This window comes from Pithys albifrons, chromosome 30 (genome assembly GCF_047495875.1).
Source record: "Pithys albifrons albifrons isolate INPA30051 chromosome 30, PitAlb_v1, whole genome shotgun sequence".
NCBI lineage: Eukaryota > Metazoa > Chordata > Aves > Passeriformes > Thamnophilidae > Pithys > Pithys albifrons.
This window is the reverse complement of record NC_092487.1, coordinates 1,505,793-1,641,562: the sequence shown is the minus strand read 5'-3', so window position 1 is coordinate 1,641,562 and position 135,770 is coordinate 1,505,793. Positions and strand designations below refer to the sequence as shown.

General features: G+C 55.3%; 8 protein-coding genes across 22 annotated transcripts in view; 2 read left to right on the top strand and 6 right to left on the bottom strand.

Moving 5' to 3' along the window:
• TPM3 (tropomyosin 3) overlaps positions 1–5,573 on the top strand; it is a 16,047-nt gene extending 10,474 nt beyond the window's left edge. For 3 of the 9 annotated variants that reach the window (XR_011699837.1, XR_011699838.1, XM_071579542.1), the window contains 2 exons: positions 3,761–3,881; positions 4,423–4,513. Coding sequence is in view for 7 of the 9 variants with exons in the window: in XM_071579542.1 (XP_071435643.1) it covers positions 3,761–3,838 (78 nt within the window). In the remaining 2 variants the exon portion in view is untranslated. Of the gene's footprint in view, positions 836–2,920; positions 3,740–3,760; positions 3,882–4,422 lie in introns of those variants that run through there. The other 6 variants (XM_071579535.1, XM_071579539.1, XM_071579534.1 and 3 more) reach the window with 5 other exon arrangements.
• A 14,472-nt stretch (positions 5,574–20,045) lies between these two features.
• On the bottom strand, positions 20,046–22,363 carry TMEM79 (transmembrane protein 79). The gene is made up of 3 exons (XM_071579482.1): positions 21,231–22,363; positions 20,806–21,019; positions 20,046–20,557 (listed from the first exon to the last, which is right to left on the bottom strand). The coding sequence occupies exons 1-3, from the start codon at positions 21,949–21,951 to the stop codon at positions 20,353–20,355; spliced, it is 1,140 nt and encodes a 379-aa protein (XP_071435583.1). The 5' UTR covers positions 21,952–22,363; the 3' UTR covers positions 20,046–20,352.
• Positions 22,364–25,387: 3,024 nt separating this feature from the next.
• Positions 25,388–59,559, top strand: SMG5 (SMG5 nonsense mediated mRNA decay factor). The gene is made up of 22 exons (XM_071579400.1): positions 25,388–25,588; positions 32,362–32,460; positions 33,081–33,204; positions 34,179–34,335; positions 37,796–37,885; positions 39,140–39,229; positions 40,064–40,142; positions 40,698–40,823; positions 41,277–41,345; positions 43,221–43,429; positions 43,563–43,700; positions 44,741–45,442; positions 48,453–48,622; positions 48,909–48,984; positions 49,770–49,945; positions 50,301–50,459; positions 50,679–50,738; positions 52,065–52,224; positions 52,600–52,690; positions 53,307–53,381; positions 54,728–54,866; positions 55,302–59,559. The coding sequence occupies exons 1-22, from the start codon at positions 25,512–25,514 to the stop codon at positions 55,383–55,385; spliced, it is 3,150 nt and encodes a 1,049-aa protein (XP_071435501.1). The 5' UTR covers positions 25,388–25,511; the 3' UTR covers positions 55,386–59,559.
• Positions 59,560–64,258: 4,699 nt separating this feature from the next.
• On the bottom strand, positions 64,259–66,850 carry BGLAP (bone gamma-carboxyglutamate protein). The gene is made up of 6 exons (XM_071579355.1): positions 66,805–66,850; positions 66,145–66,261; positions 65,089–65,283; positions 64,779–64,823; positions 64,629–64,695; positions 64,259–64,459 (listed from the first exon to the last, which is right to left on the bottom strand). Exons 1-6 carry the CDS (start codon positions 66,848–66,850, stop codon positions 64,327–64,329), a joined length of 603 nt encoding a protein of 200 aa, XP_071435456.1. The 3' UTR covers positions 64,259–64,326.
• A 242-nt stretch (positions 66,851–67,092) lies between these two features.
• PMF1 (polyamine modulated factor 1) lies at positions 67,093–70,074 on the bottom strand. Its single transcript, XM_071579426.1, has 5 exons — positions 69,893–70,074; positions 69,672–69,777; positions 68,845–68,945; positions 67,657–67,852; positions 67,093–67,310 (listed from the first exon to the last, which is right to left on the bottom strand). The coding sequence occupies exons 1-5, from the start codon at positions 70,051–70,053 to the stop codon at positions 67,257–67,259; spliced, it is 618 nt and encodes a 205-aa protein (XP_071435527.1). The 5' UTR covers positions 70,054–70,074; the 3' UTR covers positions 67,093–67,256.
• A 2,544-nt stretch (positions 70,075–72,618) lies between these two features.
• On the bottom strand, positions 72,619–80,423 carry SLC25A44 (solute carrier family 25 member 44). 2 transcript variants are annotated; one of them, XM_071579486.1, is made up of 5 exons: positions 80,291–80,423; positions 76,527–76,635; positions 75,470–76,197; positions 73,472–73,599; positions 72,619–73,147 (listed from the first exon to the last, which is right to left on the bottom strand). In XM_071579486.1, exons 3-5 carry the CDS (start codon positions 76,089–76,091, stop codon positions 72,956–72,958), a joined length of 942 nt encoding a protein of 313 aa, XP_071435587.1. In that variant the 5' UTR covers positions 76,092–76,197; positions 76,527–76,635; positions 80,291–80,423; the 3' UTR covers positions 72,619–72,955. The 2 variants fall into 2 exon arrangements, with proteins under 2 accessions (XP_071435587.1, XP_071435588.1); XM_071579487.1 differs by lacking the exon at positions 80,291–80,423 and adding an exon at positions 79,358–79,437.
• A 2,142-nt stretch (positions 80,424–82,565) lies between these two features.
• Positions 82,566–95,470, bottom strand: SEMA4A (semaphorin 4A). Of its 6 annotated transcripts, none has more exons than XM_071579500.1 (15): positions 95,449–95,470; positions 89,339–89,476; positions 88,204–88,364; positions 88,032–88,094; positions 87,853–87,951; positions 87,253–87,361; positions 87,024–87,140; positions 86,792–86,922; positions 86,215–86,384; positions 85,989–86,139; positions 85,557–85,746; positions 85,353–85,468; positions 85,110–85,273; positions 84,923–85,035; positions 82,566–83,391 (listed from the first exon to the last, which is right to left on the bottom strand). In XM_071579500.1, exons 2-15 carry the CDS (start codon positions 89,472–89,474, stop codon positions 82,769–82,771), a joined length of 2,343 nt encoding a protein of 780 aa, XP_071435601.1. In that variant the 5' UTR covers positions 89,475–89,476; positions 95,449–95,470; the 3' UTR covers positions 82,566–82,768. The 6 variants fall into 6 exon arrangements, with proteins under 6 accessions (XP_071435601.1, XP_071435597.1, XP_071435598.1 ...); XM_071579496.1 differs by lacking the exon at positions 95,449–95,470 and adding an exon at positions 93,411–93,474; XM_071579497.1 differs by lacking the exon at positions 95,449–95,470 and adding an exon at positions 93,407–93,471.
• A 492-nt stretch (positions 95,471–95,962) lies between these two features.
• LMNA (lamin A/C) lies at positions 95,963–118,488 on the bottom strand. The gene is made up of 12 exons (XM_071579502.1): positions 118,020–118,488; positions 102,247–102,403; positions 101,934–102,059; positions 101,653–101,823; positions 101,426–101,551; positions 101,084–101,304; positions 100,788–100,992; positions 100,546–100,653; positions 100,261–100,380; positions 100,083–100,178; positions 98,011–98,265; positions 95,963–97,356 (listed from the first exon to the last, which is right to left on the bottom strand). Exons 1-12 carry the CDS (start codon positions 118,367–118,369, stop codon positions 97,324–97,326), a joined length of 1,968 nt encoding a protein of 655 aa, XP_071435603.1. The 5' UTR covers positions 118,370–118,488; the 3' UTR covers positions 95,963–97,323.
• Between the last annotated feature and the right edge of the window lie 17,282 nt (positions 118,489–135,770).

Genomic DNA, 135,770 nt, shown 5'->3' with positions numbered 1-135,770 from the left:
GTTTGTGCCCTTCTGTTCTCCACAGCACTAGCAGGGCAGTCCAGGCATGCTCACCTGCCCCAGCCTGGTGTCACTCTTGTCTTTGATGCTGGGTCTGGGTGGGGAAGGAGGGACCATTCCTGTAAGGAATTTCAAAGTGTGGTCGACTCTCCTGGGATGTGGGGCAGTAACTGTGCCCTGTAAGCACAAAGGAAGAACCCAGAACTCCTCAGTAACCCAACTGCAGCTGGAGGAGGGGGTCTGTAGGCTGTGGGAGGGGCAGAGCTTCTGTCATTGTAGAGGTTTCCATCCTGGTGTTCCATTGTCAGCTCTTGGGACAATGGGGACCTCATCCATGTCTGTCAGTGTCTGCAGGGAGGGTGTCAGAGGATGGATGAGGTTTTGCTCAGTGGTGCCCAGCAATAGGACAAGAGGCAGTGGGCAGGAACTGATGCCCAGGAAGTTACACCTGAACATGAGGAAGAACTTCTTTGTTGTGTGGGTGACCAAGCACTGGCACAGGCTGCGCAGAGAGAGTGTGGAGTCTCCCTCACTGGAGATACTCCAGAACCATCTGGATGCAATCCTGTGCTGTGGATGACCCTGCTTGAGTAGGGAGGTTGAACCAGATCACCCACTGTGTTCTCTTCCAGTCTCACCCCTTCTGTTACTCTTACTGGGTGGAAGGAGTCAGCCTGACCCTGGGAAGTGCCTCTCTCCTCACAGGGAGGTCCTGTTGTGTCCTGACTCAGTGGGGAGCTGGTGGCTCTGCTCTCCACAGTGCTGTTCCAAGTGATGTTATCAAAGGCTGGGCTGTGACAAGCCCTCTCCCTGCTCATCTGGATGGAATCCACACTGGGTGGCAGATGGGTGGGTGGGTGGGTGGGTGGGTGGGTGATGCACTGTCTGCCCTGGAAGGGTTTGGAGGCATCTGGTCTGACTTGATTGCTGGGCTTGTGCGGGCAGGTTACTGTGAGCTGGGCTGTGACTTGAGAGTGCTGCAAATGCAGGTTAGCTGACCCAGAGGGCCGGGTCCTGGGGCTCCCTGAGTGGCAGGGATGGCTGGTGAGGCTGCCCTGGGGCTGGGCAGAGAAGGGAGCAGGCGGAACTGCGGGTAGCATCTGCAGAGCTGGGCACACTTAACATGTGGAGGAGCTGTTCCTGAGGTCTGGGAAGGGTCATGCAAAGTGCTCCAGTTTGCTCCCTCATGTGGGTGGATCATCAGGTCCTTGTCCAAAAGCAAGAATGCTTGCTTGAAAGCTGTGAGCTGTTACACCAACTGACAGTCACTTGTCCTGAGCACAGTTCCATCCTCTGCCACTCTAGAGACCCAGGACCAGCCCAGATCACCTGGAGCTGGGTACTGGCATCAGAGTGCTCAGCTGACCTGCTCAGAGCCAGCCTGGAGCCAGAGTCTCTGGCAGCAGGAGTAGCTGTTGTGCAAGGCACGGGCCAGGCTGGGGTGTATCCAGAATTACTCTCAAATTCCAGATTGTGGTGAGACAGAAGTAATTGGCTTCTCTGGCTGTGCCTCGGTCCCTTGGGGGCTTTAAAGAAGGGACAGTCAATCAACATTACTACCTCCTCCTGCAGAGTGAGGTGCAGCTAGAGCAGGTCCTGAGGACTGAGAGGAGCTGAGGGTGAAGCTGAAGGTGAGCTTCCCCCTCTGTGTGTGGGTTGTCACACTGGAGGGACTGGGCTGAAACCCTGGGAAAGGTGACATGCTTTGGCTACTCCATGTGAACCACTTGACTTGTTCAAGAGCAAAATATTCCAAGGTTGAAAGCAATGAGGAATGGTGTAGCTCCCCTTCAGAGGGTGCCCAAGATTCCCAGGACCTCGTAGTACAAGGATTTGAGGAGAAGCCCAAGGCCCAAGCCCAAGGCTGTGATCTAGGTTCTGTCCTCAAGCAGAGGCAGCACACTGTGTGTGTCGCTGCAGGTGGTGCTGATCAGTCCTGCCAGGCTGGAAGCTGTTGTGTAAGGATTTTTCACTGTGCAGTATTCCCCTAAATCCAGGAGTTGGAGCTGTCAGGGTGGGAGGACCCTGCCCGTGCAGATGGGCAGAGAGAGATGCTGAATGGGTTCTCTGTGGTGACCAGTTGTGGCAGGACATTGGCCACCCAGCCCTGAGAGGTGACATTTCTTGGGAGGGGATCAAACTAGTTCTCCCTTTCCTGTGCTGCTGCTGAGCACATGCTAGGCATGAGCCTCGAGGACATGTGTGGCTGCTGGACCTCTGTGGGGCTGTAAGGACAGGCACTGGAGAGCCCATGACTGCAGAGACAGTGGCAGCTTGTGTCCTGCTCATGTAGTTCTGGGGCAGATGTAAAGGAGGAGCATGTAATCCAGAACTTTCTCTGTCCTGTACTGGAAGCAGTCACTGTCTTCAGTCCTGACTGGCCTGGGTTGTTAGTGTGGTACCAGGTGTGTTCTCAGAGGAAGGTCCTCCAGGGGTGAGATGGTGGCAGTCTTGGTTCTCCTGGTGTCCCTGTCCCACTGTTCAAACCCTGTCAGTCCCACTTCAGAGTGGTGTGTCCCTCTCTGGAAGCTGCTTCTGGTTCAGCTGTGGCAGGACTCTTTTCTGTGATGTGCTCCACGGGCTCAAAGCACATCCCAGGTCTCTGTCGTTACTGGGGTCCAACCCAGCCTGCATGCTCCTCTTCTGGTGTCTCCTCTTCCTTTCTTTGCCTTGGCACATCCTTGGTAGCACTTCCACTTCTGCCCACATTTGGTTTCCTCTATGATCTTCCTGAGCTAAAGCACAAGTTAGAGAAAGGCAAACCTTTGTTCTTTCTGGCTTCACCTGGGAATAGCCCAGGCCATCCTTGGAGGCACACAGTATGGAGACAGCTTGTTTGATGTGCTCATCTTGGTGCTCTACTAACCTTCCCTTTCTCTTTTTCTCTCTTCTTGTTTCCCTCATCCTGTCACTGCTGCAGAGCGCCTGTACAGCCAGCTTGAGAAAAACCGCCTGCTCTCAAATGAGCTGAAGTTAACGCTGCATGATCTGTGTGACTGAGAAGGGGCTCACTAATCCCATTAAACAACCTTATTGCGACCACCAGTGCTGTGGACCACACTGAAATCTGATCATTAAGACTGGCAGACATGCTAATTTTATGCAATTGCTGCTTTTTAATGGGGCACTTGAATTCATCCTATAATTTATTTAAGCATTTTTTAACATATAAAGGTAACCTCTATTCTTGGTGAAGTAACCCCCAGACTTGGCTGTTTTGAGCCATCTTGTTTGCTTGTCTGGGGGGTCCTGCCTGGCTCCTCCAATGGAACCAGAATGTCTGCACCCCCCACATCAGGGGTGGGCTGAAGTTAGGTTTAAATCTGCTTGAAGCTGCCTGTCAAGTGCTACAACTTAATTTACTATTAGCTAAATGACTATAGGATTTCTTGGTGCATGGAATGATGGCTTCTGCCAATAAACAACTGACCTTGTAGTCTGTGAGATACTGCACACCTGTAGTATGTTCCTGTCCAGGGGAGTCCTAACCAAGAAGGTTTGGGGGCAGCAGTCATTCCCTGGGCCTGACTCCACTGCAGCTGCAGAGCCCTGGAATGGGTTGGGAAGGCTCATGGACATCTTGGCAGCAAGTCCCAAAATGCACAGCCTGAAGCTGTGTCCTGGGTGCCTGCAGAGTGTATTTAAATGCTGCCACTGCTCATGCTTGAGGAAGACTGTTCTCTGTGCACAGTTTCTGACCCTGGGGAGGTTGGGAATAGCGTTGGGAATCTGCCTGTACCTAAAGGATGTTTTTCAACAGCCTGTCTATCCAGTGTCCCAGCGTGTGGATGTCTCCAGTGATGTGGGTGGGCTCACCTTTGGAATAAAGCCTACCTAGAGCACTAGCTGCTGATCTGCTCTCCTCCTGGCTTAAGGAACATGTGAGAATCGACTGCACCACTGCCTGTAGTGTCGGGCAGGGTGCAGCTCCCTCGCTCCTTGCTCTCTGGCTGTCACTGTCCCAGCCCCTGCCCTGCTGCCCCTCAGGCCAGTGGTCTGCTCCTTGCTGCTGGGCTTGGCATCCCTGCCCTGTGCTGAGGGGAACGGAGGCACAACCAGCTGTAGTTCCAGGGGGTGATTTCCAAGTGTGTGTTGCTCTTGGGTGCCTTGCTGGGCCATGTGAGTCAGCTGTGCAGGTGTGGAAGCCCTGGGAAGAGCTGGCTGCAGTCGGAGGCACCTGCATGTGAAACACTGCCTAGAGCTCTGGCTGAAGGCACACCATGTCTGTGCTGACTGGGAGCACCAGCAGTGTGAGAGGCAAGGACTGCATAAGGCCAGTGACCCCCGAACTTCCAACTGCACCCAGCAGACCCCCTGGCCCGAGGATCACTGCGGGGAAGGGGCTGGCACAAGCTTTCTATGGCAAAGGACTTTTGGTTGTCTGATGCTGCTTTGTAATTCTCAACTCTTGCTTCCTGCCAGATAAACTGAAATCCACCAAAGAGGAGCATCTCTGCACGCAAAGAATGCTGGACCAGACTCTGCTAGACCTGAACGAGATGTAATAGATCCCTGCCACCGCCTCCGCCACGCGATGCCGGGTGCCAGCCCAGCTGCTGCTGCCCTCTAACCCTGGGGACCAGAGTTTACTTTCTGTTGCCAACTTGACCAAACACGAATATCCTTTGCCCCAGGGTTAAAGGCCACCAGGTTGGGCAGAGCTTCAAACAGCATCATTAAGGGAAATAAACAATGCAATAATGTGTGGGGAGCATGTTTGAGATGTACACATTTTGTAACTACCTTTTTTTTGTAGCAACCATTGTAAACATTCCAAATATTGTGTGAGGCTGGTGAGCTACACTTCAAAGCTCTTGGCTTTAAAATTCGGTATTAACCTTCCGTTAATTGGCTCTGGGCCACCCTGCTTTGGCAGGGCAGGAAAAGGGTGTGATGGTTCTGCTTGTGAGTCAGAGTAGCCAGGCAAGAGATGGAAGCCTGTTGGGAAAACTAACTTTTCAAGAGCTGTTTGCCAAAAGTGCAGTTCAGTTTCTCAGCTTTAAGGTAACGGCGTTGGGGAGGAGCAACTTGGGTGAAAGGTACCTTCTTTTTTTTAAGCCAAGCCAGTCATCTGAACAATTGAACCTTCACAAGGATTGTGTCCTATTGCCCCACCATTGGCCACTTCCTTTCCTGGTGGGCTTAGAGCAGCCGTGGCCCCTCTAACCTGTTGCTACCCTGGGGCTGGCTTTGCCTTCACTAAGTGCTGATGCACCAAACTTCACCGCTCATCGCTGGGTTACACTTAACAGCTTAAGTACAACAGCCTTGTGTTCTTGGAGAAGTGTTTTTGCCTACCTGGAGGGAGGGAGCCAAGCCTTCCCTCCTGGCCAGGACTGCTCTTACAGTCTTAACTGGGTACAAGCCACCTTGCTGTGCATTGCTGACGTGTCGTGGTTGTGAGGCGCGAGCGTGGCCGAGTCGCGCTCACGGCGTGTAGCTTGTGGTTTGAGCATGCTGCTTGGTTGTAGCAGTTTAAGGGGCCAATCTGGAGACAAAAACCCTATCCAGTGTTTTGATACTAAATTGAAAAATTGTGTTACTGTCTTTTGAAATAAAAATCGATCCCTCCACTGCTGCTGACTGTGCTTTACTGTGTGTGAGCCGCTCCATCTGTGCTTGCGGGGGAGGAGGGTGGAGATGAAGATGGGTATGTGCCCTTCTCTCGGGGATGAGACCACACACAGGGTAAAACTGGGCTTGCCAGCGTCTTCCTAGGGCTGGAGTGCAAAAGTGGGACTGTGGGGACAAGTCCCTCAGTTTGGAGATAACAGCAAGTTGGGCGGGAGTGTTGATCTGCTAGAGGGCAGGAAGGCTCTGCAGAGGGATCTGGACAGGCTGGATCGATGGGCCGAGGCCAGTGGTGTGAGGTGCACAAAAAACAAGGGTCAGGTTCTGTCCTTAGGTCACCACAACACCCTGCTGTGCTCCAAAGCTCGTGGGAAAATGGTTGGGAGGCTGGAAAAGATCTGGGGGTGTGGGTGGCAGCAGCTGAATGTGAGCCCAGGTGTGCCCAGGTGGGCAAGAGGCCAACAGCACCTGGTCTGTACCAGCCATAGTGTGGCCACAGGGCCAGGGCAGTGACCATCCCTGTGCTGGGCACTCCTGGGCACCTCCAGTCCTCGGGTCAATTTTGGGATCCTCATGACAAAAAGACATTGTGGGCCTGGAATGAGTTCAGGGAAGGGAATGGACCTGGGGAAGGGTCTGGAGCACCAGGAGTGACTGAGGGAGCTGAGGGGGCTCAGCCTGGAGAAAAGGAGGTTCAGAGGGGACCTCTCTACAGCTGCCTGACAGGAGGGTGGAGCTGGTAGGGGGGTCAGGCTCTGCTCCCAGGGAACAAGCAACAGAATAAGAGGAAACATTCTCAAGTTGCATCAGAGGTTTTTATTAGATAGGGAAAATTTCTTCATGGAAAGGGTTGTCCAGCCCTGGCGTTGGCTGGCCCGTCTAACCTGGCCTTGAACACTTCCAGGGATGGGGCAGCCACAGCTTCTCTGGTCAGCCTGTGCCAGGGCCTCCCCATCCACATAGGGAAGAGTTTCTTCCCAATATCCCGTCCAACCCTGCCCTCTGGCAGTGGGAAGCCATTGTCCCTTTTCCTGTCCCTCCATCCCTTGTCCAAAGTCCCCTTCCCATATCTCCTGGAGTTCCTTTAGGCACTGCAAGCCTGCATTTTCCTGAGGCAGAGAAAGTTGGAGAGCACAAGGGACCAAGGGGTGTGCTGGGGGATGCAGGGCTGTGTGCTCTGAGCAGGGGGCTCTGTCTGAGCAGGGGGGCTGTGTGCTCTGAGCAGGGGGGCTGTGTGCTCTGAGCAGGGGGGCTCTGTCTGAGCAGGGGGGCTCTGTCTGAGCAGGGGGCTCTGTCTGAGCAGGGGGGCTCTGTCTGAGCAGGGGGCTCTGTCTGAGCAGGGGGGCTGTGTGCTCTGAGCAGGGGGGCTCTGTGCTCTGAGCAGGGGGGCTCTGTCTGAGCAGGGGGCTCTGTCTGAGCAGGGGGGCTCTGTCTGAGCAGGTGGGCTCTGTCTGAGCAGGGGGGCTGTGTGCTCTGAGCAGGGGGGCTCTGTCTGAGCAGGGGGGCTGTGTGCTCTGGGCAGGGGGGCTGTGTGCTCTGAGCAGGGGGCTCTGTCTGAGCAGGGGGGGCTCTGTGCTCTGAGCAGGGGGGGCTCTGTGCTCTGAGCAGGGGTGTGTGTCCTGAGCTCTTGCTGTCGCTGGTGCCCACACCGAAACCTGGAGTAGAGGGACCATCAGCTGAAGCCCGTGCACTCTGGGACCTCATGGATGAGCTGCTGCAAGGAAGCTCTCGCCAGCACTGGGAGGATGCTCTGTAACAGATTATTGCAGGAATAAACACTAGAAAAGGGATTGGGGACAATATAAATCCACTTTTATTTATGCACTCTGCCAACCCTTAATGTCATTTAAAGATACACCTCTGAGTGAAGAGGAGAAAAATTAACTCTCCCTCCCTTCCCTCTCTCCCTCCTTCCCCTCTTCTCCCTCCCTCCCTCCCTTTTAGCTGTTGAGGAGGGTGCTGTTTGTCCCCAAACCCTCTGGTGGCTGCATTGTTGGGGTGGCTGAGGAACGTGGTAGGAAGAAAAGTGCAAATTCATCAGACATCAATATTGTATACAAAAATGTTCATTTTCAGAATAACAATTTAATGACTCTGTGAGAACCTACAGGTTGTGACAGTGCATTATCCAGGCTCTGTAGGGTAAGAAGCCACTGATTTGTTCTTTTTTTCACTAATGCTCAATTTTCACTAGTTTTGAAGCCAGTCTGAGCTTATAGATGCTGAATTAAGGATTATTTGCTCTCCTGTTGGCAGGCTATTTACTCCATTGTGATGTCATTGTTGATATGATAGCACTGAAATTATCTTCCAAATTTGAGAACTTTCTGGACAATTGCCCCCTGGAGCTGGCCATGAGAGCTCTGGACATCCAAGGATTTATCTGTGAGATAAGTTCTTTTGCTGTTAATTCCACAATTTTAACTCTTCCCTCTGAGAAAGAAATGCTTCTTGCTGTTTTTAATGGAAAAGGAGTTTTGGGTTTACTATGTCAGCAAGCAAGAGTCCATAACATTTAGTCTCTGTGTGAATTCTCCTTCCTGTGTGATTATCAGATTCCTTTAATTTGTAAAATCAGCTTTTTGCAGAATCAGAACTTGCCCTTGAATGTCATGTCACCTTTGTGGGTGTCACTTTCCTTCAGCAGACCAGCAGTGAGGACCTTGTTCATCAGAGTTCTCTTCTCCAGAGTTCCAGCTGGACCTGATCTCCCAATGGGTGCCCATCCTCCTTCCCAGGCATCACCAACCTGATCTGTAGTAAAAGAGGCTGTAAAGGCAAACGGGACACTTTGGAGCCCAATTTGAGTTTCTCTGAATGCTTTAACTTCCCAGAGTAGTTACTTGGGTGCTCTGAGGACACCCATATCCTTTTTCAATAAAAAGAAAATAGTGAGAGAATTCCTGTACAAGAACAAAGATCTTCATGTGTGAGTCCCATCTGCTCTTTCTAATTGCACTGTGTTGTAGAAACTGGATTATTAGGTAGTAAGTAAATTGAAAGCTTGATTATAAACCCCTTACCTTTCCCTTTTTTTTCAGAAATACACATTTCCTTTGTAACTGCATCCATCCTGTTGGCAGTGGGCAGGCCAATCTCAAGGCAGAAGCAGGATATGTCTTTTCAAGTGCAGTGATTTGAAAACTGAAGTTGGTGTTTCTCCGCTTGATGGACTTCTCTCTAAATCAGACTAATTAACTCCTCTGCAGACTAACAACAGGAAATGGGCCCCAGAGCTTGGAAAGGCTGTGTCAGAATTGCCTTCATGCCACTTCTCTGCTGCTTGCTTTTTTGTCATGGAGTGTTTGGATCCAGGGTACTGGGTACAGGGAGGATGAAGAAGGAGAACACTTCTGCTTCAGTCCTTGATTCCTGCCCAGAGTTTCACAGTGACCATCGATGCTGCTGCCTGTGCCTGTTCTCTGTTCCCCCTGAAATCTGGTTTATGGCAGTGGGAAGATGTCTTTGTCACAGAAATCAGCATCACTGGCACTCTCATTGCTCTGGGACAAAGCCTAATGCAAACTTCAGGTTTCCAAGCCAATTTAGGAGTGCTTCAAGATTAGTAACTTCCAATAATAGAGTTGCATTTCTTAATGCAAACCATGTTACCAGGTTGTTGTTGATGGTTCTTGGGAGCCAACCTCGTGTTTTGTTTCAGGGTTCACCATCTGCGCTGGAGACAAGAGGACGCTGGGAGTGAAGCAACAGTTTGTGATGGCTGTGGAAGTTTATGACACCAAAGTGTATTTATCTGATGGGAATGTGTGTTTACTTAACAACGAGCAGCTGCCAAAGGGAGTGCCATGGGGAATTGTGCTACGGATTTTAGCACTAATAAGGAAATGAGAGAGTGAGAAGGGAATTAACCCTTGTTGTGTTACCTCAGTCTCTCCCTCACACACAATTCTATGCCCATATAATCCTGAAAAATCTTCTGTGTGACAAACCAGTGCAGAAATGCAGAATTCTGTATTTTTGGAAAGTGCATCAGGTTTTTCTTGGAAGGGAACACACTTTTCACTGATTTCTCTCAATTCACAGGACCTGAGAATAACTCACCATCATAAAACACAACTGGTTTCTCTTCTGCAGTGAAGAGGCAAAGGCATAGTAATTTTCCTCACATTTTTTTCTGTAGTCCAATAGGTCATGTAATAACACTCCTGTTCATACCTATGTGAAAGCAACTGCCCTGTGCTTGAAGTTATGCCATATTTCATAGAAATCACAGGCTCATAAACTGTTTTGGGTTAGGAGGGACCTTAAAGATCATCCCATTTCATCTCCCTCCCAGCCCAGGCTGCTCCAAGCCTTGTCCAACCTGCCCTTGGACACTTCCAGGGCTGGGGCAGCCACAGCTTCTCTGGGCAACCTGTGCCAGAGCCTCATCATCCTCACAGGAAGAATTTCTGCCCAATACCCAACCTACCTCTGCCCTCTGGCAGTGGGAAGCCATTGACCCTTGTCCTGTCACTCCATCCCTTGTTCCAAGTCCATCTTCAGCTCTCTTGGAGCCCCTTTAGGCACTGGAAGGGGCATTAAGGTTTCCCTGCAGCCTTCTCTTCTCCAGGCTGAACGTTCCAGCTCTCCCACTCTGTCACCAGAGCAGAGGGGCCCCAGCCCACAGGGCATCTCTGTGGCCTCCTCTGGACTTTCTCCAGCAGCTCCATGTCCTTACTGTGCTGGGGGCCCCAAGGCTGGAGGCAGCACTGCAGGGGGGTCTCAGCAGAGCAGAGGGGCAGAATCCCTGCCTCAAGTGCTGCCCACCCTGTAGGGATGAGCCTGGCATTGCTCTGGCATCCTGGGCTCCCAGTGCACACTCTCTAAAAGGTCTCCCTAGACAATTCCTTTTGTAGTTTGTGCAGCTGTGAACAGTCCAAGAGCTCTCAGAAATGCAAGAAACGAAACATTTGGGTAAAAGTCCATCTGCACTGGGGGAGATAGGATGAAGTCCCTGATACCCTGGAAGATGGAGACAGGAGTCTGCACTGTCCTGGAGGACAGAAGCAGGAGTCTCTGCTGCATGGGGCAACAGAGACACAAGGGGTCTCCATTGAACCAGGGGTGGAGGTGGATCGTCACTGCATGGGACGATGCAGGTGACGGTCTCCTCTCTCCTGGGGGCTGGAGGTGGGGAGTTTCCAGTGTCTTGGACAACTGAGGTGAGGATCTTGCCTGTCCTGGGTGACCCAGAAGGTGATCTACACTATCCTGGGGTCACCGCTGCATCTCTATGGACTTGGGGCTCTCCAGTATACAGGGTGGTGAAGGTGGGGGTCTCTGGAGCATGGAATATGGAGGGTGACTTCTCTGCTGCCCTGGGGGATGGAGATGGGCATCTGTGCTGTTGTGAGAATGGAGATGGGGAATCATAGAATCAGTTGGGTTGGAAGAGATTTCTGAGATCATCAAGTCCAGCCCTTGGTCCAACCCCACTCCGATTACCAGATCATGGCACTCAGTGCCACATCCAGTCTCACCTTAGAAACCTCTAGGGTCAGAGAATCCACCACCTCCCTGGGCAGGCCATTCCAATGCCTGACCACTCTCTCTGCAAAGAACTTCTTCCTGATATCCAACCTAAACATCCCCTGGCAGAGCTTCAGCCCGTGCCCTCTTGTCCTACTGTTGGTTGCCTGGGAGAAGAGACCAAATCCCCACCTGGCTACGACCTCCTTTCAGGTGGTTGTAGAGAGTGATGAGGTCTCCCCTGAGCCTCCTCTTCTCCAGGGGAGAATTGCTGCAGGGTCTGCACTGTCCTGAGGGATAGATGTGGGGCTCTCCCTTGTCCTGGCAGGTCAATGTGGGGCACTCTGCAGTCTTTCACCACTGAGGCAGGGGGTGCCTGCCCCACCACCCCTGCTTCAACACCTCTTGGTTCTGCTTGGCCTTCAGAGAATCCTGCTCAAAAAGGGGACAGAGGAGGTTTCAAGGGTTTCCCTCTGGGGCAGCTATGGAAGCACTTGGCCATGGCTTTGGTTCTCTGTCAGCACCGCCCCAGGACATGCCCTGGCTCCAAGGGCTGGTCCTGCAGACCCCCTGCATCCAGGGGTGCTGTCCCTTTGCAGGAATGGGGACAGGAGCCATGAGCAGGTGAGCACCTCACCCGTCCCTGGGCCTCTCACCGCTCTGCCTGCCAGCCCCGGTGCTGCTCCTGTGTGTCCCTGAGCCCTGCCAGCTCCTTCTCCTGCTCCAGGTGCACTGGCTCCTGCTCTGCCTCCATCCTGGCCCAGTGGTCCTGAGTGGCACAGCAGCTGCCCAGCTGCCAAGCCCACCTTCTGCCCCCCTCCACTCCCCTTCCCACCTTCTGCCCCAGGGACTTCAGCCCCTGCTCCTCCTCCAGCCTCTTCTGCTGCTGCCCATTACCCCTCTGCTTCTCCTTATCCACCCATTTCATCTCTGCCTGGATTTGCCTTTGCTCTTCCCGTTTCTGCTCCAAGGCCTGCAGCAGCAGGAGAGGCTGGAGTGTGACAGGGCCAGTGCTCCCTCCTCCTCTTCCTCACTCAGGGGAGGGATGTTTTGGTCACCTCCCAGGGACGCCTGGGGGGTGCACGGGCAGGTCTCTGCTGTTGGGAAGTTGGAGATCACAGAATCACGGAGTATTCTGAGTTGGAAGGGACTCACAAGGATCATGGAGTCCAACTCTTAAGTCAATGGCCCACTTAGGGGATTGAACGCATGACTTTGGCATTATTACAACCAAGTTTTAACCAACTGAGCTGATCTCAAGGTCAATGGAGCTCTACTCGATATGAGGTAATTGCTGCAAGGACCTACCCCATCCTGAGGGAGGGAGGGGGGGTCTCTGCTGGCCTGGGTGTTCCTGGGGCTTCTGCTTCCCAGGGGGTGAAGGCAGCCGGGGGGTCTCTGCTTCACTGAGGGCTGAATGCAGGGTCTCTGCTGCACCCAGGGCAGGCAGCAGTCATGCTCATTGTCCTGGCAGATGATCCACGGCAGGGATCCATGTGCTGCACTGGGAGAGATGGGATGGGGTCCCGACACCCTGAGAGATGGAGAGGGGAGCCTGTGCTGCCCTGGAGGACAGAGGCAGGAGTTTCTGCTGCACAGGGGAATGGAGCCAAGGAGTGTCTGCTTCATTTGTGGGTCTCCAGGTTACAGGCTGGTGATGGTGGGGGTCTCTGGAAGATAGGACAGTGAATATTATGTTCTGTGCTCCTTTGCGTCATGGAGAAGGGGATCTGTGTTACCCTGGGTGCAAAATACAGGTAGAGCTACCAGCCTAACGTGCTCCCCTTGTCTCGGGACAGGCAGACAGCAGGTCCCAGGTGACCTGGCAGATGTAGCCCATCCCCTTTATGTTTGCAGGGCGGGCGTAGCCCGAGGAGCCGCTGCTCCCCCTGGCGATGGTCTCCCCTCTCTGACAGTGCCACATTCAGTCCAGCAGACAGAAGAGGCTGCCGGCAGCCAGGACGTCGGCTGCACCCTGTACTGGCACCACTCCTGCTCTGCCAGCCACGGCGTGGCTGTCCTGAGAAGACAACAAAGAGGAAAGTGAAACAGCAGTAGGCAGAACAAGGAGATGGCCAGACCCAGGCAGGCACCCTCCTGTCTCAGCTGCTCCCTTTTCTTGGTGTCCAGAAGTGTATGGTGGTGCTCCTGCTGTGAGGAGGGTGGATCAGGGCAGGACTGGCCCCTACCCTGGCCACGGGGACAGCACCCGCAGGATGCCCACACAGCCACCTGCTGGCACTGAATTCCTGGCAGGGGCTGTGGACAGAGCTGTTCACCTGTTGTGCACCTGCCTGAAGCTGCTGTCCACGGGCATCTTCTCACACCAGCACTGGATGACTGGGGGGATGACAGAGGGGTGATGGTGACAGAGCCGAGGGCCACGGGCATCGCACCAGCACTGGCTGTGGCTGCTGCCCCAGGTCCTGCAGGGGGGCACAAACGGAGCTGCCCCTCCCCATGGGACAACAGGAACAGGGCATGGCTCTCCCCAAGGGTCTCACATCACCCACTCCTGCCCATACAGCTGAGGAACCAAAGCTGTGTGAGACGCAGACGAGATGGCCAATGAAGGACACGGGTGCTTTTTCCGTGCAGGTGTCACCAGCTGTTGGAACTGGGCTGTGCAGCAGTGCCAGCCCCTCTCAGTTACACTTTGAGGTGCCAGAGCCCTCAGCTGCCAGTGCTGACCCAGCCCCACGGGCCCAGCCCCAGCCCAGAGTGCCCTGTGGGGCTGGCAGGGGGGTCTGGGGCAGCCCCCTCCCCTGCCCCGTGTGCTGCCAGCCCATGTCCATCCTGCTCACCAGCACGGCGGTGCTTGGTCTCCATCCTGTGCAGCTCCTGGGCAGTGGAGGCCCAGGGGGTGCCGTGTCTGGGTCACAGCCACGTGTCTCGGGTTGAGCTGGCAAAAAGCCAACTGCCCAATACAGGTGTCAGAGCTTTTCTCCCTCCCCACTGAGAAAAGGGAGGAAAGGAAAATAAAAACTTCAAACTACATTTCTGCTTAATCTAACTATAAATATATTTATACAGAAAAAAGTAAAACTACAATATAACAGACACTTACACAAGTTAGAAATAACAAGAAATAACTTCTCACTCCCCAGTAAACACAAATCTTGCTATTGTAACTACAAATCACGCCAGAGAACTCAGTCTCCAGAGAGACAGACTTAAGCAGAAAGACTAAGAACAAACATTTTCCTTCCCTAAGATAACATGGTAGTGAGCTGGTGCTCTGGGCCTGGTGCTCCACATCCCTCCTGGGACAGCACGGTGAGTCCTCCCAGGACCACAGCTGTGAAGCAACTGACCAAGCTACTCCCACACTGGCTTTTACTCTTTTTGAGATGATGTTGTAATATGGTATGGAATACAATACTATTGGCTAGAAGAAGTCAGCTGTCAGCAGCTCAGCCCAGCTCAAGTCAGCCGACAGCCTCAGGCCCAAGTCTGTTATGTAAAGCTTAAATTTAGGTCTGCTTAGCTAAACCTGTAACACCAGGTCACAGCCCTCCTCGCCAGCCACCTGTCCCCTCCCACTACGGGAAAGGCAGAGGTTGGTTTGAATCTCTGTGTGGTCGCAAGAGGAGTAATCACCACTATGCAGAGGTCTTTGCAAGGAGAATGGTGTTCATTGGCAACTGAGCTGAGCTGAATTCTTGACTGAGACCACCTTGAAATCAACACTGTCAAACCAACCTGTGTCTGAGAGAAGGAAAGAGTGAAAGGCAGAAGAGAGAAGGGAAGGAGAGAGACAAAGAGATATAATGAAGAAAACAAAGAAAAAGAGAAAAAGGTAATATGGAATAAGAGGAAGAAAAAGAAAAACAAAGAAAGGAGGGAAAAGGAAAGGAGGAAAAGAGAAAAGCAAAACAGGAAAAAGAAAAAGAGAAAAGAGAAAGAAGAAAAGAAGGAAGAAAGCAGGGGGGCGGGGGGGAACAAAAAGAAAAAAACAAGAAAGAAAGCAACAAAGCAAGCAAGGAAAAACGGAGAAAACAGGAAAAACCAAAATGAGCCCCCCAGGGCTCTCACCACCCCCGGCTCCAGCGCCTGCTCCACCCGCTGCCGTCGCATCGCTCAAGCCGAGCCTTTGGGAGGCCCCGGGTCCGCACCACCGGCTGGCTCAGCCTGCGCAATTCCCCTCCAGAACCCCCTGGAAGCGGCCCCGGGGCCCTTTTCTGTGGGTCCCTTCGCTGCGCTGGCACTGACCGGGCAGCTGAGCTGCTGTCGGGGCTCGTCCTTTGGATGTGGATGAGGTCACAGCCTGCACATGACACTGTGGAATTCATGGCAACCCCGTTCTGCACAGGAGGGGCCACCCTTTCTGATGACTTTGAGCTGTCCCAGCTGCAGGGGGGACACCTGAGGCACCTGTGGGTGCCTCTGTTTCAGGGCTGTGGGACAGGAGTGTCTGGGGCTCTGTGCACCTCATTGCACCTCATTCCTCAAGAGTTTAACCCTGATGCTCCTTCTTGCTCTTCTCCCTTGAAAGAGAGCTGTTAAATGTTGTATATTGAAAAAGCTGCTGAGCTGTGTACATTCCCAATGAAGCCTGGATTTATTGGTGTGGATAAACTTTTTCTTTAAGGCTTCAATTTTTAAGATTTTAATAAACTAACACTTCAATAGAAAATAGTTAATAAAGAACTAAAGTGGAATTATTTTAGGCCAAAGTCATGTATACTTCTAATGAATGAGAACCTTGGTTTTTTTCTTAGTTGCTGAGAATTTTCTAACCTTTAGACAAGGAATTGGGCTTTGGCAAGTAAAGATGGACTGGAAAAAAATCATAACTTCTGCAATTAGATAGGATGTGTCTCCTCAAACGGACAAGTGACCAACCAGCACTGGGCATTCCAGACTGGGAAGTAACTAATCCAAAGGATACATCCTACGAAGGATTTTTATGGGCAAGAAACAAAGGACTTATTTAGTGAGGAGGTGTGGAAAGGAAGGATGTAACATGAATGTGTAATGACCTTTGAAAATATAAGGGGTTTGCTTTTGTAATTCAATCAGAAGTGCTTATGGAGGATTATCCTCAGTACTTCTCCAGTGTGACTTAACATTGATCAGCTTCGATGCTGAGTGAATTTCCTTGAATCACCCTCACTGCTTTACAGAGCTCCCATGGATATGGACCTTCCTGATGGGGTGCCTGTGCCATAAATAACAGTTCATGGAATGGTACCAGACGGTGGAACAGTGGGACATTGAGAGCTCTGTAACCACCTGTGGCCCAATCCAGTTTGTTCAGGACCTTCACAATGTAAAAATAAGAGCAATAGTTTCCCACTGCTTAGTAATTTTCTATTTGCCTTTACAAGGTATGTTCCTGTTAAGGGAGTTGTGGAATAAGCAAGTTTCTGAATGCTTTAGTTAAAGTAGTGGTAACATAAGTATCCAATTTTTGGATAAGAGATGCTGAACAAAGGCTCTATAACCAGGTGTAAATACACTATTCAACAGACAAGTGCAACTAAAGTTCAAGCTCCAAAAGACCACCAGAGACCACCAAGAGACCACCAGAAGACACCTCATGACCAAATAAGGACTTCAGAAGAACTTAGAACTAATTAACATATGCATGAACTTTATAAGAGAAGGAGTGAATATGTGAGACATTTTCTGAATATGTAGAATTGCAAGTAAATATTGGCTATGCTGAGCCAAGAAGGGGTCACACACATGGTTAGAGGAGTGATCCTCCTGTGTGTCCAGCTCTGCTCATAAAGGAATATCTGACCATTAATGCTCACAAATTGAGTCTTAGGGGTTTCTTACTGCCAGTTTATTGTCCCCAGAGGGTGGGCAGCTCTGCTCCTCCTTCGTTGCTTTGCAGAGAACACAAGGAGCTGTAGTGCTGGAGGCAGCCCAGGAGTGAGGGGTTGACTATCTGCAGGGGAGAACCAGTCACCCTGACCTCAGCATGGGGAAGAGCTCAATGCAGTGACCTGGTCCCAGGCCTGAGCCAGGGAAAGTCAGGGAATGATGGTGGAAACCCCAGAGGTGCCCCTGTGCTGCAGGACTGCTGCTGGGGTGAAGTCTCTGAACCAAAACTTGTCCTGGTCCTCTAAATAAAGATGGTTTTCAAACTATTTATGTATTTAATGCCTGTGATGGGAGGGTGGGGTGGAGATATGGAAAAGCCCCCTCTGGGCTTGGCACTGCTGGGAGGCCAGGAGGGGTGGGGTCCCCCACAGCCACTGCCACCAGCTTCTCTCTCCCTCCACAATCCAAAGACCATGTCCAAAGGTTGGGGTGTTTTGGGGGCAGTGGTAGATGAACCCGGGAGGGGGGTCTGTGTGGAGCATTTCCTCACAAGGGGCAGGCACCAACCTGTGCTCTGTGTGACCAGGGACAGGACCCAGGGGAACGGCATGGAGCTGTGTCAGGGGGGGTTTAGGCTGCATATTAGGAAAAGGTGCTTCTCCCAGGGGGTCGTCAGGCACTGGAAGAGGTTCCTCTGGGAAGTGGTCTCTGACAGAGCTCAAGGAGTCTGCACAATACTCTCAGGCACTTGGTGGGATTGTTGAGTTGTCCTGTGGAGGGCCAGGAGTCGGACTCCATGATCCTTGTGGGTCCTTTTCGACATAGAAGGTTTTAAGATTCTACTCTCAAATTTTCTGGCTCAAATCCCACAGTGCAGCTCCTCCACAGAGGGAGTCTACCTTTAAAAAATAATAATAAAAATCCCTAAATAAACCTCAAACCCCTTTAACACTCTCTCCTCTTTCCCATAATTTCTTCTCTTAGGCCAAGTGCTGGGTCCTGCACTTTGGCCACAACAACCCCCTGCAGTGCTCCAGGCTGGGCACAGAGTGGCTGGAGAGGGACAGGCAGAAAGGGACCTGGGGGGACTGAGGGACAGGAAGCTCAACAGGAGCCAACAGTGTGCCCAGGTGGCCAAGAAGGCCAAGGGGATCCTGGCTTGGATCCAAACTAGTGTGGCCAGCAGGCCCAGGGCAGTGACCCTTCCCCTGGACTCTGCCTTGGGGAGGCCACACCTTGAGTTTTGTGTTCAGTTCTGGGGCCCTCAGCTCAGGAAAGAGATTGAGGGGCTGGAGCGGGGTCAGAGAAGAGCAACGAGGCTGGAGAAGGGACTGGAGCACAAGTGCTGTGGGGAGAGGCTGAGGGAGCTGGGGGTGTTTAGTCTGGAGGAGCCTTGGGGAGACCTCATCACTCTCTGCAACTACCTGAAAGGAGGTTGTAGCCACGTGGGGTTTGGTCTCTTCTCTCAGGCAACCAACAGTAGAACAAGAGGGGCTTAAGCCCTGCCAGGGAAGGTTTAGGTTGGGTATTAGACAGAAATTCTTTCCAGAGATAGTATGGCCTGCCCAGAGAGGTGGTGGATTCTCCATCCCTGGAGAATTTTAAGATGAGGCTGGATGTGGCACTGAGTGCCATGATCTGGTAATCACAGTGGGGTTGGATCAAGGGTTGGACTTGATGATCTTGGAGGTATCTTCTAACCCAACTGATTCTAAGTGATTCTATTCTTATGATTCTCTCCCTATTGCCTCAGGCAAAGTTTCTTCAAGCTGCATATTGTGGAAAGCAACCCAGAGGTTCAATCCCTGTTGGCCATCGAGGCCAAGTAACCACAGGTTGGGCTTCTCCCTCCCACTCCACCCCTCTGCAGGGTTTGCTGCAGCCAGGCCAGGCTGGTCCCAGTCCCCAGACATGGACATATGCCCTGTCCTGGGCTTGAGAACCTCAGAGCTTTTTACAAAGAAGAGACTTGAATTTCTCTGCAGCACCTGGCTGTCAGAGGTTAATGCATCCAACTTATTCCTCCCCTGTTTTCCTTCCTGGCTGTCAGCTGCCAGGTCTCTGGGAGCTGGAGGGGAGCAGGTAACTGTGAGAGGGGAAAACAAAGGCTTGTTGTGGAGCAGAGTGATTTGACAGTGAAAAATGAGACAAGCCAGAAGCTTTTCTGGGCATAGATTGTGTGAAAGGGCAAATAGGGCTGGTTTTGTGCCCTTGGTCCCTCTAATTAACACTGAACAACCAGACAGGCCAGAAATTGGAGATCTTGGGACTGGCAGCAGTGGGAGTGCTGGAGCCCAGTAGGAGCTGAGGGAGCCCCTGCCCTTGGACTTGTGCCCCACAGCACATGGTGCTTGGGGGAGTTTTGCCCATGAGCTCTGGGGTCAGTGCCCTGAGGCACATTCAGAAGAGTCATAGAATCATGGAATCTCCTGAGTTGGAAGGGACCCACAGGGATCATTGAGTCCAACTTCTGGTCCTGCATAGCCCCAACAATCCCAACATGTGCCTAAGAGCCTTGTCCAAACACTTGTTGAGCTCTGGCAGCCTTGGGGCTGTGACCACTGCCTTGGGGAGCCTGTTCCAGTGTCTGACCACCCTCTGAGGGAAGAAGCTTTCCCTGATATCCAATCTAAGCCTCCCCTGACACCACTCCATGCTGTTCCCTTGAGTCCTGGAGTCCAGTTCTCTGGCTCAGGTGGGCTGCTCCCATGACACAACACTGGGGATGGGAGATGGGACAAGCCAGACATCTGGCAGAGCTGGGGATTTGGGGGATTTTTAACTGAGAGTCAATGAAATGAGACCATCAACTTGCAATTCCCAGGGGTCTATCCATGTCTGCAGAGTGGGGGGGCTCAGCACCCATTCTGGAGGGATTGGCTGTTCCCAGCCCTGGGCAGTGGCAAATCTGGTGCCACGTCATCCATCCCAGCTTCTCTCTGCATCCCTCCCTGGACAGGGCTCCCTCCCTCCTGCCTGGCCAGCTGCTTTGTGACCTGGGTGCTGAACCTTCACCAGGAGGAAGAGGAGGGACAAGCAGGGCAGGACTGACCATGCAGGGACCCAGGAGTGGGATGCAGAGCTGGGAGAGGGACAGTCTATGGGAAACATCATTGTTTCCCCTCTTGGAAACATCATTTTGAGCCTGGATGGTTCCATCCCATGGGCAAAGTTTCAAATCATTCCCTGGGCAATTTAACCCACCCTCCCCAAACCAGCCACAGAGCTACTTGCTAAAGGGCTTTATTGGGCAAAGTTGGCTCCAGCAGGAAGGGATGCAAATCCCACCCCATCCCCATGGAACAGGGCTCACTGGGTCTTGCTCCAGGCCTTGTTTGCCATTCTGCAGGAGACTCCTGGTGCAGAGGGCTTGCAGCCTGGCTCTGAGGGCACAACAAAACCTGGCCATGACTGGGCAGGGAGCAGGGGCCCAGCAGGATCCGCCAGCACCCTGTGCCATCTGGGCTCTCCTGGGAGGGCAGCGAGGAGGACTCGAGCCCTCAGGGTCCAGGGCCCCCATCTCCCAGGCCTCCCTCACCCCCAGTGCCGGAGCTTGGCTCCGCTGTCCCTGGAGTGGCCCTCGGGCTTCGGCGCTGCCACGGAGAGGAGGCCCTCGGGCTCCAGCACGAACATGCCATAGAGGTTCCAGAGCAGCATGGCCAGGAGTGGCAGGAAGGTCATGCTGAAGCCGAAGGCACGGAAGGAGCGGCTGATGGCGTAGGACAGCCAGAAAATCAGCCTGGAGAGGGCAGAGGGTGCAGTTCAGTAAGGGCAACACCATGGGGCCGGCACCAGCTTCGTTCAGGGGTTCTGACCAAGGAGGGTCTCCCTGGCACGGCTGCCGCAGGAAGCAGGATGCAGATCAAGAACCCCTCCTGGCTGTGGTTGGCCAGGTGAGGCGCTGCCAGAGCGGGAGCTGCACCAAGGGATGGTGTTTGCTGGCACTGCCGGAGCCTGGTGGCACCCCAGGGTGAAGGAGTCACTTACCGGGAGATGGCGAAGAGCCCCGTGAGCAGCGGGATGAGCTTGAGGAGCTCCTGTGGGAGGTAGGTGGCCAGCACAGCCATGTTGAAGAAGTAGAGGATGAAGAGTTGGATGGACTGGGAGACGTAGGTGCGGTGGATCTCCACCTCCTGCTGCAGCTCCCCAAAGGGCTCCAGGGCAGAGGAGCAGAGGCGGGAGATGCCGCTGACAATCATGCCTGGGGGGGAGAGAGAGGGGCTGAGCAGGCACCCAGAGCAGCTGCAGTGGGGCTGGGACAGCAGGAGGGAGGGGAGGCAAACTCCATCTGCTGCACCCGAGGGGACAGTGGAGCCGCAAAGAGCTCGGCCCCAGCTCTCCTTCCCACAGCCCCAGGGCTAACACAGCCCAGGGCGAAGGTGAAGGGCTTGTACCCCAACCCCAGAGCTCACCCAGCACGATGGGGAAGGTGGCGAAGGCGGCGCAGCGCAGCGTGTACACCAGGCGGGCACTGACCGTGGGCAGCAGTGGAGCGTCGAAGGGCAGGAAGACGTAGGCCCCGTAGATGAGGCAGGGGCAGAGGAGCAGGGCCCCGGCCACAGAGGCCACGGCCTTGAGGTTATTGGTGCCACAGTCCTTGGCACAGGGGCACTGCAGCCCCTCAGACTGGGGCTTGGCCATGTGCCCCTCAAAGCCCAGGGGGTCCCGGTAGCGCGAGGGGGCGAGGGGGAGGAAGACTTGTTTGTGGTGGAGGCTGCTGGGTCTGTTGCTGGGGGGCACATGGCCCCCCCTGCCCTCCTCCTGGGGCCAGGGAGTGGGGTGCTGCTTCTGCTTGCAGGGGTTCTGCTCGATGCACTGCGGGTCGATGGGCACAAAGACGTGGGCTGCCATCACAGGCAGCCCAGGGGCTTCCTCATCTTCAGCCTCAGCTGAGGGGCAGGTGGGAGCAGCTTCCTCGGGGTCTTCACGGCCCCCCTCGGGACTCGAGCGCCTCTTCGTCTCCGCAGGCTCTGGCTGGCCCTGGGCACTGTGCTGGCACTGGTCCCATGGCAGGGTGGCATTGGGGTCCTCTAGGTGTTCATCCAGGACTGGTGGCACCTTGTCCGGGGCCACTTTTCCCAGCTCCAGCAAAGCCACCTCCTCGGGGGGCAGGACAGGGTCTGCAGCAGCCATGAGAGCGGGCGGTTCTGCCCTGCTGGGCACTGGTGACACCGCTGGGCACTGGTGACACTGCTGGGCACTGGTGACACCGCTGGGCACTGGTGACAACGCTGGGCACTGGTGACACTGCTGGGCACTGGTGACACCGCTGGGCACTGGTGACAACGCTGGGCACTGGTGACACTGCTGGGCACTGGTGACACCGCCGGGCACTGGTGACACCGCTGGGCACTGGTGACAATGCTGGGCACTGGTGACAACGCTGGGCACTGGTGACACTGCTGGGCACTGGTGACACCGCTGGGCACTGGTGACAACGCTGGGCACTGGTGACAACGCTGGGCACTGGTGACACCACTGGGCACTGGTGACACCGCTGGGCACTGGTGACAACGCTGGGCACTGGTGACAATGCTGCCCGTGCGGTGCTCAGAGAGGACGAGGTTCCTGTCTCTTCCACTTTCACTCTGGGAAAGGAGACAGAAAAACATAAAAAATGAGAGGTTTAAGGTCCTGTGCACAGCCCCAGTTACAAAGGGGGGGCAAACTGGCACCCCTGGAGCCCCCAGTGCCTGCCTGCCCTTGCACTGCTATGGGAAAGCAGCACCCAGAATTCCCGGCAGGGGATCAGGAACTGTCCGGATGGGCCGGGGGGCTCTGGGGGTGGGAGTCTGGCTGTGAAATGGGGCAGCCTGGGATGGCTTCCCCTGCCAGATGAACATGCCGCGGGTTCTGGCTGGGCACAGCTGGGCGGTACAACTGGCTCTTCCCGGCTCCGTCCTGTGCCGGCACCAGCCCAGCCCTGGCTGTCCCTGGAAGTAAAGCTGCAGCCGGGCTGAGCCAGGTTTGCAGCCTCCTGCGGCCAAGATTGGTGTGAGGTGGGTGCAGGGGCTGCCACTGCCCTTCCATGGGGAGCAGGAGGTACAAGCAGAGCCCCCGTGTTGTCCCCCTTTAAGGGGATGTTCCCCTTTAGGGGTCCCTGTCTCTCACCTGTCCTGGGGGTGACCTGCCACCTCCACAGCGAAAATCCCTTCCTCTCCCCTCTAGACTCATTCAGCACCCGCAGAGGGAGCCCTGGCCTGGCCACAGGTGTGGGGAAACTGAGGATTCCTTCGTGCCCCGCACACGGAAGCGCAGCTAAAGCAGCTCCTGTACCTCCCGCGCCCGGATCCCACCCCGGGCACTCCCTCCCCTGGTGTAGCGCTCACTGGGGCACCGGCGAGGGGCCATGGGCAGCTCCGTGCGACTCCCGGGGCAGCTCTGTGGGACTCCCGGGGCAGCTCCGTGCGACTCCCGGGGCAGCTCTGTGGGACTCCCGGGGCAGCTCCGTGCGACTCCCGGGGCAGCTCCGTGCGACTCCCGGGGCAGCTCCGTGCGATTCCTGGGGCAGCTCCTGGGGCAGCTCCGTGCGATTCCTGGGGCAGCTCCGTGCGATTCCTGGGGCAGCTCCTGGGGCAGCTCCGTGCGATTCCCGAGGCAGCTCCGTGGGACTCCCGGGACAGCTCCGTGGGACTCCCGGGACAGCTCCCGGGGCAGCTCCGTGAGACTCCCGAGGCAGCTCCGTGGGACTCCCGGGGCAGCTCCGTGCGATTCCCGGGGCAGCTCCCGGGACTCCCGGGCAGCTCCGTGTGATTCCCGGGGCAGCTCCGTGCGATTCCCGGGGCAGCTCCCGGGACTCTCGGGCAGCTCCGTGCGATTCCTGGGGCAGCTCCCGGGACTCCCGCGGGCTTCCTGCGCTCTCCCGGCTCCTGGAGCCCCAAACCTGCCGAACCGGCTCAGGTGGGGCGGACGCGGCGCCTGCTGGGAGAGGTTTCTCAGAGCTCTCTAAACTCACATGGATTTTATCCCTTCTCCATAAAATCCTTACTAATTTCTAATTAGACTTGTACTAACTTTTTATTTTATATTATTTTTTGATTTTGGCCAAGCTAGTCAGTTCTCTTAACCATGCATAGCTTTAGACAAAGAGGAATTTAACCCTGTTGCTGTAAGATGAACTTTAACAAATAAACCAAAACCCCTGTTTAGGTTGGAAGCTGAGCTGTAGGAAATAAATCAGAAAACCTGTCTAGGTTGAGGCCTGAAGCTGTAACATTGTTTAGTTAAAAGGAAAGAAAGAGCTGCAGAAATAAGAGCAGCCCATTCAAGCTGTTTAGAGTCACTCAAAATATCCTGCTCAGCTCTGGGGAGGTTTTCAGTCCTAACTCAGTGTATAAACCTGGAAACACAAAAGTCTCCTTGAACATCTTTGGTGGAATTAACCCCCATGTTCCCAACACTGAATAAAAGGAAGGATTTTGTTCTATTCTATTGGATTTGACTGGTTCTTAATTCACTCATTTGAAATCAGCTTCTTGTTTAAATTTAGCTTCTAACTGAGGCTGAATAAAATAACTGGGCTGAAATAAAATAACTGGGCTGAAATAAAATAACTGGGCTGAAATAAAACACCTTCTTTGAGATGGGCCCTGTGTGTGAGTTTGATACTCTGCAGAGCTGCATTTTTGGGGGTTTCACCTCTGTGTTTTGTGGCTGTGGCTGGTCATTTGTGCCATGAAACAGCTTATAAAGTAGTTTTTTATTTTATTACCTTAAATGAGCTGGGTTTCAAACTCTGGAGATAATTAGATGAGCACTAGAAAAATAGTTTATTTTCTGAGTTTTTAGTCACTTTTAGGATGTGTGGGGTGTACTCTAAAGTAAAGGTATCAGTGTAGGAGAAGCACAGCTGCACTTTATAGGAAATTCAATAAAATAATATCTTTAAGTGGCTTTGAACCAGTTTTACTCTAGTCCATCATGAGACCAGTATTCCTTTACAAGAAATAGGATAATTTTAGAAGCTGAATTTAAGTGAGAAGCCAATCTCAGAGTTCTCCCTTAGAAAGGAGACACTGTCGGCCCTTGGTCAGTCATTGTTTGTCCTGCGAGGTGGAATTTCCACAAACCAACACGCTGAGGGGAACCCCAATTTCATCCCTGAGCCAGTAAAATTTACATGAACCCGCCCATCTCATACATAGCGCCCGCCCAGGCGACGCGATTTGTTGTGTAGGCAGATTTGTTAGAACGATGCTGCAAACATGAGGTTCTTTTCTCCTCATGGAGCAGCTTCTCTTGTAGAAGTTACCTGGCGGCGCGGTTATTTTGACAAAACACCTGAAGATTCAATCTGGAGACAGATAATTCCGCTCGAATTCCCGTTCCCGGGGGATTCCCGGGGGGTTCCCGGGGCCGCCCCCGGTCCCTCCGGCCCGACCCCGGCCCGGCCCTGACGCCGCCGCCGCCATGTTTGCCAGCACTAAGTGCTGGCGCGTGACGGACGCGCGGAACTCCCGCGAGATGACGCCGCGCCGCCGCCATGTTTGCCAGCACTAAGTGCTGGCGCGGCGCGAGGGCGAGTTCTCGCGAGGCGAGGCCGCCGCCGCCCTGCCCGCCCGGCGCGGCGCGGCCGCGGGAAGTCTCGCGAGAGCGGCGCGGGGCAGGGGACAGCCATGGCGGCCGAGCGGGGCCGGGGGCGGCGGCGGCGGCGGCGCGGGCGGTGCTGAGGGGGCCGCGGGGCCGCGGGCAACATGAGCCAGGGCGGCGGCGCCGCCGGCGACAGCGGCGAGCCGGAGGCCAAGGTGCTGCACACCAAGCGGCTGTACCGGTGAGGAGAGGGGCGGGGGGGAGATGGAGGGGAGGGGGCCCGGGGGTACCGGAGGGAGCGGGGGCGGCTCCGGGGGAGGCTGGAGAGGGACAGCGGGGAGAGGAACCGGAGGGCGCCTGAGAGAGCTGGGGGAGAACGGGGCTGGGCAGGGTCCGGCGGGGACTGAGGGTGACGAGCGGGAAGGGGATTGGGACGGCGGAGGTTGGGGGGATCCGGGGGAGATGGAAGGGAAGAAGATGGGGGAGTTGTCAGGGAAGGATTCGGGGGGGCTGTGGAAGGAGCGAGGGAATCGAGGGAATAGCGGGGATTAATGGGGCGAGGGGGAAGTATCCGGGGGAGACTGGGGCAAACAGGGCGAGGGGGATCGGAGGGATGTTCAGGAAAGATGGGAGAAGGACATAGCAGGATTTAGAGAAGATTGTGGGAAACAGGGGAAGAGCATCGCGGAATTTAGGGAAGACTGAAGTGAAGAAATTGTGGGGGAATCCAGGGAAAGTGTGCAGTGCAAAGGGAAAGGAGAAGAGGAAGGTTTAGGGAAGACCAGGCTGGAGAGAAGGGGGTTGTGTGGGATCCAGGAGAGAGGAGCAACACATGGGGAGGAGCACTGCTGAAAAGGGGTCTGGGGGCTCCAGGGAGATCAGTCAGAGGAAGGGGGTGGGAGGGGAAGGAGGTGTGGGGGGTCCATCCAAAGTGAGAGAAGGGAATGACAAGAGAAGGAGGCAGGTGGGAGAATATGAAGAGGTCAGGAAAGGGGACAGGCTTGGCAGTGGAACAGGACATGGGGAATGGAGAAGGGCATTCTCATGGATTCAGGGAGATGGGGTAGGAGTCTGTGGGAGCTCAGGGGAAAGGAGGTGTTGGGATGCAATGAGATAAGGGGTAGATGTGGAGTCATCCAGGGAGAGGGGGCCAGGGGAGGGCACACGTGGCTTTGGCAGTGGGGAGGGATTTTGTGGCCAGTGCTGGAGAAGAGTGTGATGGGCAGGAGCCCGAGCTGGGGCACTTTGCTACTGTGTGGAGAGCAGGACTGCTCCAGTTGCAGATCTTCCCAGTAAAACAATCCCTGGGACTCTGCTCTCTGGCTCCATATGGTGCATTGGAAGTGGCCTCAGAGGGCAGGACTGGGGCAGATCTGCTGGCCTGGGTGAGCTCAGCCCCCCGTGGGACAAAGTGTCCCATGGGATGGGGTGTCCTCCTGTCAGCCTCGGGCTCATGACTTGTTTTGGGAGGGTGGCCCAGGAATTGTCTCTTCTGGCCCCTGTTCTCTGTCAGTACAGCAGATCCATGGTGGAATTCCAGTGGGTTTCAAAGAACAGCAAAGTGATGAAGACAAGACGTGGATTTTACGTTGGAGTCTTTTTGTCTCGGTGACTCTGGCCATGTTCTTTCCCTCTGAGGGGCCTCTCTGCCCTCCTGCTGCAGGGCAGGGCTTTGCCTCCCACTGGGCCTCTGGCAGGGTCCATGCCCAGGAATCCCAAGCCATAACTGCAGGTTGGAGTGGTGGTTACTGGAATGTCACTGTTTCCATGTTCCTGCACTCTGGTGGGTGCAGAGCTGGAACCCAGAGGTGCTGCCAGAGACCCCCCAGTGATCTTAGCAGGGTTCCCACCTCTGCTGGGGGCTGGGCTGGGCAGTGCCTGGTGGAGCCCGAGGGGGGTGGGATCTGGCTGGAAACGACGTGTGGGGTGTTGGTGCTTCTGCCTGTAAAACAGACCGTGTTTTGTTCAAACCACCCTCATGGTGGGTCAGGACCTGGGGTGCTCTGTGCTCCTGGTGCTGCTCAGCTCACCTGGCAAAGGGTTCCTCACCTTCCCCCTGCCTTGTGGCCAGGGGAGGGATTGTCATCCAGCCAAGGAAGGGGTTGTTGCTGTTCGAATTTTTGTGGCAGAACAGGGTGTGTTGTTGCTTTAGAGCATTTTTACAGCAGGAAAAGAAACTCCCCCTCCTGCAGGATGAGTTCTTCTTTATCTGGGAGGAAGGAAGCATTGTGATTTTAGTGCAGGATTTATAGTACCTGCAGTGGCCACAAATTTCCTTCGCTGTAGCTGAGGGCTCTGTGAGCAAGTTCCCCCCTCAGCAGCCTCCTGTCAGTTCTGGTTCAGCCTGGATGGGGTTGGGGGAATTGGGAACTTCCTGCCCTCTGTGCTGCCCGCTGAGTTGTGTGGCCACTCTGGGCTCTGGGAACCCGTGGCTGTCACATTAAGTGATGCCTTTGAGTCACAGGTGTGAGTGTCACAGGCCCAGCTCTGAACTGGGGTCCATGGGATGATCAGTGCTGTGTCTGCCTGTGAGAGCCGAGATCAGGTCCCCACAGTCCTTGGCAGGGTTGGAGTGTCCTTTTGGAGATGAGGGTGTCCATTTCTCTCATAGAGTGCTCTCTCATCTTTTCCAAGTCTTCCTGTATTGACAGTTCCCAAGTTTCCCCTTAGAACGTGGCCACTGGCTCATCCTTGGTGTTCTTTGACAATGCATGTTGTAGTGTAGGGTGACCAGGTTTATTTTACAGGTTTCTGGGTAACCATTGACTCGTGGACTTGGTGTTTCTGTTCCTGTCTGGAGCCTGTTCTGGGCAGTGTGATTTGTGATTGACACAGAGCAGACATGAATGGCTGCAGGTCTTTTCCCTGAGGAATGTCTTACCCCTCAGAGACTGTGGCTCCTAATGATGTACTAAATAAAGAAACAGAGAAGGGACAAATAATTCTGCCTGCTGTGCTGCCCCATCCCATACTGTTGATGGCACAGAGGGAAAGGCACAGATCGGTGTCTGCGTGTCTGGAGAGGACTTGGCATGGGCCTGTTTCCACCCTGCCTGGCACCATGTGCTGTACTTGATTCTTTTAATAGACTGGCATCTGATTTGCCTCCTCTGTGGCTCTGATGTTCTGTCTGAGAGCAATGTTTAAACCCAGCAGGTAGAAAAATGGGTCCTGGGACAGGATTTGGCCCCTCAACTGCTAAGTAAAGTTCAGCCCGTGATCTGGGGCCTGCCAGGGCATTTTTATCAGTGTGTGGTCTGTAGTGCCTGTGTTGCTGTTTCCCAGCATTCCTGCATTGAGGGTGGCTCCTGTACCCTTTGCCCTCACTGAGGCCCCTTCCCTCAGCACCTCAGGTCCTGGAAGTTCACTGTCAGCTGTCATAGGCTCTGCTTTGCTCCTGCCTTCTCCTCTTCCAGCAGCACCACGGGGCTGTGTGGACAAGACTATGCTTTGGTGTGGGGCTCAGGAACCACATCCCAGTGTGTAAATCCTGTTGCTCTCCAGTCACCAACTCCTTGTTTCTTTACAAACCTTGGAAGAGCACTAGGAGCATGGAGTGCCTGCATGTGCCTGGAATTGCAGGAAACAGGGTTGTGTGGGAGATGTCCTCCGGGTCATCTTGAGGGGAAGGTGAGGTGCCCTCCAGTGTCACAGCTCAGCCTGTCCCTGGAAACTTCTGTACTTCTCATTTGACTGGCCTTTGGGTCCTGGTCCATGTGGGTGGGCTTTGCTCTGTGGCTCGATCACATTTCTTGCCCGTGGATACTGCTGGCAGGTAAACAGCTGTCTGCTTGCTGGCCACAGGGACAGCAACTGCTCTCTGAGAAATTCCTGCCATTGCAGGAGTGTTTTGCTGCGTTTCTGACACAGCTGAACCCAAGGGGATTCTTAGATGTGGTTTTGTGACCCTTCCTTAATATATAAAAAAAATTGAAGCCTTGTTTGGCTGTGAGAGAACCTGGACCGTGTGCCATAAAGGAATATGAGTGGAATAAATGGCAGGAGACTGAGTCAGTGCTGGGGCTCCAAATACAGTTAAATTGCACAGGAGGATTTGGACACCGGCGTTCTGAACTGGGCACGTGTGACATCCCACGCCAAGGGCCAGCCGTGCCCTGGGGTAGGTGTGCCAGCTGCCTGGAGTCTGTGCTCGTGTGGGACACCCCCAGCTGAGATTTGCTGCCCAGGGAATCTGGTTTTACAGCTGCTTTGAGGAGTGGAGACTGCCTGTGTCAGAAATTGATGGTTGTAGTTTTGCTGTGGTTCTGTCAGGGAATCAGATGAACCAGCAGTTCCCCTTTCCCCTGGTCACTCAGAGCACAGGAAGCCAGTTGGCTCCTGGTGTTCCGGGAGGGTCTTGGAGTGCTGCAGCCAGGAGAGCAGTCCCAGGCTGCAGTAGAGAGATGTACCTGTGCTCTGTGGGGATCTGATTTGGGGAAACTAAACTGGGGGGCTTGTTGGTGTGCCCCCACCCCACTGTGAGCTTGTCTGGATCATAGAATGGCTTGGATTGGAAAAGACCTCTGAGATCATCAAGTCCAACCCTTGGTCCAACTCCAGTCCCTTTACCAGATCATGGCACTCAGTGCCACGGCCAAGCTCAGGTTAAAAACCTCCAGGGATGGGGAATCCACCCCCTCTCTGGGCAGCCCATTCCAATCCCTGAGCACTCTCTCTGCAAAGAATTTTTCTGCTCTCCACCTTCAATTTCCCCTGGCAGAGCTTGAGCCCATCGTGCCCCCTTGTCCTATTGCTGAGTGCCTGGGAGAAGAGACCAACCCCCACCTGGCCAGAACTTCCCTTCAGGGAGTTCCAGACAGTGCTGAGGTCACCTCTGAGCCTCCTCTTCTCCAGGCTGAACACCCCCAGCTTCCTCAGCCTCTCCCCACAGCACTTGTGCTCCAGTCCCTTCTCCAGCCTCGTTGCTCTTCTCTGGCCCCGCTCCAGCCCCTCAATATCTTTCCTGAACTGAGGGGCCCAGAACTGAACACAACACTCGAGGTGTGGCCTCACCAGTGCATACTCAGTGCCTGTTACCTGTAAACCAAAATGTATTTTATTCACTTTCTTGCTCTTAAGGTTATTGGGCTGTCAGAGGTTGCAGAGGCCCTTCAGGCTATGGGAGAAAGGTCAGTGAGCAGGAGGGTCTTGATGTCAAGGATGTAGCAGGATTTTTTGTGTGATTCTTACTCTCTCCTTGGTTTTCTTCGTGATTATTCAGGAAGAATTTGGTTCAACTGTGGTGCTTTGATCTCCCAAGGCGCTGCATAAGACACTTCTGCTCCTCATGCTTCCTTCTTCTGTCAGGTTCTGTGGTTACTGAAATGACATTTCCAGTTACCTTGTGTGAAAGACTTTTTGTGGCGTGGCATGGTGGGAGATGGGACATTTTTCTGAAAGCTCCGGAATGTCCCAGGTTTTTTTCAGGAAGGTTCCTTTCGTTTTGGTGGGTTTGTGAAGGAAGATTGGCCTTGCTGGAAAGGGGCTGGCATAGGAAACTGTCAGTTACTTTGCAGAAATACCTGTAGTTTTCAAGGAAGGGGTGGTGGTTTCAGTCTCTGGCTTGTGAGTGCCCCGTGCTCCGTCTGCCCTCCGAGCACGAGCAGCAGGTTCAGTCACTGAGTGGTGCTGCAAAGTGTGACAGGTGAGTTCCCACTGAGCAGGCTCAGAGATTCTGGGAGGGGGAGCAGTCTGGCTACAGCTCCTCACGGCTCTGCTTGGCAGGAGTTTCTTCTGACCCTGCCTCCTCCTGTGTTCAACAGGCACATCAGTTCAGCTCCTTGTTCCAACAGCTCTGGGGCTGTGACAGGCTCAGCAGCAGGACAGGTGTTGGAGCAAACGAGGAATGACAGAGGGCTGAGGGGGGAGAACAAGACCTGTGGAGTTTGGGGCTGGTGGCTTGGGGGATGTACTGCTTGAAGAGGCAACAGCTGGGAAAAGCTGACCTCAGGAGTGTTTAGTGACCTTGGACAGAGGCGGAGCAAAGGCAGAGGTTGAAGGTGGCCTCTTGTGTTGGGAGGCTTGATGGTTGATTGTGCTTTATTGAGCTGTCTGTGAGCTATTGATGAGGTCCTCTCTGTCAGCACAAATGATGCTGCTGAAAGTGCTTGGGACTGTTTCACTGCAGCATTCGGAATTGTGGTCTGATTTGTTCACAACTTACAAACTGTGGAGTGCTTGATGTGGAATTCCTGCTCCAAGGAGGAGAGTCTTGGGCAGTGACTCGTGGAAGTATTTTTGGATGACTCAAAGGTTTGGAGGTCGCTTGTTCTCCCTTAGCTGGCTTTCAGAGGTAAAAGCCTCAGAACAAACTTCTTCTTTTAGGCTGGGTTTGAATATCTGTGTAACCTGTTACTGAGAGATGTTTAAGGGGTTTAACCAGAGAGTCCCTGTAGCAAAGATGGGAAAGTTTTGGGAAATGAGTGATTTGAGTTGCCTCCTTTCATAGGCAAGTTGGTAAGAAAGCAGGAACTGGTGGAGGTTTGATTCTTCCTATCAAAACATTAGTTATTAGAATTCAATACAGTTTTTTAATCACAGAGTTTAAGACATTTAAGTTAATCTTAGTGTAGGCATAGCAGGTTTAATTGCTGAGATCAGAAGTCGTTAATGTGTCCAGATACACTTCTGACCTTGCAACTGTGGAACTAATCAACATTTTTGATTGGACAGGCAGCAGTAAGTGGTGATTAAACAGCTGTTCTGCAGCAAAACCCTTAGAGTGTGTGTAACTCTGCTTTCTTCTGCTTTCCATAACCTTCTTCAAACACAGTATGGAAAGGAAGTCAGTGACTGTGGTGTGGTGGTCTGGGGTGGTGTCCTGACAGTGGAACTAACTGGGACAGCGTGGTTCTGTGCAGACACCCCCAGAGTCCCCAGCTCACCCACTGTCCTGACTGACCCTCTGGCTCACCCACTGTCCTGACTGGCCCTCTGGCTCACCGACTGTCCTGACTGGCCCTCTGGCTCACCCACTGTCCTGACTGACCCTCTGGCTTCTGTGTTCCCACGCAGGGCAGTGGTCGAGGCTGTGCATCGACTGGATCTCATCCTGGGCAATAAGGCAGCGTATCAGGACGTGTTCAAGCCAGAGAACATCAGCTTGAGGAACAAGTAAGTTGGGCAGGATGCTTGTGGTTTGTGTTTGGCTGGGGAAAATCCTTGTGAAGCAACACGTGGAGCTGTTGAATTTGCAGTTTCATGGTGTATTTGGTTTGTAGTGTGCCTGTAGGCTTGGGATCCCTGCAGACTTTGGACGCAGAGGTTTCAGGCTGGATTTCAGATCTGCATTTGAGCAGCACTAACACCACAGTCTTTGTCTGGAGGCTTTCCTGAGTGTCATTGACACAAATAAATTGTGTTGACCAGTTCCTTCCTTGTAATAAAAACTGTGGGGCAGAAACTTTTTACATGTGTGTGAAATCTTTTATCAGGTTCAGGAGGTGCTGAGCAGGGAGGATTATTCTTACTCATTTTCCAAACTGTCAAGCCAATTCCTGTCATTGCTGCACTTCAGGAAGTCACTGATGGCCTGCTGAGCCCAGGGCACTGGTTTGGCTGTACAGCTTTTCCAAGTGCTCTTGTGAGGGAGTGACCCAGGCTGTGCCATCACCAGATGGGCTGGCTTAGCCATCATAAGGATTTGGATTTTCCTCTTCCATGGTTCTGTAGTGGCAGCTTTGTTTGTTTGAGGCTGCAGCAGCTCACTGTGAATGCTCTGCTGTCTGTCCCAGGCTGCGGGAGCTGTGTGTGAAGCTGATGTTCCTGCACCCGGTGGATTATGGAAGAAAAGCAGAAGAACTGCTCTGGAGAAAAGTTTACTATGAAGTTATCCAGCTCATTAAAACAAATAAAAAGGCAGGTATCTGTGGCTCTGGCATGAGAAGGTCCCTGGTTGTGGAGCAGATGAGGCCAAGCTGAAAAACTTCATCTGCTTGGAGAAGTTGTGGTCTGAGTACAGGGTGGGAAGCTGGGCACTCCCAAATTCTTACCATGGAGCTGCCCTGTGCATTTAGCAGTGGGCAGGTAAGTGCTAACAGGCTGCTGAGAGAGCTGCCATTGCAGAGGGAACATTTTTTAATGTTCCTCGCTTCATAAGACAGATCTCTCCATGCAGAGTGATGGTCTTCATCATTAGTGCTGATTGTTTTAATGAGAGTTGATCACTGTAAGGTCCTCACAGTGTTCTCTGATGCTGTGAGTTCTGGTCATCTGGGGGCCTGGGCATATTTAAGGTTCTCTAACCAGAGAGCTTAATTTTATTTCATAGAGTCAATTGGGTTGGAAAAGACCTCCAAGATCATCAAGTCCAACCCTTGGGCCAACTCCAGTCCCTTTACCAGATCATGGCACTCAGTGCCACGGCCAAACTCAGGTTAAAAACCTCCAGGGGTGGGGAATCCACCCCCTCTCTGGGCAGCCCATTCCAATCCCTGAGCACTCTCTCTGCAAAGAATTTTTTTCTGATCTCCAACTTCCATTTCCCCTGTCAGAGCTTGAGCCCATCGTGCCCCCTTGTCCTATTGCTGAGTGCCTGGGAGAAGAGACCAACCCCCACCTGGCTGGAACGTCCCTTCAGGGAGTTCTAGAGAGTGCTGAGGTCACCTCTGAGCCTCCTCTTCTCCAGGCTAAGTTGTTGTTACAAGTATTTCTCCTTGATGTTGACCCTTTAAATACCTCTGAGAGTAACAGTGTTGAGCAGGAGGGACAGAGCTGTGCAAACCCACTTAGGGCTGAGCTACCCACTGTCTTGCTTCACACTCAGCACAACTTGGGTGCCCAGCCTCAGTCATGCCCAGACTGCACTAACTTGCTCCTTTTCCTTCCTGCAGCACATCCACAGCCGCAGCACCCTGGAATGCGCGTACCGGACTCACCTGGTGGCCGGCATAGGGTTTTACCAGCACCTCCTGCTCTACATCCAGTCCCACTATCAGCTGGAGCTGCAGTGCTGCATCGACTGGACACACGTGACAGACCCTCTCATAGGTTTGTGCTTGGGGTGTTGGGCTCGTGAGCAAGGTTGAGTCCCAGACAGGTGGCTGCCCCGTGCACTAGTCCATCTTTGTTCATAGAATCATGAAATGGATTGGGTTGGAAAAGACCTCCCAGATCATCAAGTCCAACCCTTGGTCCAACTCCAGTCCCTTTACCAGATCATGGCACTCAGTGCCACAGCCAATCTCAAGTTAAAAACCTTCAGGGATGGGGAATCCACCCCCTCTCTGGGCAGCCCATTCCAATCCCTGAGCACTCTCTCTGCAAAGAATCTCTCTCTGATCTCCAACTTCAATTTCCCCTGTCAGAGCTTGAGCCCATCGTGCCCCCTTGTCCTATTGCTGAGTGCCTGGGAGAAGAGACCAACCCCCACCTGGCCAGAACTTCCCTTCAGGCAGTTCCAGACAGTGCTGAGGTCACCTCTGAGCCTCCTCTTCTCCAGACTAAACACCCCCAGCTCCCTCAGCCTCTCCCCACAGCACTTGAACTCCAGTCCCTTCTCCAGCCTCGTTGCTCTTCTCTGGCCTCACTCCAGCCCCTCAAGATCTTTCCTGAACTGAGGGGCCCAGAACTGAACACAACACTCAAGGTGTGTCCTCCCCAAGGCAGAGTCCAAGGGAAGGGTCACTGCCCTGGGCCTGCTGGCCACACTATTTTTGTTTCAGCATTCAAGGGGTTACTTTTTTTTCCCCTGCCTAGCAAGTTACCTGTCTAGAACAGACTGTCCTGCTTTCTTTTCCATGGCACTTGTTTGTTTTTTCGTAATACTAAATTAAGGAGAAAGAAGGGTTTCTAACATGAGGAAAACAGTGTTAGAAAATTCTTTAGTAAGTGTCAGGTGATGTTAGATTTTTATGGAAAATTGAAGAGTGCTGTTGGCTGTGCAGAATGTTTTTAAAAACCTAATTAAGGTAGACAAACAGGAATAGGTTCTTGAAATCAACACATTTCTTACAGTACATCCTATTCACTCCAAGACACTGTTCTTCTTCTTGCTGCCTCTTCTGTCTGTGCTCCCTTCACTGTGTGACTTTGAAACCACCATTGAATATTGGACTGAGAACACAGGAAAGTCCTGTAGCTCACGCCAGCTGGTCCAGGTGACATCAGCTGGCCCAGGTGATCTCTGTGTGTGCCCTTAGGTGCAGGGAAATCTGAGGTATTACACCTGTTAGGGGAGGAAGAGTAAGAATGTTTACAGTCCTGAAGGCTGCCTGTGCATTCACATTCTCTGTTACCTTGTAATGATCTGTTCCCATCTGTTGTGGGTTGTGCTGGGTGCCTCAAGGCATATGTTTCTGTTTTGGTGGGTCCAGGTGAGAAGTGGAACCTCTGTGTGTTTTGTGAACTGTATTAGCAAGGATGTAAGTGATGTGCTTAAAGCTGGCAGTGGGGGAGGACAGCAGCACCTGACTAAGAGAAGTTAGTGTGTCTCTAACAAAAGAAGATTTTAGGTGCTGAGATCCTACTCTTAGTTCTGGGAGATGAAGGTATCACTGTCAGCTTTGAAATGTTGGTTTAAAAGGCAGATGTCCCTGGCAATTGTTGCTTTGAGGGATGTGTCTCAGTACTGCAGAATTAGTAAATCCTCAAAACCTCCATTCCCGGTGGGTTTGTGCCCTGGGGGGTGATTGCATGTGAAAAGCTCCCCTTGTTCAGGTTTCTTGGTGTGTTGGGCTCTTTAATTAAAGGGATGTGGCAAGTGAGCACATAACTGGGAAACAGAAGTGGAACCCTGCCTATCCAGAAAAGATGGATGTGTAAGGATCCAGTATGAACCACAGACTGGGGTGGCCACAACCTGATGGTTATGGGAATGGGAGCAGGAGGATTCAGAGCAAAAAAAGGGAGGGTAGGTCCAACAGCATCTATGGATGCAGATTCAGGACTCTGTGTTTGTATAATGCCACTCGTACAACACGTCTTGGTAAATGGGAACAGCTCCACACCGCAGCCTCCAGATTTCACTTCAACCCTTTTAACCTCAGCCAGGGGGGAAGCAGAGTGCAGACTGGATCAGTCTTAAAAAGTCTTCCTTGGGATTCCTGCTTGAGGGAACTTTCTCCTCCAGAAGGTGGAAGTGTTTGGCAGCAGGAAGGCTGACCCCAGTGTGTGACGCCGGGGCGACAGTGGTCGCTCTCTGGAGGGGAAGTGCAGCCACAGCAGCCTTTGCCTCCTGAGCTCTGGCCAAACTGTGGCCGTGCTGGCTGGGGCAGGTGGGATGTGCCCTTCCCAGGAACTGAGTCATGTTTGATGACCTCAGTTAGTTCAGATCCGCTGGCTGCAGCCTTTGCTTGTTGGTTTTGACACTTTCCCCTGCCTGAACTGCTTTTGCTTTGCAAGTTTAGTGTAGAATAGACAAGGCTATTTCAGTTGGAAGGGATCTACAGCAATTGCCCAGTCTAACTGCCTGAGCAACTCAGGACTGACCAGGAGTTGCCTGGGACATTGTCCAAATGCCTTTTTAATACTGACAGTCCTGGGGCATCAACTACCACTCTAGGAAGCCCATTCTAGGGTGTGACCACCTTCTTGGTAAAAAGAGCCTTCCTTATATTCAGTCTAAACATTTGAGGCTGCTTTGAAGCATTCCTGTGTGTCCTATCACTGGATGCCAGGCAGAAGATACTGGCACTTTCCTCTCCTTGTAAAGCTCCAGAGGTTGATAAAGGTCTTCCCCAGCCTCTTCTTCTCCAGCCTAGAGAAGTCTGGAGTTGATGGCCATTCCTCTCAGGATGTGCCTTCCAGCCCTGTCACCAGCTCAGTTTCCTCCTGGATGCAAAGACAGTGTTGTCTGGAGGAAGTTTTCTCTGACTGACTCCAACTGCCCTGTCCACAACACAGACTTCTGTCCTGATTTTTCTTTGTTTTACTTCTCTTTTGGTTGGCCAGTTCTAAGTCTAGATCTTGGTCTTGAGACACTGAATTTATTTCCATCTTCAGTGTTGGTGAGTGTCTGTGTCCATTGTGTGCTGCTGCCCAGTGCCAGTGCACAGTGTTCTGCCTTCCAGAGATTTGTGCACACTCATATCCAAAGGCCTTATTAGCCATGCTAATGAAATCAGCCTTAATAGCTTGTGTTCAGTGCTGTGTTGACATGATCACAAGATCCTCTAGACAGGAATTGGCCTTTGTCCTCTCATCTGAGGGCAGATGGAGCCAGGTCGCTGTGGCACACCTTGTAGACAAGGTGATGTCATTTATTTCTGTGACCATTGGTGATGTGGTGATGCTCTGGCCAGCAGGGTGTCCAAGGAGAGTGAGTGAGCAACAGTGTCTGTGAGTATTTTCTGTGTTTATTTTCCACATTTTGACAACAACTGCTCTCTATAAGATGCCACAGGCAGCAGCCAGCTGTGGTTTGGGTGTCTTGGGCAGAGGCATGGGCAGCTCCTGTGTCTTCCCAGCAGCCTCCACCCAGTGCTGTAAGTGATTTCATGTTTGCTTGTAGGTTGCAAGAAACCCGTGTCTGCTTCGGAGAAGGAGATGGAGTGGGCGCAGATGGCGTGTCACCGGTGCCTGGTTTATCTTGGAGATCTGGGTAAGGACAGCATCTGCTCTTCAGGGATTCCCTTAAAAACAGGAAAAAGATGGTGTCTGTACCCTGTGAGGCTGTCACTGTTAGTAAGCACCAGTTGAGTTACTCACAGACTGTTTCCCTCTGACATCTTTGTCACAGACTGGGATAAGCTGAAATCCTCGTGGCTGAACTGCTGTGAGTTGCAGGAGCTTTGGTTTTGGGCAGCTAGATGAGGAGTTTGCTGCTGATAACCAGCTGAAGAGTGGAAGCTTTTGCTTATGTTTACATGGCTTGGACAGTGTGAAGGAGACTCAAACTGCTCAGTTTTGACTTGCCTTACAGAGCCACTACCAGCAGCACCAGTGGGACAGAAAATCAGATTTAGGCACTATTGTGCATCAATCCAGAGTTTTACCACTGCAAAGCCCCAGGTTCTTTGTCCTTGTGCCTGGCTATGTGTCATCCTTTTTATAGCAGCCACAGTCCTGCCCTCCTGAAGTGTGTGGTGTGTCAGCTTCTTGAGTGTGAACACGTGGGAGTGAAGGCAGGGAGCAAACATGTACTGTGTAGAAAGCAGCTCTTGGAAGTGTGGTGTGGGTACGTGTGTCTGACACACTGCAGCCCCAAGCTGGTTGGCATTATTGTTGTGTATGAATCAACCTAAAAATGGCATTGCAAGTAAATGTCTTGTGGACCAGTAGAAGTGACTTACCTAAGAGGTGGGAGAGAAGCATGCTCACCTCTTCACAGTGCTGTCACCTACATTTTCCAAAATGCTTATGTTTGTCAAAAAAAAGACAAAAAAACCCAAAAAATAATAAACTCCAGTCTAGCTACAGCCAGGTGTTTTGTTAAGTCAGCTGACTTGACTTAGATTTCACATTCTGCTGGAGTAGAATATAGTCTGAGGTACTGGAAAATAGAGCACAACTCTGAGTTACTTCAACGATAGACGAATCTGCACTTAACACACAGAGCAGATGAACATCTTCATTTTGCTCTCGTGCTGCTCCAAGTGTGGAGAGCTCTCCCCTGGGAGGGGCAGGGCTTGTGGCAGGTGGGGTGAGCAGGTACAAGGAAAGTGCTTCAGACAGGCCTGGCAAACCCTGTGCATCGCTGTGTTTGCCAAGAGCAGTTCTTTGATGGATTTGTTGACTTGGCCAGTATTTCAAGTTTTCTGGTGTTTTCAATCTGTAGGGGAACTGCTGCACTGCAGCAGGGAGGAGCAGATGCTGCCTTTGGGTGTCTGATGCGCGGTGTGTGGTTTCCTTTCAGCTCGCTATCAGAATGAGCTGGCAGGTGTGGACACGGAGCTGCTGGCCGAGCGGTTTTACTATCAAGCCCTTTCTGTTGCACCACAAATTGGTGAGTCACTTACCATGAATTTTTAGTTGTTAAAATTGTGTTGCCACAACCTAAAGACTGTGTGTGATACTACACTGGTCAGGTGGTTTTATCCCTTTTGCTTTCTTTGAGAACCTTTCTTGCTGGCAAGCCAGGGAGAGAAATTAAAGCCAGGGTGCTCCTTGCCAGTGACTTCACCTTATTCATCTGAGAAGCTCAAACTTCCCTGAGTGTGCCTGTCGGTTGAGGGCAGATGCAGCTCTCTGTTGCCAGAAGCAGAGCATTATTGGTCACCTCCCACTTTTTACCCCTGAAAAAATAATCTCACATGCTGCTTCCTCTTTCAGAAGTGCCTCTGTCTGGGAACACATCAGTGCTGGAGTAGAGGGCCTGTCTTACCTTAAAGTGTGCAATTCCAGCCAAATGTTCTCTTCAGTCTTGGCAGTGTTCTTACTGAGCTGTTTTGATAGGCTGATCCCAAACAAGTGACAAAAATTTCTGCACCACAGTGAGCTGAAACAGGGCTCTCAGGTGCTGGTAAGATGATGTCTATGTTGAGAAATACAGAGTCAAGGCCATGGCATAATTAATATGGAGGAGGAGGCATTGTTTGCCCTGCCCTCTTAGGCAGATAGCTGACAGAAGGTGGTGAGTATCTAAAAGCTCTGTGAAACAGAAAACAAAGCCTGGGTGGCAGAAGGGTTCAGTAGTCCAGACCTTTGTACTGCAGCTTTACAACTGTGTCTCCTGGTTTTCTTCCTGTGTGGAAATGTAGTGAGAGGGAAAGGATCTGCTTTCTAGCAGGGCCACTGGAGAATTCCAAGTGAATTCCATTGCCCTTCTCCTTCCTGACAGGAATGCCCTTCAACCAGCTGGGGACACTGGCAGGCAGCAAGTACTACAATGTGGAAGCGACCTACTGCTACCTACGCTGGTGAGTGCCTGTGGATCTGGGTGTGCTGGGCCACCATGGAGCAGCATGTTGCCAGAGCTTCTTCACCTCTGCTTTGGGCTTGGGACTGTTTTCAGCAGCTGAATTACAGGGGAAGGGAAAGAGATGGGTTTAGTTCACCCTTGAACAGGGCTGGTAATAACAGTGAGCCTTGGTCAGATCAAACCATTGTGCTGGTTGCTGAACACCCATGCAGGGCTGCACCTGCAGGGCTTCACCCAGCCTGAGCTGGAGAGCCAGGCAGGAAGGGAGGTGAGGGTGCTGAGGGAGGCACCCTGTGGAGTGAGGTGGGTGAAATTCAATTATCTGAACCTGGCCTGAAGGCACTGATTTGAGAAGATGTGTGAGCAGGGCAGGTGGGAACTGTGAAGCAGATGAAGTTGGGCTTGCAGCCATCTGGGGGAGTTAAGTTGCCCAGCATGTGCAGGCAGCAGCACATCTGTCCTTGTGCCTCAGTGCCTGAGGAACCTGCTAGTGAGTTAAAGCCATAAAATATGAGCAAAGTAACTTCTGCTGTGTCCTCTTCTGGTGTCTCAGCATCCAGTCTGAAGTGTCCTTCGAAGGTGCCTATGGGAACCTGAAGCGACTGTATGACAAAGCAGCCAAGATGTATCACCAGCTGAAGAAATGTGAAACCAGGAAGTTGTCTCCAAGTAAGAAACGGTAAGAAGGGAAAGAAAAGGAGAGGGGTTCAGGCTGAGGGTTTTTAGTGCCAGCAGTGTCATCCTCTGGGTTGGAAGTGGTGTCTTTGTGGCAAGTGGAACTGCTAGATGGGCCATTCAACAAGGTGACTGCTCCCAGAATTTCAAGAGCTTCACTCTAGATCCCATTCTTGATGTCTTGAGTCATAATTTCAGGAGAAAAGCTAAATGCTGGCCAGGTTTAGAGTTTGAGATGAGAGATTTTCCTACTCTCCCCTGGAGCTGAGGCCTATTTATGAGGGTTGGGGCATATTGATGGCAGTTGGCAGTATGTAAATTGTCTTCTTTGCTCCAGTTTCATCAGAATGCAGTTTTCACTTGAGACCTGATTTACCTGTTAACAGAGCTCTGTCAGATCAGCCCATCTCTGTGATGGGGGACCTGCTTTACAGTGTTTTCTCTTCCATCCTTTTAGAGGCAAAGACATAAAGAGGTTGCTGGTGAGCTTCATGTACCTGCAGAGTCTTTTGCAGCCAAAGAGCAGGTAAGGTTATGGCAGAGTGTATCTTCTGTTGATAACTCACAGCATCAGGCACTTGGAATTGGAGGGATGAGTTCCTGTTAGGATAACAGTGCCTGGCCTGAGGCTTTCTGCCTAAAGCTCCAGGACTTCAGACTATCCATGCAGGGAGCACGAGGAAGATTGTCTCCCAGGGCAGACTGAAATACCTAAGGGTTAAATACTTTGTCACTGTCTAAATCAAGCCAGCACTGAGTAAGTGTTGAACTCCTGAGCCTCGCAGCTGTCTCTGTGCTGTGCTGTGCCTTTGGTGTTTGCTTACCTTGTGCAGTCATCAGATGCTTTTTCCTGGCAAGCCCTGGATTTGGGCTGATGTGACAGCAAAGAGTTGCTGTTGCAGGGCTGTTCACTGCACTTGGTCATCTGTAAGCAAACATCTTGTTCAGAGAAACAAACAGCCAAACCTGGTTGTGTTAGAATAAATAGAAAGCTTTGTACAGCTGTGTGATTTTGGGTTTTTTTTGTTGGGTTTTTTTTTGGGGGGGGGTTGTTTCTCTGACTCTGCTGGAGTCTTTCAGGTGATTGTAAATTAATCTCTTACAGCTTGGAATAGAACAGGCATTTTAAAGGTCTTAGACACAGTCTGCACTTAAACTCATTGTGGAATGGTTTAGGTTCAAAGGGACCTTCTGGGGGTCCAGTCCTCCCCCAAAGCAGCATTCACTGTGAAGGTAGATACAGATGTTAAGTCAGATCAGGTTGTTCAGAGCCTCATCTCACTGAGTTTTGACTGGATCCAAGAACAGAGATACCACACATTTCTGGTCCCCTTTCCCCTACTTTCACCATGGAATTTTTTCTCATTGCATCTGGTCTTGTTTTCCTTTTCTGCAGTGTGTACCCATCACTTCCCTTCCTTTTGCTGTGCACCACTGAGGAGAGTCTTTCTCGGTCCTCTGAAATCACCTGTTTGGCATCTGGAAACAAAAGACAGTCCCCCCTGAGCCTTCTGTCCTTCAGACTGAACAAACTTGATTCTCTTTGCCTCTTTCCATACATCATGTTCTTTGTTCCTCTGCTGGACTAAGTCCAGTTTGTCACTGTCTTTTTCTTTGGTGGGTTTTTTGTCACGGGGACCCCAAGACTGGATGCAGATGCCACCTTGTGAATGCCAGACAGAGAGGGAGAACATTTCCTCAACCTGCTCATGCAGCCCAGTATGGGATTGGCTTTCCAGCCTTGAATTACACCAGGGTGGAACTACAAGGCTCCTTTAATATCCACTTAACATGTATTTAGCACATAAGAAAATTGGAAATTACTTCAATTCCCCAGGGACATTTCCCCCTGAAAAAGATTTGCTGGAACTTCTGCAGGTGGGTTTGTTTTGTAACTGGGAGGCTCCCATAGCCCCCTGCACTGATCCAATGGGTGCTTCCTTTGAAGGAGCAAATAATTTTAGAGGATTTGGAATATTCTTATGGGGCTGCAGGTTAGAGACGTGGGAGGAGGAAAAGCCAAGTGTCCTGTGTGTGCAGTGTAACACTTCCACTGAGCAATGAATGCATCTGGAAGTTTTGCTCACTTTAACATTGAAGTGCCTTGTGTATCTTAATGGCCACTGATGAGCTCCCTGGAGAAAAGTCATCTGGTTTTTGGTAACCCATCTCTAGTTACCATTTGGTTTTAGTTTAGAAGCTTTGAAGAGGAAGGCATGATCTGATTAATGTCATTTGCTTCCCATAGCTGTTGTTGCCTGTAGTATGTTGCCCAGTGCTTTCATCCTGCCTAGTGCTAAAGGACAGCCTAACTGGTGGGTTTGGTTCAGTTTCTGTACAGACATTGCCAGCAGCATGAGTCTTAAGTAATAATTCTTGTTTATTTTTAACTTTTGTTAAGCTCTCTGGATTCTGAGCTGACATCTCTCTGCCAGTCTGTGCTGGAGGATTTCAACCTGTGCTTGTTCTACTTGCCCTCCTCTCCCAACCTGGGCTCAAGTAGCGAAGATGAAGAAGAATATGAGAGTGGCTACTCCTTCCTGCCTGATCTCCTGATCTTTCGCATGGTCATCATCTGCCTTATGAGTGTTCACAGCCTCAAGAGGGCAGGTAACCAGTGCTTTCTGTGGAAATGTCATGATGAGCACTCAGCAGTGCAGTTAGGCTGGAGATGCTGCGTGAACTGGTGTTTGTGTTGTGGCCTGGTGCTCACCTCCTCCTCCCCCTCACTGTCTGGTTGCAGGTTCCAAGCAGTACAGTGCAGCCATTGCCTTCACCCTGGCCCTCTTCTCTCATCTGATCAATCACGTCAATATTCGCCTCCAGGCAGAGCTAGAAGAAGGGGAAAATCCTGTCCCAGCCTTTCAGAGTGATGGTACAGGTAAGAGAACAGAGATGGCAGCAGATGGGTCTCCCCAGTTGCCTGCCTATAGGGCAGGCTTTTCCTTTCCTAATCTGGGCATGGTTTTTGTAGTGTAGTGCCTGAGTTGGGGTACAGATATCTTGACCTTCAACTGCTGGGTTGGAATCCCTAAAGATGGGTGATCTGCTGAGCAGTCTTCATTCGGATACTCTTTGTGAGTATCTGAATCATCACAGGCTGAACAGGTTGCTTTCCTTATAAGGAGTTTGCCTTCTGTGTTTCTTGGCAGCTCATTCATCACTTGTTTACCCCAACCTGACACTTTATTTTCTCTGTTGGCTGTTGTTTACTGGCCTCTTTCCTCCTCCACTGAGGAGATGATCTTGGGTGAAAGACCTGGACTGAGGGAGGCTGAGGGGCCTGGGGAGGCAGGCCCTCTTGTCTTACCTCAGCTCTGCTCAGGCAAGGGCAGCTCTTGAGTGTTTGGGGGATCTTGTTAAGCAGAGAATAAAACTACTGCATGTTTGCCCCGTAAACAGTCTGTTTGCAGTACCTCACTGAATGCAGGCTGAGAGGGTTCCTGGTAAAAACAACAATGAATGACCCCTCCTCTGCAGGTTTTGAAGCTGTCAGGGTGATCCAGGGTTGCTGCAAAGGCTTGGGAGCGTGTTGATCTGTGAAGGCATTGGGTCAGCTCAGGGTAGTTACAGGGCAGATTCCCCTGCCTTGCTTGGTGGGTCGCTCGGCTCTCCTGCTGTGGAAAGCTGGGGAGGAGAGTTAGGATTCATCTGTGTTTTGTGCTGGTTTAGCAGCTTTCAGCACTAAGGCTGCCTGGCAATGGAGCAGCACAGCTTGGGCTGTAGGAGTCATGGCTTCCCAGGGCTTCTCAGGTGCCTCTAGGAAGTGAGTAGCCATTCTGGGGTTGCCATTGCTTGTTCTGACACTGACGGAAGTGATGGCTGAATTTTGCAGCCCTGGTTCCCCGGGCTCTGGGCTGGCAAGCAGCAACCTGTGGGACACATTGTGACTTAAAGTTACATTCTCCCTTGTAAATGCAGATGATCAGGAGTCCCGAGAGCCTGTGAACTCAATTGAGAAGGAAGCTGAAGCAGAGCTGGCCAATCATCAGCCCAGCGAGGAACAGCGAAAGAACGACTGCAAGAAAAGCAAGAAATACTCACGGCTCTCCTGTCTGCGGCGCCGCCGCCACCCCCAGAACGTGGATGAGAGCGACCTGAGTGAGGGCTTTGACTCTGACTCCAGCCAGGGCTCCATCAAGGGCAGTGATGGCTCAGAGAGTGGCTCAGAGAAGAGTGATGAAGAAGGAGAAGCTGCTTTTGATGTGGAGACAGACTCTGACATGAACAGCCAGGAATCTCGGTCTGACTTGGAGGACATGGAGGATGAACCGGGTGAGGAGGGAAGTGGCCGAGGCAAAGGTGAGCCCAAAGAGGCCTTAAAAAACTGTGTGGATGGCAGTGGGCTCGGGGACTCCAAGAGCTCAAGCATCTCTAAAACTGAGGCAGCAGATGCAGCAGTCAATGGGCCAGCTTCCCTGGGCAGTAATGATGCGAGCATAGCCAGTAATCTGCAGGCCATGTCCACCCAACTGTTCCAGACCAAACGGTGCTTCCGCTTGGCCCCCACATTCAGCAACATCCTCCTGAAACCCAACAGTGAACCACCTGCCTTGAAGGATGGGATAGAGAACAAGCCATGTGTCAATGGAGATCTGGAGAAGCCCAGCTTGGCAGAGCAAGGTAAGGGCCTGGTTATTGCAGTTTTAAATAGAAAACTGCAAGCTGTGGCAGGGTGTTTGCTAAATTCCCCTTTTCTCATGGTGGAAGCCCTCCTTTGGCAAGGTTTGGAGAAGGAGGTTGCCCAAGTACTGGGCAGGCCTTGGGCTGGGCATTCCCTGAAGGGGGAGTTTTACTTTACTGCCAGACATCCAGGAATATGAGCACATGAGCAGAGGCAACACCTGCAGCCAGCCACAGTTAGCAGGAGAGCTTCAGCTTCACAGACTAAACACTGAGCAGCTCAGATAATTACAGGGTCACAGGATGGTTTGTTTGGAAGGGACATTAAAACTCATTTTGTCCCACAACCCTGCATTGGGCAGGGACACCTTCCGCTAGACCAGGTTGCTCCAAGCCTGGTCCAACTGACTCCTTCAACACTTCCAGGGATCGGGCAGCCACAGCTTCTCTGGGCAACCTGTGCCAGGCCCTCACCACCCTCAAAGGGAAGAATTTCTTCCTAATACCTCATCTAAATTTACCCTCCTTCACCTTAAATCCATTTCCCCTTGTCCTGTCCAGGCCCTTGTCCAAAGTCCCTCTCCAGCTCTCTTGGAGCCCCTTTAGGCACTGGAAAGGGCTCTAAGGTCTCCCCAGAGCCTTTTCTTCTCCAGCTGAACAGCCCCAGCTCTCCCAGCCTGTCTCCAGAGCTGAGGGGCTCCAAACCTTGGAGCATCTCCATGGCTTCCTCTGGACCCGCTCCAGCAGTTCCATGTCCTTGCTGTGCTGGCGGCCCCAAGGCTGGAGGCAGCACTGCAGGTGGGGTCTCACCTGAGCGAACAGAGGGACAGAATAGCCCCCATCACGTGCTGCTCACACTGCTGGGGATGAGCCCAGCACAGTATTGGCTTTCCGGGCTCCCAGTGGGTCAAGTTGAGCTTCCTGTCAACCCACACCCCCAAGTCCTTCTCCTCTGGACTGTTCTCCATCCATTCCCCCTCAGCCTGTGTTTCTGGGGGGTTGCCCCAATGCAGGTACAGTACCTGCCCTTGGCCTCACTGAACCACCTGGAGTTGGCACAAATTGACTTTTCCAGCCTGTCGAGGTCCCTCTGGTGCCATCCCTTGGTGTGACCCCAACACACAACTCAGTGTTGGCAAACTGGCTGAGGGTGCACTTGATCTCACTGTCCATCCCACCAACAACAAAGATGTTAAAAAGTGCTGGTCCCAGTCCTGACCCCTGAGGATGCCACTTGTCACTGCACTCCAACTGGACATCAAGCTGTTGGCTGCAGCTCTTTGAGAGTGACCATCAAGCTGATTCCTTGTCCACCAAGTGGTCTATCCATGAAATCCATGTCTCTCCAGTTTAGAGACAAGGATGTCATAAGGGACAGAGTCAAATGCTTTGCACAGATATGAGCAGATGATGTCAGTTGCTCTTCCCTTATCCCCCACTGCTGTAACCTCATTCTAGAAGGCCACTAAATTTGTCAAGCATGATTTGCCTTAGTGAAGCCTTGCTGACTTCAGAGGATAATTCCAGCAAATATTAGAGATGGGAATTATCTTTCTTTTTCACTTGTGAAATCCCTAGTCAGACACTTCACAGTGCTTCTGGTGACAGACAGTGCAGATGCAGGGGAGGAAGTTCTCCATGAGATGACAGTTTATCAACCCTGCTAAGCTCTCATAGGAGTTTGTTGGTAAGATGTGACCTGGGTGCATGTGGGAGGTATCAGAGGCCTCTCTGTGACCCCCCGAAAATGCCTCGCCAAGTGTTCCAGGCTGAACCCCCTGGAGATGCACAGCAGGTGGAGCTGCCATGTCTCCATTCCCACCCAACTTACAAGCAAGGGATGTTCTGGGCAAAAAGAGCTGTAAAGGGAGATCTGGTGCACTACAGGGAATTGTTTGTATTTCAGATAAAACCACATGGGCCTGTTTGGTCTTGTTTGTCATTCCTTTCAGCTTCCCTGGAGCCAGGAAACACTCTGCATCCTGCTGCCAAATCCAGCTGGCCTGCAGCACTGGCAGGATTCAGACTTTTCCTGGGCCAGAATTGGAAGGGGCAGTATTAGATCATATCAGTGTTGACTGGCTCCCAGCACTGCTCTGTGGCCACATGAAAGAGATGGGGGCTAAGGGAAGAAGCATATGAATTTTGGTCTGTTTAACCCTTCTCTTCAGTGGGTTATTCCGATGTTGCAGCTCCAGGAACTGTGGCCATGATACCTTTACAGATGTAGAAAATGAAGGTTGGAATGAGTTTGCTAACCCCTGTTCTTTTTAGTTTTGAGCTCTCCTCAGCTGTGCTGTTTCCAAACTGCTAGTTTGTGGTGTAATACTGTCATGGAAGGGTTCTGAATAAACCACCTTCTCCCTTGTGATTCCAAGGCTTTATGGAATGCCCATTGCTGTGTTAATAGGCAGCAGTGGCAGCCCTTGAAATAAGGGATTGCAGCAAAATGGGTCAGTTGATTCCTGCCTTGAGCTCAGGTCATGTGTATCACTTGTGATTCCATTGGCAATGGCTTTGAGATCCTCACTTCCAGAGAATTACAAGATTGCAAAAAATATATTCAATATTTAAAATTCCCTGGGCCCAGGTCATAGGACAGCCCTGCCATTTCCTTCTCTTGACTGGCCCAAAGCTGGGAGCATGCTGGACTTGTGGCCATTGCTGGCTCTGTTCCCTGCAGGAACTAACCTGCCCCTTGTGCAGGCACGTGCTGCCTGCTCTGTCAGCAAGTCTCTTGGAGGCTGCTGCTGGGGTTAAGGGATTTGTCAGACCTTCCCAGGAGATCTTAGTCCTCTTCTCCCAAGGAAAAAGAAGATGCAGGAATGATACATATTGGTAACAGTGCAAGGGACCGTGGTGGGCAAGGGACTGGTTTTCTGAGGGTATGTGGAAGCATCAAGTAGTTCAACAAAACTCTTTACCCACCCAGTGCAGTTCTGACACCAGCAGGGCTTAGTGTCTCAGGGGATTTAATGCCTGCCATCCTGCACTTTTCTTTGTTTTCCAGATGATGTGTCTGACTCTGAGGAAAGCATTTCAAGTAACAAATCCTGCAGGAATGAGCGATCCCTTCAGGAGAAGCTGGAGATCATGACCAATGAAGGGCTGCTGCTCACTGTCAAGGTGTTCCTGGACTGGCTGAGGACAAACACAGACCTCATCATCATGTGTGCTCAGGTGGGGACGGTGTCAGGGCTCCCCTAAGGCTGTGTCTGGGCAGTTCCCCTGAGCTGGGATTGGGAGGGCAGGTTGCAGCCACAGTCCCAGTCCCAGTCTCAGGCACAGGGTGATGTTACATCCCCCACCAGCTGAATTGAGCTAATCTGGACTTAAGAAGGGTAGTGAGGTTTATTCTTCATAAAGCATTCTGAGGGCTGTGAGATGCTGGAAGGTTCAAGTGGCCTGGTTGTTGTGCACATCTCTACTGATGTTTTTTGTGGCCTTTTGTGTTCTTTTCCTGCAGAGCTCTCAGAGCCTGTGGAACAGGCTGTCTGTGCTCCTGAACCTTCTGCCTTCTGCTGCAGACCTGCAGGCATCAGGTACTGGAGAAGGAAATGGCAATGTGATGTTTCACCAATCTTAGTCCTTAGTGATTCCCAGGGTGTGTGGGAGATTCCAGGGTGACATAATTCCCAGTAGCAGTTGTTATAAGCACAGTGGGAAGTGACCTGTGCATGTGCGTTGGTTTCTTTGTTTAAACACCATTCCAGTTAAATACTGTCCCACAGACTTCAGAATCAGAAAATCGTGGAATATCCTGACTTGGAAGGGACCCCCACCAGGATTATCAAGTCCAACTCCTGGCTCTGACAGGACAGTCCCAAAAATCACACACAAAAAATGCTCAATTAGCACATCATGTATGGCTGACAGTGCACTGAAACACTGACACCAGCGTGTGAAAATCCTTGTGTGGCCAACAGGAGTAAAATTCACTGCCAGAAGCAGAAGTAAGGCTGTGATTTTGTCATGGCAATCCTGGAAAATAGTTTTGGAGCTCCAGCTGCTTGTGATGTGCCTTCTGTGCCTCCTTGGGGCTGAGCCTGAAAATGCTCACAAGAAGCAGAGTTTTAACAGGGATGCTGATCTGTTGGAACGAGTGGGAAAGCTGTCCCTCCAAACAGGAGAATTCCTGGAGTCGCTCAGCAGGCTGTTTGGGACAGTTGCTCTTTATATTGTGGGTGGCCTTTTGGTTCCTCCTTCAGCAGGTGCTCACAGGACACTCCTCTGCCAGTGACCATTAACAGATCATGTGCCTTAAAGCAGTTTTCATCTTTGTCCCCTTATCAGTTGTTTTTCTCTACTTCCTGTCCCTCCTCTTCAGGGCTGGCCCTGTGTGATGAGGTCAAGGACATCCTGAGTGATGCTGAGCTCCCAGACCTGAAGGCCAGCCTGCTGCTCCCAGAAGATGTGGCCCTGCGCAATCTCCCCCCTCTGAAAAATGCACACAAGAGGTTTAACTTTGAGCAGGACCGACCCATTTTCTCAGCAGTTGAGGAGGTGAGTTGGAATAAATCCTGAAGAAAGTCAGACCTGGATTGTTGTTTTATGTGGTTCGTTTTCCCAGCACTGAGTGCCTGAGCAGAGGTTTGGGGTGAGGGGAGGGCTGCTGGTGTTTCCTGAGGCTTTCTTGGGTTAAGGAAGCCCAGACCAATGGCACTCGTGAGCATTTTGGCCAGCTGTCAGCTTTCCTGCAGCTCCCTCCTGCAGTGTCTGACTTCAGAAAAGATCAGGAACATCCATCAGAATTAGCAGTTTAGTAGCAGTTCCTGCTTTTCTGAAAGTGTCAGCTGTGGGTCAGAGCTGGCTCGGGCTGCAGCCCCGTGGCCACCAACTGCCTGTTGCTTCCTTGCAGTCTGTCGTGAGGATCTGCTGCATTCGGAGCTTCGGTCACTTCATTACCCACCTGCAAGGCAGCATCTTGCAGTTCAACTCAGAGCTTGGGATTTTCATCAGCATAGCACAGTCAGACCAAGACAACTTGCTGCACCAGGCCCAGGCCCAGTTTCACATGGTGAGTTGGCAGAGGTGGATGAATTCTCTCTACTTGGCACAGTTGTCTGTAGGTTACTATTAGGTTGTAACTATAATTGCAGATCTTTGGGGGGAGATGAAAATTCTGCTCCTTAAACCTACTTTGGTGTCCCCTTTTCACCCTGTTTCTGGAAGCACGTGCTAATGTCAGCTGGTGTGTTTTCTGCTAACTGATATGGAAGTTTGGTTTTGTAACCAGGCTGCAGAGGAGGCTCGTCGGAACAGGCTCATGAGAGACATGGCTCAGCTTCGACTGCAGGTAGGAGAGGCCAGTTCCAGCCTGAAAACCAGCAGGGTAATGGCTGGAATGTCAGAGGGAAGGGAAGGGAAAGGAATGTCAGAAACAGGGAAGGGAAAGGAATGTCAGAGGGAAGGGAAGGGAAGGTTAGGGAAGGGAAGGTTAGGGAAGGAAAGGTGAGGGGAGGGAAGGGAAGGTGAGGGGAGGGGAGGGAAGGGAAGGGAAGGGAAGGGAAGGGAAGGGAAGGGAAGGGAAGGGAAGGGAAGGGTAGAAGGGAAGGGAAGGGTAGAAGGGAAGGGAAGGGAAGGGTAGAAGGGAAGGGAAGGGAAGGGAAGGGTAGAAGGGAAGGGAAGTGAAGGGTAGAAGGGAAGGGAAGGGAAGGGTAGAAGGGAAGGGAAGGGAAGGGTAGAAGGGGAGGGGAGGGGAGGGGGAGAGAGGGAGGGGGAGAGAGGGAGGGGAGGGGAGGGGGAGAGAGGGAGGGGGAGAGGGAGGGGAGGGGAGGGGGAGAGAGGGAGGGGAGGTGGAGGGAGGGGAGGGGAGGGGAGGGGGAGAGAGGGAGGGGAGGGGAGGGGAGGGGGAGAGAGGGAGGGGAGGGGGAGAGAGGGAGGGAGAGGGACCTCTCTGCTCCTGTCCCACACAGAAGCAGTAAGTCCATTCTGCATAGACAACTGTAGAATGTCTCAAATTGGAAGGGACTCATAAGGATCATGGAGTCCAACTCCCTGCTCCTCACAGGGCTACCTAAAACTAAATGAAATGCCCAAGAGCATTGTCCAGGCACTCCCTGAGCTCTGGCAGGCTTTGTGTTTTGACCACTGCCATGGGGAGCCCTTTCCAGGGACCAACCACCCTGTGGGGGAAGAATATTTTCCTGATGTCCAGCCTGAACCATTCCCCTGATGCAGCAATGAAACTGGAAATGGAATGAACCATTTCCTCATGTCCCGTTTCTGGTCATCGGAAAGAGGAAATCAGCACCTCCCCCTCGCTGACCCCCATGAAGGAGGTGTAGGCTGTGATGGGGGATCACCCTCAAAGCTGAGTAATCTCAGCTGCTCAAGGCCATCCTCACCATCCTGGTCATTCTCCTCTGGACACTCTCTAGTAGTTTAATGTCCATTTTGTATTGAGGTGCCCAAAACTGCTCACAGTACTCAAGGTGGGGCCGTGCTGGGGCAGTGAAGAGTGGGGACTGTCATCTCTCACCAACTCTCTGGCATCCAGTCCTCTACTCCATGGGCTGGGAGGTTGGAAGGTCCTGGTGGAGTTTTGCAGGATGAGTCTTGTCCCCTTTGATGGTTTGTTTCAGCATAAATGTGAAGCCAGTGTCTCTGCATCTGTTTTCAGCTGGAGGTATCTCAGCTAGAGGGGAGTCTCCAGCAGCCCAAGGCACAGTCAGCCATGTCTCCTTACCTTGTCCCAGACACCCAGGCTCTTTGCCAGCACCTGGCCCTTGTCAAGCAACTGGCCACCAGCGGGAGGTTCATAATCATCATCCCTCGCACAGGTATGAGGACTCCATGGGAGGTAACTGTGGCTGTCTGCCCCTGTCCCTTTCATGCTGGGAGCAGGCGCCGGGGCCCTGGGTGGTGACCTTCCCTCCTTCTTGACTTTGGCTGAAGCAGCTGCAACACCATTGCCACATATTGCCTTTGGAGCCTGTTTTATATGTGGCCTGTTTGGCACTGGACAGAGTGTGTTGGAGAACATCTGGGAGGAGAGAGGTCCTGTTCCCCCTCTGCCTCTCCTGCAGCAGCCATGACTGCTGTGCATCAGAGAGAGTTCCATGGGATGGGGAATAATTGACATCGCTGGATTAGTTTGCAGAAGTAGAACTGTAAGCAAGATGGGTTTATTTCTGGTTTGTTTTTTTTGTTGTTAGTTATCGATGGCTTAGACTTCCTGAAAAAGGAGAACGCCGGTGCTCGGGACAGCATCCGGTATCTGGAGGCAGAATTTAAAAAGGGAAACAGGTGAGAGCAGGAGAGGGATGTGATTTGCCCTTTCGTTTGGAATGAGGGGGCTTTGGGGTGGAAGAAAACATCAGTGGTGGGAGTAGGCTGTGTATCTCTTGGAGCAGAGCGAGGAGTGGGCCGAGGGAAAGGCAGCCTTCAGGAACAGGGAGATGGTGTAGCAGATCCAGCAGCTGGTTCTCCAGATGTGCTGGCAGTTGCTGCTCAGTTGTGAAGTGCAGCTGCTTCTGAGGAATGGGCGAGTTGTATCTGTTGCTGTATAAACCAGAGCAGTGCCCTTTGCCCCTGCACTGGGAGTGCTGGAAGAGCCAGACTGCCAGAGTGCTCTGCAGAAACACAAACATCTGTCAGGACAAACTGCATCTTTGAGGTCCATGTTGGGGCTGGTGGGCTTTGAGACATGGTGATGGTGTGAGCAGCAGGCAGGGACAGTGGTGAGACAGTGAAGCGATTAAAGGGATTCACAAGGGATTCCTTGGGTGGGCCTTTGGGTGTTATTTGGGTTGGTAAAAGCCTGTGAAAGACCCTCCAGCACCTGGAGAAGCTGCTGTGGAGCACTGACTTTGGTCTGTCTGATGGTCTCCATGTGAGCTCAGAGACTCTGCTCTCTCCTCAGGTACATTCGTTGCCAGAAAGATGTTGGGAAGAGCTTCGAGAGGCATAAATTGAAGAGGCAAGATTTAGATGCCTGGTAAGATTTCAGCAGCTGAAGGTGTCTGAGCCTGGTTCCCAGCAGGCAGGTGGCTTTGGGGAAAGGTGTCAGGAATGGAACCCCTTATAGAGCTTGTTGTATGTGAATCTAGTGGGTTGACCCTGGCTGGGTGCCAGGTACCTACTAAAGCCACTCTTCCTCCCCTCTGCAGCTGGACAGAGGAGTTAAAATAAAATGAGGGATTCCTGAGTGGAGATAAGGACCAGGAAAGATCACTTACCAATCACTGTCATGGGCTGAACAGACTCAAAGTGGGGATATTAATTAAATTTATTACTAACACATCAGAGCTGGAGAATGAGAAGTCAAATACATCTTAAAAACACCTTCCCCCACCCCTCCCTCCTTCCAAGTTCTGCCTCCTCCCCCCAGTGGTGCAGGGAGATGGGAATGGGTGTTATGTCCAGTTGTTCTTTCTGCCACTGCTCAGGGAGAGCAGTTCTTCCCCTGCTCCCTGTGGGGCCCCTCCCACAGGGAGACAGTCCTGAACCAACATGAGTCCATCCCATGACAACAGTTCTCCACAAACTGCTGCAACGTGGGTCATTTTTCCGTGGGATCAGTCCTTCAGGCACAGGCTGCTTGAGCCAGAGGTCCTCCCTGGAAAACCTGCTCCAGTGTGGACTCCTCTCCCCACGAGTCAGCAGGTCCCTTGCAGAACCCTGCTCCATCAGGGGCCTTCCCTGGGGTCACAGCCTCCTTTGGCATCCCCCTGCTCTGTGTGGGCTCCTCCAGGTGGATCTCTGCACCTTGATGGTCCTCCATGGGCTGCAGAGGCACAGCTGCCTCACCATGGGCTGCACCACAGATTGCAGGGGAACCTCAGCTCTGGCATCTGGAGCACCTCCTGCCCTTCCTTCTGCTGCACTGACCTTGGGGTCTGCCCTGCTGTTCACATGTTCTCACTCTGCTCTTCTCTGATTGCAATTTGATCTGCACAACAACTTTTTATCTCCTTAAATATGTTACCATGGAGGCATTACTGTCGTTCCTGATTGACTCAGCCTTGGCCAGCAGCAGGTCCATCCTGGAGCCACTGGCATTGGCTCTGCTGGACATGGGGGAAAGTTCTGGCAGCTTCTCACAGAAGCTGCCCCTGTAGCCCTGTCGCTACCAAAACCTGGCCACACAAACTCAATACAGTGAGTAATGATGGAATTCCCTGGAGTTAGGGACATCCATCTGCACATCTCACACCAAGTGCTTTGTGCTCAGAAGGGTCTCGGAAAAGTCCTTAAAGGGGAACAGGGAAGCAGTCCTTCCCACGTGTCCTGAGCAGATGTGGTCTCCCACTGACCTTCCCCTCTGTTTCTCTTTTCTGACAGGAACCTCTATAAAATACTGGACAGCTGCAAACAACTGACAGTGTCCCAAGGGAGTGGAGAGGATGACACCACGGGAATGGTCACCATCATCACGGGCTTCCAGCTGGAGGACCCAAGCACATTCTCGGTGCCCATGCAGGTCAGTAGCTCTTTTCTGGCTGAGCCGAGTTGTTCTGCTTCCTGGCAATGGTAAAACTTGATTGATTGATTGATTGATTGATTGATTGATTGATTGATTGATTGATGTTTGGTTGGCAAGAGATTTTTTTTAATGTTTTCTGCCTTGGCTAATAACTGTTCTGGGTTCCTCAAAGTTAGCTTATAAGTTGAGATTATTTTTTTCCTTGAAAGTTCCTTGATTTTTCATGTGTTTGTGGTACAAAGTATCTTGGAAGTGGTGGGAGAATTGAATTTCATATCTCTGCAGGCCTCTTGTGCCAGAGCAATGAGAATTGCAAGGATTTGGCCTTCCAGCTGTGCCAGACTGCTGGAGAGTCCCCAGCTGGGGAGTATCATTTGTTTTGACAGGACAAGGGAAAAACTAACCACCTGTTTTGTCTGTGTTCACCTACAGTCTGCCATCCAGGCAGCCGCCAATGCCAGCATAGAAATAAAAAATGTTCTGGAGTTCTACAAGCAGTGGAAAGAGATGGGCTGATGGTCAGAAAGGCATCAGGTTGGTGAACCTTTCTCTCCCCCTCTCGGAACGTGCAGCGTCTGAACGAAGGAAACAACAATCTGGGCGACACTTAGACACGAAGCAGCAGCAGCAGCAGCAACAGTAACAAAAATACCTACCCAAATGAATTAAAAAAGAAATAATCCAATGTGGGCACGCACACAGACACCCTCCACCTGCATCCTGACCAGACGGCTGTACAGCTCTGACGGCGCCAACTGCTCTGAGAGAGGCCCCTGGCATGGCCCGGGCAGAGCTCTGCCCTTCTCCCAGTTGGCAGAGACGGGCGAGAGACTGGCAGTCCTTCATCCCCCTCCTTCTCCCAAGGCTTGCTTGGCCAGCAGAAATGGGCCAGCGGTTCAAAGCGTGGACTTGACTTCAGCGAAACCAAACCAGCGCGGCAGAAACGGAGCCCTCCGGCTTGGGAAAGAAGATCCAAAGAGTGTTTTGCTCGTGTTAGGCAATCTGGAGACAGGAAAGTGGATAGTCTTTTTTTTTTCTTTCTTCTCATCCTTTGAATTAATTATTTTTCAAGGTTTTTTCCTTTTAATTCTTAGTTTTTATATATATAAATAATTTTTAAAAAAAGGAAAAAGAGGATTTTGCTTGGGGTTCTGGATACTCCTCCAGTGTCAGAGAGAAAAGGAAACAATTATGCTATTTAAAAGGGGGGAAAAGCTCTTAATATAATTTTTTTGTCTTAGAACAAGCATATTTATTTCCTTTCCCAGTCCCCCATGGAGCAGGCTCAGTGCAAGGGAATGTGGGCCTGCAAGGAGGGAGCAGCCCCATGGTGCACATCCCCCCTGTCCCGATGAGCCACACACTTGATGAGCAACAGGAGCTCGCCTGTGCTGCTCCAGGGATTCCACAGGATGCATCCCCAGCCTCTCCCACTTTGCTTCCAGCGTTAGGCCTTGGAGAAAAGGAGGAATCCAGCAGAGTGGCTGGAAGAGAGAGAAGACCCAGGTGGGATTTAAACGCTGATAAGGCTCAATGGCTTGGCTTGAGCACTGCGACCCTGGCATGGAGCAGACGTCTCCAAAGGACCCAACACCTCTTTTTTGTCTTTTCTTTTTTCCCTAAATCTTGCAATGGAGTGTGGAGGAGGAAGGAGGATCTCAAAGCCATTATCTTCTGCTGGTTGTTCAACGCACCACTGCAGCTATGCCATGCTAGAGAGGGTGGTAGAGCTGGAGCATTTGTGTCCCCCAATCTTGTGTCCCTCAGGGCCGGTACAGGCAGCGCCGTGACTGCCACTGCCCAGGAGGACCAAGCTCCCAGACTGTTTCGTGCTTTTGGCATCCCAAATTGGAGGGGTGATTCTACCTGGACAGATGCTGGAAGAGCTGGTTCCCCAGATGACCTGTGAGGGACCTCTGAGACCTCCATCCCAACAGCATCCCATGCAACCTCTGTCTGACACGTCACTTGCTGACGCTTGAACGTGAAGCTGCGGGTTCCTCGCAGGGCAGTGGGAGAGGGGCTGCGTGGCCTCTTCATGTTCTTCTGCCTCTGTGTGCCCATGGAACAGACATCCCCATCCACACGAGCCAGCAGCAGCTATGCAAGTACAAACCACTGGAGTCTACCTGTCTGTGTGTTCTCACATGACTCAGCCAGAAGCTGCTACAGCCGGGACGTGACATGGGAAAGCCAAGTCACATACTCCATTCTGTGGGGGCTCTGAACACAGCACATTGTACTGCAAGGGTGGGATGTTCCTTGTTTTCAGGAGAAAACTAAAACTACCAGCACAAGTCGCAGAGGATTCATTTCTTTTCCAGTTCCAGCACCTTTGCAACACAGCAGAGGGAAATGCTGAGCTCTGCAGTACAGCCAGATCCATCCCTGGGGGCTGACAGGAAAATGTAGGGGAGGGACAGGGGTTTCCCTAAAGGATTTTCACTTTTGCAGCTTTTCCTGAAACGAAGTGCTTTACTTGGCTAAGCCAAGGAAAGGACATATGCAGGACAGCATGTCGGGGACTCTGACTCACTTAGACATTCTTGGAGATGAGAGATGGGCTGTGAAACTCACAGTAACTCTTCCCTCCAGTGGTTTTATTTGAAGCCATTTGTTTGTGTAACTCATTATTTCTGTTTGATGGGGTGGGAGAATAGAAGGGAATCACCTTGTGAGACATGGTGAAAAGCAGTGTTGCCTCCCTCTGCCCCTCAGCTGATGTGCAGAGTGCTGCTTTTGTGGTGAAACCCTCCTTGACTGGCAGGGGTCTGGCTCAGGGGCACGGAGAGCTGGTGGGCTCTGCTTTTTCCTGCTGCTGAGGAAGCCTCCCTGATAAAACAGCTGCTGAGCACAGCAGAGCCATCTGGGAGTCAGCTGGGACTGAGCCCAACTGTTGGTGTCCTGGGAGCCCTCGTTGCCACCCTCCCATCCACACTTGGGGTTGGTGAAGAGAAGCATTGCTGGGCTGCAGTCGAAGCAGTGAGGAGCTGGGGGCAGTGCTCAGCTTTGCTTGGGGCTGGTAATTCCCTTGATCCCAACTGTACCTTGAGGGGAGAAAAGAGCAGTGCAAGCAGAGCAGCAGCCCAGAGGGAATCTCTGTTGCACTGAGGGTGTCTCAGTTCATTCAGCTCTGGGGCTGTGCAGAGTGGGAGCTGGGAGCCAAGTGGGGTCAGGGCAGCAGAGGAGGCTGGGGCTGGCGTGGTGTTCTGAGTCACTGAGACCTCATTTGGGCACAGGACAAATTTCTGTAACTAGAGTTTGGAGCTGCCGTGGGCCCATGCAGGGGCTGCTCACAGCTATCCCTTAGTAACTGCTCAGGTTCCCTGAGGGGTTGGTTTAATATTCCACCTGTACACTCTGGGCTTCATGGGGAGGGATCATGACCTTTTAAAACAGTACTTGAAGGGTCCCTGTGCCACCCTCCTCCTCTCCAGAGCATGTGGCTGTGGTTGAGGACTGGTTTTTGGATGCCTGTCCCCACTCAAACATAGATGGAGCTGAGAAAGTTGGAGACTCCAAAGCTTGGGAGCAGTAGTGTAGCTGCTGAGTGGCCTCAGGGAGATGGCACGTGGTGTCCTCTGGCACACGTGGCCTTCTGGGGGGGCTCAAGGTGTCATCTTTAGGATTGGGGTAAAGGAAGGCACTTTTTAGCCCCCATCCCAGCACTCGGGATGAGCTGGAGTTTCCTGCCTGGGGATAAATGGAACAGACCTGCTCTGTCTGAGGGCCTGTGCCTGTTTGCCCATCTTAGGATTTGGTGCATCACCCACACCCCCAGAGAGCCCTGAGCTGGCAGCTGTCCCTGCCCTGGGGTGGTGGGCACTGATACAAAGCGAAGGGGATGGTCTGTGAGAGGCTCCTGTGCAGGGTCTCCCTGAGCCACCCCCCAGCCTGAGCCAGAGCTGTGAGCAGCTTCTCCAAGAGAGCATTTGGCAGGATGGAGACTGTGCAGGCCCTGGCCCATCCCTGCAGTGCTGCTCCTGCACCGATTCCAGGCTGGCCAGACCAGCTCCAGGCCAGTTCTGTAGCGCCTGCTGTGCTGGGAAGGAGGGCAAATGGAAAAACCATCCTCTGGGCCAAAACCAAGGGTTTTCATGTGTTTTTGTGTGTTTCTTGGGTTTGGTTTTCTCTTTGTTACCACCCAGTTAAGCTGTTGGGGGTTTTTGGGGTGACCCCATGCTGGGAGGACACAGGTCTGTGGTGGCTGAGGCTGCCTGGTCTGTCCCCACACCACAGTGGACACAGTCACTGGTGCTTGTTGGGCTTCTGCTCTGTAGTTTCATGGGCTGTTTGGAGCAGCTCATCCCTCTGCTCCCATCCTTGCTTGGCTCGAGGCCACCCGCAGTGCCTCGGGTTTTCTCTTGCATCTTCAGTTTAGGGTTCTTTTCCTTCTCAGTGTGCAGCAGCGCTGGCCCAGCCAGCCGGGGTGGGAACACGGGGGGCTGGCACAGGGGCCACGTCGCCAGCTCTGCCACTGGCAGTGAGGGGACTGTTGGTTCAAGGCAAGGGACAATCACCTCTCCTCACCCCTCCTGTGGCACGTGGGCCTGCGGAGCCAGGGGGGATCGCTCTTGCTGGGGCATGAGGGGGGCACGGGGCCCAGCTGGGCGAGGAGGGGCTGGGGCTCTCGGCATGTGACGGTGGTCCAAACACATTGACTGGCTTAATAAAATACCAGATGTTTGTACCTCGTGTCCTGTGGTCCTTCCCAGACCGTCCTCCCTCTCCTGCACAGCCCAGAGCCAGCTGTTTTCCATCTGTGAATCCGCCCTCAAGCATGTGCTTTGCTGAGCAAACTTTCTGCTTTTCAGGGGAAAAAAATGCAAGGTGGATCCTTCCTTGTCCTCCTGATGGGAATAGGATTTCCATTGCTGCCTCTGAAATTTGGGATGAGTTCATCCTCTTGCCAGGGCTCCACATGCTGGTGCCACAGGAGCACCTCTGATGCCAGCAAAAGTATCTGCTGTGGCTCCTTGGGCACCTTTGCACCTTAGTTTTAACAGGGGAGGGTGGAAGTGTAAATTTTTTAAATATGTGACTTTTTGGTGCCCATTCAAGGTGCTGGGCAGAGGTGGGGCTGGGGCCTCATGCCAGAGGTTGGACTCTGTAAGGATGTGATGAGGGAAGCAGGGGGATGTTTCGTAGGGGGAAAAGGAAATGGCTCAGTGTTCCCTTCCCTGTATTCATTCCAACCAGAGCTCCCTGATTTGCTCTGGCTGGTGGGAAGAACCGAGCTGGGCACTGGCAGAATTCCCTCTCCCTCTCTGGTTCTTTGGAGGCTGCCAGCAGTGGGAGGGTCAGAGAGGGGGTTGTGAAAAGGCAAAGCTGCCTTCAGTCCCCGGTGGGTGAGACGTGCCCTGTGTCCCAACACGATCCTGGCACAAAGAGACTGTCACTGTTGGCTCCATCCCCTCCAGCGGCGCTGGGAACACCTTCCAGCTTGGGAGGGCCATACCAAGAGACCACAGGCTGTGGATGTTCTTGGTCCCATAACAAACCCTGAAACCTTCGTGTTGCTGCAGGAGTGCCACGGGTGGGAGTTTGTCCCATGCCCCTTGCGTGGGAATGGACTGAGGGTGAAATTGAAATAGGAAAAGGCCACAACACTGGTCAAGGACTGGGACTCCTGGTCCTGCTCCCTGGGGAGCGCAGTCCTCAGGGACCCCCAGGAGCCGCCTTCTCTCCAGCCCCACTCAGCCCATTCCCCTCACTCTGTGCCTCCACTTCCCACTTCTGGCACAGATGTGTCATTCCCCAGCCCTGAACACCTCCCCACCTGGGTTTGCTGTGATTATGTGGGTTATTTTGGAGGGGCTGTTCAGCACTAGGGTCTGCATCCTGGTGTGGAGACCCCAAACCCTCCCACCAGCCTCCTGCCATCACTGCTGGGGACACGCAGCTTCCCCTTGGCCATGGCTGCTGGAGCAGCAGAGACCTGCTGTGGACCAGCCGATGCCTCCAGCGCTTCGGGACAGGCACAAAGAGCTGCTCATGCTGTGCCCATCCAGCTGCCCCCTCTGCTGGCATTCACACCCACGGGCTGAGCCCCCGCCAGCTCTGCTGCTACCAGGTCAGTTTTGTTTCTCCAGACTTTTGCTTTTTCCACCTCTCCCCTCCCAGGTCTCCTCTGACGGGACCCAGCGTTGTGAGTCGGTGGGTGTTCAGGAGGGTCCCTGCGTGGACCTTGACTTAAGAGTTGGACTCGATGATCCTTGTGGGTCCTTCCAACTCAGAATGGTCTGTGATTCTGTGGCCTGCCCTCGGCTTCCTCGCCTGCCCCGGCTCTCCCAAGTCCGGTGGCATTTAAAGTCCGGTGCCCGGAGCCGCCGCCTCTCCAGCGATGGAGGGTCCCGCGCCCCCCCAGCCCCCGAAGCACACCTCAGCCAAAGCAGGGCCGTGGCAGGGTGGGCGTTGTGTCGGGCACAAAGCTGCCCTTGAGACGCCGCAGAGACCCCGGAGCTGCCGCCGAGGGACCCGGAATGCAGGTGGGAGAAGGGCGGAGGGGCGAGACCCCCGGCCCTGGGCGGTGGTGAGGAGGGGGCTGCACAGGGAGCTGGAGCAGGAGGTGCCCACACGGCATCACTCCCCGTCTCGCCGCTGCTCCGGGTCCTGCTCGGCGGCGGGAATGTCTCCGGACACTTGGGTAATACTGTTTTTATCTCCTGCCGAACCACTGTGTGAGTTTTGGGCTGGGGGTGTGGGTGAGGTACTCAGGACACCCCTCGTGCTGCCAAACTGTTTTCCCTGTTGCCTTTTCCGCAGCTGCCCCGCTCGATGTCCTTTCCCTGCGTAACAGCCTCGCTGGGCCGGGGCTTGGGGGCGTGCAGGGTACCTGGGTGCGCTCATCCCTGCCAGGGGGGCCTGGTCCTAAGGCTGCGTCTGCCCGGGACACCCCCAGGGCTGGGAACCCCCGTGGGGAGGGGGATGCGGTGGGGCGGGGGCTGAGGCAGGAGCTGGCTCTTTGCTGCAGCCCCCCGACTGCTGCCAGCACCCACCCATGGCCCCATCACGCTCCCCCTGTCCCGGGTCTGGGGTCCTGATCCTGCGCAGCCCGTGGCTCTTTGAAAGACTGAGAGCGGACTTTGTTGGGCACAACCTGGAAAAAGCCGAGGCGTCCTGGGTGTGTCTGTCCTGGCTCCTGCAGCCCTGTCCCGCCCGCGGGCTCCGTCCTGCCCCTGAGCCCCGCGGCTCCCAAATGCTGCAGGTAAAGCTGCCGCAGATCTTCAAGGTCCACCCTCGCCTACGTGTGGCTGGAGGAGGGAGGGCTCTGCCCCAGTTCCCTCATCCAAGTGGGAAATCTCCTGGACTCCCCACCCAACCTTGGTCCAGCTGGGAGACACTCCCAGCCCACCCTGGCTCAGTTTCCCCACCCACCATAACCCCACAGCAGCTCTTGGGCTGCTCCATTCCCCCCAGGGTATTCCCTGACCAGTCCTAATGTCCCCACAGGTCTTCTGGGAGGATGGGATCAGTCGGGATGCTGCAACCCAGACAGCTCAGCCCTTGCCTGCATTCTCAGACCCTTCCAGATGAGAACTGAGACAGTCAACATCTGGACACACCTCCTGCTGACCTGGTGGGGATGGGACAGGGATGGAGATGAGGATGGGAATAGGAATGGTGGTGGATATGGGGATACAGGATAGCAACAGGGATGAGAATGGAGACAGGACAGGGACAGGGACAAGGATGGGAGTGACAAAAGGATGGGTCTGGGAACAGCCGTGGAGATACAAGCAGGGCTGGAAATAGGGCTGGGGACGAAGTGGGGATGTAGATGGGGTTGGGGACAAGGATGGAGATGGAGACAGGGACAGGGATTGGAGTGGGATGGAGCTCACCCCAAAACATGGTCTGCTCCCACAGGTATTTCATGGGATGCTTCCCAGTGCTCTTGCCCTCCCTGGAGCTCTGTCAGGAGCCCCACCTCTGGCCCCTCCTTGCTCATCCCCCTGCTGCTTGTCTGCCTCTACCCCTTCCCCTCCAGCTGCCCCCACACCTTCAGCCCCACGTCAGCACGTGCAGAGCCCTCAGCCTCTCCAGCCCAGGTGAGCTCTGTGGAGAGGCTGGCACAGGGCAAGGGCAGGGAGCTGCGGGCCCCAGGATGCCACGTGCCTCTCACAGGCTGTGTGTTTGCCTACAGTGCCTACATGATGCCAGACCACTGGGCCAGCAGCATTTGGCACTGATACTTTGTCCTCACAGCTGCTTTGGATTTCTTTGCACCCGCCTGTCCTGCTACTCCTGGTATGTTTGGGGTAAGGAAAACTGGGGCTGGAGGTTTCCTCCGTCTCAGCTTTGGGATCCTCTTGGTGCTTCCTCTTGCTCAGGCCCAAAGCCAAGGTGTTTGCAGGGTCTCCATTGTGGGGCTGACAGGGACCTGTGACCCCCAAATCCACAGACTGCTACATGGACCGGCCCCTTTCCCAGCAGGTTCAGTGCAGTAAACCCAGAAATGTGTCTGCCTATGTCAGTGTCTGTGTGTCTGTGTGTCCATGTCCCCACTGCAGCACAGCCACTGCTTGGTGTCAGCCCCAGGGGCTGCGTGGACAAGGCTGGAGACAGAACCGAGGGGTTTGGACTCAGGGGAAGGTGTTGAGGACTGGTAGAGGCAGCAGGTGGTGGGAGCAGAGGTTGGTGGGGTTGGCAGCAGTGCCCTGGCTGAGTATGGGCTGGGAATCTTGTGCCACAGGACCCGAGGGACTGAACCCGCAGGGGTTCACCCCCAGGAGATGAGCTGGGAGAGGGGTGCTGGAGGGGGGTGGTGAGTCCCTGGCACAGGTTGCCCAGAGAAGCTGTGGCTGCCCCATCCCTGGAAGTGTTCAAGGCCAGGTTGGACAGGGCTTGGAGCAATGAGCAGCAATCTGGTCTAGTGGAAGGTGTCCCTGTCCATGGCAAGGAGGGGTGGAACAAGATGAGCTTTAAGGTCCCTTCCAAATCAAACCAGTTGTGATTGCAGAATTTGGGGCAGAGAGGATACGTCACCCTTATGTGGGGACTCAGCAATGTGTGCACTGGTGTGTGTGTGTCAGGGTTAATGAGGAATTAAGGTTGTTTGTGACAGCAGCCCCATAGCTGGGCAGGGTGCAGGGCTCTGGGGCACAAGGAGCAGCCCCTGGTAACCCCATGCTTGGGTGAAGCAGCTTTAAAATAAACTGGAATGATGGTGGTGCAGCACTGGATTCCTCATTGTCAGTGACAGGATCCAGGGGTGGTGGCACCGCTCCACCACGGGGCCTGGGAGGGGACAGGGAGGGAGGCCTGAGGTCCTCAGCTGTGTGGGGTGGGGTGACATGTGGCATGTCCCCTGCAGACTCCCTCCCACCCCCGTATCCTGGGAAGGAACTGGCTCCACAATCTGCATTTATTTCTTTCCAGGGCTACCAGAAGGGGTGTGGGCGGGGGCTGGCGGGGTGCTCAGCGCTCAGCCCAGCCCGAGGGGGGACGGCGGGGGCTACACGAAGCCGTAGTAACGCCGATAAGCCTCCTGCAAACCGACCTGATCAGCCAGCTCGTCACAGTCGGGGCTGAGCTCGCACACCTCGCGCTTCGCCTCCAGCGGGTCCGGAGGGGCTGCGTGGACACCTCTGAGGACAGACGGGGCACTCAGGGGAGGGTCGGGGAGTCCCGTGGGGGCTGGAGGCTCCTGGGGAGGCTCCTGCCTTGGGAGATCCCTCCTTGGGGTCTCCCAAGCCAGCAGAGACCCCCTCAGTGTCACCTGAGGGCTGCGACCTCTGGCCCAAGACCGAGCACTACCTGTCATAGCCATAATTCCGCTTCTGTCTCTGGACCACCTCAGCACTGGCACGTCTGGAGATGAAAGCTGAGGGGACAGCGCGGTGGGTCAGGGGGGTCGTGTCCCCTGTCCCTGGGGCAGCAGGGGCGAGTGTGGCCACTGTCACTCACCTTCAGAGCTGGGTGAGTCGTCGGTGCTGGTGGAGCGATCGGCAGCTGGGGGTGACAAGGAGCAGTGCGGGGGCTCAGGAAGGTCCCATCCAGGTTCTTGCCCTCATCTTGCTCCTCCTTCGGAGGCTCAGAACCCTCACTGAGACCCCCAACCTGTCAAAGGGCATCCTGCTCCCCACCTCCCTGCTCCAGCCCTGTGTCCCCAGGCCCCAGGGCTCAGCAAATCTCTCCCAGTCCCTTTGCTCCCCACAAAGCCCTTTCAGGGCCACAGCCCACCCCTTTCCCCACCATGCCCAGACAACCCCTGTACCTCTGCGGCAGAGACCGAGGGTGAGCAGGGCCAGCAGGGTCAGCAGCACAAGGGCCTTCATGGTGCCTCCCTGCGTGGGCACTGGGCAAGGTACAGCCCCAGCTCCCTGGGTGGATTTATAGGGTGCTGCAGCCCCAGGGAAGGGGGGCCACGGCCCCACCAGGGTTATTTCCAGCACATCCGCCGTGGCCGGAGCTGCCGGCACAGACAGCAATTGTGGTTTGGGATGAACTTGGTCCCCCCGTGCCCAGCCAGAGCCCACAAAGGGAGGGAAACACGGCACCAGGCCAAAGGGGATTTGCTGGTGGGACCTGCCCTGCTGGCCTGGCAGCACCCAGTCCCCCCGGGACAGGCAATGGGGCTCTGGAAGGCTCCTTAATGCACTCCCCAGTCACTCACTGCCCTGTCCCATTTCCCACTGCTGGACCCCAGCAGGTTGCTGCCATGCTGGGAGACTTTCCTGCGAAAACCTTTGGGGTTTTTCCTCCCCATTTAGGGCCAGTGGAGACTTGGACCATTTTTGGGGGATCAGCATGTGTTCCTTTTGTGGCAGTGCCATGCTGTCCCAGAGTGAGAGCGGGTAGCTGCCTGTACCCTTGGCCTCCACGCAGCTCCCCAATGCAGAGGCAGATGCTGCATGGCCAGAGCAGCAGCTGTTCCCAAAAACAGGACTTGAGAGGTCCAGCATGTCTAAAAACCCCAAAACGGGGCTTTTCCAGAACCAAACAAGCGGTTCTGGCCCCGTGCAGGGGAGTGGGACAGCCTGAGCAGCAGAACTTTTTGTATTCATCCATCCTTTCACATTCTCCTCTCCCCCAGACCCCAGCACTGCCTGGGCACCCACTCACCCCCAGTTTGCTCCTGTTTAACTCCAGGAGGGCTCTGGGCAGTGGGAGCCCCTAGGGCTGCAGGCTGACATTCCTCTTTGGCATCCTGACCACTTTGAGATTCTATAAATCCCCGCCCTGTCTTGAAAAGCGGAACTGGAGGCTTTGGGGGTGGAGGAGCAGAGAAATGCTGAGCCCAGAGCCTTTGTCAGACAAACCCATAAAGTACAGAGTACGTGGGCCAAGTGTGCAGCGGGAGCCAAGCCAGGAGCAACAGCCCCGATTCGCTCGGATTCCAGCGAGGGGAGGCAGAGGGGAAACTGCGGCAGCTGCTCCGGCGTGGGCTCTAATTGCAAACAGAGCCTGGGGGCGTGGTGTGAACGGCCACCACTGCCCCTGTTTGTCACAGGGCACAGGGAACCTGCTGCCCCCGGTGGCTGTTGGACACAGCTCCCCCTCAATCCTCGTCAGGCAACAGGGACACTCCTTGTTCCCTGCCCAGCCCGAGGAACAACCTCTCCTTCATGCTGAAGAAACCTGTCCCTCGTGGGGCTCCACCAGGCAGATCCTGGGAGCCCTCTCATACCCAGTCAGAAAATTTCCAGCGAGGTGGTAACAGACAACTCTGGATGCATAAAATCAGTCTGGTTCCAGGAGGTTCCATGGGGAAATATCAAACCTCTGTGCCACAAGCCCATGAAGCTGAGGCAAGGCCATCCCAACCTCTGCATGCCAGCAGCACATCCCGTCTCTCATGCTGCTGGGAGGGGAGCAGGGCTGAAAAATAACTGGGAAAACAAAATAAACAGCAATGAGGAACTCGGTGGAGCAGCAGCTGCCACGTCTGTGATGGGCACAGGTGGTTTGAGCACACAGAGACGCAACAAACCTGCAAACATGGGCAAGAGCATCAGCTGTGTCCGTGTGCTGCCCATGGGGCTGGGCCAGCTGTAACCCCAGCTGGGTGTATGTGCTCCTGCTCCCAGGCTCCTCAGGTCTGGGCACAGCCCAGCTTGGGGCATGAGGCACTGATTTTTGTCTAATCCACAGCTAAAATACCTACAAGGCTCAAAATCTGACTTTACTAGCTGGAACCAGGCCTGTCACAGCACTGAGGGACCAGGTGAGTGTACAGCCACACTCTGGGACTCTCCTCCCTGTCAAGCAGAGTGGGAAATAGGGAATTGCCATTTATTTCCAAAGATCCCAATGTGTTCTTTTTAGTTTCTTCACCAAGTCTGATCAAACTGTGCCAGTCTGGCAAGCTGCTCCAGCCCCACTGCCATGCCCATCCCACCGGAGTGTCCAGGGGTGAGTGGAGCCTGCGGGACCTCCCCGGCCTCACTGGGGCTCCTGGAATGCCATGACGAGTTCTCGCTGCTCTTTACTGATGTCCTGGAAGGAAAACAATACACAGACTTCAGCAGGGATGCCTCTCCCCACCCTGCCACACTCAGGGCCTGAAGTTGGCAGACTGTCACACACACTGCTGTCCCCTGCATGTGCAGAACACAACCCCCTCTCATTCCCATGGGAACACCCCACATCCCACCCCGTGCACAGGGAAAAGCACTCGAGATGTCCAGAGAAAATGCCCAGGCCTCCAGTTTCAGTGGGACTTGGCTGCTGAAGGGGCCTTGGAAAAGTGAAGGGTTTAAATGTCATTCACCAGCCAGGCCCCATTGAGTCTCCCTTGGGTTGGTGCTGTGAGGAGAAGGGTTCTTTGCTTTTATCTTTTTACCTGCCAGGCTTGTTTGTGAGCCTGGATCAGCTGCTGCAGCTCCACAATTTTGTCCCTCCCTGCCAGCACGGACTCGGCCAACTTCCTGTTCTGCTTCTCCTTCTCCCTGAGGACTTGGCGCAGGTAGGAGCGGTGCTTCAGCAGGTAGGGCACCAGGACACTGCAGATGTCCTGCTCGGGGACCCCACTGGGGCGCCTGGGGACAACACGGCAGGACCTGGAGCCGCTGGGGAGCAGCGACCCTGCCCAGCAGGCACCTCCCGGCCCGGCCTGGCACGGAGCTGCCACCACACTGGGACAGCCCAGCCTGGCACGGAGCTGCTGCCACCACACCGGGACAGCCCAGCCTGGCACGGAGCTGCTGCCACCACACTGGGACAGCCCGGCCTGGCACGGAGCTGCTGCCACCACACTGGGACAGCCCGGCCTGGCACGGAGCTGCTGCCACACTGGGACAGCCCAGCTTGGCACGGAGCTGCTGCCACCACACCGGGACAGCCCAGCCTGGCACGGAGCTGCTGCCACACTGGGACAGCCCAGCCTGGCACGGAGCTGCTGCTACACTGGGACAGCCCAGCCTGGCACGGAGATGTTGCCACACTGGGACAGCCCAGCCTGGCATGGAGCTGCTGCCACACTGGGACAGCCCAGCCTGGCACGGAGATGTTGCCACACTGGGACAGCTCTACAGCTCCTGCTGCTTCTCCACGGACAGCCCCGGCTCCTGCTGCTCCTCCAGGGACAGCCACAGTGGGGACCCCAGTGCAGAGCCCCTTGGAGGAACAGGGAGTCCTTCCCCAAACGCAGAGGTCTGAAGCAGGCAGGATGGGAGTCACCTTCCCAAGAGAAACACAAAATCCTGATGTTTCTCGTTCAAAGGCTCAGGGGAGCTCTAATGCCAGACAGGAGCTGTGCCCAAAACACCCTGTCAGCCCCTCAGCCTGGTCAGGATTGGGTTTTCCCCCTGGTCTCAGCGGCACCGACCCCCTGTGCTGGGGAAGTGCATGGCGAGGGATCCCTGGCCCACAGAAGCACAGACTGAACTGATTTTTGGGTGTTTGAGGCACAGAGACGTTGCTGTCAGACAAATGCTAAAGATCCAGCAGGTTTCAGACCCTCCCTTGCAGCACCCAAACGTCACCCACTGCCCCTGTAGGAAGGTGGTCCCACCCTCCTGCCCATCCGTACCACGCCGGCTCTTCCCGGTCCTTTGCCTCCTCCACGATCTTGTCCAGTGAGTTAAAGAGCCTCTCCAGATTCCCTTCACTTTTTACCTCCTGGATCTCCTCCTGCAAAGGAAGGACAGGAGAGGGATTCAGCAGGACCCAAATGGAACAAACACAGGCACCACTTGTGAGCCCTCACTGGCCATGGAACCAGGGAATGGTTTGGAAGGAACCTTAAAGTTCATTCAGTCCCACCTCCTGCCACGGGCAGGGACTCCTTCCACCAGACCAGGTTGCTCCAAGCCCCATCCAAACCTGGCCTTGGACACTTCCAGGCATGGGGCAGCCACAGTTCTCTGGGCAACCTGTGCCAGGGCCTCACCATCCTCACAGGAATAATTTCTTTCCAATATCCCATCTAACCCTGCCCTCTGGCAGTGGGAACCGTTCCCCCTTGTCCTGACACTCCCAGCCTTTGTCCAAAGTCCCTCCAGCTTTGCCCTGGATGAGGCTCCATCCTGGGAATCACCAGGGATTGAGTGTCCATCCCTGAGGGATTTAACAGAGGTGTGGATGTGGCACTTGGGGACACGGGTGGTGGCCTTGGCAGCGCTGGGGGAGCAGTTGGACTCGATGGTCTGAAGGCTCTTTTCCAACCTAAACGATATGACAGCTCTTTCCAGGGAAGGCAGAGCAGTCTGTGGAGCAGCCTCAGCTGCCCGCTTTTGCCATTCAAGAAAAGTATTTGCTCCCTTTAAAACCAACGCGTTCATCGCTCCTTCCCAGGGGGTTTGAGCCTCTCTGGAGGCTCCCAGGCCTCCGCAGCCCCCGGGCCCGCGCCCCATTCACCTTGACGGACGAATGCAGCTGGGAGATGAACTGGTCATAGATGCTCCTGGTCAGCTGCGGCTGCAGCTTGTAGAAGCAGCGGTAGCAGCGGGCAAACTTCTGGTAGCTGCAAGAGCGGGGCGGGGGTGTGAGGGTCAGGCCCGGGGCCACAGCCAGGCCAGGGGCAGTGTCGGGGCCGAGGTCCCGGCGGCGCGTCACGGCCCCCGCCGCTCCCGCCTCACCTCCCGGCGGCCAGTAGCTTCTCCAGGAACGTGTCCACCACGGTGGTGAACACCTGGGCGCGGCCTGGGGCCGCGGGCACGGCCGGGCCGGCCCCGCCATCGCCATCGGCCTCCGCAGCCTTTGCAGCCTCCGCGGCGCCATCGCCGCCCGCCGCCGCCATGGCCCGCGCTCGAGCGCCCCGCGCCGCACCCCATTGGCTGCCGCCGCCGCGGCCGCCGCTGCCATTGGTCAGAGCGCGGGGCCCCGCCCCCCTCGCGCGGACCGTGGATTGGGCAGCTATGTGGGAATGGGCGGGGCCTGACGGCGTGGGCGGAGCCTGACAGACAATGGGGCGGGGCCTGCCACACAACGGGGGCGGGGCCTGCCACACAACGGGGGCGGGGCCTGCCACTCAACGGGGGCGGGGCCTGCCACTCAACGGGGGCGGGGCCTGCCACTCAACGGGGGCGGGGCCTGCCACTCAACGGGGGCGGGGCCTGCCACTCAACGGGGGCGGGGCCTGCCACTCAACGGGGGCGGGGCCTGCCACTCAACGGGGGCGGGGCCTGCCACTCAACGGGGGCGGGGCCTGCCACACAACGGGGCGGGGCCTGCCACACAACGGGGGCGGCTCCGCCGCTCGGAACCGAGAAGCGACAAAGCCACCGCAGTAAAAAGTCGCCGCCGCCGCCCGTCCCGAGACAGCGGCTCTGGCAAAGCGCCCGACCCTCTCCCAACCCCCCTGCAAACGCCCCCTCTCCCCCTGGCCGGGGATTGGGACTCTCGAGGTTTTAATTTAAAAGGATCAAGTCTGAAGAATTCAGCGGGGAAGAAGTAGCCAAGTTCTGCCCGGAGAGAGAGGAAGAGCGACGTTTCCCCTCTTAGCCAACCAGAACCAACGCTGTGCCGTCAGGGGCATCCGGCGGCAGCTCAGCGACATGTGCTCTGGCCTCTTTCTCCGGGCTCTTTGTTCAGCCGCTGTCACTGCTTGCTCAGGCAGGTCAGGTTCCTCCCAGTCCTACTCCAAAGGCAAAGGGCAAAACCCGAGCAAGCACTGCTGTGACAAGACACAAAGCACCAGCCACGCCTGGCACAAGCACTCACCCGCTTTTAAACTCAGGCTCAGGTCTCAGAAGTTTATTAGTTGTCAAGATCTTTGCTGTTTACGAGAGGAACATCAAGCTCAGAGTGTCTCCCCACGCTGGTGCTGCTGCCCCTCCACACCACACACCAGGACTGGCCCTGCTGCCCTTGGCAGGCACTGACTGTTATTGTTGTTAATATCAGTGTTAGTCCCGCTGGGGTGTGAGAACAGGGACAGCCCCCTGTGATCGGGGGTGCTGCTGTTCTACTTTTCAGAGCACAATCTCCTATTACAGCAAGGGCTGACTGGTGTCAATTTCTAACCAACAAACAGGCAAAAGGAGTAGGTGCAGAAGGTGCTGTTCCAACAGCTTTGTCTGCGGCTCCAGCACCTGCCATCTCACTGAGCACTGCAGGAAACAAAGGTGAGGCCTTGGATGATTCAACCGAAGCCCCATCACAGCGCTGCACCTCAGAACCGAGCTCTGTCCTTCAGCAGAGAAGCCTCTCCCACCTCAGCACTTGTTCCACCTCCAACACACAAAGTTGCAAGTCCAGTCTCTGCCAGGCTGAACCTCGATGTGGGGATGAAAGGCAGAGCCACACCCAGCAAGTCCCAGGGAAAGAGACAGCCAAGAGGAGCCCAGCAGCAGCCACAGGTCGGCAGGATTGACACCTTGACCAAAATTCCTGGTTACAGCAGCGAGAGGAATGGAGGTGGTGCACATCCCTCACCCCCTGGACAGTTAACTGGGGCGAACACCAGTGTGGGCTGCCAGCAGGAGAGGCAAATCTCAACCACCGAGAGTAGCACAGTGCAAACAATCCCTTCCCTTCCCTCCCCAAAAAGCAGCCTCTGGTTTCAACCCCCAGAAGTTTTCACCTGGTAAAATACACAGACCACAGCTCAGGATTCTGATCCAGCAAGTGTGCAAAGCATAGTCCTTGCCCTTCCCAAACAGGATGAGCAGGATTTAAACTCTCAAAGTATTAGTGAACCATCACTTCTTATTCAATATGAACATACCAGTCAGGTTTGAACTGGATCAAAAGCCAGCACAAGGTTTTTCCTTCCCCACCTTGCATCCAGTTGTAGCTCAAACCACATTCAGTTCTCATCCAGCTGCTGGTAGCACCACAATCTGACACTTCCAAACTGCATTTCTTTGTGCTTAAACTAACTAAAGGTGGGAAGTGGCCGCAGCCACCCTGAACATGCAGGATTGACACATCGAACAAGGCCACAGGACAACCACTCAGTCCCCCAGAAATCAGAGTAAGATTCCCTAAAATAAAAAACTTAAATATCAACAGATTAAAAACATAGGTTAGGTGTCAAACCATCATCAGCTAATTCCAAACAGTCAGCTCAGCTCCTGACTTGCCACTGGCCAGCTCACTGTTTGGAGGGAACATTTTCCAAGAACATACAAAACAAGTATGTACAGGTCTATTCAAAACACAGAAAATCAGGTCTGAAGTGGTTCTGGGTTAGTCTCACATCTTCTAGAAATAAGTGTTGGTAATTGGAGATCACTTGTCTGTTCTCTGCTTCCACCTTCCCACGGCACAATGCCACCAGAGCCATCCCACTGGAGGGCCCTGCTGAAGACTGTCAGACTCATCTCAGAAATTTGGCAAAGATTAAAATAATTTAAAGAGAATAAACTGGCTTTTTGCTTCAGCCAGTAAGTCTTTAATTTAAAAAAAAGAAAAAGAAATTAATAACTCGCCAGGATTTGTTCACACACACCTGGAATGGACTGTCCCAGGCAAACAGCATTGCCAAAGGTCACAGTTTGATGGTTTTAAGCAAAACCAGCAGCAGAGACTTGTATGACACTCAGATCTAGAGGTGAAGTGCAGCTGCTCTTGCGTCTGCCTTGTGCTGTCACACCAGCCAGAGACAAAGGCACAGCAGCTGCGTCTCCTCCTGGGCTCTCCTTGCGACAGTCTGAACTCAGAGGGTTCACAGGAAGGTTCTCTCCCACCAGCTGCCTCTACCAGTGCCTCGAGTCCACCAGCTCCGGGCGCAGGCTCAGCTTCTTCAGCGTCTCGTACCCCACCACGATGACGATGGTGGAAGGGGTGGCAGAGATGATGCGGGCAGAGAGACCCTTAGTCAGCCCCCAGGGACCTTCCTCTGCAATGAGCTGTTTGAAGGTGAGGATGATGGAGCTCTTGCCTTCCACCTGCAATGCCAGAACAAACATTCACAGACCTGCCAGACTCCATGCTGAGCTGCTCTGGGGCTCTGCTGCAACTGAAGGCTCTGGAGACTACAGATCTCCAGCTCCAGCAACTTTTCCAGAGGTAAAGCCCATGTGAGCAGGGCAGGCAGGCCCCACCAGCCCCACTGCCTGGGCTGCTCCTGCTGCCACTGAGGGCTAATTAAGGAGGTGATAATACCCAGGATGAAAGGCCCAGGGAGAGCAGGGGAGCAGCTCACCTGAAACCACAGAGATCAGAGAGCTGAGCCCCACCCCACAGATGCGCCAGGTAAGCTGAGCTCTTACCTGGACCCGAGCCCTGACCACGTCCATGGGGTTGGTGAGTGTGGAAGCTGTTGCGGCTGCAAGAGGCCCCGATATCGCCTGCAGCAGGAGGTGGGGACAGTCTTTAGGAGTCAAGCTCGAAAGCTGTTCTGGGAATGGAAGAGAGGGGAAAGTTTCAGACTTTCAGTGGCTGCTTATCAGTTCCTTAACTCCACTCGTTAATCCCAGCTGGTTTGCATTGGGCAGAATCCCTGACTTACAGCCTGTCACCTCCTCCCACGGAATCTCCAAGTAGTGCTTCCTACAGCAATTAAAAAGCCAACACAGTGCAGGGAGCAGGACTCATCACCTCAGTAGCCATGGGACACTCCAGTGCTCTGTCCCGCAGCCTCCCAGCAGCTCCCACACCAGCTCCCAGGCCCATGGGGCAGAGTGGACAGAACAAGCTTCCATGCTCCTAAAATAGGGCATGGAAACATCCATCCCCTTTAGAAGGTGGGGGAAGCCTTTAGACAAGGTGAAGGGTGTCTGTCGGCAGAGATTCACACAGGAAGCTGTCACTACCAGGCACACTGTCCAGAATATACCATGGTATTCCACTGTGGATCCCTAAGGAGGAAAGTGCCATGTCGTTCTCATCCCAGATATCCTCACTCTGCTCCTGTTGCCTGGCCAATGGGATTTGAATCTCCCACATTTCTATTTGTTGAAGTTGTACAGAAGACAGTCCAGAAGCTCCATGATTTGATGATGAGGAGGCTGTGCCTGTCTGGCAGGAGGGAAGGAAGTGGCTCTTTGACCTGGAACACCAATTGAAATCAGGGCCAGAAGTGCACTTTGAGCCCAAGGAAGGTTCAGTGACCCCCCCCACTGCTGCTCCATCCAGGGACAGAGGATTGGGAAATGCAGCCAAAGCAGAGACTCACTAACAGCTGGGGCTTACATTTCCCATCATCTTGATTTGCACTGAGGAGACAAGGGAAGAGCAAACTCCCACCAGCACAGAGCTCCAGTTTCACTTTATCAGCTGCCTTGTTCTTACATGCCCTTCTTTGAGCCCTTTTGGCATGACAATGTTACAATCAATACAGTGGAATGTGGTCTAATAAACTGTTGATATGGAGAGTGAAGGGAGTACTCCCCACAAAGTTCAGACTGGACCAACATCCCAAGATGCCACTGCCTTTAGAATGTAGCATGGATGTGGAACCAACATTCCCTGCAGTTACCAGAACTCTGGAAAGCAAAAGGGATGTTCAAGACACTGGATTTTGAAGAACAGATGACCTCAAAGATAAACTTTAAGCCCAGTACAGCAGAACCCAACCTGCTCATTACCATCACTTTTTGGTAGAAATAAGGTAAATACAAGCCTAAAAACCACATGCAAAGGTGCACTGCAGAAATCCAAAGGATCATCAGAGGGGGAAATAACCCTTAGCTGGCCAATACCTTTAGTACATTCTGCTAAGTGCAGTTTTTCATCACAAGATTTGGTTCCAGTTTTAAAGCTACAAAAACTGAAGCAAGACCTGACAGACACAAACCCACGGATTTGGCCTTTGTCTCTGCCTGTTGTTTGGTTTTGCCATGAGATTTGGGGCTCTCAAAGTCCTTTTGCCATTTATGAGATTCCTGAGTCCATGAAAGATGAATTATACTTATGTGGTGGCTGCAAAACTCTGCCCAACACCAGACAAGAGCCTCCTCACTCTCATGCAGGGAGCATTATTTGGGATTCGGGTAAGAGAAAGTTAAAGCAGACACATCAAGCCCCTCTTGCCCAGAGCTATCCAACTTGGAGTCCTCTACCACTCAGACCCCTCATCTTTACATTTAAACAGTCCTGCTCTGTTAAAACTTGACCCAACACCTGCAGAATTCCCTCACACCAGATACAGCTCTCTGTTTCATGACAGAGTCTGTTTCCACACCAAGAGAGAGAAAGCAAACCATGCTGGATCCAGAGGGTCAGAGTTGATCTGGGACAAGATACATTACAAGCCCCCTTTCACTTACCAGCATAGAAGTGGTAGAAGGGCCACCAGACTGCACTGTTGGGAATATAAGTGAGCAGTGAGGCCACGTAGCCTCTGTAGAAGCCTCTAAAACCGTCAGCCTTGAAAATCTGTACAATGATGTCCTTGGTTTGACCGAAGACCAGAAGCCGCTTCCCATCTTGGTTCTGCACCTTGAACCTGCCCATGCTCTCCCCCTTCCGCTGCATCATGAGGTGCTGAGAGACGACATCGATGGGCACTGTGATGCTCTGGGCCACCAGGGAGGCTGAGCCACCGGCCACCAGAGACTTCACAGCGTTGTTGTTGTTGTAGCGTGACACGTACTTGCGAGTGAGCTCGTACGTCGTCACGTAGCACTGCCCCGAGATCAGGGTGAAGGTGTTGACCAAAAAGCCACGGTAGAGCCCGGCCGTCCCTTCTGTCCGCAGGATTTTCACAAAGGCATCAAAAGTCCCATTGTACAGGCTCTTGCCCTTCTGAACCTGCAACCGCGTCCGGATGAGCGTGAAGGGGTAAACGCTCACCCGGATCATCATAGTCATGCAAATCCCAAACACGTAGAACTTTCTCTTGTCCAGGTGCTCCCACTCAATGATGGGGATGTTGCGTTTGTCCTCCATGGCTCCTCAGGGTGTGGCAGGAGAGGGCCAGATCTCCCTCAAAGGTACAGAGCAGATCCAGGCCCAGCCCTCCAGCCTTGACTGACCAGACGAGAAGTGCCAGCACCTGAAATGAGAGACACCCTGGGTAGAGGACGAAGCCCCCATTTGCTACAGCCACTCACATCACCTCAGACTTTGCTGACTGTCCTCAAGCACACAAAGAGCCCCTGCATGGCATTGTGCTGGCAGAGCACAAGGACTGTAACCTCATGAGGCAGGACTCTGCCACGTGGCTGATGGTGGCACCTTTAGATGTCCCTGTGGCTGCGTGTTGAGCTCCAGCAGCAGCTGGCACATGTGGCAGCTCTCACCAAGGCCCACACTGCTCTGTGGCAAAGCAAAGCTCCCAGGCTTTGGGGAGCAGGCCAAGAGCCAGACTATGAGCACACACACCTTTGAATGGACACGCAGGACCACGGATTGCCAACCAAAGCAGCTTCTCCCCAGTCATTCCGGGACTGTGATGCTCCCAGGTGTCAGGACGTCACTTCAGTTCCAGGATCTGTACAAAGAAAGATGTGACAAGTTTCTCTTTGTGTTCCCAGACTCCCTGCATAAATTAGACACGTTGCTTTGGGCATTTCCATTCTGATATTCCTAAAGCTGAAGGGTGATGCAAGCCAAGGAAGGAGGACGAGAAAGTTGTGAAAAGAGAAACAACAAGGGGAGAACAAGGCCAACACAACCACATGGAGTCTCCATGCTGATGACCAATATCCAGAAAAGAAAGCGTTAAATCACAGTCCAGGATCTCTCTGTTGAGCTGCCTGTCAGCTACAGTGAGCAAAGTTCACCCTTTGCTGCTCCTGGTCTGACAACCCCCCAAACTGACCCCCTTCCATCACTGGCCATGCTCAGAGCACCAGGAGACAGGGGAGGAGGAGGGAGGTGTTGGCTCAGCCTCCTCCAGCAGACCCTTCCCCTAAGGAAGCCCTGAAGGCTGAGGGAACTTCCACACAGGACAGGCAACAAGAGCAGGGCAGCTCAGAGAGTCACCAACATGACAGTCATCCCCTCACTGCCCACAAATCCTTTCTTTCCACATCAAAAGAAAAGCCTTGGAGTGTTCGGGAGTAACAGACTTTTGGGAGGGGCTTGACTGCAGCTGGATCAGCTTATGCTCCAGGGATGGCAAACGGGTGTTTCCCTGTGCCCAGGCACGAGCTGAGCTGCTGGAGAGCAGAGCTACAGGAAGGAGCAGCAACGGGAACAAGGGGTCCAAAACCTGAGCCTGAAAACAGACTGACCAACTGAGAACTCAAAGGGAGGGGCAGGGACCACCACACACTGACTGAGGGCATCTTACAGGGCTGTACCACGGTGCCTCCAAGAGAGCTGGAGAGGGACTTCAGACAAGGGCTTGGAGTGACAGCACAGGGAGAAATGGCTTCCCACTGCCAAAGGGCAGGGTGAGATGGGATACTGGGAAGAAATTCTTTCCTGTGAGGGTGGCCAGGCCCTGGCACAGGCTGCCCAGAGAAGCTGTGGCTGCCCCATCCCTGAAAGTGTTCAAGGACAGGTTGGATGGGGCTTGGAGCAACCTGGTCTAGTGGAAAGTGTTGCTGTTGATGAGGGGAGATGAGCTCTGAGGTCCCTTTGAACCCAAACCAGCCTGTGATTCTGTGAGAAATGTCTCCACTTTGCAGCCTCCATGGAGAGCCCAAGGGTCCAGAGCCATCCAGTCAGAAAGGCAGGAACAAAACAACTGAAAATTATTCACCTCTGGCATGGAGAAGAAACTACATAATTATGAAATTATGGCAGGGCAAGGGTAGAGGTGCCATTAACTGACCATTTTGCTGCCTGTCTGCCAAGAAAACGCTTGCTAAAGAGCAGCAAACAGTGTTACACACTGACATGGACAGGGGAGGTAAAAATACCGAAGGGCATCGGGTCCAACACTTGTACCAGCAACTGCCTTGGCAGATAAGGCACAACAAGCACCAGGGCCTGGCTAAACAAAGCCAGGATTGCTTTAATTACAATTTACAGCATTAATGAGTTCACTAGGAGTGGCAGGATAAACACCAAAGCTTCCTGCAGAGGAATTATCTGACCACAGCACCAATGAAAACATGGCTTGGTTCCTGTTAGGAGTCTCACTAACTTAATATTTTATTGAATAGAAAAGTCTGGCCACTGCAATTTCCTGGTGAAGCCTGAGGGTTTAGTCCATACTCCAAATTCCTCTGCCACCCAAGGATGGAACTGAGCTCCCCATGGGAAAGTGAAGGACTGCCTGCAAAAAACATCCTCGTTGCTGCAATAAGGAAAACAAAATGACAATAATGAAGTATCCTTGATTTGTATGTAGTTTTCTGTAGTGCTTTGGGTTTACAATTTTAGCCATAACCTCTTGAGGAAATAGCTGCACTTTCTCCAGACTCTTAGGGATAACTCCTCTCATTCGGGATCTGAATGACAGTCACTTTAATCCCAGGGCTCATGGTCACTCAAAGTCCCTCCTGTGTGGAAGAGGGAGGGCATCCTGGCACCCTCAGGGATGACCAGCATGGCCACATTCTTGCTCTGACAACATGAGAGGTTTGCTCAGAGCATTTATCCTTCTAGAAATTTAGATCAGGGCCTTGCTCAGGGCAGGGATCCGGGGATCCTGTCACATCCATTCAGCAACACTTTGATGATCTTTCAAGTAGTTTTGGGGAGGCTGATAGAAAAGTAACATCTAAATCTCCTCAGAACTGCCCTGCCCTCCAAACCAAAGTACCAGTGTACCAGGTCCCCCCCAGTTCCCACAGCCACTCTGCTCTTCACCTCTGGAACAGCTTCCATGCCAAGACCACCCCTCAGTGGTCCCTTTCCACCATCACAGAACAGCATTTCTTGAACTTCTGCCTGGAAATCCAAGCAGGGGAGATACCAAAGCCCGTCCCCCCTCCTGCTCTCAGGTTAGTCTGGGCACAGCCTCAGTCTCCTAAACACAGAACTCAATTTAGCACAACACTCCAGTTCAGGTCCTTGTAATGTCACCCTGTCAGTCCAGTCCCCAGAACGCTCCAGCTGCAGCTGGAGCTAAAGATGATTCCCTGGCACACAGAGACAGGGGCTTTGTGTGCCCCGGCCAGGCCGTGTCCTGCCCAGCATGTTAATGCCTCGGCGCCCGCCTGGGAACCACCCGGAGCCGCCCCCCGAGTCCCCGCTGCTCGCCGGGGTTGCCTCTGGAGATGCTCCCAAGTGGGAAAGCACGAGATCAACAAACCCACCGCAAGGCTCAGAGCTTTCTTCCTGTGCCACGAAACCGGCCCCAGCTGGCAGCTCCCTTGGCAAAGTCCAGAGTGTTCACTCCTTAAACTCACCGCGGGGCGGGAGCGGATACAAAGGCGGGGGGCGGCTCTGGATATAAACCGGGGAGGAATCCAGGATATAACGCGGGGGAAGAAAGGCTACAAGCCGAGGCTCGCCGACGATCCGCAGCTCCCGTGGGGGCTGTCGCTCGGTAGAGACGCGGCGCGGACCCCGCAGCACCCCCAGCCCCGTGCCCGGAGCCCCCCGCTCTCCTGCGCCCCGAGCGAGACCACCAGCGCTGATTCTGGGCCCGCAAAAGCTCGGCCGTGCTCTGAGACGGCAAACAAGGGGCAGAGCTGGGCCCGGGACCCGCTCAAGGTCACCGCGCGGGCCCGGCGCGTCCCCAGCGCCGTGTACCGGGGTGTCCCCGCGGGGCCTCGGGCGGCGTCGCTCCCGCAGCGCCGGTGGTCTCCAACCCCTGCCCCGGGGAGGGGGCTCCGACCCCTTCCCTTGCTCTGCAGCCCCTCTCTCCCATCCCGGGGGTCTCCAGCCCCTCACTCTCCCGGCCCGAGGGGCTCCCGCCCCTTCCCCGCCCGCCCGGGGGGGGCTTCGGCCGCTTCGCCCGGGACTCCTCCAAAGCCCAGCGTGTCTCCTGCTCCCCGACATCACCCACGCCGCCACCCCGGCTTCCCCGTGTCCCTCGCTCCTCACCTGCAGCCCCCACGTCCCGCCCCACGGCGCCCCATACCCGCCAGGGCCTCGCTCAGCCGCTACCGCCGCTGCCCGCACCGGCCCCGCACCGGGCCGAGCCATCACGGTCAGACCTAACCGCAACGCCGCCCGCTCAGGCCAAGCCAGGCCAGGCCAGGCCACCCCCCGCAGGCCCAAGCTCGGCCCCAGCGCCCCCTCACCTCAGGCCGCCGGGCGGGACCCCCGGCCCGACCCCGCCGCCCCATGGCCGCCCCCCGCCCGGAAGTAACCGGCGGCGTCAGCGCCCGGGCGGCGCCGCCATCTTGGGGAAGGGCCGAGGCCGCGCCGGAAGTGCCGCGCGCGCACTGTTAGCCCTCAGTAAAGATGGCGGCGGCCCGCGGAGCCCCCGCACGTTGAGGGTGGGGCGGGGCGGGGACTCGCGCGCGCCTTAAAGGGACCGCGCCCAATTCCTGCTCTTAAAGGGCCAGCGACCCCCGGCGGCTGCGTGCGGGGCGTGCGCTCCCCAGGGGGAGTTCACGGGCTGGGAAGGGCCGGGGGCACGGCGAGCAGCGGGCGACAGCAGGGATGGACACAAAGGAAGGGAGTGGTGGGCAGTGTAAGACAGCCCTACCCCTCTTCCCAGTCTCCTCATCCCTCATTTCACATGTGTGCCTTGCACACCTGCACACATATCCAACACCTGCACACACATCCCACACCTGCACACACCTCACACCTGCACAAACAACCCACACCTGCACACTCATCCCATACCTGCACACACCTCACACCTGCACACACACCTCACACCTGCACACACACCCCACACCTGCACACACCCCACACCTGCACACACACCCCACACCTGCACACACACCCCACACCTGCACACACCCCACACCTGCACACACATCCCACACCTGCACACACCTCACACCTGCACAAACAACCCACACCTGCACACTCATCCCATACCTGCACACACCTCACACCTGCACACACACCTCACACCTGCACACACATCCCACACCTGCACACACACCCCACACCTGCACACACCCCACACCTGCACACTCATCCCATACCTGGACACACCTCACACCTGCACACACCCCCACACCTGCACACACACCCCACACCTGCACACACACCTCACACCTGCACACACCCCCACACCTGCACACACCCCCACACCTGCACACACCTCACACCTGCACACACCTCACACCTGCACACACATCCCACACCTGCACACACCTCCCACACCTGCACACACACCTCACACCTGCACACACCTCCCACACCTGCACACACACCTCACACCTGCACACACACCTCACACCTGCACACACACCTCACACCTGCACACACCTCCCACACCTGCACACACATCCCACACCTGCACACACCTCCCACACCTGCACACACACCTCACACCTGCACACACACCTCACACCTGCACACACCCCCCACACCTGCACACACACCTCACACCTGCACACACACCTCACACCTGCACACACCTCACACCTGCACACATCCCCCACACCTGCACACACACCTCACACCTGCACACACACCTCACACCTGCACACACCTCACACCTGCACACACACCTCACACCTGCACACACATCCCACACCTGCACACATATCCCACACCTGCACACACCCCCCACACCTGCACACACCCCCCACACCTGCACACACACATCCCACACCTGCACACACACCTCACACCTGCACACACACCTCACACCTGCACACACCTCCCACACCTGCACACACACCTCACACCTGCACACACATCCCACACCTGCACACACCTCACACCTGCACACATCCCCCACACCTGCACACACACCTCACACCTGCACACATCCCCCACACCTGCACACACCCCCCACACCTGCACACACACCTCACACCTGCACACACCTCCCACACCTGCACACACCCCCCACACCTGCACACACACCTCACACCTGCACACCCCCCCCACCTGCACACAGATCCCACATTCCCTGCACACACCTGTGCAGGTGCCACACACCTGCACACATCCACGCTGCGTTTGCATTGAGTTTTCCTTTTTTAATACAAAAAGGCAGGAAAATTTACAGCTGGTTTGGCTTAAAAAGGGCAGATGGAAGGCATCAGAAATGGGGGCAGCTGGGGAGGACTGAGGGGCTCCACTGCCCCGGGACTGGGGGTCAGGGGCATGCAGTGTCTGGGGGGGTCTGGCAGTGCAGGGAGGGTGCCCGTGAGTGTGGCAGGCTCAGCTTTGCCCTTGCTGAGGTTTTAATGGATCCCGGGAGTGTTTCCTGGAGTGACAGCAGTGTCAGCGTCTGCCATTTTCATCAGTCCCCACCCCATGTCCTGGCCCCACAGCCACGCTCCTTCTCTGTGACACATCCTTTCCCTGGCTCCAGGACTTTTCCTTTCCCCTCTATTTTCTCCCCATCCCACCCCCTTGACACATCCCACCCCCACTGCTCCCAGGGCCCACCCCATCCCCCTACCCTGGAATGTCACCTTATGTTAAAACACGTGTATTAAATTAAAAAAAACCAAAACACAGAACCCTCAAATCAAATCAAAACAAACAGTCCCCCCCAAAAAAAACCCCAACCCAAACCAAAAACCCTTCACATTCACAGCCCCTCCCTCCCACCCTCCCCAGGGTCTCCTCAGCGTGTGTCATGCCATGTCCTGCCCTGGCACGTGGAGCCGGTTGTTGTCCACGTCGATGTCCCCACCAAGCTGGAGGCAGCAGGCGCGGGAACTTTCATCCTCTTCCTCCTCCTCGGTAGCGGCTCCAGGTGCTGGGGGCTCTCCGGTGCCCCCATTGAGGGGCACCTTCTCCCGGTGGCGGGACGGGGGGCTGTGGGGAGCGCTGCAGCCCCGCACCTTGCTCCGGGCTCTGAACTGGTCCCGGTAGGCAAGCAGGACCAGGAAGGCGGCCACAGTCACCGCCAGCAGCACCGTCACCGTCACAAACTCTGGCCAGTACGACCGGCGGGTGCTGGTGTCCGAGAACTCCCAGGTCAACTCCTCACCCAGCCCGTCCCCCTGGGCTGCCCCCACAGAGTCCCCGAGCTGGTAGTGAGCCACAGTCCAGGTGTAGCCATTCTCCATAGCCTGGCACTTGTAGGTGCCAGCTGTCCCCTGCTGCATGATGACCACCAGCGTGTGGTTAGGCAGCAGCACTGTGTCCTTCCTGTCACCACCGGGCTGCTCCCAGCTGTAGGTGGCCAGTGCAGAGTGGTGGGGGCATGGCAGGTGAACCACGGTGTTCAGTGGGGGGTTGAGCACTGTGGGAACTGGAGAGTGGGGTGAGATAGTGTGTGTGCCCCATCCCACTCTGTGTGCCCCATCCCACTCTATGTGCTCCATCTCACTCTATGTGTTCCATCCCACCCCGTGTGTTCCATCCCACCCCATGACTCATCCCACCCCATGTGCCCCATTCCACTTTGTGTCCCATCCCACCCCATGTGCCCCATACCACCCCGTGTGCCCCATCCCACCCCATGTGCCCCATCCCACCCCATGTGTCTCATCCCACCCCATGTGCCCCATTCCACTTTGTGTCCCATCCCACCTCATGTGTCCCATCCCAACCCATGTGCCACATCCCACACCATGTGCCCCCCATCCCACTCCATGTGTCCCATCCCACTCTATGTGCCCCATCCCACCCCACGTGCCCCATTCCACCCCATGTGTCCCATCTCATTCCATGTGTCCCATCCCATGTGCTCCATCTCACTCTATGTGTTCCATCCCACCCAGTGTGCCCCATTCCACCCTGTATGACCAATCCCACCTCATGTGCCCCATCCCACCCTGTGCACCCCATCCCACCCCATGCGCCCCATCCCACCCCATGTGCCCCATCCCACCCTGTGCACCCCATCCCACCCTGTGCCCCCCATCCCACTCTATGCGCCCCATCCCACCCCATGTGACTCATCCCACCCCATGTGCCCCATCCCACCCCGTGTGCCCCATCCCACCCCGTGTGTCCCATCCCACCCTGTGCACCCCATCCCACCCCATGTGCCCCATCCCACCCCGTGTGCCCCATCCCACCCCGTGTGTCCCATCCCACCCTGTGCACCCCATCCCACCCTGTGCACCCCATCCCACCCCGTGCGCCCCATCCCACCCTGTGCACCCCATCCCACCCCGTGTGCCCCATCCCACCCCATGTGCCCCATCCCACCCTGTGCACCCCATCCCACCCTGTGCACCCCATCCCACCCCGTGCGCCCCATCCCACCCCATGTGCCCTATCCCACCCCGTGCACCCCATCCCACCCTGTGCACCCCATCCTACCCCGCGTGCCCCATCCCACCCCGTGCACCCCATCCCACCCTGTGCACCCCATTCCACCCTGTGCACCCCATCCCACCCTGTGCACCCCATCCCACCCCGTGCGCCCCATCCCACCCCATGTGCCCTATCCCACCCCGTGCACCCCATCCCACCCTGTGCACCCCATCCTACCCCGCGTGCCCCATCCCACCCCGTGCACCCCATCCCACCCTGTGCACCCCATCCCACCCCGTGCACCCCATCCCACCCTGTGCACCCCATCCCACCCCATGCACCCCATCCCACCCTGTGCACCCCATTCCACCCTGTGCACCCCATCCCACTCTATGTGCCCCGTCCCACTCCACATGCCCCATTCCACCCCATGTGTCCCATCTCATTCCATGTGTCCCATCCCATTCCGTGTGCTCCATCCCACTCCATGTGTCCCATCCCACCTCATGTGTCCCATTCCACCCAGTGTGCCCCATCCCACTTTGTGTTCCCCATGCTGCCATGCTCCCATACTCAACTCTGCACACTGGGACCCTCCAGTGGCCCCAGTGCTCGGGGCATGGCCACACTCCTCCCGTGGTGGCACGTGGTGGCCGGGCTCCCTGTCTCGATGTCCTGCAGCCACCCGCTCCTGAGGCCAGAAGAGCAGGGTCAGCATCCCAGTTCCCTCTGCATCCCCCTTCCCATCCTCATGCTAGTGCTCACCTGTCCCCGGTAGCATTGCGGGTGGGCTGGCAGGAGTTTTCAGGGCTGTGCCAGGCACAGTACGGGTCCCGTGCCAGCACGCACTCGGCACAGCTCTGGTGCAGGCTGCAGTTGGCCACCGGGACCTGGAGGATGCCTCTGGAGTAGCCCACATAAAGGATGCCCTGGGGAGAGAGAGGTGCATGGCTGAGCATTCCCACAGTCCTGATGCCAGAGGGCCTGTTGGGTGATCCCATTCCTTACCTTCCCTGGGGCCAGCAGCAGGTTCTTCACTGGCTCTGACGTCCTGAAGAGCTGGATGCTCTCCACGATGTGGGGACCCTCAGACAGCTCCACTGCCTTGTGCAGGAAACCCTCCGCTGTGGGGCACAGGGGACATCACCAGGGCTTTGGAGCCAAGGAAAGGGGCAGAGGGGTGATCCTGTGTGCACCCCCACATAAACCCACCTGTGGCCAGGAACATGACACGGTAGGTGGTCCCTGAGATGCCATGAGTCTCATCCACTGCAATTCGTGTGTAGGTGACATCTGACTTCACCAAGAGTGGCTTCCCCTGGATGGGTGACACTTTCCCATCCATCAGGAAATGATCTTTCATGAAGGTGAGGGCTTTGTCTGAGGAGGGACCCATGGAGCACTGCAGGGAGAGAGGAGTCAGTGTTTTGAAACAGAGGGGGAACAGAGGCACGAGGAGGGGAAGGTGTGCTGTGTCCCTGCGCTGCCAATGCCAGCATCAGTGGGGTGCAGAGGGACCCTCCTCCTTTCCCAGTGCACTTGCAGTGCAAGCACACAGGGCAAACTGGGACAGACAAACCCCTTCCCTTGGGGACCAGCACTGCCCCTTGGAAGGTCCATTCCCCCAAGGTGGGCAGCACTCACGCTGCCAGGCCGGGGACTCATGTCAGGGCCACTGTAGACAGTCCAGCGGGAGCTCTCCTTGTTCAGCTCCTTGTACTTGCCCTCGAAGACCTTCTCCAGAGCCTCCTGGCTGTAGGCACAGACGGCGGCGCTGCCCGCCCTGCCCATCTGCCTGTGGGGACATCCAGGTGGGCATCAGGAGAGCGTGGGCACCAGGAGGGTGCCTGTCACACTCCTGGGCACTCACCACTGCGAGGTGAAGACAGCATAGAAGTCGGCACCACCGCCATGGCGGGGCAGGGCAAAGGCGTGGTGGATGACGTTGAAGGGGACGTGGCCAGGCTGGGAGCACACGAGCTGTGCCTTCAGGAATGTCGTCCACTTCTTCTGCAGCACTTTGTCTCCCCCCACATCACTCTGTGGGAGTCAGAGGGTGCTAAGCAGCAGGAGCTGGGTACTTCTGCTGTCTCCTGTCATTGTTCCCCATCATCATCCCCTGTCATCATCCCCTTTCACTGTACCCCCATGATCCCCCATCATCATCCCATCATCACCCCCTGCCATTGTCCACCATCATCATACACCCATCGTCCCTGTCATCATCTCCCATCTTTGTCCATGTCATTGTCCCATCATCATTCCCCATCATCGTACCTCCATCGATGCCCACCATCACCCCTCATCATTGTCCCTTGTCATTGCACCCTCATCATTGTCCCTTCCATCATTTTCCCCCATCATCCTCATCACCCCCATCACTGTACCTCCATTATCCCCCATCATAGTCCCCCACCATAGTCCCCCAGTGCCACTCCTGCACTCACCTTGCAGACACGGGCCACCCGTGGCACCAGGAGTCGCTCAAAGAAGTCGAACTCATCTGCTGTCTCCTCGAAGAAGAAGTAGACCTTGTCGTCCCCAGGAATGCTGAAGGAGGCCACGAAGGCAGCGTCGGCTACAGGCACAGCCAGGGCAGGTGGATGAGGAGCTGGAGTTGAGGGGCTGCAGGCACCCCTGGCACTGGGGTGTCCTCCCCAGAACTGTCCCTCTGCTCACCCGAGAGCCAACGGAGGAAGGCGTCTGTCTTGAGCAGGGTGCGGGTGCCCAGCGAGCGGGAGATGATGGGTTCGTTGCCCTGGAAGTTGTTCATGGTGCCCGTGTAGAGCTCACCATCTGCTTGGAGACAGGGCAGAGGGGTGAGCCACAGTGGGGACTCCCCACTGTCACCCTCTGCTCCATCTTAGGGGTGGGTGCCCACGCATGGGGCCACTGGCCCTGTACTCACCCACCAGCAGGGCCGTGTGGGTGTGCTGGGGGTCAAAGGGGCACTGGCCCTTCCCATCCAGGAAGGGCTGTCCTCTGCCACTGGACACCAGCGTGAAGTTCTCCAGGTGCTATGGGAAGGGGAGAAAAATTACCCAAAGGAGCGAAAACCACCCCAAATCTGCAGGGAAAAGTTGTGGAATTCCTTGCAGACAAGGGGTGGCCTGTATTCCAAGTGGGTGCAGGGAGAATGATGAGGGATGGTGGGGTACCCAGCTCCTGTCACAGAGTAGTGGTCCCCACCATGTGCTCAGCAAGGGAAGGGGAAAATTGAGGCAGGGACAGGGAGCCTGGAGTCACCTGAAGGGACCAGGACCCAAAATCAGGGTTTCCCTGCCAGAGGAAGAGTCACTCGCAGCTGAGTGAGAATTGCTGAGTGAGAATCACTGAGTGCTCCTTTATGGAGCACAAAGATGCCCCTCATGGGGGGACACCCAGCACCCCCATCCCAGGGACTACTCATGATGTAATTCACTCCTGGGGCCTTATTTTGTGGGTCCTCACAGCATTACCAAAACCTGCCCGGAGAACCCCTCTGCCCTGTCCTGGGGGACACACTCACGATGTAGGTGCACGCAGGGCTGAAGGCATAGGTCCCACAGACATACAGGTGGGTCTGGTTCAGGGCCACCAGAACTCGGATGAAGTTGAAGCACTCGGTCTGGGGGGGAAGAGCAGAGTGGGGGACTGAGCACCCCAGTAGCTCCATGGGACCCCTGAGCCCCCACGGGGTCTTCTCACCTCTTGGCTCTTCTTCTTAAAAGCACATTCAGAGGTTTTCTCAGCCGTTGGTCCCCACATTATCTGCAAAGGGAATGGAGACGGTCCTGGGCTGTTGAGCTCAGTTCCAGTGGGGAAACTGAGGTACAGAGGAGGAGAACCCCCTCCCTCCTCAAAAGAGGAAGGTGCTCACCGAGGCTTTTGCATGGATGCTGCCAGGGATGCTGACAGTGAGGGCCAGCACCCGGTCACGTGCCCCCACATACAGCTCCTCCTCGCTCTCATCCAGGAGGAAGATGTCATAGTGGGAGACGTTTTCCTGGCTGAAGTGGGTGAGGGTCCGCTGCGGGTCCTCTGGCAGGAGCAAAGGGCATGACGGGGGCCAAGGGGGACACACACACATCCCACCACCACCATCATCCCCAGGCGGATGTGGCTGCAGCTGCCATTGTGCCTTGTGCCACCTCTCAGGCAGGAAATGGGGTGCTGTGCTTCCCCTGCAGCTTCCACATCACAGTCTCCACTTCTCCATCCAGGTCCCCACCTTCCCCTGTCCCCTCCAGGTCCTGCTGCAAGAGCTTGATGTTCCAAATCCCAGAAATTTGGTGCATTTTCCCCTAAGCTGTGCCTGTGACTCTTTGGGGCCATGGCTGAGGGTGGTGCTGCATTTGGGGGATGCACTACACCTGGGGTGCCACCCTGGGGGGGGGTCACAAGCCCCATGGGTGCCCTTGGGCACAGCTGGGGACTGTAGGTGCTCATTTGCCCCCATCAGGCACTGGAGCAGGGGGATTTTGCAATTTTGGTCATGGCTGTTTGGGAAATGGGAAGTGACAGCTGGAAGGGCAGAGTGCCATCGTGGGGCATAGACCCTCCTGCTACCTAATCATCACCTCACAGCACCCCCAAACCCCTACTTTGCCACCTGTCTTTCAGCTGGACACACTGTCCCTTGTCCCTTCCAGAGGCAGCTTTTCCTTCCCCCCAGGGTGACCCTGAGCAGACCCTGAATGTCAAGTGGGTGACAAAATGGCTGTGCTGGGACAGTTACCCCCAGCTCCTGCTCTCACAGCTGTTGGGATGCCAACCAGTCTCATCTGCTCCTGTCACCCATTTCATCACCTGTGGCCACCAGAACTGTTTCCAGCCCCACATGGGGGTGAGGAAAGGGGTGATGAGGCTGGGAGCTGTGCTTGGAGCACCCCACGGCTCCTGATGCTGGATGCTCAGCCCTGGGGACGGGCCCTCTCCCAAGGCCAAGGCTGCGTGTTCCCCTCCCCAGTTGCCCCAGCCCCTCCCACCCCCCTGCTCCCCACTTCCCCACTCACCACTGAGGAAGGCGATGCGGGGCAGGGGCTCGGCGCAGAGCATGGCAGCCGGCACCACCACCCCGCAGAGCAGGTGGAGGGCGGCGGGCATGGCGGGGGGCGGCAGGGATGTGCCCCGAGAGGGTCCCAGCACCATCCCTGTGGGGAGGGAGAGAGTGAAGGTGAGGGCACGTGGTGCCTGGTTGCACGTCACTTCAAACCAGCGGAAACAAGTTGGGGGAAGCAGCACCCGGTGCAGAGCCGGGGGTGGGGGACCTGAGAGCCTTGAGCTGCTTGTGGGCCCCCCAGTATGGGCGAGAACTTCCCACTGTGGCACCAGCACAGTCACAGATGTCCCCTCACCCTGCGGGATTACTGCACCAGGACTGCCCACACAGGGGTGTTCAGATGCTCCAGCCTTCGCCCATGCAGAGTCCCACAGTGCCCATCCCCATCAGGGATGGCTCTGTCTGGCTCCATCCTTGACCAATGTCCACAAAAAGGAGTGGGGAACACACGGGATCCCTCGCTGTTGCAGCTCTTTCTGCAGCTCATGCCAGAAGCAATGGGGAAAGAGTCACAAGAACCTCACAGTCCCCAGGACCCCCTGCTTGTGGCCACCATGCCCCCAGCGAGCGCCATTACCTCTCCGGTGGCCTCGAAGAGAGCCGCTCACCTCCACCCCTGGAGCATCGGCACGGGGTGGGAGCCTGAGCCCTGGGGGCTGCGGCCACGGAACCCCCGCGGGTCCATGCCCGGAGTCCGGCCGGAGAGGGGCCGCCCCGCTGGGCTCCCAGCCCGGCTCGTGCTGGGCCGCTCAGCCCAGCCCAGCCCCGCGTGGCCCTGCCGGGACTGCGGGAACCTGAAAGTCCTGCTGGAAGAGGACGAGCCTCGGCAGGTTCGGGCAGCGGTGCCTGCGCCGCCTCCCCGGGCTCGCACCCCCGCGGGGACCGCAGCGAAGCCTGGCGGAGGCAGCCGGGATGGGAGCGAGGTGCTCTGCTCCTCCAGATGGGTGCCAGGGGGGCGGCAGGGGGAAAAATGGGTGCCCAGATGCCTGGGTTCCCTTCCTAACTTTGGGAAAATCTTTGGGGTGAGCAAAGCAATGGCGCTTTTCCTGTGAGTTGTGAGGATTGACAGCAGGTCAAAAACAGGCGCATGGGATCGAGCATTACCCAAAACAACAGCCCCCCCAGGTCGAACGTTGTTCCCCACAAACAGCCCCAAAGGCCCATCACTCTCACAAACAGGCCCCCGGGGCCAAGCATCTTCCTGAGAAACAGCCCCCCAAGGCCAAGCATTGCCCCCACAAACAGCCCCCAGGGCCAAGCATTGCCCGAACAAACAGCTCTCTGGACCAAGCATTGCCCCCACAAACAGCCCCCAGGGCCAAGCATTGCCCCCACAAACAGCCCCATGGACCAAGCATCCATCACCCCCACAAACAGCCCCCCAGGGCCAAGCATCTCCGCCACAAACAGCCCCCAGGGTCAAGCATCCATCACCCCCACAAACAGCCCCATGGACCAAATATTGCCCCCACAAACAGCCCCATGGACCAAGCATCCATCACCCCCACAAACAGCCCTCCAGGGCCAAACATTGCCCCGACAAACAACCCCATGGACCAAGCATTGCCCCCACAAACAGCTCTCTGGACCAAGCATTGCCCCGACAAACAGCCCCATGGATCAAGCATCCATCTCCCCCACAAACAGTCCCCCAGGGCCAAGCATCTCCACCACAAACAGCCCCCTGGGGCCAAACATCTCTGCCACAAACAGCCCCCAGGGCCAAGCATCTCACCCACAAACAGCCCCCAGGGCCAAGCACTGTCCCCATAAAGCTTCTGCAGCTGTCCCAGGAACCTGCCTCTCTGGAGTCTCCATCCTCCACCCCAGGCTGCTCTGGGATGACCGTGGGAAAGAAACACACCAAAGCCAAATCTCTGGGGTCCCCCAAACACCACAGCCACACCTGAGATACCCCAGTGTCTCTCTCCGGATGAGGCTGAGGAGCATCCTGCCCTGCCAGGGCCTCCTTACTTGCCTCCCCCGGTGCCCACACTGGCCTGCCGGGACACAGAGTCTCAGGAGGGCAGTGCTGTCCCCACCACCTTGCTTGGCTGGGACAGAAGCTCCTTGTGAGTTCAGAAAGTAGGTTACTCTGCCCCGGATTTCCCACTTGGCGAAGGGCTGGCTGAGGGACGGGGCTGCACGGAGCCTTGGACCGGCCGCATTGTTTTGCCCTGGGCCAGAGCCATCGGGGCCGCAGTGGGGGAGGAGGGATGGGAAAAGGAGCAGAGGCCCCTTGGCAAGGCTGAAAGCTCGGGGGGGAGGGGGGGGGAGGCTGTGGAGGGACTGGGGAAAGCCCCCCAGTCTTCCCCAGCATGAGCCAGTGCTGACAGGATGTGAGGCAAGAGCAGCCTCGAGGCTGCTACAGTGGAGTTGGGAACCGAAATCCCTTCATAGCCCTGTCCCTCCTCTTTTTTGGGTTCCCTGGTCACAGTGGTCTGGGGACATGGTGGGATGAGTCATTACAATCTCTCTGCGTGGGATTTGGCTTGTGGGAGCAAATGCCACCAAGGGTTTCTGAGCACTGGGGTGGTTTCAGGCTGGCCATGACCGTGGCTCTGGATCTCGGCCCTGGTTGGATCTCCTCTTGGAGGATTCCCTCTAAGCCAGGGAATATCGTGTTGCCAATGAACATCCATCCTCTCTGCCAAGAGTGCTCACCTGCCGTGGGCCAGAGCCAGGCCCAGCCTGTGTGCTCAGCAAGGTGAGCTGTGACAGCGCTGGGCAGGTGTGAAGCTGGTGGCATCGATCTCCCAGCTGCCCAGACCTTCCCTTTCCCACAGCAAGGAAGAGTTTGGTCCTCCTCTGCTACTGTTCTCCAATTCCCTGCCCATGTTGTCTCCCAGGAGTATCCCTGTGCTGTGGGGGTGTGCAGGGATGCTCCCAACACCCAGAAGTGGCTGAGGCAGCTCAGCCTGGAGGAGGGTCCTTCGATCCCCCCCTCCCAGGCCTGGAGCAGAGGGGCGTTGTTTAGGGGAGATGGAAAGCAAGAGAGGAGGAGGGGTGGACTGGGGATATGGAAGGATGAAGGGGAGGAATGTGGAGGGTGGGGTTGCAAGGAAAGACGGGAGAGGATTCATGAGGGGGTGATGCAAAGGGTGAGGAGAGCTGTGGGGGTGCAGGTAAGAGAGAGGAGGATGCACAGGAAGGAGGTGCGGATAGAGGAGGTGTGGAGGGGTGCCCAAGGGAGGCAGAAAGGGGTGTGTGGAAGGGTTGTGAGCGCAGGGTGTGGGGGAGTCCAGGGGGATGCCGGAGACCCTCCCCAGGGCCGGCACCTCAGCCCCTTTGTCGCTGTCTGGCATCATCAGCCCGGGGGGTCCCCAAAGCCCAGCCCCTTTATGGCGACTGCCCCCGTCCCGCTCGGCCCCCCGCCCCGTGGGACCCCCCTGGACACCCCCGGGCCCCCCGGCCGGCCCCGGCCCCGGCCCGGTGCGGCGGTACCGACCTGCGGCGGGCGGGCGGGAGCAGCATCCCCCGGCCCCGCATCCGGCTCACGTCGCCATGGCTACGGCTGTACCTCGGCCGGCCGCGGCCCCCCCCACGCCGACAGACCGACGGACACTCCGACAGACGGACACGGGGCTGCACAGCCCGGGCCCGCCCCGCCCCACCAAACTGACGGACACACCGCCAGACGGACTCGGGGCTGCGCAACCCACGCCCCGTGTGGGGAGGGGGGATGCCCACCGGCATACGTGTGGGAACCCCCCCTCACCACCCAACACACACCATCCCCATGAGGTGCAGGGACATCCTTCTGACCCCACACGTGTCCTGTCCAACCGCTCTCATCTGGCACATTCCTGTGCCCCCATAACTCCGTTGGGGCCCTTCACCCCAGTTTTGCTCCCATCTCAACACCTCCAGACCCACAGCCCATCCCTGCAGCCCCATCTCTGCCCCCATGTCTACACTCCCATATCCACCCCCCACTCCTGCGTCCCCACCCCTGTCTCAGCACCCTGTTCCCACTCATCCATCCCAGACAAGTGCTGCTGGGTCTGCCTTCCCACACTACCTGCCTTTGGGATGTACCAGGAGGGAGTTTGTGGCACAGCAGTGGCACCAGGTCGCCTGGGTGTTTCCCCTCCACAGCACCCAGAAATTTTGGTTGATTGCACTTCCCCCCTTGAAACTTCCCTTGCCAGGAAGCCTAGCCCAGCTGGCGCCTGCAGACAGCACTTCTCCTTTAGACCTTGCCCCCTTCCCCTTCCCAGAAATGTGAGAGTGGGGTGCCCTGAGCCCCGTAACAGAATCTCCAGCCACCACTTCTTCCATCCTCTGCAAGTGCCTTCCGTGCAAGACCCTGCAAGTGACTTTGCCCCCAGCCCACATTACACAAGGCACTGGAGAGGTGCCAGTCTCTGCTTCAACTGGGGTGCAGTATCAGCACCCCCAAAAGCAGCAAGCCTGGAACAGGCCCTTTGCTGGGGGTACCTGCCCTGCAGGGGCTGCAGAGCAGAGCCAAGTGCCCCACCAGTGGCTCCCTGGTTCCCATGGTGTTACAGCCTTTCCCAGAGAGCTGTAAGGAGCTTGTGCCTCGTGCCTGTTGGCACTGGAAGCTTATCTGGAGCCTGCTGTAGGGACCCCTCCCACCTCAAGGCTGAGCCACAGCCCCCGAGCTCTCCCCGGTCCCCCCAGGGTGCCCTGTTGGGGTCCCAAGACGTGCAGCACCTCGGGGTACAGCCTCAGGGGCTGGCAGCGGGGACAAGCTCACATCTTAACTCCCCCTTGGGATTAGTGGGGCAGCCTGACCTTAATCTCCCTGGGTACGCAGGGGCCTGGAGGGGCCAGCGTGGGGCTGGCGGGGCCCCAGCTGTGCCCCAGCTGGTAAACCCCGGTGGCTACTGGACACCAGGGTCAGCCCCAGCTCTACCTCATCCCAGAGATTGCTCCAAGGCTCCCTGTGCTAGACTTTCCCCACAAAACCCTGATGGTCCTCAGCATGTACCCAAACCCCAGTGCTCCCACCCAGTTACGTACCCCAGGGCACCTCTGCAGAGACTCTGACACTCAGTGCACAAGTGAGCAAGGCCGGGCTGTGGCCCTTGTTCTGGGGTCCCATCTCCCTCCTGCCAGACTCCAGGGGAACCCAGAGAAGGGCTCAGCCCCACAGGAAGGCAGGAGGAGCAGGAGAAACCCAACCTTGCCTAAGCACTTCTGCTGGAATGGGGCTGGAGCTCTGTCACAGGCTCTTTTGAGAAGTCCCTGTAGATGTGTGTGAGGTCTCTGTGGGCTGTACACACTCCCCACAGGGCTGTGCAAAGTCTCTGTGGGGTATGTATGGTCCCCATGTGGCTCTGTAAGATCTCCACAGTGTGTGTATCATCTCCCCAGGGCTGTGCAATGTCCCTGAGAGTCTTTGCAGGGACCTCACAGGTCTCCAGCTCATCCCTTCTTCAGTGTGACCCACCCTGGGGGTGTTGGGACACCGGGGTCCCGTGGGGTGCCATGGGGAGGACCTAGGGCATTACTTCTCTGTTGCATTTCCCCATGGCAGTTCCCTAAGGCAGTTCCTGTCTCCTGGTCTGTCTCCTCCTGACAGCATGGCCAGACAACAGCACAAGGTTTCAGCGTTTCCCCAGGGCTTCTCCCTGCCGTTCCAGAACCTACTATTTTGGGCACAATCTCATGACTTTTAGGGCCTGGCACTGCCAGGCTCAGAGTTGGGTTGTATCCTCATGGAGGGGACAGGCTGCAGCATTGTGAGGGTACCAACCCCCAGCACTGTGACACGGGCACCCCTGAGCTGGCAGAGACGGGGGGCAAATGGGGCACTGGCAAGGGGAGAGCATGTCCCCTGCCAACCTGTGAGCCCCCAGTCCTGTATCCCTCCCCTGGAAGGGGACATGGCATCTCACTTGGGTCCCCACAAGCTGTACTGAAGCTGGGAGGTGGCAGTGATGCTCCAGAGATCCTCTGGCACCCCCTACCCTCGTGAGCCTCAGCCTTGCTGCACCCAAACCTGGGGTGATGTGGCCCTGCATGGCTCGGGGGGACCCGGGTGTCTGAGTGCTGGGGTGAGGGTACCCCCAGGGGATGGGCACCCCGGGCACCTACCTGGCTGTGCCTGTGCCCCGGCCGCCCGCCCGTGTCCTCTCACATCGCGGCTCCCCAGCGCTGTGCCTGGTAAAGCCGATTATGCATCGGCTTTACAGCTCTCCTTCTCCTCGGCATCGCCTCCCGCCTCGCTCCGGTGCCTGGCACGGCCCGGGGGGCAAAGGGGATCCCCTTGGCAGAATGTGGGGGTCATCCCTAAGGTAGGAGCAAACCTTCAGTCAGGGGTTTACTCAGGTTCTGCACCCACCACGCCATCCCATCCTGGGGAATGTCTGGTCCCCAAAACCCCAAGGGAGAGAAGCTCTGAGCCCTCACCCCAAATTCCATCCCCTCCCCACCAGTCCCTCACTGGGGGGCTTCTGGCCCAGCTGCCCCAGATCTCAGCACCCCACCCTTGGGTAAGTCAGGGTGTGGAGGGCCACTCTGCTCTACCCATCCACAGTACCAGCTGAGCCCCAGACCCCTGTGCAGCATCCCCAAATCACCCCCTGGACAGCAATGATGACAGCACACAGCGTGGGAAGGGTTTGGCTGTATTTTGACTCTGGAAGGAGATACAGGCAATAATACAGAAGCTTTGCAAGCACGGATACATACACGACCTCGCCAGATCTCACTGGAGCAGGGGGCTTGTCGTGGGACCTGATTCTGCCCTCCACTGTGCTCGAGGCTTGGGGGGCTGCAGGTGTTCCCCAATAGAGGCAAGAAGCCAAGACGTCTGTCAATGGCTGGATGGACCCTTGCAGAATGGGGAGCTGCTCCTGCCAGATCCCAAAATCCCCCTTGCTAAAACAAAACACCTTCCTGGGTGCCTTCCTGGCAAACCAGCCCTGCCTGGACTGCACATCCTTCGCCTCATCCCTGAAACGATTCCTGAGCTCCAGCCACCAGAGACAAGCCTGACTAACTCCAGCTGAGAAAAACTGGGGTGAATCCCGTTAGACGCAGCAGACCCCAAAGAGGGGGACCTGGGGGGTCCTCTTGGGGCTGAGCCTGTGGAATTGAGGTCCATTCACCCCAGCTGCCAAATCTACCTGGTCCTGGCATGCGGCTCTGGTGGGTTTTCACTTCCCCTACTCCATCTCTGCTCAGTGCCGTGCGGGGTCCAGAGGGGTTCCCAGCCTGGCCCCCGCCTCAGCTAAGGCACAACTCGGCTGCTTACAAAAAAAAAAGAAGGAACCCAAAGGGCACGAGGTGCCTGGGATAGGGAATATGGGGAATACAGTACGTGGAGTGCCAGGAGTGCAGGCGGGCAGGGGGCTGGTGAGGGGGCAATGGCCACGGAGAGACATGGGCATTGCCTGCAAGCTGCCAGGAGCCCCCACGCCAGCACCGCCAGGAATCACAATTCAAAAACAAACAAAAAAAAAAAAGAAAAAGGGAATTTTGGCTTCAGATCCCAAGAAAAAGGGTTGTAAAGGCACTGTGCTCCACTAGAGGCAGGACAACAGCCCCCGTGGCACGCAGCTGCGGTGGGGATGGCTGCACTTCTCCCAGTCCTATGTAAAAAGCTTTGGCAAAAAAGGTACAATCTAAAGAGCGTTTCAACTATGATCTCCTCCTGCATGGCTGCTCCGTAAACACAAGTCCTTGCTGTCTTTGGCTGAAGTTTTAAAAAAGTTGTGAAGCTGAGAAGCTTTTTTTTGGTTTGGATTTTTTATATAGAAATAGATTTTTTCTTTACAAAAAAAATCAAAGCATCTTTTAGCACTTTTAATATATATATATATATATATATAAAATTCCTGCTATAGAAAACAAAAACCCCCAAACTTGGTTTTTGATATATTTTCTTTTTAAGGGAACAAAAATTCTTTTGCTTTGGGAAAAAACCTAGCTGGAGATGGGCAGGAACCACAGGAATGCGCCACGGAGTTACATGATGCTGCAGTTCTGCACAGCCTGAGCCTGGGGGGGAGAAAGAAAAAGAGGAGGGTTAAGAGGAGCCCAGTGTCACTGTCTGTTTGGTCTGGCTGTGAAGTGTCCAGTGAGACCCTCTGGATGCCCACGGTGGTTGGACTGTCCTGGGCTCTCCTCTGCCCTGGCCCTTGGGGTGCAATAAATAAATCCCCCCCAGCTTGGGTGTTCATAGCTCTGAAATTTGAGAACTAGCAGTAGGTGAAAGTTGAGGATTATATTGACTGGGAGTACTAGTACAGAATATACTATATATCAATCTCATATAATATAGAGATAAAATACATATTTAGGTCCTGAAATATTCATGTTACCAGCATGAACAACACTTAGTGGTGGAATGAGTGCTATGAGGATGGAGGATGCTCTGGGATGCCATGGGGGCCGATTGTGGGATGGGATGGTGTGAGATGGGGTGGGGTGGGGAGCTGCTATGGCCACATCCCTTTTCAATTCCCTTCTGATTCCTCGATCCCTTACAAAGAGGCTTGTGTGAACCCACAGAGGAAGAGCAAAAGCAGGGACAGGAGGGAGGGGATGAGATTCCTAGAGTGCTGCCCTGTTGAGAAAGGACAACACCAGGACAGGGTGGGGACTCAACAGCAGTGGGACAGACTGGACCCAGGGTCTGGGAATGACACTGACCTGCCTGCGGGGGCTGGAGTTCCCCAGGAGGTAGTTCCTGGTCACCAGGCTGTCCCCGAGGCCGATGCCAGAGTCGCCCATGCTGCGGTAGCTGCGGGTGACGGTCACACTGGAGGTGGAGGAGCCCGAGGACATGGTGTTGATGCCGGCGTTCTGGGTGCCCGCCTTGTCGGCCGGCTGACCGCACGTGCCGCACACGACCGTGCGTGAGCGCAGGTTGTATTCACCAGGGTCCCCGGAGCCACTGCAGCTACCCTAGACATGGGGGGGACAGACAAAGTGACCTTGAGCCCCTGCCTGAGTATCCTCTGCCCTGAGGCCCTGCCCTGAGGATGATGGTGTGACCCCGGGGACCTCTTGAGTTAGTCCTCAAAGAGAGTCTGCACTCGCCCATCCCCTCCATCACATGGTTTAAAAATAATAAAATAGAATTGTTATTTTTGTATTTCTAATCCCAAGTGACTGGGGCTGGCATACTGGCAGTGGATGACCTGTCCTGCTGCCGTGGCCTTGCACCCAGGGCTGTTGGCACAAGGGAGACACCTGAGCTGTGCTCCTCTCAAGACACCCTCTTCCTCAACACCTCATGAGCTGATGGCTTTCTGATGGGAAATTTGCTCTTAGAAAAGATCATCCTTCAGACAAATGGGCAGCACTGGCTGCAGGAGCTTGGCTCCTCTGTCCAGGGATAATCAATAGAGAAGAGAATCACAGAATCATGGAATGGTTTGGGTTGGAATCAACCTTAAAGCTCAGCTTGTTCCACCCTCCAGCCATTGGCAGGGATATCTTCCACTAGACCAGGTTGCTCCAAGCCCCATCCAACCTGGCCTTGAACAATTCTAGGGATGGGGCAACCACAGCTTCTCTGAGCAATCTGTGCCAGAGCCTCACCACACTCTCAGGGAACAATTTCTTCCCAACATCCCATCTAGCCCTGTCCTCTGGCAGTGGGAAGCCATTTCCCCTTGTCCTGTCACTCCAAGTCCTTGTCTAAAGTCCTTTTCCAGGTCTCTTCTCCTTTAGCCACTGGAAGGGGCTCTAAGTTCTCCCTGGAATCTTCTCTTCTGTAGGCTGAACACCCCAGCAGTCCCAGCCTGTCTCCAGAGCTGAGGGGCTCCATTCCTCAGAGCATCTTCATGGCTACTTCCAGACTTGCTCCAGCAGCTCAATGTCCTTCTTGTGTTGAGGGCCTGATAACTGGACCCTGCACTGTAGGTGGGTCTCACAAGGGCAGAGTGGAGTGGGACAATCCAGTAGCTTAATCTGCTGATACAGCACCACTCTTCCGATCCAGAGAACTCAAAGAAAGTGGATGATGGATGCTCCATCCTGCTCTTGCAGAGCCCTAGGAGCAGCACTCAGCAGATCTCTCACCTGTGTTGAGGGATGGCATGGCCATGACTGCACATCTCCACACACGATTCCTGTGGGCATCTCACGTGCAGGACACAGACATCCTGTGGGATGGGCTGGTGGGGGCTGCTGGGCTGCAGCCAGGGATGTTTCTCTGGGAGAAGTGGCTGCAGCTATTTTCCTGGCAGGCTGCCTACCCTCTGCCTGCTGCCTGCTCTGCCTGCTGCCTGCTCTGCTCGCTGTTCCTCTTTATGCATATTTCAGCTCCATGTGGGGAATGATGGGTTTGAGAGGAAGGACAAAGCCTCCTCTGGATTTCTTCCAGCACCCTCATGAAGCAGAGAGGACAGAGCAGCTGCTGATGAGAAGTGTCATCCATCAACTTTCCACCATTCCGTCCTCTCAGTGATGTGGAGTACCAGCTCAGCCTCCCTCCAGCTCCTCCAACACTTTTCATGGCATTTCAAGGTTGCTCAGGCTTGGAGACAACTTCCAGCAAGGTCTCCAGAGCGTTTTTGGTGAGCAGCAACCTCCTCCAAGTGCCAGAGGTCTATTGGTTTCTCTCAAGTCATTGTTTCCACAGCAGACTCCCTGCTGCCTTCTCCCATATGCCTGACCCTGTGTGATGCTGAACTGCTTCCTACCCTGCCTGGGAGCAGAACTGCATCCCCCACCAGGCCTCCTGGGAACAGTGGCATCCCCAGTGCCCTACTCACGTGGTGATGACGGTGATGGATGCTCATTTCATCATCATCCTCATCCTCATCATCGTTGATGATCACAGTGCGAACCAGTTTCCGCATGGCCACCTCCTGTGGGGGACAGGAAGGGAGTTGGGGGTTCAGTGCCTGCCGACTCCTCATGGCCCCAGCCCGACCTGCCCTCGGCTCTCACCTCCCCGTTGGAGTTGATGAGGGCAGTGCGCAGGCTGTCCCCGGAGCCCCAGCTGCTCTGGGCTTTCCACACCAAGTTGCTGGGGGGGCTGTGGGTTGCTCCAGCTCCTGAGGCCCAGATCTGGGGAGAAAAGCAGTAGAAAAAGGACTTTTCAGATGTGCAGAGCCCAGAGCCTGGGGATGTGGGTCTGTCACAGCAAAAAGCCACACACCAACAGTTCTGCATCACCAGCAGCCCAGCAGGGTTCAGGATCTCAGCTGGATCCTCCACCAGGCAGTGACTCACCGTGACCACCTGGCCAGCCTTTAGGGTGAATTTTGGGGGGAAACGGTAGATGATGGGGGGATCATCCCCATTCTGCCTCTTGATCTGCCAGCTCCCCATTGCCTGGTCCTGCAAGAGAGAGAGCAGCGACCCTCAGAACCCAGTTCCTCCCCAGCTTGCCCCATCCACCTCCTGCCCATGGAGCAAAGCAGGGCTGAGCTTCATGCCAGAAACCCCAGGGTTCCCCCTGGAGGCAAACTCGCCTCATTGGACTTGTTCCTGAGACGGACAAACTTGCCCTCCAAGTCCACCTCCTCCACACCGACACGGCCGCTGGTCCGGGCATGGTGGGAGAAGCTGGTCCGGCTCTCACTGTCCTCCAGCTTCCGCTTCTTGGAGGAGCCCGAGGTGGACAAGTGGCTTCGGGATGCACCTTTGTGGGAGGAAGGGCTGGGGGACAGCCTCAGCCTGGCAGGGAAAGAAGAGTAGATGGAGCCAGTGAGGACATGAGGGCTGGGACCCACATAGTCCAGAGCTGGGCATGGTGCCCAAAACTCACCGCTCCTCCTCGCCCTCCAGCAGCTTGCGGTAGGCATTGATCTCCATATCCAGAGCCAGCTTGATGTCCAGCAGCTCCTGGTACTCATCCAGCTGCTGCTGCATGCGTGCCCGCATCTCAGCCATCTCCCGCTCCTTGTCGGAGAGCAGGCGCCGGTTGGTCTCACGTTCTCTAGCCAGAATATCCTCCAAATCATGCAGCTTCGCTTCCTTGGCAGCCAACTGTGAGGAGGGAAGGTAAGGGTGGCCACTCCAGCTGGGGCCGTGCCCGGAAGGGGATCATCCCCAGGAGGGGCCCATCCCCAGGGCGGACATCCCAAGGAAGCCCTTGGTCCCAGCTCACCTGCTTCTGCAGCTGGCTCACTTCCGAGGAGAGGTTGTCGATGCGGATGCGGGTCTGCTGCAGCTCCTCGTGGGCAGCACCCACCATGTTGCTGTTCCTCTCAGCCGATTGCTTGGCATTCTCCAGCTGGGGGACAGGACAGGGAGATCAGCATTCCCAGCACCCACTGCCCACCTGCACTCTGCAGGGCTGAGGGGAGAGGAAGGTGGTGTAGGGGGGCTGCTCACCTTGGCCCCATAGGTCTTCTCCAGTTCCTCCTTGTAAAGCCTGATCTGGGCTTCGTGCTGGCTCCGCAGCTCCTGCAGGGCCTCGGAGAGTTTGCTCTCAAACTCGCGCTGCCGCCCGTTGTCGATCTCCACCAGCCGTGTCTCGTGGCGGCGCTTGGTCTCCCGCAGCTCCTGGGGGGACAGGTCAGGGGACACGGTGTCACCTCGGGAAGGGGACACAACACACAGAACAGGGGTTATCCCAAGCAATCCCAGCACTGTGATGGTACATTGCAGCTCACCTCACTGTAAATGTTTTTCTGGAACTCAAGCTCTTCCTTCAGTGTCTGCAGCCGGTTCTCAGCATCCACACGGCGCAGCATCTCATCCTGAAGCTGTTTCTTGGCTTCGTTCAAGGCACTTTCCAACTGGCAGGGAATTGAAAGGGAACATCACAGTGGGCTCTGGACACTGCATCCAGCATAGCTGGGGACCCACCACTCATCTGCATCTGCCCCACAGCCCCCCTGCACAGTGGGGACCTGGCACAGCCCCCAGGCAGTGGGGGACAGATGGGAACCTGGGGAAGCTGGAGACAGGACTGCCACTGCTCACCTTGGCCACCTGTCCCCTCAGGTCCCGCACTTCAGTCTCCAGATTTCTCTTCTCACCCAGGGCTGTGGACAGCGCAGCCTCCTTCGAATTAAGCAAAGCCTCCACGTCCTTGAGGCGTGCCTGGGCAGTGAGAAGGTCCCCTTCCTTCTTGGCATTCCTGCAGGTCAAAGGATGGCACAAATTAGCTGCACATCAGGGAAAATCACAGTCATCAAGAAATTATAAAATGGCTAGGACTCAAAGCAACCTTAGAGCTCATCCGGTCCCACCCTCCTGCCATGGACAGGGAATCCTTCCAATAGCTCAGGTTGCTCCAAGCCTCACCCAACCTGGCCTTGGACATTTCCAGGGATGGGGCAGCCACAGCTTCTCTGGGCAACCTGTGCCAGGGCCTCCCACCCTCACAGGGAAGAATTTCTTCCTGACATCCCATCTTGCCCTGCCGTCTGGCAGTGGGAAGCCATTCCCTTGTCCTGTTATTCGAGGCCCTTGTCCAAAGTCTCTCCAGTTTTTGGAGCGCCTTTAGGTACTGGAAGGTGCTCTAAGGTCATGCCAAGCTTCTCATCCACCAATGCCTCCAAGTCGTTCTCCTCAAGGCTGCTCTCAGAAAACCCAACACCCCTGCACTGTACTTCAAGCACACAGAGCATCATGTCTGCAGCCCTCTGATCACCCCCAAAAAGGTTCGTCCCCAACACCCACACGCTGAGCGGACCATCAGGTCCTGACCACCCGGGATCCAGTGTGGATACTGGAAAGCAGGAAGGGCTGGGAAGGACCAAGGGACCAAGAGGTGTCTCAGGGTGCAGCACCCATGGGTGATATGCACATCCACAGTGCAGCTGCACCATGAGAGGCCAGCGCTGACCAGTCTCGGGCCAGAGTGGCACAATGTGACATGGTAGGATGTGATGCAGTGTGGTGGGACACTGGAGCATGTTATGGTGTGACACAGAGTGGCATGGTGTGGCACAGGGTGACACAGCATGATAGGGTGCAGCATGGCGTGGTGTGGCAGAGCACATCATACAATTGAGTGTGGCACTGCATGGCATGGCATGGTGTGGCATGGTGTGACACAAGGATGGATGGCACAGCAGCAGCTGGGGAGGAGCTGAAGCTGCCCTGTAGCCACCATTGCCCTACCAAGGTGATTGGACAGAGGAGCCTGCGGCACTCTGCCAGTGTTGGGAGCCCAGTGCCTGTCCTGGAGCAGATGGGAGTCACTGGGCAATAAGCAGGTGCCAGGGGCTGTACAGGTGTGGCCAGGCAGCTCAGCTGTGGCACCTCAGCTGCCTGGCACAGGGCTGCGGACGTGCCTCCCGACCTCTGGCATCACCATCCAGACTCCTGTGCCATCCTAGCTCCCACTGCCCTCGTCGCTTTTCCAGCCCTCTGACAGCAGGTCAAGGCCATTCCTTGCAGACCCGCCGTGTGACCAGGGAATCTGATCTGACTGCACTGCCAAAATGCAGCCTGGCGCTATTTTGGTAGGTCCTATAAAAAGAAAAGTCCCAACGGCTCCCAGCAGTCGCCAAGCCCAGGGTGGGATTGTCACCCCACGTCCCTCAAAACGGGGTGTGGAGCTGGTGGAGGTGGGATGCGCCCCGGGACCGCAGCCCCTCTGCTGTGGGTGAGCACTGGCCGGGCACGGGCTGTTTGCAAGCCCTGGGGCGCATTCCTGGGGCGGGGAGTGCACACCCACGCCATGAGATCATGGGTCACAAATACCAGGGAACGGCCGGCGGCACCACCAGCACTCAGCCCATCCCAGGGCAGGATCCGGACCACCACGATTGGGACCCCGGGACCAGCAGTGACGGCATTCCAAGACTCGCAGGGATATGGGAAGATCCTGGCTTGGCCAACAGCAAACTTTCCTGCATTTCTTTCTGTTTCTTGTCCCGAGCCAGCATGGAAAAGTCATCCTGTTATTCTGCAGACTAAAGCAAAGGTTTGAAAATCCCAAACTACTGTTTTTAAGCACAAACTCCACTTTATATCCCAGGATGAATTCCATGTTAAAAGAGCAGAAATTCAGCTTGAGGAAGGACAGTTTAAAAAGTCACTATTCCTACACGTACAGTAACGAAATTCAGAATCACTTAAAGTGCTGCTGTCAGGAAAAGCAGAGCCCAAGAGCCTCTGGGAATCCAGGAGCAGCTTGCAGACTTTTTCTTGGAACTATGTGAAGATCTATCTTCTGCCTTTCTTTCTGTTTCTGAGAGTTCCTTTCCCAGCCCAGAACACTCTTTGTTGTGGTGCAAAGGGATCAGTAACATGCCGGATCTGTAATAAATTATATTATGTTCTTTTGTTCAGATTTTCATGTCATCAGGTAAGAAAGTCTCAATGATACGCACAGAGTATGATTTCATAGTCCATAAATTCCATAAAACAGTCTCTTTTATGCCGCCTAAATAGCATTTAAGCAATCTTGAGAATTTGGAATTTAGCCCCCAGTGGAATAACTGACCAAGGAACGGTGCTGGTCCCCCTTTTCCAGAGAACTACAGCCTCGCTTTCTGGAGCTGCTGCTGGAGCTCTGTGCTGGGTCCTTCCTGTGCAACCTACTCCTTTCATGCCAGTGACTCACAGGACAAGAATGCCAGCCGGGAGCAGATCCCAGGCTCCGAGGCTCACTGCAACCAGTGGCTGAGGGTGACTTTTCCCATCTGGCCGTGACTCGTGGCCACAGCCAGTGTGGCCACCCCGGCATTGCCAGCGGGGGCCAAGCCTGCCATCCCTGACGGAGGGAGGTTCTGTGTGACTCCGGGCAAGGCTCATCCTGGGCATTTTGCTGCTGCAGCTCTTTGCTCGCCGTGTTGGCTGTGGAGGTTTGGGTACAGCCAGGCAGCACTGGTTCTCCAGGATGGGGCTCTGGAACATACTGAATTCTCCAAGTCCTTCGGGGACACTGGTTCTATTAGTAAGTGACAAGTGGAGGCGAAAATGCTGATGGTCAAACTTGCATCCCAACAGAACGTCCATCTCCAGGGAACAGAGAGATCCAGGGCTCTGGGCATCAGTGCCTGGAAAGCCCCACATTAAACCCCAGATGAGTCCAGGACAAATCCCTTTGCCTTTGAAGTCTCCCTGCTGTGCTCTGCTCTGGGTTGCACCATGAGGAGCAGAGCCAGCAGCTCGGAGCTCACCAGTCATGGGGCTGAGCTTGGGGGCAGTTCTGCAGGAGGGAGAGGGGTGAGATGAATCCTGTCCTGTCCTTGGCTCTGACAGGTCCAGTGATCTGCATGATTCAGCTCCCCAGGATCTGAGCATCTCCCCCCATTTTCCTTCCAAACACACCATAATCCTGAATGTGGCAGCAGCCTCTGGATGAGGTGTCATCCCACAGGAGAGTCCTCTCTGGTGCTGGGGACTGCCATGTCCACCACTCCTGTTGATCCTCACTCCAGCCCAGCCAGGGTTTATGTTTTCCCTTCTCCCCTCAGGTCTTGCTTTTATTCACCAGCAACCTCCCAGGCTCCAGCTGGTGCTGGGCTAAAAATAAAAACTTCCACGGCAGCTGCGCCGCTCCCACTTCCCTGGAGAAGGGGGCACAGCCAGACTTTCCTCCCCCTCTCTGGAGGGTTCCACTGGCATCCCCATTCTGCTCACTAGAGTCTACAAGATCTCAAATCCACCAAGGGAAGCAGAGACTCACCGTGGAGGGCTGGCTGCCTGTGGCCAGGGGACATGGGCTCAGTGTCCCATAGGATTTGATCCCCTGTGCTGGGAGAGCTGTGGGTAAAAACAATCCAAGAGGAGAAAACACAACAGAGGCATCAAATCCTCAAGAAACAAATGTCTCAAGAGAAAATATGGAGGGAAAAGGGGCCTCAAGATGTTTTATTTTTAGCTTTTAAAAGCAGGAAGAAGGAAAAAAAAAGAATGAAAATTGCAGCTGAGCAGCCAGAAAATCCAAATGTTAGTGGAAAGTTGGATCTGCTCTGGCTGCGCTCAGCACTGACAGACACGAGGCTGCAATTTCGGCACAAGAGATTCAGAGAGGGCTCAGGGACAACACCACAGAGCAGGATCTGCTACTGCTCCCCCCGCCTCTGCCCCAAAATCCCAGCCTGGAAACCTGGCAGGTCTGGGCTTTCCCTCTGGAAAAGTCAAGACAGGACAGAGTCATCAGAGCTCATCAAAGCAGCTTCAGGCACGAGCCCACCAGGCTGCTGGAAAGACACCAACACCAACCCTCTCCGAGACAACACAGCCCAATCACTGCATTTTTAGGAAACACTCTTCGGTTTCCCCCCTCCACTATTAATCTCCATGAGTGTTCCTGAAGCTTGGGCTTCACATGCTGGAAGGCGACCAATGCACGGGCTGGAGCTGGTGGAGGTGCAGGCATTCCACTCCTTCTCTGCCTCCAAATCACAGCTGCCCCACCCTGGAGAAGGTGCCAACTCAGGGAACTCGACAGCTCATGTCCCATCCATAAATCTTTACGCACATCTACAAATCCCCTGGGACTGCAGGTTTTGGTCCCACCTGGCTTCCAGAGCCCAAGTTTCCCTGCTCCTGGGCACACTACTGCTAAGACAAGGCTCTCAGAAAAGGCTCTTGAGGTGTTTACAGCTTGGGAGCCCAAGGTGGAAGAGGCAGCATGTGCCCATGGAGGTCTGCCATTGCTGGGAGGACACAGAAAACCTCCTCTGCCCCACCCTGAGCTGACTGCTCTGCACAGCATTGCCTTCAGTGCCAGGGATTGGTCCCAGGATCACTGCATGTATCCCAGGGATCCCTCACCCACCGCAGGGATCACTGTCCCACTGCAGGGATTGCTCCCCTATACCAGAGATTGTTTCTTCATCAAGGATTGTTCCCCCAGCCCAGGGCCCAGGGCCCCACAGGATCCCAGGGCCCAGGGCCCCACAGGATAGGCAGCAGGAACAGCATGAGGAGAGGCAGACTTGGAAATCCTCTGTGGTGGGGCAATGGGAATGTGGCGAAGCAGCTTCTCCCAGCTCCTGACTCATCTGTGCCGCAGCGCCTCTGCCAAATCACCAGGATAAACACGGGCTGGTCTCCTAGCAGGGAGCTGGAAATAGCCAGCGTGATGTATAGCGAGGACAACATCTGCACGGAGCCAGCATCCTGTGGGGCACCAAACCCCTGCCAAAGCGAGCTGGGGATGCCAGTGCCAACTGTGCTCATGGATGCACGGAAACAGCTCCCACTCTCAGGTGTCAGCGGTGCCAAAGAACCTTCTTGGTGCCAGGGTTGGTGCCCGGGTCCTGCCACCCACTCCTGACATGCTCATCCCTGGGGTTGAGGGGCTTGTCTGACCCCACGTGGCCTCAGCAGGGTGAGAACGGCTCACTGGCATCTCCCAAGGGCTGGACTTCTCTCTCCTGGAACTGAGATCTGGCCTTCCTTGCCTCCTTAAAATGAACCAAAACCGCTGTTTCTTTCGGAATTAGGAGAAAGCATTTCATGGGGATACAAATGGACCTTCCAGTCTGGCATTCCACAAATCCAAGTCATTCCTGTCCCTCCACAAGCCCCATCACCAGGAGCCTTGCTGGGAGCTGTGGGCGCACACAAACTCCAGTGCGATGGGACCTGACCACAGCAATATCTCCAGGGATTGGCCACGCATGCCCTTCCCAAAGGTATGAAGGTGTTTTTCCCCTTCCCCTGAATGCACCAGAGCAAACACCCTGTGCCCACTCATAGTCACCCTGCAGCCTCCCCTCTCATGATGGGAGAGGCACTTCAGCTTCAGCAGTACCACAACCAGTCCATGCAGGTGGCTGCAGCACCAACCGACAGCCCTGCACTGCTTGAAAGCTGGAAACCCATTTCCGAGAATAAATAGTATATTAATTGTTTAGAATTAACGGTGTTGTAGCTCAGTGCCGGCTGGGGAGCCCCAGTGTCTCTCACTCCCTGTCCGGGCTGTCACGCCAGCTGGTGACTCATCACAGCCTCCGCCAGCAGCTCGGAATGGAAATCCCGAGTCACCAAGTGACACTGCTGTTTGGGCTGAGTCCCCCCTAGTAACCAGAAGGGTCTGTGGTTTTGGAGGGTGGATGGCATTACCAGAGGGGTTTCAGAGCTGGAAAGGGGGGTTTTGCCCTTTTGCCACGTGAGAGTCACCAGGGGAATGTGCAAGACTTGGCTTTCCACTGCCCACACTGCATTTTTGGGGGGAGGTTTTCATGAAGCATAAATCTGTGTGTCTGCACAGACAAAGGGCAGGGTTTACCCTCCATGCACATGTGTCCCAGCTTGGAGCAGCCATCACAACATCCCACCAGGTCTGCCAGTGCCTGGCTGCCTGTGAGCACTCTCTGCCACCTGTGGGACCTCTGTGCTGCCTGTGAGACCCTCTGTGCTGCCTGTGAGACCCTCTGTCCTGCCTGTGAGACCCTCTGTGCTGCCTGTGAGACCCTCTGTGCTGCCTGTGAGACCCTCTGTGCTGCCTGTGAGACCCTCTGTGCTGCCTGTGGGACTCCCCACTGCTGCCTGTAGCTTTTCCAGAGTGCAGCAAAGCCCCAGGAGGCAGATGCAAAGAGGATCCAAAGCGCAGGGGAGGATCAGCCGCGGGAGTCCCCAGCACTGGTAGCACACAGAGCCTGGCAATGCTCATGGCTGAGCAGAGTGAGGGCAGGATTTCCCTATGGAATACCTCCACCACCAAACTGTGGGTTATCTGGAACAAGCCTCCAGGCTGGGGTGACATGCAACGTGCCACTGCTTGAAACTTGATTTAGCAGGTCCCAAGGGGATGGACTGAGCCTGAGGTTTCCAGAGAGAGGGCTGGTTCCTCCCTTGTAAAAACTGCATTTTCCACTGGAATATAATCACCAAAGGCTTGAACAGGGTGCTCAGGGGAGTGGTGCAGCCACCAGTCCTGGGGGCATTTATTAATAGACAGGTGGATGTGCCACTTGGGGATAGAAGTGGCCTTGGCAGTGCTGGGAACTGCTGAATTCAATGATTTTGGAGGGCTTTTTCAACCTGAATTATATGATTGTCTCTCTTCATAAACCTGAACCTCTCAACAGCTCAGAACATCACGATCAAACACTGGTCAATCCCCACTCGCAGTCCAGGCTCTGCACCCAAATCCATCCATTCCAAACATGCCAACCTGCCTTTCCCTGGCTTCCCATGGAATTTGAACCGGGTTGTCTAAGAGACACTTGATGGTCTGGAATTAAACCATCTTAAATATAGATTAAAACAGTAACGCCCTTCATCAGGAAAAAGGAACTTGCTAAAAAAAGCCTGGAATTGTGCTGGAAAGAGAATTTTCAGACATAATTCAAATTCATGAATTACACCACCTTCCATGATGATTCCACCTTCTGAGTTTCAGTAGGAAAGGCAAAAGAGAAAAGCTTGGAATCATGGAAAATCCTGACTTGAAAGGGGCCCACAAGGATCATCAGTTCCAACTCCTGCAGAGGATATCCCGGAAAACCCCACAAAGGGTGTTGTTTTTCCAATCCAAAATTTACTAACAATTTGTAGGTTGCAATATGATACAAAAGTCTGACTAAAGCTTTGGGGAAGAGGAGGGAAGAAGGAAATTCCAAGTCTCACCATGGTAACAAGTGAGTTTTGTATAATTCATATTATTGTGTTACATTTAATGTAACAACAAATTAACAATTACATTTTGGACTGGATGAAATTTAAAGAGTTTTGCCCAGCCTATCCCACTCCAACATGGCAAACGACAGTCTTGCAATAATTGGGCTAAATCTTAGTGGGATAGTTGTGGGGTTTTTAGTTTTTTTTTTTCACCTAAAACAGCTCCAAATGTTGGCCCTCCATGGAAGCCCCAGAACATTCCGTTCACTTCAATATATCCTTCTCCGGATGAACGACAAACACAAAGCCCATAAACCAGCACCTCAAAGGATGAAGACAAAGCACAGATTCCCGGTGTTTCCTTGAGGGACTGGGCATGGCCAGAGCCTTACAAATGGAGTTAAAAACAGGGAGCTGAGTCACTCCTATTAGTCATGTCTTCAGGACCAGGAGCAGTGGGGGGAAACAGCCACAAGCTCGTGTTGCACTGGGAGCTGGTGACACAGCCACGATGGATGCGAGGCAGTGGTGAAGGAGTAGGGATGCAACCCCAGACTCAGGAGCAAGGAAATGTGCTGCCACTGTGCAGACACTGCCTCCTTTCCCTCTGCTCACAGATGCAGTCCCTGAATGCAAAGGGGTGATGGGAAGGGATGAGGAGGTCACTTTGTACCTGCTGCATCCTGATCCTTGTGCAGGAACAGGGTCCCTGCACAAGGTGAGACAAAGTGGAGGCAAAACATGGAACGAGCTCAAGGCCCCTTTTTTTCTCTCCAGTAGCAGCAGCTCACCCCACTTTTCATAAATCTGGGTACGCAAAGCTTCAGGCCAGCAACATTTGCTTAAGAAACAAAGCGGGGGATTGTTGGATCCAGCTGCCACACATCCTTCTGGGAACAAAAGGGTTTGCTATCCCGGCTCCAGCAGCGCAGATAAAGGCAGGCGAGGTGTTTACACTGCCACAAGGTCTATTTGCATGTGGCCGTGGCAGCGAGGCCAGCGCGGGCTGCGCTGGAGCCGCCTTGTTTGCGCGCCCCGCTGGCTGCTCTGACTCACCGGCGGCACCGCGAGCCCCACGGCAGGGCGGCTGCCCGGACGGGTCGGGATGGGATGGGATGCCACTGGGAAAGTGCAGCTCGGTGCAGGGACAAGCAGCGGCCGAGGTGAACACCAAAGTTTTGCTGTGCTCTGCCATGTGCTCTGCCCACGTTCCCCTCTTACTGTGCCGGGATGGAGCCCAAACCTGCTCGGCACGTGGGCAGGAAATAACCACTTCCCCAGAGTGAGGATTGCAGACGTGGCATCCCTAGAAAGCACAATTTAGCCCCAATTGCTGCCTGCACAGGACCACCCTGCAAACAGGGCCACTGTGAGAGGCTCCAGGCTCCCCATCACCTCCCTCATGCTCAGCCCCACGTGCCCACACCACACTCACCACCAGGTAAACCCCAGTCCAGCTTTTTGCACAGAAATGGCACAGCTAAGGCTGGGCTGTGAAAAGGAGCATCTCTGCCCTGCAAATGGAGGGTCTAGAGGCCACCCAAGCAGTAAAGCACAATGTCAAGGGGCAAGGCTGCCCTCCACAATGCTCCTGTTCTCCTCTAAAGCCCACGGCATGAAAGCTCAGCTTGGAGAACACCCCCTAATTTCTCCTGGCTCATCATGGTGCCCTGCAGTGGAGCATCCTCACACCCCACAGAAGCTGCTGGGGAATGGGTTACCCACTGTCATGCCAGGAAGGAAAGGGCAGGGAAGCGTGACCGCCGGAGTGGCAGCCCCGAAACGCGCCCCACAGTGCCACACCCTCTCCAGCCCCGGGACACGCGGCTGAGCCTGACTCATCCCCCCGCTCTGCCAGGGCTGCTCCACAGGCGAGCCCACTGCACTGCCAGGAGATGGGGACACTCAGCTCTTCCCAGTGGAGACTGGGAGCTCCAGTGGGGCAACTGGTCACTCTCAGTGCCCATGGGCATTGGGGCCAAGTTTGCTTTGGGCTCCCAACTCTTTGAAGCCTGCATGTTACACATCCATGCCAAGAGCTGGGATGTTTGTTTGGGCTCAAATGACTCAGAGATGGGGTTTTAAGGGAGAAAGTGTGTCCTTAAGCTGTTATTAAAAAAACCCTGGAAGTTCTGAGCTCCAGTCAAGTACCACGACAGGGAGACGCCAAGCTCTTTCTAACCAGGATGGAGGCACTGTACTGGATAGCAGAGAGATGTGAGAGTGTGGAAAGCAGGAGCCAAAGAAAGTGGCTGGAAGTGGCTCTTGTCCAAGAGGGTGGAGAGGCATCTGCTATCAGAACCTCACTCCTATAGAGGTGCTTCTGAGCCACTCACAGCCCCAATGAAAAAATTCAACAGCTTCAGGAGAGCCCATGTTTGCTCCTACCCTGGCTCTGTCACCTCTCTGCAGGTTCACAGTGCCAACACCTGCAATGGTGCAACCCTGTAATTATGGAAGATAAAGTACAGGCAGGGCAGCACCCATCTTGCACCCTTGGTACTGGGGAACTTTGTCCCTGCTGCTGTCGCAACTCCTGACTCTACTAACCAGGAAAAGGTAGAAATGGGGCATAAAGGGCTGTCTGAAGCTTGAAGGACACCCCAAGCCAAGGGCACCTTCACATTCACTGGAAAAAGGAAATTGGTTTATTATTGAGAGTGTGCAATGTTGACTCAGCCTCACTCAGGAATGGAGGTGTCCCAACCCCAGCTGGGTTTGTGGTATCTCTGTGGGTTGGGTTCACTGCACTTCATTAACCACCTTCCACACCCTTTGGCTCTCCCCAATACTCAGAGCCCTGGATCACACCATGTGTTCACAGACATGCTGTGACGTCCTGCACACACAGGAAAAAGGCCATAGACACATATTTTGTGGAGTGATAGGGTAAAGAGGAGTGGCTTTAAAGTGAGAGGGCAGATTCAGATTATGTATTAGGAGGACATTCTTCCCTGTGAAGGTGGTGAGGCCCTGGTAGAAGTTGCCTCGAGAAGCTGTGGCTGCCCCATCCCTGAAAGTGTCCAAGGCCAGGTTGAATAGGGCTTGAAGGTCTAGTGGAAAGTGTCCCTGTCCATGACAGGGAGTTGGAATAAGAAAAGCTTTTAGGTCTCTTTCAAAGCAAACCATTCCATGATCCCATGAACTGGGGCTTTTTCTGGGTGTCCAAGAGCCCGGCTGTCACACAGAGGTTTCTGCACTCAGGGCTGCAGCTGCCACCACACCAAGTGGGGCCGGGGTGCTGTGCCAGCCCTCCACAGTTGTTCAGCTTCACACTGGAGCTATTCAAACCTAGGCAGTGAGGAAAAGGGAGCAGAGGCAGGTGGGCACCCGGCCCCAGCACCCCAGTGAGTGGCTGCGGGTGTCTGATGGCAGCTGTGGACAGAGACAGGTTTCACGTGGCACCAGTCTCAGCTGTTTGGGAACATGCTGAGCTAGTCACAGAGGAACAGGCTCAGCAAACTCCCTCATAAAGAGCAGAATGGTGAAACAGGTAACACAGCCAGTAGCAGGACACCAGGAGGCAATTCCCAGTTTATCCCAAACCCACTGGGCTAACACTTAACAGAAAATTCCTTGTTCCAGCCCTAATTTTGGCAAGGACCAGGGAGAGAGTTCTCACGGCTTCCTCCTCTCCTGGTTGCCAGAAGCAGAGAAGGAAATTGCAGCTCCCAAAGGGCACAAATTCAGCAGAACATGGAGCTGGCAGCCACTCTGCATGTCCCACCCTGGCCACGCCACCCTCTCCATCTGCCTCCTGGAGCACCATGCCGGGAGCAACTCCCAGTTCTCTGGGCTCCAGAGTCTGAGTGTTGCTGGGATTCAGACAAGTGAAGTGACACGTGAGAGGCTGAAAAACACTTGTGGCAGCACACGAGACCAGAGCAGGCTGGGATGGGATGTCAGGGATGGAGCCCTTCCCGCACTAAATCCAGCCCTGATTCTCTTTGCAATCATTTCTCTTTAACTCCAAGGATAAGGTTCTTAATTTGTAGAGTCAATCCTATTGTCAGAAAAATGTTTAAAACAACAGGATTTCCTCTTGCTCCCCTCATCCCCGAGAACAGCAAAGAGAAGAGCTGTGCCTGGAAAATGACAGCATATGCAGCAATGGGAGCAGAGCTGCGAACCGAAAGTGCAGGAGCCTGTTCCTCTGCTGAGACTGTCCTTGGAAAAAGAGGAGCTGGATGTTAGCACGGGCAAGAATTCCTCCCTTCTAGGAGCCCAACCATCCTGAGCTGTTTCCCGCAGATGTCAAGGGAAAACCAATGTTTCTGCAGCACAAAAGACTCAGGGTACTGTGTTTAAGAGGGTCCCAGAAGGGCACAGGGGTCCAGACCAGCCTGGCTCTGTGTCACCAACTCCCCCAAAGCATCTCCAGCTGTACAAGCTCCTCTTTGTTTGCTCCAAAAGGGCAAAGCCTCCTCCCAGTCAAAGCATTCCCTCCCTGGCAGGGATTCCATGAGGCAGAGGGGGGGAACAGCCCGGGAGCCTGAGGTTTCACCCCACGCAAATGTTCCAGCACCAGCTCATTGCTGCCGAAAGAAGCACCCAGCCCCATGGCAGCACTGAACCTTCATTTTTAAACTTTTTTTCATCTAAACACATCCCATTTACCTGCTCCTGCCTGAAGGGTCTTCACTGAACCCAGCACGGGGCAAAACCCCCTGGGCTGGGGAGGGACTGTGGGGTTCACCTCCTGGCACCCCACTGCAGCCTCCCTTGCTCTACCCTTGGATGTGCTTCCTACCTCCACGACAGCCTTTGGGAAACAGGAGATTTGTCCTCATTAGGGCCAGGGATGAGATCTGGGCCCCGGGAGGAAGAGGCGCTGCCAAGGCACCGGCTTAATCGGGTTAGGGGCTGCAATTCAGGAAGGCATCGCTCATCAGCCGCGGTGCTAATGAGGGCTGGTTCCTGCCTTGAGGGAGGGAGCTGGCCACTGCCTGGCCAAGCCTCACCCACAGAGCAGGTACAGAACCCCCGGGGGGGCCTTTCTTGAGGATGGAGGTGCCCAAGGGCTGTATCCTACACCCCTGCACCTCCAGACTGAGGCTTGCACTGACAAACCCGTCATGCATCTGGGATGAGGTGAATCCTTATGGAGCAAGGCATGGGCTGTGGCTCCTGTTCACCCTGTGAGTCAGGAGTCAGCTCAACGAGAGGGGGTGATGGGTAGAACTGGGTGCAGAGCATCTCTCCAACAACCCAGTACTGTGCTGGAGTCCAGGTGTTCTCCAAGAAGGGGGAGAGAAGCTTGAGGACACCAGAGGCAGGGGCATTTCAGACTGCTCCTGTCTCTCCCCAAGATCTGGGAGTGGACAATGCCGGTGCTGTCAGAGCCCCTGAGTCACCAGCCACCCTCACCGCACCCTCTGCTTTGCCTCAGCAGTGGCTCCAGCATAGCCAGAGGCCATCAGGAACTGGGGACACAGGTGGAACAGGGCCAGGCAGCACTGTCCCTTGACCTGGGGCACAGCCAGCACCAGGCTGCACAGGATCCCCATGTGAGGAGCCAGGCAGGCTCTTTGGGAAACCCCTCCTGGATCACCACTGGGAGCAGCCAAATGGGCAGTGGAAATGTCCAGCCCAAAGGCAAGAGCAGCTGGCTGGGGACAGAGGGGTAGCAGAGGACAGGAGGCAGAGGGCAGGCAGCTGCCTGCACCTCCCAACCCAGCTCTGCCCAGACCCTCCTCCACTCATGCAGCTCTTGCACCAGTACGTCAGTACTGGTTAGACTGGTCTCCTGTTTGCACAACCTGTCCCCCTCCAGCCAGCACCTCTTCCCCCTCCCCAGACAGAGCACTCAGCACCAGCACTGTGCCACGTCCAGACACGTCATGCCCTGGCACCCCCAGCCCCCCACCCTCCCTCTGTGCTGGCGAGACAACCCCTGCGGTGAGCAGTGGCGATGCTGTGGGTGCCGATAACGCGGCCCCGGGTGCCTGCCCTGCGGGAGATACCCGGTGCTTCCCCAGGGCTGACTGGCACAGCGGGTGCAGAGGGCTGGCTGTCAGTTATTTATTAGACAAAGTGTCACCGTGTCAAGGTCTACAAAGCAGCCCCAGACCAGGTGCTGACCCAAGGGGCTGGAATGGGCAGGGAGAGCCGGCAGGGCAGGCACATTCCTACGCAACTGGATGGCAGGGAGCAGAACAACGCCTGAGCAGGTCCTTCCTGATCCCACCAACAGTTCCGACCCCTTCAGAGAGTCAGTCTTGTGGCTGCCCCGTTTCCCCAAGCCACAAAGATTCGGGACACCCCAGTCAAACTGAGCCCGAGGAGCAGCATTGTGGCTTGGCAGCCGATCGTGCCCCTCTGAGCAGCGCTGCCACATCAAGCACATCCCCACGGACACAAGATGAGCTGCCAGCCCCTTTTCAAGGGTTTTGGGGATTTTGCAAGGGTTTTGGGCCTTGGAGAGCAGCCCCGATACTGTGCCCAAGGCAGTGAGGACACGCCAGAGGCAGGAATGAACAGCACCGGCTTCCCCCGCAGAATCGCTCTTCCATCTCACCGGCCGTGACTCAGAGCCGACTCAACACAGAAACACGCCCGTCCCCCAGAGCCCCGCGCACCAACTGCTTTCCAAACCCCACCGAAACCCACCTCCCAGCCACAAGCTGCTCTTTGGGAACCCCCTCGAGTCACAGAACTTTTTCAGGAGGGTTGTCAGCACTCAGAAACAAGCATACGGGCTCCCGGAGCACAGCCCATCGCAGGGAAAAACTCCACATCCATTTTCCACAGGGCTGGCTCTGCAGCACAGCCAGCTCCCAACTCCCTGCCAGCCACGGCTGCGGGCCGGACATTTTTTGCAGCCCTCAAAAGATCGTGGCCAAGATAGTTCTGGGTTTGCATAAGGCAGCAAAAGGCTTTAGACAGCTCAGCTGCTCCTCCCACCAGCACCCGGATCCTTGGGATCTGGGAGCAGGGATCTGGCGAGCAGCAAGTGGGACAAACGAAGCTGCCTCATAAGAGGACGGACCTGCACCAGTGAAGGGGAAACAGAAAGTTAAATATAAATAAACCCCATAGGGCTTTTGGAAACATTTGTAACAGGCGGCACGTTCTCTCCCTCCCGGTAGGTAGAATATTTATGGCATCTTCCGAAGGAGCTAATTTTAGCCTCATCTGATACAGACTCCAAACGAGATGTCCAGAATAAGAGGCAAAAGATCAAATGGAGGAAGAGGGGGTTGTCCCGCCACTGCCCAGCCCGGATCCGGCCGCGAGCCAAAGCTGATGACGGCAAGGGATCCGCTTGCTCCATGCGTGGAGCGGGACTCAGGGAGCTGCCTCTACAGGGACACATCCTGACACTGCTTGGGCTGGCAGAGCCGAGGGAAACCCAGTGCCAGCCCCTGGCTGGCCAGCAGTGACATTGGTCGGGGAGCCCCGTGTCCTCAGCGACCTGCGTCCTCAGGGGACCTGCACTGGTCACCAGTACCAGCCCTGTGGCAGCGGGGAGGGGGCCACGAGGGGACATTTCTGATGGCAGGGAGGGAAAGAGATAAATCCGATGGGAAGCTGCTGGGGCGATGCGAGGCTTAGTGTGGACCGGGAGCACAACACCCAGCAACAGCTGGCAGGAGAGGGACACGGGTGCAGCCTGTGCACTTCTTCTCTCAAAGCCAGGGACCCCACAAGGTGGGAGCAGCTCGGCACAGGGAGGGTTAAGGCAAACAAAACCCAGGCAGGTTCTTTAACCGGTGCCAAAGACAGCAGAGGAAAATAGGACGAGCAGGCGAGATCTGTGGGCAGGACAGAGCCAGCTGGCTGGCACCGCTTCCCGGGCTGTGCCGGAGCGTGTTTAGGAATAGCTCCAGAATGACGAAGGCAGAGGGGCCGCCAGCCCGGCGCTCGCGCCCCGCGTCGCACGGACCCTCCGGGGGCCATGGGCATGTCTGTTCAACCCCAGCCTGAGCGTTCACAGCTCCACTCCCAGATACCCCTCCAAGGGCACCCTGGCCAAAGATGGCGCTTGGAGGGAGAGTGGGAATGCTGAGAGAGCTTCTCTCCTCTCTTCGTCCCCACCATGGACATTGCTGTCCCAGCTGGGTCATGGATTTTTCCTCTCCCTGCCTCCTCCAGGTTGCTCCTTCCTCCCTCCCGGCTCCCTGCCAAGCATGACGACAGCGCCTGTCCCGCTGCGGTCCCCCCGTCCCCAGGGCACTCACCACTGTGCCCCCCCACCGCCGCGTCCCCAGGGCACTCACCGGGCTTTGAGCTCCTTGTGCTCCTCCCGGACTTTGCTGAGCTCCAGCTGCAGCCGAGCTCTCTCTTTGGCCACGGAATCCAAGGTCTTGCGGGCATCTGCCAGCTCCGACTCGTAGGCAGCCTTGATGCCCGAGACCTCACGGCTCACCACCTCCTCGGACTCGGTGATGCGGAGCCTCAGCCCGGCATTCTCCAGCTCCAGCGAGCGCACCTTGTCGATGTAGACGGCCAAGCGGTCATTGAGCTCCTGCAGGTCCTCCTTCTCCTGCAGGCGGGTGATGCGGGTGGGGGACAAGGGGGTCCCCGAAGCCCCGCTACGGGTGCTCCTCTTCTGCGAAGGCGTCGCCATGGGGTCCGGCGTCAAGGCGAAGGACACGGCACAGGTCACGGCGCGATGTCCCACGCCACCCGCCCAGCTGTCGCGGCAGCTCCCGGTGTCTGAGTGACTTGCTTATATCCCAGCTGGGCTGTTCACTGGAAGGAGGAGCTGCGAGGCGGCGGCGGGTGGAGTTATCCAAAACTTGGGTGGAGACAACTCGCATCAGTCCCCGCCCTTGCTTGGAAAGGTCTGGGAAAGCATCCCTGGGAAATGGGGGCTTGGGAGGACAATTCTGGGGGTACACCCCGCCTTTTCCAGGGCGATTTCCCCTACAGAGGCTGGATTGCAGCTTGGAGGGACTTGGAGAGGGCAAAGTGCACCCTGAGAGGGGCTGCAGTAATGGGGTGCAGCGAGGCACTCCCAGGACCCTCGGGCACTGCTGCCTGACAGGGCAGGCAGCACCTCAGCAGCTGCCCCCAGGGTGGGAGGGTCCTGGCACACCCTGAATGTGCAGCCACAGGCTGCACAAGACCCCAGGGTAGTCCAAACTCTGGGTCCAGGGACCCAAATCCCGTCCCAGGTCACTCAAAACACTCTGGCCTGGGATACCCCTGAATCCTGAGGCATCGCAGAGCCCTGGGACACCAGAGGATGCTTTGCCCAGCTCTCTCAGCACTAGTTGCCCCCATTTCCCAGCTCTCCCCAGTACCACCTGTGCCCAGGTTTATCCCTTCTTCCCATTTCTTTTGCCCAGCTATGCCAGTTTGTAACTCCACAAATCCTGAGCAGCAGTTGAGTCCAGTTTCCCCATCCCAGTTCCCTGGACCTACTGTTTCCTGTTCTCCCACCTCCAGCCATCCTCAGTCCCACCAGCGCTCAGCCATCCTTCCAGTATGTCCAGTCCCAGCAGGGGTGGTTCCCAGTCCTCCAGAGTGCTCTGCCTCCCTCGAACCATTGCCAAGACTCAGGCAGCTTGTGATTTCCAGATCTGCCACACACTTCCTGACATCCCCAAGTCCTGCCACGAGGTGGGGGATCCCTCCTCGGGCTTCATCCCCATCCGCTTGCATTGAGCTGTGAGGCCAATCCTTTCCGTGTGGGAGAAATGGGAATGAAATGAAAAGGGGAATGGAAAAGAAAGCCTTTTACAGCTCAGAAATGAGAGGTGGGTGGGGGCCCTGGGCGGTCCAGCTTCCTCCTTGTGAGCCCCTGCTTGGAAAGTTGGGCTCTGTGGAAGGAAAGGGAGCTGCACCCCGCAGCTGGGGACATTGGCGAGAGCCAGAGCACCCCAAAACCAACCTCCCCCAACCATTCCCTGAGGACGGAGGGGTCCAAGGTCAAGGGCACAGGCAATATGCCGCTTCCTGAGTGACGGCTGCCTGGCTCCTCCTGTCTCCGCTGCAATCCAAGCTCAGTTTGCTTCCCAGCTCCGGGAGCGCAGCAAAGCCCCAGGCAGGCTGGGAATGACTCACACAGCAACGGAACAACAACACATGCGAACACGCAGCGCACATTCACAGGCACACACGTGTGTGCTGCGCGCTCCGGCAATGATTAACGCGCTGGCAGCCGATCAGTCCCGCCTGCCAGCGCACAGTAGCAGGATGGGGAAGGGACCCCGGCAACAAGCAAACTTTCAAAAAGCAACGGCCCGATGCCGGGAATCTGCCCCAGCGCCAGGAAGGGGGGGAGCGAGCGGGAGGGGGCCGGGCACAGCCCCTCCGTCCTGGCATCGCCGCGGGAGGGGGTTGGGAAAGGGTTGGTGTGCCCATCCCCAGCCTCCCTGCACCCCCTTCCCCACCTTGGCTCGCAGGAAGACCCTCCCTGCATTCAGAGGCCCCCCTGAGAGCTGTGGGTAGGGGGTGAGTGTGCCACCACCCACCCAGCGCTGGTCTCCCTGCGGCCCCGGGCAGGGGTCTGCTCTTTCACCCCACTCCTTTGTTCAGTCCCAGATAAACTCCCCTTTTCCTCGCTCCTGCTGCCTCCTCGCCCGTCCCGGGGTGCCCTTCCTCCTCCACATTCTCCTGTGCACTCAGCCTCTTCCCTGGTGGGGGGACACCACAGCCCTGGGCACCCCCATGCATGTCACGTCCCCAAGGCAGGCGAGAGTGTGGAGGACAGTGTGGCTTGGCCATGAGGCAGAGGACACAGACGAGCCTGGGGTGGTGGCCCTGGCCCCACGGCGAGCCTGGCCAGGGCCGTGGGCCCCAGTGCTCCTGCCAGAGCCTCGCTGGCGAAGGCGGGTCTGGGCTGCGCTCGCTCCGCTCGGCTCGGCGGTGCCTGCCAAGCCGCGGGGCACTGTGGGACTCCCGCGGCCGCTGCTGCCGCCCAGCTCTGTTTTGTTTTAAAATGTAACCCCTGGTTGGAAGGGAAAGCGCCTGTGCCCCTTGCCTGAGAGTGCTCTGGGAGCAGGAGATGCTCTGCAGGGTCCAGAGTGTCCGCAGGGACAGGGATCAGACCATCCCCAGGGACATGGACAGGGGAGCTAAAGCTTCGCTGCCTTAACATGGGAAACAGCATCCAGGGCAAAGGCAGGGAGGGACCAGCTTGGGCAATAGCTGAAAATCACAGCCAAGGGTCACTGGCACCTCCCAGCAGTTCCCAGTTCCTCACGCTCCCCAGGAAGCTGCTGCCGTGCACGGGACCCTGGCTCACAGTCCCACACTTCACTGCCTGGGGGGCTGAGCCCAAGGGCTCCCCAGGGCTGCGGGAGCAGGACAGGACAAGGGAGCTGGGGGACCCTGCTGGCTCCAGAGCCATCAGTGGTTGTGGGCAGCCTGGAGTGAAGAACCCCCAGAGAGGGTCAGACTTCAGCTCCTTTGCTCCACACAGACCTCCCCCAGGGTGGGGTGGCTGTTGATGCTCCCATACCACAGCTCTGCAAACCTTCTTCTTCTGGACACAGAGAGCCCCACAGTGCTCTGCTTCCCCACGAGACCCCAGGTGCTGCAGGGGTGATGCAGAGCAGGGCTAAGGCAAGAGCATCCTGACCAGCATGGGTGCAGAGGGATGGGGAACCCACCACCAGCACAGCCCTGAGCCGGTCACTGGGTCTGGCAAAGAGGCACTTGGCACTGTGCAAGGCAGGAGGGTTTAACTCAAACCAGATGAGCCATGAGGACAGTCTGTGCTCCACGGCTCCAGTACGGGCACAGTGCCATGCTTCAGCCCACAAACATGGATTTCTCCAGGTTCCATGGGCACCAAGGGAACTCAGGGTGCAGGATACTCCAGCAGAGCAATGGGTGGATGAGGAGTGAGGGATGGACAAGAGGCTGGGGCTTGAGGAGAGGCTCTCAGCTTGGGCTGTATCTTCCTTGTGTAACTCAGAAGGCAGAAAGCAGCCACATCCCTGGAATTTCAACCCCTTTCCAGTGCTTTAGCTTCCATAAAAGTCCAGAAACACTGGGGGCCTGCAAACATCACAATGCAAATACATGTGCCTGTGTGGGCAGTGATGGAGCTGGGGCTTGGGGGTGGCAAGAAGAGCTGCAGCTTCAGGGACCCCCATGCCATGCAGCTACTCAGGCACAGAGAGGTGAGGAAGGAGATGTGCCATGGGGCTGGGCAGTGCCCCTTGGGGGAGCCCTGTGGGCTGCTTTTCCAATGGCTTTTCAGCTCTTTTCATCTCATTGCAAAGATCCTGGGGTTCACTTCCCAAACTGCACAGCTTTTGGCATCTGCTATTGCAGGCACAAAACAAGCCAGGGCTGAGCCACCCTGGTCCCCCAGACACCTTCCAGGTGCTCTCCAGAGCTGATGCACTCCTGTCACTCTCAGCCCCAGCATGGGGTTATTTCTCCAACTATTTCCTTTCCAGGGAAGATATATACCATCTCCAATGGGAATTTTCCTTTTCCAACCCTCTCTTTTGGCCAAAAAGACATGGCACCCTTAGCCTGCCCCCCCACCTCAACCCTACTACCAGGAGGAGGCAATCCCAGCCTCCAACTTTTTTGCCATTTGACCCCAGAGAGCTGAAGATTGCTGGGTTGGGTGCATGCAGCAGTCCAGATCCCCTACAGTCCTGGCTAAGTGACATGCCCAGTAATGAAGAGAGAGGTAGTGGCAGAGGCAAGGGTGGGACCTGGAGAATGGGGAATGGCTTTAAACTGAAAAAGAGAAGGTTCAGACGATCTATTAGGTGGATTTTCTTCCCTGTGAGGGTGGTGAGGCCCTGGAATAGTTTACCCAGAGAGGCTGTGGCTGCTCCATCCCTGGAAGTGTTCAAGGCCAGGCTGGACAGGACATGGAGCACCCTGGGCTACTGGAAGGTGTCCTGACCCATGGCAGGAGGTGGAACAAGATGAGCTTTAAGGTCCCTTCCAATCCAAACCAACCATGATCTTCTCATCCAGCATCCTGACCTGTTATATCATGCCACGCTGACCTCAAGGCCCTGACTGCAATGGGCTTCCAGTTCCCTCCCACCAACAAACTGTGCACATAAGGAGGTTGGGGTGTCTGTACAGAGGAGTTTTAATCTGCTAATAATCTTTAATAGGGCTTAATTGCCTTGTTATAAAAGGTAATTACAGCAATACATCAATTAGAGCTGTAAAATTAATAGATTTACAGTTGTATTTATTGAGGAGCTGAGACTGGCAGCACACAGCAGCCAGGACAGAGCCAGTGGTTCTGCTCTGATATCCAACAGCAGGAAAGAGAGCGGCTGCCAAGCTCCTCTGGTGTGGACCCTGCCCAAGCCCCTCCGCCTGGGACAGTCTGGGAACCACCAGCACCAGCAAACTGCCCCATGACCAGCAGCCAGGCAGAGGAGATGGACAGAAAACAGGACAAGTGGGAGGATGAGACTCTGTGGGTACAGGCTTGGACTCAGGAAGCACCTGCCCTGTCCCCTGGGGACACTGGAACAAGTACCCTCTACTCTGCTGTTGCTTCTGAGATGGGACCAGCCCTGTCTGCCTGTGCTGGGGCAGATAATCTGCCCACAACAACCACCATGGGGATGCTCATGAACTTCCACATTCCCATGTTTTGCTCTCAGGAAAAAAAACATACCTAAAATCCAGTGCCTGAATTCCTCTTTGGAAGACAGCAGGGACCCATGGGTGCAGACACCCACAGGTACAGGGACCCACGGGTGCAGGGACCCACAGGTACAGCTGCAGAGATGGAAGGCCACCCACAGTGCCAGGCAGAGGAGAGTGTGCTCTGGGGTGTGCAGCCTGCTCTGAGCTCCCCCAGACCCTCCCAAACCCTGGGCACAGGTGCTGTGGCTGGGCTGCCAAATGACAAGAGGTGACCCAATGGAAAATGCATCTCATGGCTTCCCACAAGGGGAGGGCTTTGAAGGAAAAACTGTTCTGGTGCCACGTTGCTTTGTGCCTCTGTTATCCAACCTGTGAGTTAAGTACATGGGGGATCAGAGGTGGGATGCTGAGCCCTCCTGCCCCCTTTCCAGCTTTGCTCAGAGTTGCTTCTATTGAGCAGGACCAGCTGGTTTTCCATAAAGTCAGTAGACCATGCAAACATTCCCTCCATACACTCTATTTCACTGAAAGGAATGACTGTAAGATCTCAAACAAGCCAGTTTTCTGCTCCCCATAGCCCCCGGCTCTGCAGGATTGGGGTCACGCTCACATTCTCATGACCAGTTTTCCCAAAGCAGCAAGCTTGGCATGCACAGGAAAAGCCAAAAGACAATGGGCTGGCACCAGCTCAGGCTGGCATGGGGCAGGGGATGGGGATTCACACACAACCAGCCCAGGATGTGCTCCATTAAATGCCACCTCAGAATGGCCCCCAAAACTACAGTGACCAGCGGGACCCTGGCTCACCCACATCGATCCCGAGGGGGAACTTGAAAGAGTTAAAAATCCTTTTACTCTTTGCCAAGACACCTGGGGCAAATCAGGGGAACTTCAGCACTGATGAATTGGTCTCTGCTTCCCACACTGCAGCAGCAGAGTCGTCTCAGCCATGTGAGAGCTGGGGATCTGTGGCAGTGGGTGCTCTCTGTGGGCACGCAGTGCCTTGAGGCAGAGCAAGGACCAGGGACTTCACAAATAAATCAGCAGAGCTGCCTGCAGTGATTCCTGCCCACTCTCACTATGCTATAAAAAGGTCCAAAGCAGGGAGGTTCCTTAGGATACTCCCAGGCAAGGATGGGCTGTCGTCTGGCTGGGTTGCAAAGGGAAAATCCCTACTTGGAGATGGGGTGTGTCTGCCTGAGCCATGTTGCCCTCTGCCCTCAGTGCAGCCTCTGCAGCTCCTCAGCCAGTGCCGTGGCATTGCCTCTCCAGCCTGCGGCACAGCCGGGGATGCCAGGGCGGGGATGTGGTTGGCAGGGCAGCGGAGGATTTCCTCCTGGGCAGTCTGTGCCAGCTCACCCTGGCATGCAGAATGCCGGAGTCTCCGAGCCCCAGTGGGTCTGGCAGTCAGCACCGTGGGTAGGATGTGGAATCCCCAGCTGTGTCAGCGGGGCAGCAGCTCACCAGTTTCATTGCAGGGCAGTGGAGGTGCCAAAGGGATGTTTGTGCAGGATGGAGCTGTAGAGGATCCAGGCCATTGGCAGGGCTCAGCCCTCCCCTGTTCCATGCTGAAGGATGGATAAAAGCCATCCTGCCTCCAGGGCTCACCACAGCCCTGCTAAGCTTCCCCAACATCCCCACGATGCCAGCCCGGCTGCAGACTTGGGCCTCAGGGCCCACGTCCTGGGGTTGGCAGGGCTTCTGGCACCTTCCCTCTATCCAGCAGAATCCCCAGGATGGGCATCTGTGAGTGTAAGAAACTGCAGCTCAGGCTGCTGCTACTCCTATGGTAAAACAGCCATGTGCTCAGGGGTCTTCACTGCCTGGGACTTGAAGAATCCCAGAAGACAAATAACTCCAGGGATGGCTTCAGGATGAACTATTCCCACTTGCAGAATGACATTTCCCACTTCTGCGCTTTGCCCATACACACAACGTCCAGCCCTGCCCCAGCTGCAGGGATTAAACTCCACCTTTGACTGGGGGCTGTGGCAGGTGGAATTCCCCAGGCATTGCTCCTGTAGCCCTGTAGCCCCGGGAAAGGGATGTGGATAGAGACAAAGCACATGAGCAGTGACAGTGCCAGGACAAATACCCAGAGCCCCACACTGGCTGTGCTGATATTCACATCCCTTTTCACTGCCTTTAGAAGGGAGAAATGGGAAGAGGCCAGGGACGGCCTGGGAGTGGTGTGGCTCCAGCACATCCCTCCTGGCATCCTCAGTGCAGAGAGGACAGAGCAGATGCATCCCATGTTTCCAAACAGCATCCCACCTCCATGGCAGTCCTCATGCTGTTCCAATTCCTCTGTGGTGCCACCATCTCACAGCCAGGGATGGCTCTGTCCCCCCTTGGCAGCTCTCCAGGGAAGGATGCATGTCTGTAACCACCTGGGAGCCAGGCAGGTGGCCCATCTCACACTGCCAGAAGGAAATCAAGACCCAGCACATCCAGCTGCTGGTAGGCAACTTGAGGTCTTCTTATGCCAGAGATGTTTTATAAACTCACTGCTCCCCCAAAACCCACCAGCTCATTTCTGCATGGAGCCTGTTTGTTCTTTAGGCCATCCTGGATCCTGCCAGAAACATCTGACATTTTCCTATATAAGATATCATGTTGGCTTCTTTCAGCTCAGAATTGCAGGGATATGAAAATCTCCGTTCTTCCATTCTTTCCTCCTAAATCTGCAACCTTTGCCACTGTGGAGGCAACTCCAATGCTGATAAGCTCAAAGAGCAGGATCTGACAGGGAAAACCATAGCATCATAGAATATCCTGAATTGGAAGGGACCAAAAGGATCGTGGAGTCCAACTCCTGGCCCTGGACAGGACACCCTAAAATCCCACCAAGTGCCTGACAGTGTTCTCCAAATGCTCTTTGAGCTCTGTCAGGCTTGGTGCTGTGACCATTGCCCTGGGGAGCCTCGACCAACCTCTGGGAGAAAAACCTTTTCCTAATATTCAACCTGACACAGCTCCACGCTGTTCCCTCAGGGATTCCTCACCCAGTCCTGAGGCCTGGCTTATGCTCCCCATGCACTCTGCATGTTGAGCCTCCCCAGGCTCCTGCTTGGAGTGACCAGACCCCAGCGTTGTGGCTGCAGCCTCTGGGGAGGACACCTGTGCCACTGGGCACTGATGGACAGAGCCCAGGGCCGGGGCTGTGGGTGCTGCCTAGCACCTTCCCCTCTCTGCACCCTCTGTGCTTCCTGGAGATGCCCCATCGCTCCCTGTATCCCATCAGCAGGGGAAGCTGCACTGGCCAAACCCTCCAGCCCCGACGGGTGTGTCCACAGCCGCTTCCATTCAATTCCCTGCACAGGATTTTCTGCAGCAGGGCTGTTTTCCTGCTATTTACTACACCTCTCCCTCCCGGCCCGCTCAGCTTTCCCGCTGGGGAGCACAGGAGCAGGATGAGGGCCAGTTGCCTTTACCACATTTAGGGCTGCAAAAAGCAAAATTAAAAAAAAAAAGACTGCGCTCAAAATAGTGCAAAACGGAAGCCCTGGGAGAGTCCCGCAGATTACAGGAGAAAATGAAACGGGTTCGGTTGCAGAAATGAGGGCAGGACATGGCACGAAACCGTGCCCACGGCGCTGCCAGGGCATGCGGGACTCGCCCTCCGCTTGCTCCAGCCCTGCACAGTTTGAACAGCCCTGAGGCTGCTCTTGTCTGCACTGGGGGGAAAAGTCTTTCCAAAAGAAGGGTGAACAACTCTGCCTCGTGCGGGGAAGCTTTGGATATTGGCTCTGGGGAGGCCCCAGGATGTGGTTTGCAGGGGAACCGGGGCTGGCAGTGTGGGGTGAAGCTGGAACAGCCCCACGGCCGAGGCTCACCCACACTGCTCATCGGAGCTGCTCCTGCAGCATCCCCGGGCACGTGGGCGGAGGAGCAGTGGGAGTTTTCTTAATGGGGTTTGGACGTAAAAGGCAAGGGAGGCTGGAGTCGAGCAGATTAACATCAAAGGAAAAACGAGATGGAAAAACGCCTCATCCGGGTTTGTCCCAGGCAGGAGAGGCCGAGCGGCTGAATGGGCCCTCCCGGCCTCACCATGAATCACGCCGTGGTGACAGAGCCAGAGACGGGCTGTTTGTTTGCCTGTTGCCAAGGGCCCCGTGGCTGCGGGTTGGGATCTGTGAGCCCTGTAGTTCAGCCTCTGTTTCAAGGAGGTTTGGGATAGGGAAGCCAGGGAGATCCCTGCTGTGATCTGAGGGCAGAGCTGAGACCAGAGTGTTGGGTTGGACTGGGCAGGATGGAGCCTGTGCTACCAGGAAAGGGAGCTCTGCTGGCTGGAGACCCTGATTACTATGGAGAGCAGGAGAATGGAGGATGTGGGATCAACGGCAGCTGGAGCACAAGGTGCTGTAACACACACCAGCTCTAAGAACCACTGTACAAGAGAGGCTGAAGGACAAACCTCACTGGGAATGACTCACCCTTGGGAAACACCCTTGGCTGTGCTGACAGAGACAGAGAGCACCAAACTGCCCTCCTGTTCCATACTGTAGGTGAGTTCCTTCTTTCACTGCCTCTGTTTCTACCTTTGCACTTTCTGTGCAAAACCTGGTTCCTCTCACTGTCCACTCAGGTCTGCCTGGTCTGTGGTGCTCAGCCCAATCCTTAAAACATCCTCTCTACCCCCCAGTGGGGCGTGGGGTCTTCGAAGTTCATCTGTCCATGAGGCACAGGTCTGTGCCTCAGTTTCTCCATTTGCCAAGTTCAGCACATTCTTCCAGACTTTTTCCATTTTAAAACTTGGGGGTTTCTCTGGATGTAGATTGTCTCTTCAAGTGTATAGAATCTCAGAATCACAGAGTGGTTTGGAGTGGAAGAGACCTTAAAGACCATCCAATCCCACCCCCCTGCCATGGACAGGGAAACCTTTCAATAGCCCAGGTTGCTCCAAGCCCCACCCAACCTGGCCTTGAACACTCCCAGGGATGGGGCAGCCACAGCTTCTCCGGGCACCCTGTGCCAGGCCCTCACCACCCTCACAGGAAAGAATTTCTTTCCAATATCTAATCTAAACCTACTCTTTTTCAGTTTAAAGCCACTGCCCCTTCTCCTCTTCCCATAATCCTGCTCCTACTGCCTGTCCATTTCCTTCTTACACTTCAGTTTGACCAGCAGGTTCAGACTCTGCCATGAGTCTGTCTCTTATTTTCCTTTCCTGATTCCTTACTTATGTGGATTGATAGCTCTTGTGCTCTGTGGAGAGTGTCCTTAAAGATCTGCCAACCCTGTTCTTGCTGCCTTGTCCCCAAGAGTAGTTTCCCAGTGGATCCCACTGACCAACTCCTTGAACATATTGCAGTTTGCTTTCCTAAAATTCAGCCTCTGTCCTGGACTCTTTGCCTTTCCCACTTCTCTCAGAGTTGCAAACTCCACTGGTGCATGGCCACTGCAGCCCAGGCTGTCTCCAGTCTTGATGTCACCAATGAGCTGCTTTGGTGTCCAACAGGTCCAGTGACATCCCCTCTACTAAGACATCCATACATGGCTCCTTGCAAATACAAGTTCCACTCCTGTGAGGATGCTGGAAACTACCATAATGCATATAAAGCCATATATTATTAATGATTATACAGTATCATCCACCCCGCAGGCTGTGCACAGACCTTTGCTCTGTCAGGCAAGCAAGTTGTGAGGCCCTGGCACAGGTTGCCCAGAGAAACTGTGACTGCTCCATCCCTGGAAGTGTCCAAAGCCAGGCTGGACAAGGCTTGGAGCAATCTGTTCCTAGCGGAAGGTTTCCCTGCCTGTGGCATGAGGGTGGAAAAAGATGGACTTTAAAAACCATTCCAACTCAAACCAGTTGTGATTCTGTAACCTTCAGGGTCTGAGCAGCCGTGTGGTTTTGCTGAGATGCAGCCGGGTCCATTCCGATTCCCTTCCCCTGGGCAGCGAGGAGTCAGCAGAGCCACGGTGCCCGTGGGGCTCTGCATCAGCAAAGACAAGGCACCAAACCTGTCCCTCAACCCCAGCCCCTGTCCCCCCTGCCCGCACCCCCAGACGCGCGGCCAAGGCGGGTCGGCAGCCCCCGGCAGGCGACGCCAGGGTCACTCTGGCTGTGCTCAGCAGCGAGGTCGGCCGGCCAGACCGGAGCCAAGGCTCAGCTTAGCACATCCCTGATCCCGGCAGGGCACAGGAGGGATCGGCAGCTCCATCTCGTGTCTGACGCCCGCAGTACAGACCGGGGAGCCCAGACCCGGGACAACGCTGTCCACGGCGGATCCTCTCCCCGTGTCTTGGCGGGTGGGCTCGGGCGGCTGCCAGCGCCAGGGCCAGTCTCACCCTGTGGCTCCTGGAGGAGGCAGGACTCGGACATGTCACTCGTCTCTGAGAACTCTCAGCCTGGGGACCCAGGGTGGCGAGGAGATCGTCCGGCTGCCGCCCTCAGGCTCCCCGCAGTCCGGGGGTGCTCGCCCCGTGCCACCCTCTCGCTGCCCTGAGCCACAGCGCTCCACAGACCCCTGCTCTGGCCGCAGAGCACGTGGCACCGAAAGCACAGCCACGGCTTCGTTTTTACAGGCACGGGGCCAGGGTTGAGAGACTGCTTCTCATTAGGACAGCAGAGCTGGGAATAAATGCTCCCAAGCTCCCATACCGGGTTGGCGGGCTGGCGTCTTCCCAAGGGGAGGAGAAGCGAAGACATCCCTCTCTGGGGTCTGCACTGCCGGCAGCGCTGGGCTGGGGGGAGCATCCCCTTGACACCGGTGTGGTAAGGAACAACTACGCCCTGACCCCCGTGGTGGAACAGCAGCGGCAGCACAGCCCTCGCCTCCCTCAGACACCCCACGCCGACCCGGTTCTCCCTCCAGGCCGTTTGCCAGCAGCAGAGAGAGGGGAAAAAGACTCCCGGACAGCAGATAGTCCCGGTGAGCCAGCCAGGAGACGGGACATGCTGCCAACAGCGCTGCTGGGTGGAAGCAGGAATCGGAAACCAGCTGCAGCCCCCGCACGGAGCAAGCGAACGTGGTGCCACCGGGGAATGGGCAGAATAGGGATGGAAATGAACCCGGAGCCCTGAGCAGGACACACAGTCCATTGGGGACATGCGGTGCAAGTGATAGCTCCTGCATCCCGACCCCTCTGCGTGGAGCATGCCGGCTCCCTAGTTCTGGGATGGACTTTCCAGCCTCCCGCAGTCCTTCCAGCCCAGCTGCACGGCCCCAGCATTCTCCCCGAACACAAAACACTCCTCTGCTCTTGCTGGCACATCACTGGCGCCGGGATCTCATTGCTCCCACGGCAGAGCGCCAAGCGATCCGGCCGGGAACAGTCGCAGGCTGACAGCCGGGCTGAGCTGCAGGTGTTGGGCTGACGGCAGCACCTCCCGCTGCTCGAGGAGCTGCCGGGGCAGCGCCAAGGCTGCTCCGGTTTCCAGAAACAAGATCTCCAGGGAGGCTGCCTGGCCCAGGCACCAACTGGCAGACGTGGCAAACAGGGCTGTGGGGACGGCCTGGCAGCGAGATGCCGCTCTGCTGCTTCATGACCCTGCCTGCCACAGGATCATCGCCTGTTTGGCATCACCAAGGTCCATGTGGGACAGGGATGGAGACAGGGATGGCAGTCTTTTTGGTGTTGCTTCAGCCAGCCTGGTCCCCAGTGTCATCCCAAACATCAACCTGCTGGCACTGACTCTGTGTCTGCTTTAAGGAAGGCAACAGGTTGAGCATGAACCAAGGCACCCCTTGCATCTTCTGACACTGGGGACTGGGACAAGGCCTCATGTGTCCTGGTAGGGCAGGAGGGGGCTCAGCCAGCTGTAGGGGCTCTTTGTCCAAACGCTGAATTTCTGCCATGTGCAAGAAATGTTCCCCTGCACCCACTGACCCTCTCCAAGGCAAGTTCAGGGTGGGATTTGAGGCAGGAGCAGGCTAAAACCTGAGATTAGCATCACTACCCTAGGTGCTACCCCCTCTCCTGGGCATTGCCTCCTCTTTTGGCATTACGTGGGGACCAGGCATGGGATGACACTGACCTGAGCCACCTCCTTGCCTCCAAGATATTGAAACTGGGGAATGGGAGGGTGCAGTGGGGGACTCCTGGGCTTTGCAAAAGCAGGGCCAAGGACTGCCCCATGCTCTTCTCACTGGAAACTCCATAAAGGGGTCTGAGCCCACAGCAGCACAGAGCCCTGCCTGAGGTGACACACCACAGCTGGGGCTATGGAAGACCTCAGGCATTGCCTCCCACTCCCCCTCCCCTTCTCCCTCCTGGCCATGTCCACATGACAAACCTGCAGCCCCTCTGCACCCAGCATGGCCCTGTACCCTGTGGGTGGCCAGCATGGCCAGGACTCAGGGAGCTCCTGAGGGGCAGAAGATGTTCCCACAGTTCAGGCTGTCCTGGCAGTTTGGGAAGCAAATGAACAGTCTGCAGCTCACGCTTGGCTTTGCACCGCCTGGCCCTTTGCTGCTTGCCGAGGATCTGGCCCCTTGGCAGGCTCTGAAATGATCCCAAGCCCCCCTGCTTTGTTATTAAATCAAATCCATCTGGCCTCGACCACGGATGGTTGTTATTCGAGATCCCTCTCTGAGTGGAGCTGGGATTAGCTCCGGGCATGGGGGATTCTCCCTCCCTCCCTCTCTCCCACCACTCCCAGCCCTCCTGCCTCTGTCTTTTGTGTTTCTCCACTTCTCAAGGAGCAGGGGGAGGTGCGGGTACACTGAGCAGCTTTTGTGCAGTACGGAGCTGCACGGGTGTCCCTGTGGGACCACGGTGTGTCTCTGTGCTCCCAGCAGGTCCTGTCTAGACATACCTGCCTGAACCCCACATCCCCATGGCAGGGCAGTCAGAGCCCCCCAAACACTGGGGACACCATGGCTGGCACGGGGAGTGACAGTGACACGGGGCTTTGTCCCAGCCACCTGCCATCCCCATTTCTGACCCTGAGCAGCTGAACACTGCCAGGAGCTGCTCTCCCCAGGGAAAGGCAGGGCTGAGCAGGGTTATCCTCTCTCCCAGCCCAGGGAACCCAGTGCTTCAGGACAGTGGAGGCCAGAGCAATGTGGGACATGCTGCTGTGGAACAAGTACTTTCTGCTTTATAACAACTGCCTTGAGCACTGCTGCTTGCCTGGGCATCACTGCTGGTGACCTCTAAGGCTGCAGCTTCCAGACCCCCATTGAGGAGCCACTGGATCAAGCCTCTGCCTGGAACCTTTATGAAGGTGATGGATTTCCACTGCTCTAACAACACAGAAAATGGTGGGAGAATGGAATTGATAATGACCTACCAGCATGAGGCAGAGGCCGGGGACCCAGCCAGTATGGGGACTCATGTCTGCTCCCAGTGCCACCCTTGGGGCCACCTGGAGCAGCAGAGACAAGGCGACAGCATGTCTGGCTTCAGCCCCACAGGGATCCCTCGAGGTCGGGCAGGTGGAGCTGTGGTCCCCATGGGCTCCCCAGCACTGTGTCCTCTGTTCAGGCTGCCAGCAATCACTGCTCCAGCTTGTTTCAGAGTGATTGCTGGGCATGGGCTCTCACTGAGCAGTGCAGGGGTAGGGGCATACCCCAGCCCACCACTCCTGGCTGAGCTTTACTTTGGCCTCTTCCATCTCCTCTGCTGCAGACTTGTCTCCCAAGGACACAGCTCACAGTTCAATATGCCGATATCTCCACTGCCTCTGGGGTACCTGGTCCCCAACGAATGAAACCCAGAGCCCCTCAGCCCCCCAGAAGCTGTGTGTGAGGCACATCCCTCCTGGGAGGAATGACTGTGGCAGAGCACAGGGCAAAGGCCAGCTGGGCATAGTGTGAAGGGATGGGTCAGAGACAAACATGGGCTCAGTGTTTAAACCTCATCTGCAAAGCAGCATGTCTGTGTTCCCTTTCCACCCTTGGCAAAGTCTTGAACACAGCCCCAAAGAGCCAATGCCATCCCCACATTCCCCTCTCACCACAGGGATACCTGTACCAGAGCCTGTACACCACCTGAGACTGGGGAGGTGGCACCTGAGCATCCTGGACACTCCTTTGCCCCTGGAACCACTGTGGCACCTGCCGAGGCCCAGAGCTTCCTTGTGTGCTGAGAGCAGCTCCCAGCTCCCAGCAGACCTCTTTGAGATTTGGCATCCTGCAGCCAGGGAAGGCAAGGTCTGTTGGGCTTCAGCCTGACTTCAAGTCCTGGTCCTGCAGCTGACTGGAAAACACAAAAGGAGACAAAGCACTTTCTGAGGGAGTGCTGGACTCCGGGGAAGAAGCAAAGCAGGAATTAACACTGGCACCTTCACTTCTGGGTCACACTTATGTACAAACATTACTGCACCTGATCTACTCTCCTGGGGGATCTGCAGCATTTAAGCACAAAGTCTGCATCCCACAGGAACTTTTTAATGGCACGAGGGACCCTGCAGTGACACAGATGGTGCTGTCACCTTCCCTGGATGGCCCTGCTGGTGCCATCCCCACAGGGACTGAAGCACAGCCCCCTCCATCACCCAGCCCTGTGCTGGGCTGCCAGCCTGTTGGGGAGGAGATGGGAACATGTCCACTTGATGTGCCTGAAAAGCAGCACACATCTCCCCGTTGCTATGGAAACTCTGCTTTTAAAGCAAATTAATAATAATAATTAACATGATCTATTAAATAATAGTAATAAAGGCATTAGTAATGACTTGTAATTGGTAAAGCACTTGGAATAATACACACTCACTCCACAACCTGCTCCCAGCGCAGGAAGCAGGGCCAGGGGCAGCATCTCCTGCCCACAGGGGAGTCCCGGGTGAGGGCGAGTGCCCTCTGCCTTCAGCACCGTACAGGCAGGAGCTTAGGGGGATTCAGTGAGGGATCAGACTTTTATCTGGATAATGAGGATGTCTAGACTGATAAGAAGAAGGGTTGAATTGGCTCAGGGCCTGATTCTGCCTGGCCATGCTCTTGCCGCAGTGCCCGGGCAAAACCAAGGAGTGTCGAGGCCAGGTGCCCACACCAGTCTGGGCACAGGCCTTGTCCTTCCCGGGTTTTAAACCTAGCAATTGGAGTATTGTTTGGGAGGCAGAGGCAAAGAGAAGTCTAAGAAACCCTTAACGAGCTTGAATTCAGCCTAGAGAAGGGAAGCCTCCAGGGAGACCTTAGAGCCCCTTTCAAGTGCCTAAAGAGGCTCCAAGAGAGCTGGAGAGGGACTTTGGACCAGGGTCTGGAGAGATGGAACATAGGGAATGGCTTCCCACTGACAGAGGGCAGGGTTAAATGGGGTATAGCATTAAATTCTTTCCTGTAAGTGTGGGGAGGCCCTGGCACAGGTTGCTCAGAGGAGCTGTGGGTGCCCCATCCCTGGAAGTGTTCAAGGCCAGGTTGGACAGGGCTTGGAGCAACCTGGTCTAATGGAAGGTGTCCCTGCCCATGGCAGGGGGCTGGAACAAGATGAGTTTTAAGGTCTCTTGGAGCTTGGTTGCTCCAAGCCCCATCCAACCTGGCCTTGAACATTTCCAGGGATGGGGCAGCCACAACTCCTTTAGGTCCCTTTGCTCTGTCTCATACACACCAGGCCCTCATGCTCTGCTTCTCAATCTTCACCACCAAGAGGAGCATCCAGAGCAGATCAGTGCGAGGCTGAGCCCTGAACCGTGATTAAAAAAACCCTCTTCAAAGTGCAAGATGCTTCCAAAAGGATATGGAAAAAATAAATGCAAAGACCTGACAATATCACCTGCTTGTTTGTGCCCAGAGTCCCTTTGCTGACAAGGTCTGTGCACAGCAGAGCGAGGACTTGCTCACTCAGAATCACTCAGCATTCCCACAGGAACCTGCCCAGACAGGCAGAGCCGGGAGGTGAACACCCTGGGAAAACCTGGCCCTGATTTAGGTGCTTGCATGGGAATGAACTGTTTGGAAAAGCAGGTCCCCACTGTCCATGCTGAGCCTCTGGACAGGCATTGGCCATCCCTGGGCCGGCACAAGCAACTGCAAATCTGCTAAAAAAGCTTCAAGATGTGTTCTTTGGATTTTTCCCACCCAGATCTGACATCCAGACTGCTGGGCCATGCAGGATGCCAGAACAGCATTAGGATTGCAACACACCTGTGTGGCTCAGCCTTCAGCCCATCCAGAGCACCCGGCAGCAACTTCCACCATGAGACTAAAATTAGCACTGACAGGAAGAACTCTGGAGCACGACGGGATGATTAGAGCCTCCCTGGAAAGGAGGCATCACCTGCAACGTAATGACTTTCCTCATCCCTCAACGTGCAGTAACTGTCGTGGAATATGATGGGGAAAAGTGAGGAAAGGAGAGGGAAAGATGCTCCTGCACAAAATTGAAGTGACAGTGCTTGTTCAGAGGAGACAAACCAAGGTCCTGGCTCTGCCATGGACCTGATGCATGACTTTGGTCAAATTGCCTAGAAAGACAAAAAACTTAAGGATCATGCACACCAACTCCACCTGAGATTTACAAATTGCAAGTAAACACCCAGATTACAGGTAAAA

What these genes read in the sequence shown, in the direction of transcription:
- SLC25A44 (XM_071579486.1), bottom strand. Translation starts at nt 76,091, where the DNA reads ATGGAGGACAAACGCAACATCCCCATCATTGAGTGGGAGCACCTGGAC. An exon ending in CTTCTACCACTTCTATGCTG is followed by an intron (nt 73,600 to 75,469) that starts GTAAGTGAAAGG and finishes TTCCATTCCCAG; the next exon opens with AACAGCTTTCGAGCTTGACT. An exon ending in TGGTCAGGGCTCGGGTCCAG is followed by an intron (nt 73,148 to 73,471) that starts GTAAGAGCTCAG and finishes CTGGCATTGCAG; the next exon opens with GTGGAAGGCAAGAGCTCCAT.
- SEMA4A (XM_071579500.1), bottom strand. Translation starts at nt 89,474, where the DNA reads ATGGTGCTGGGACCCTCTCGGGGCACATCCCTGCCGCCCCCCGCCATG. An exon ending in TTAAGAAGAAGAGCCAAGAG is followed by an intron (nt 87,952 to 88,031) that starts GTGAGAAGACCC and finishes CTTCCCCCCCAG; the next exon opens with ACCGAGTGCTTCAACTTCAT. An exon ending in GGGTGGCCCGTGTCTGCAAG is followed by an intron (nt 86,385 to 86,791) that starts GTGAGTGCAGGA and finishes TGACTCCCACAG; the next exon opens with AGTGATGTGGGGGGAGACAA.
- LMNA (XM_071579502.1), bottom strand. Translation starts at nt 118,369, where the DNA reads ATGGCGACGCCTTCGCAGAAGAGGAGCACCCGTAGCGGGGCTTCGGGG. An exon ending in TCAGGAACAAGTCCAATGAG is followed by an intron (nt 100,654 to 100,787) that starts GCGAGTTTGCCT and finishes TCTCTCTTGCAG; the next exon opens with GACCAGGCAATGGGGAGCTG. An exon ending in TCATCAACTCCAACGGGGAG is followed by an intron (nt 100,179 to 100,260) that starts GTGAGAGCCGAG and finishes TGTCCCCCACAG; the next exon opens with GAGGTGGCCATGCGGAAACT.
- TMEM79 (XM_071579482.1), bottom strand. Translation starts at nt 21,951, where the DNA reads ATGGCTGCTGCAGACCCTGTCCTGCCCCCCGAGGAGGTGGCTTTGCTG. An exon ending in CACCTTCCCCATCGTGCTGG is followed by an intron (nt 21,020 to 21,230) that starts GTGAGCTCTGGG and finishes TCTCCCCCCCAG; the next exon opens with GCATGATTGTCAGCGGCATC. An exon ending in GGGCTCTTCGCCATCTCCCG is followed by an intron (nt 20,558 to 20,805) that starts GTAAGTGACTCC and finishes TGCCCTCTCCAG; the next exon opens with GCTGATTTTCTGGCTGTCCT.
- PMF1 (XM_071579426.1), bottom strand. Translation starts at nt 70,053, where the DNA reads ATGGCGGCGGCGGGCGGCGATGGCGCCGCGGAGGCTGCAAAGGCTGCG. An exon ending in AAGCTACTGGCCGCCGGGAG is followed by an intron (nt 69,778 to 69,892) that starts GTGAGGCGGGAG and finishes CCGCTCTTGCAG; the next exon opens with CTACCAGAAGTTTGCCCGCT. An exon ending in AGCTGCATTCGTCCGTCAAG is followed by an intron (nt 68,946 to 69,671) that starts GTGAATGGGGCG and finishes CTTCCTTTGCAG; the next exon opens with GAGGAGATCCAGGAGGTAAA.
- SMG5 (XM_071579400.1), top strand. Translation starts at nt 25,512, where the DNA reads ATGAGCCAGGGCGGCGGCGCCGCCGGCGACAGCGGCGAGCCGGAGGCC. An exon ending in CGTGACAGACCCTCTCATAG is followed by an intron (nt 34,336 to 37,795) that starts GTTTGTGCTTGG and finishes GTTTGCTTGTAG; the next exon opens with GTTGCAAGAAACCCGTGTCT. An exon ending in TCATCATCATGTGTGCTCAG is followed by an intron (nt 48,623 to 48,908) that starts GTGGGGACGGTG and finishes CTTTTCCTGCAG; the next exon opens with AGCTCTCAGAGCCTGTGGAA.
- BGLAP (XM_071579355.1), bottom strand. Translation starts at nt 66,850, where the DNA reads ATGGGCAGCACACGGACACAGCTGATGCTCTTGCCCATGTTTGCAG. An exon ending in GCTCTTGCCCATGTTTGCAG is followed by an intron (nt 66,262 to 66,804) that starts GTTTGTTGCGTC and finishes GTTTGCAATTAG; the next exon opens with AGCCCACGCCGGAGCAGCTG. An exon ending in CGGAATTATGGCTATGACAG is followed by an intron (nt 64,460 to 64,628) that starts GTAGTGCTCGGT and finishes GTCTGTCCTCAG; the next exon opens with AGGTGTCCACGCAGCCCCTC.